Genomic DNA, 144,179 nt, shown 5'->3' on the forward strand with positions numbered 1-144,179 from the left:
TTTTAGCAACTCGCCGCAACTGGGAACATCAGAAGTGCATTATGCTGTGAATATACTTTGTCCTATTAGATGTGCAGGCTCCCAGAAGACAAGGAGAAATTAGTGAAGTGATGTAACTCCTTATTCTCCATGTCTGTAAGTACTTCATAAAATGAATATGCTGTGATACTGTAAGCCAGAATATGTAAGAGCACTTTGAGAAAACAGAACAAAGGCACACCAAGCGAAATTTTCAGTAGCTTCACTTTGTCTGCTAATGGAAATACAGCATCCTTACCTGGGGTAGCTTTGTTGCTGAGAGGAGGTGTTCTCACTGATTCATGGTCAGAACCTCATTTCTCTTCAGTAAGAGTTACTGCTAGCTGATCAAATTGTGTGGGTCTTTGTGGCCAGAACAACAAAAAGATTAAAAATACATCTGCCACTTTGTGTTTGTAGGGAGATGCTGTTTGCTTTTGGATGTGGGTTGTTTTAGTGGTGTTGGGGGTTTTTTTGGTCTTTTTTCTTTTTAATTGTGGGAGAGGTTTTTTCTTTTGAGTTTGGAGGTTTTTCGGTGGGTTTTTGCACTTTGGTTTGATTTTAAGCATGCTGTCTCTAGGTAGTGAAAAAGGAAAGCCTAAAACTGATTTCTGACGTGTTGAACAAAGCAGGTAAGTTTCTGTGGCAGAAAAAGGAAAGGTAGAAAATCACATGTGGGTTTTTTTCTGGATATTACTCTAATAATTTATCCTTTTTCATACTCAGCAATTTAGAGACTGTGATAGTTCAGTACTTCCTTTTCATCTTGTTAACCAGCTTGTCTTTGAGAAACTGAGTCATAACCACTCTTTTAACTGTGAGACATTTCCAGTGATGAAAGAGACAAGTCGTATTTCCTTCCTGGTCTACTTAGGCTATTTTTTCCACAGGGAACTTTTCAAAATATTAACCAAACTCGAAGGCACTGAGGAAGGAAATGTGGTAATATGTTACCTGCATGATGATTATATGAAATATTTTGGTCTGTGGCTCCTGTACTTTTTTGGCACCTGTTTTTGATAGTGAGGAACTCAAGGCTTAAAGATGATAAGAGAGGGAAGGACTTTTGAGAAAAAAAAATCTGTTTAAATATTTTTAGAGCATCTGTTGTGTTTACCTGGAATTTTTAGTATCTGACTACCTGTTTTCTGGTTCTTTTTTTTTTCCTCCTCACTCATGTGTTACATTTTGGATGGAATTCATTGGATTTGTGCACAGAAACATCTGTGTTTGTTGCCGCTGGCAGAATTTTGTGTGCCCAGCATCCTCAGAGAAACAGCTTCAAGATAAAAAAAGGATTATCCATTTCTTTGTGGTTTGATTTTTTTGCAAGCTGCATTCTTACGAAAGATGTTTAGTATTTTAACATCTTTTGCTGGCTGGTGTATTTTTAATTTTTTTTTAGCTAGGTCTTCTGACCTTTTGCTGTTATTTGCTCTCCCAGTTTTAGGAGAAAAGAGGAACTGGAGAAACTCTGAAAAAGGTAGAGGAAAGGGTATTTGGAAGGTGTACTGTCTAGGTATCTAACAAAATGAGGATTCTCACTGTGGAGATTTGACACTGCTTTTGAACTGCCCTTTTGAGTAATCTCAAAGAACCTGTTTGGTGGACTCCTTCCAAGTAGACAAAGACCTGAAAGATTCTGCTCTTGGACTGCTGAGGTCAGGAGGCACAAGCACTGGTGAGAAGGGCTAACCTCGTAGTTGGGAGAGACAAAGCTGCCAGCTTTGGTCCCAGCAGCGATGTCTGCTTGCCTTGCTTACTGGGCTCTTTGGTAACTGCTCCAATGGTGGACTCTTTTTGTAACCCTGGTTGGGAGAGGATTGTGGGAAGAAGACTTCTTGCATACATTTAGCTACCTACCAATGTGCAAAGGTAGAAGCTCATGGAAGATCTGCTTTTTATAGCAGCTTTTTAAAACATCAGTCACAGAGGACTGTCTAGCTGCAGGGAAGTATAATGGAGGGGGCAGAGACTGGGCAGAGAAAAACTAGAGCGAAGACATGAAGAAGGGAGAGGCAGAAGACTTAAACTGGAGATGAAACAGCAAGGGATTGCAAAGACCTCCTTTGTACCAGGGATTTGTGGGGTTTCTTTGAATCATAAAATGGTTAGGGTTGGATGGAACTTTAAAGATCATCTGGTTCCAACAGCCCTGTCATGGGCAGGGACACCTTCCACTAGACCAGGTTGTTTGAAATCCCATCCAACCTGCCTTGAACACTTCAACCTTTTCCCCATATTTGCTTTATGCCACATCTCACATTTGGTTGTAAAAAGGGAATGAAACTTGGCAAGATCCGATTAATATAGGTTCAAAGGGGCTCTATTCCAAAGATAACTCCTGGTAATTCTGATGTACCATTTTTATCTATCTCATTTCTGATGTGGTTGTTGGCATCTACTGAATCACAGAATGGGTCAGGTTAGAAGGGACCACAGTGGGTCATCTGATCCAACCTCCCTGCTCAAGCAGGTTCATTGCAGAACACATTGCACAGGGTTGTGTCCAGGCATTTCTTGAATATCTCCTGTGAGGGAGACTCCACAGCCTCTCTGGGCAATCTGTTCTAGTGCATGGTCACCTGCACTCAACCCTAATACTAGTGGCAGCTTGGGGTTGAGGCTGAGGATTGCAGCAACATGGGTGGCCCAGATTATAAATGTGTGGAAGGAGCAATGCTTGTGCTGTGCCATGCTCTCCTGGTCATGCCTTTTGCAGCCCTGGTATCCCTGGTGCTGTAGGCTCTGTTTCTCTGCACCTCAACCCTAATGGCAGCTTAAGGCTGTGTCTGAGGTCCCCAGCACCATGGGTGGCCCAGATTAGAAAGGTGTGCAGTTCCATGCTCTCCTTGACATGTCTTTTGAAGCCTTAGTGTCCTTGGAGCTGTAGGCTTTGTGACTGAACCCTAACTGTAATGGTTGCTTGGGGCTGAGGCTGAGGTCCTCAGCACCCTGGGTTGCCCAGATCAGCGGTCACAAAATTTGCCTTGGGAGGAAAATGCCATAGATGTTAACCTGCTTTACACTGCTTTATAGTTCACATGGGGAAACCCCATTCTGCTATAGGAAAGCACAGTTAAATGGTGGTGGAAACTAAGCAGTAGCTTCAGGGATGTATCTTAAAGCAATATTTCTTTTTCTTACAACCTGTGTTGAGTAAGTGAACATTTAATGACTCCTATGTCTTATTATGGGATCCTATGATTTGTCTTGGCATGAATTAAATTCTGCACTCACACTGGTAAAATTATTCCCCAGAAATAATTTCTTTTGACAATAGCATTTGCCTTGCAGATGCTAGTGATTAACTGCAAGTGTCAGTTGTGAATACTGCAGTTGTTTTGATCCACTAGACGTTCTTGGCTTCTTCTTTCTCAAGTGTTTCATGACCAAAGGGAGCAGCAACAGAAGTCAAACTAATGTTTTTATTTTTCCTTTAGAACCATCATTTTGGAAGTGCCTGATACAGCAAAACAGTTTAGACCAAGTTATACTCTGTGTTTTATGGGTTTAATATGCTTTTGAGAAATATCTGTTCTAGATACTGTTGTTGCATAGATCCAAGAAACCATAGGGAAATAAGCATTCCAAAAAGCTAGTTTATTTATTTATTAAAACCAGCACAGTGAGAAGGGAATCACTTGTCAGTGCCAGATAATTAATTTTCCATATTCCTTGTGTTCTTTTCTGATACTTTGTCCCTTTTTGAGACTATGTGATTTCTACATTCTCTTTCCAATTTTATCTTGGTATGCCTCCCAAGTCTTGTCTTTTGGGAGCATCCTTCTTGGAAATGAACTTCTTCAGTAGCAGCCATAGTGCTAAAAATGTTCTGAAGTAAATTGAAATATGACGTAACCTCCAGCAAAGAAAAATCTCTAGGGGAAAGGATAGGAGACAGGGCAGATAAAAGTGGGATGACATTCCTAGTAATTAATATTTGGTGTTCATTCATATCTCTTGGCTCTTCCCTCTTCCTTCAGGAATCCCAGCCAAGAAACAAAGCCTACGCTGTATTGGGTAGGTATATTGGTCAGTGTAAATACTCCTCCTTCACATAAAGTCAGAGGAAACCTGTCTGGAATTTTACAAGGTTGTCTACTCCATTATCCTATATTATCTGAAAAGAACCTACCAAAATCTCATCTGTGATAGAAACTTCACCATGTTCCCAGATGATCTGTTCTATTGCTTCACTGTACTTCATGTTAGAAGAAGTTGCCTAATAATTGACCTGAATATCTCTTGCTATGGTTTAAGCTGATTACTGTTTCTGCTATCCCATCCTTTCCTTATGTAACAGCTTTGAAAACTGTTACTACATCCCCTTTGATCTGCAGCTTGCTAAGTATGGCTGTTAGGAAAATTGCATTAATTGAACAAATTGAAAATCATTCTCATGTTTCTCTCCTCAGTGCCAGTTGGTGCCTTTCTTGTGTTGATTGCAATGCCCCACACTAGGCACAATGCTCTGGTTAAGGTTTTGCCAGTGAGGTACTTACATTACAGATCTTATTTTTATATCAGTATGTCTTTCCCCCTCCCTCCCTCCCTCCCTCCCTCCCTCCCTCTCTCCCTCCCTCCCTCCCTCCCTCCCTCCCTCCCTCCCTCCCTCCCTCCCCCCCTCCCTCCCCCTCCCTCCCCCTCCTTTCACAACAACCTGATTTTATTAAATATTGCTGATGTTGTGATGAATTTTAACCCACAAGTTTTCTTTTCAAGAACTGATTTTTCTTGCATATTTCACTTGAAGTGAAACGATGAAGTTCTGCCATGCTTTGAAGTATGGGGAGGTGTTTCTTCTGGAAAATCTGGCCTCAGGTGTCTCAGTTGTGTGGAAGCCTTGTGCTTATGCTTCTCCTTGGATTGCTGACAGGCTCACATCAGTCTTACCTGAGACTAGAAGTATTATTTCTCCTTTCTAGTTTTGCTTCATAGGATATATATCAGTGAAATTCACAGCATCAACATGGAATCTTTTAATGGAAAATAAAGAAGAACCAAACAATTACTGTTTTTTAAATTTTTTTTTAATAGCAGGCCTGAGGGTAAAGGGAATCTGAACCCAAATGTAAGGTGTTTAACAGCAGCTTTTTCAGACACTGTTTGTAAATGGTCTCTTATGCAATTAACAAGCATAACGAATAATTATATATGAAAGTATTTATTAGAATAGGTTTTAGCACTGCTTATTTTTGGTATCATAGGGAAAATCTTTTGTCTAAACTGAAATTTCTTTCTTAGACTTCGAGTTTTGTAGTAATCCCTTTTGCTGTCTGATGTGCAGAAATGCAAGTAAACCACCTTCAGTCTACAGTTAAAACTTTGCTTCTCTTCATCATTGTTCAAGATGTAGGGTGTCTATTATTTCCTGCTCCTCTGTTTTTAATTCTTTTGCTGCCTTTAGCCTAGTGAACTGAAAGGTTTTGTTCAGTCAACATGGTGAGAGTGCTGTTACCAGGTGAGATTTTTCTTCAGCCTTGTTGTCAACTTACTACTGTATTAATGTCTGAAATGCCTTCCTTCTCCTCCCCAGTGAATTAACTACCATAAATAATACATAAAACTATGAACTGCCTTTCACCCTGAACAAACAGCCCAAAAGGTTGCTTTAAACAGGATTATGTCAAGATTACTAACTTGTGAGTATTCCTTTGGCTTAATTGCCTTTTTCTCTCACTAAAATGAAAGAAATAGTAAAAACCATAGCTGTATGAGCTTCAAATAATCATGGACTTCAAACTGTTCCTTTGCACTTTGACTTCAAAGATAGTATTTTTGATAGCTTGTTAGATTGACTTGTGCTTTTGGGCTGTAGAGACTATTTGATAGCAACAGTGAATGTAGGCTGTGAATTCATAACTCATATCTACGAGCAGTTTAAAGGTGGGAAAAGGTGGTTCTGACACTTAAATAAACAATGCAGAATGATGACAACATACTCAGTTTAGACAGAGTTTTGATTGCTGGTTTCCAATATCTGTCCTGGTAAAAAGTGTTCAGAAGCATCAAACAAAAATTGGCATGGTAAGTGTGAGTTTAGTGATCTAATAAAATGTTAGTGGAGTCTGGTGTCATATCTTTGTGCTGCTGGAAATGCCCTGTGTCAGCTCTGTACCATGAAGCTGATTGTCCTGTTGCCAAAACAGGACATGGTGATGCTTTTCCTGTAGGAGAAATGGTTGACCATTGGTCTTCTTGCCCATCTATATTTTTGAATGTGTTTTGCCTAAGGGAAGGGCTGGTTGGCTGTAGGATGGAAGCTGACATGTGAAACCTCCTGAGCAATTTTCAAAATTAATATTAAAAGCCTAAGTCAAGGAGTTATTAAAAAATGTAAATGAACCTGATAAGCAGTGTTGGGTTTTTTTCCCAAGATCAGCATAATATTCACATTAATTGTGATACTGCTAGATTTTAAATTAGTGCTTCCTTTTCTGGGGGAGGAGTAACAATCTTTCAGTCACAGTAGTGGGAGAAGCCTAAGTGTACACTTAAGATGGCAGTTCTGCATTCACAGCATCTCTTTTAGCATTTTGTCTCCCACTGTGCCTCTCTTTTTGAAAGGTTTTGAGCTGGGACATGTCAGCTATTGCTTCATTAATGTGCTTTCCAGCTTTGAAGAGCATAAAAGATATGTGATGGGCTCAGTTGGGCACAATGCAACCTATTATATTGGGATACAATCCTTGCCTCAGATAGTGTCAAATATGAGTTGAAAAAGGTATGAGAGAGAGAGAGGAGATGAAGATGGGAGACGGGGAATATTAATCATATGAACTGCTAACATTTAATAGGAAACAGCTCAGATTGCATCTTGCTTAACAAATATCTATGATTACAATGTGTAGAATAGGAAGATTATTGACAAGTCAGAGCAAATCTTTATCTCTGCATAGGTTAGCTGCTATGCTAAGGTAGGTCCCCAGATAGTTAGGATGTTAAAATTTTATGAGAATGTCCTTCTTTAGGTAATTTTCAAGCAGATCTTTAGAATCCCTCCTATTTTAGAAAGCTTCTTTGAATCTCCCATGTGATACTTCTTAGGTGCCTACAGTTTTATAAAAAATGGTTGTTACATGATATGGGAATGCTTCTTTTTTTTTTTTTGTGTGTATGGTGTCTACTTCAATCTTTTGAAAAAGCAGACGAGAACTTGAGCGGAACATAAAGACACTAAGGGACTTCCCTGTGCATGCCTGGCCAGCAGCTGTCTTGCCAACTTAAATGATGTTCCTCACTGCAGCGGTGGCAAATTGACTTCTTTTTGCCCAGTCATGTTAACTGCCAAATTGCAAGCTATGTAGAAGAGTAAAGGTTACAAAACAGACACCCTGAAATCCCACTGAAAGTTGATAGGAAGCTTGTACCCATGCTGTGGCATATGTGGTCCGATTTTGAAGTGAAAAGATCTTAAAAGGGATATTAAACTCTCAGGTCGTTTTAGCCTGCATGCTTTCAAGTTGTAGGGGGGTAAAGGTGTTAGAGCAACCCATTCTCAAGAACTATGTCATAAGTGGTTGTGGCAGTGTCTGGGTTAGTCCCTGGCAGGAGTGTGCTGCTTAACTTTAGGCAGCTGCTTTAGGTACCTCTGTTGCCACACTCTTTAGGCTACCTGCTTATTCTGCAGAAGTAGAGCATTCCAGACCTGTAAGAGGTGTCATTCTCTTTGTGGGTATGTAAAAGCTTAGGGAAATCACCATAGCCAAAGTGACTAACAAAAGTGAGGAGGGTATTCACTCTTCCTATAGGACACAGAGATTGTTCCCAGTGCACTTTCTATTGTTGGGCAGATCAGATCAGTTCAGGACCTAAAACCTGTCCCTGTTCCGAGTTCCTTCTACAAGAGGTATGAAGGCCTCATAGAAGACTGCTGCTGCCCCGATGGCCCCCTTCCTCCAGTCGAAAGACATCTCTTTACATCTCTATTTGCACTCACATGCACAAGACAGCTGGGTGGCTGGGGCTAGTGTTTTGTTGGCTGTGTTGTATGTACCTCCTGCCTCTGACCTAAGTGGTGTGTTCAACAGCATCTGCTGCAACAGCAGTCCCAGAGCCTGCACCTTCCCCCTTGCTGCAAACCAGTCGGGTTTTTTTCCCTTAAGGAAGGCTTAGAGCTATTAGAGCACTGCAGTCCAAAACAAACTGAGATAAGATCTCAAGAATATCAAATGTTGCTGAGGTGTTTGCGCAATCAGCGTGGACACGGCATGTTCTTTGACATCTAAGTGTAACAGTCAACATGACTAATGTGTTTTTACTCTGTGACTAAGTATATAAGCTGACTTATTCAAAGACGTGGAAAAGCTGCAGTTTTACAACCTTGTCATATTTTCCTTAATACTGAGAAGGGCTAGTAACTGACAGGCTGTTTCTGCAGACTTCTTTACCTCAGCATGACCTTGCACAGCTCTTTAGGGCTTGCTGGCACCTTGTACCCTGAAGAGGAAATGCTGATGATGCTACCTGTGATGGATCTGATATTTCCTGTTTGGCTCTCCCCTGCCAGGTATGGTAATGGCCCAGTTTACAGGTCGTAGCAGAAATCTGTGCCAGCACCTGAAACTTTGGTAAGTAAGACTGAAGCACAAGCAGAGGAGATGCAGTGTTTATCTCTTGAGAATACTGTTCTGTTTCCATAGCAGTAGACAGCTCAGTCCAGATTTGGGCAATCTTGTCTGTAAAGTAGCATGAAAAAGATTTGGAGAGGAAAAATTTGACTGCAGCTGAATGGAGGCAGTCAAAATTAATCAAGCTTGCATACACTGAGATCTGGTCTGCTATATGAGACCGCAGATGCTATGAAGAAACTTCTTTGCTTCCTGTATAGCTCAGGCATCTGATTTCAAATCTGCCTGCCTCAGACAGTGAGGCTCTGTGGGAAATTCCTGCACCTTGAAAGCTAGCAGTTGCCCTTCTGACAGGTAAAGTATAGCTACTCACAGTAGGATGACAAAACTATTGCAAAAAATAATTATTGAACTTTGAATAAATAGTAGAAAACTATTGTTACAAAGTCTATTCTGTGCCCTGATAATTAAATTGCTATTGCTTCAAGGGATGCCTCCAAGATCATGAGTGCAAACATCTTCAGAAGATAATCTCTTAGAGCATGTCCCTGCCTTCTTGAGGTATGTGTATTATGGTTTCTTCTTAAAAAAATTATTGAAATAATGGAGTTTACTAGTCATGGAAAGGAGGAAAGTGATAAATGGGATAGGTTTCCAGTTAAACTTTGGTGAAACACAGAAACTAGGTGTAACAATGCCAGTGATCTCAAAACCCCTCTAGTCCTTTTAGTGTGTTTCCATTGATTTTGATGGCGTGTGAAGGAGAGTTTGCTGACTTCCTCAAATAAATCACTGTCATATGTGGATTAGGAGAAGATTAGTAAAAGCTAGCATTAACTGAAACATCAAACTACTTCCAGAATATTGTACTGAATGGACCTAATCTTATAAAACACAGACTAGCTACTCAAGAACAGTTTGAATAACAGTTGAGGTAGTAGATAAGTGTGTGCTGGATGATAGATAATATGGTCTCTTTAATTTTTTTCCCTAGCAGTCAAATTATGCCCAAATCAGATTGATCACTTCAAAGACTTAGAAACGAAATAATGCTTTAAATTTCTTTGCAAGGTTGTTTAGTGGCACATGTACCATCCCCTTGTAAATTGGGTGTTTCTTAATAGAGTCTTTGCCAATTAAATGAAAATGGCAGACGTTTCAGAGGAAACTGTTACAGATGTTTTTGTTTTGTTTAGGTTTTTTTGTTGTTGATTTGTTTGTGGGGGGGGTTGTTTCTTTTCTGAAGAGATTGCTAAATTAAATAATAAGGCCCTTCTTTTTGGACAGGCTTAGTTCTTTCAGGGCATGCTCTTCTGTAGCTGAAGAAAACTAATCATCCTGCATCTTCTTGGTGATTGTTGATTATTTACATTAAGGGAGTGCTTAAGACTTGCAACCAGATGAGGCCCTCATTATACTGACACAAAGTTTCATTGATGTGTTGTGCAAAAACTTCAGTCAAATGAGTGAGATGGATAAAAAACAGAAAATCACAGAAATTTTAGGAAGAGCATTTCCCAAAGTTTTCATGAGACTGCCAAGAAGGCGAAGCCAAAGCAGTGGAGGCTAGCTCAGTTCTGCTGGCCATGCTGTAGGACAAGATACGTGGCTTTGGCATTTCCCCATTTTCCATGTCTCTGTGCTTTCTGCTTACAAATGGAAAGTTTTCTCCTTTTGAATAAGGGAAGCTTGGACTCAAGAGCTGTTTGGAGGTACTGCATTAATTTCCCTGTCTCTTGGGACTCTGTATGCTTGACTAGAACATTCCAAGACCTTTTTTTTTCCTCCAGTCTCTGTAAGTACAAAGAGCACCTGAAAGAAGCTCAGTCCATGTATTTACATTCTACTTAAACTAAAGAGTAAATGCCTGTTGATTGAGCTCAGTACTGTTCTCATGGTTTACTAAGTCATCTTTACAGACACTGTCTTGCTGGGAGGTGACAAACCCTCAGAAGTGGCATCATGTGCTTGCAAGTTGGGAATGAGAAAAACACATCACTGACCTTTAACTTAAATTGAAGCAAATTTTTAGGATAGATGAAAAATTCACTTAAACTATTTCAGCATTAGGCACTAAAAAAATGTAACTGTAGACACAGCCTGAGGCAATACCTCCTTTTATAAGCAGTATGTAATACCCTAAAGCTCTTGAGAAAATCTGCATCCCACAAACCATGAATCAGCTCTGACAAAGCTACTTGAATTACTGCAGAAACAGGTGAGTAATCCTTCTTTCCACCATCTTGCATTGCTAATACCTTTGGCATTAGTAATTGGTGGGAGCCAACAGGCATCCCAGGGTCACAAAGGCAGTGCCTAGAAGATTCTGGTGTGGTTGACCTCTGGGCAAAGGCCATGTATGGTCTACTCCTGATTTAGAGGAACAGTGGAATCAAATGTGAAGACTGACAGGTTCTAAGAAAGAAGCAGGTCAGAGCATGTACTTTGGAGAGCAGGTACTTGTGAGAGCAGGTGCTTTGGATCTGGAAGTTATGAGGCTGGTTGGAGGAGATGATCCACTGGAAGGGCTCCACTAGCAGTATGTGTTCTTGTAGCATCACAGGCAAAACAGTCCTGAGTTTGGGGATTTCCACCCTGAAGCACAGCAGCTTTCCCCTTCTTTCGAAGAGAGAAACACAATGCCTATTTTAATGTATGTACACTTTACAATTCCATCCCCACCACCAGGAAAGGCAAAGACCTAACCATGTTGCATGGATTGTCCTGGGGATTACTAAATAGGCAATGCAATTAGTGCTCACCTGTTTTTTTTCTGTTGTGTCTTTTCAGGAGGCCCCAATCTTGGGTTCCCTATTCTTAATTGCCTTGATAAATGAAATATGAAGACCTTTTCCAGTTTTTCATTTTTTAGTGAGAGATACTCTATTCCCCAGAATTTCACAATGACCTCAGATCTGGGGTGGGGGAAAGCAGAAGAAACACATCTGTCTCTCTGCAGCCTCTCATTTGGTGACTCCTGCTTGCTATGGTGGGACTAAGAGTAGGCCGATTTCATGACAGCATTCACGTTTGGTACATGTCTGGTCCAATCTCCGTTTTATTTATATTTCTCTACAATGAGACCTTTTTTTGAACAGTGCTGTTACTGATCAAACCAAGCTTCTATTTTGAGTGCATTAATTAAAAATGCAATTGTGCACTGGAATTTAAAAATAATGACAACTTTCTGCTGGCTTTGTTTTGAGCCTCATACAATTTAACTATACCATGGCTCCTTACAGTTGTATTTCAGAGACCTTTACTTAATCTATTAATTCGGGGTTTTTTTGTGGTTCAGATTAGGGTTCTAGTTTACCAGCAGTGTACTTCAGTATAACGTGGCTGTCATGTTCTGCAAGATCTGTAATGAATTAGTATATATAACTGTAAATAGTAGAGATGATTATAAATAAAAGAAAAAGTACATGAAAGAAATAAGTAGAAGCCTAAAATATGGTAATGACAGTGGGTATAAAAAATAATTAGTTAATTTACTTAATAATCACCTACATTGATATAAATAACATTTTGTCTGTGTTGCACTATCCTGAATTATAGTTTTCCATTATAAAATTATTTGTTGTTTCCCAGTTACAGCATCATATGAAAAATATGAAACGATGATCTGCACTAGAAAAACTTGGTGGCTTCAGCCTCTCATGTCGTCCTCAGGAAGGCAGATGTTATCTGGCCGGGTTAATGTACCCAGGGATTCATTAGTTAAGAGGGGGCAGAGCTCCTTCAGAAGGTGATTCAGAGCATGATTTTAACTGGAGTGTACTGCATTTGTCCTTAAATTTGCTTTTCTTTTGCACAAGTCCTTTCTTCCATTTACTCCTATTGTTAGACAGCTAGTAACCCAATGACTTTGCATTGCAATACTCAAGCTTACAAGAATGATTGCTGCTAGTAAGTAAAATGCTCATTTGGCTTGGGTTTCTCACAGCAATCTTCATATTTAATTTTACTGCTCTATTGGTTAAAACAATGACATAGGACCTTTTCCTTTGTAAAGAATTTCTTATCCAGCAGGGAAAATTGGTTGTGCATCGTTCAGTGTCACTCAGTTCCTGAAAGAAAGTGACAGATCCTGAGCTACAGATATGTTTCCACTTCCCTTTTAAATGTATATATTTGAGAGTATGTGTAAATAGTTTTCTGTTTTATTGTTTGGGTTTTTTGTTTGTTTCTTTTTGGTTTGGGTCAGTTTGGTTTAGGTTTTTTTTCCCCATTTGCAGATATATTTCATGGTAAGCCTCACTCAGTATGACAGTAATGATTTTGTTTATAAGATGACATCCTTGTTAGGTTTCACAGGATGTTGGGTGGGTTGTGTTTTGTGGTTGATTTTTTTGTTTTGTTTGTTGTTTTTTTTTTTGAGGGGGTCTGTGTTGTTGATTTTGTTATTGTTGGTTTGGATTTTTGTTTTGTCCTCATTTGTGTGGGCCTTTTCTGGAGGGCAGTGCTTGTCTTGTAACTTGAGCACAGATGTGGTACTTGAGCAGACAGGGACAGTTCTGAAGAAAGTCCTGGTATTCTACGATGATTCAGTCTGTGTAGTGTTTTGGCAGCTACTGCCACCCCATGGTTTGCCATACTGGATGAATGCTGCAGAGTTTTACTACATTGAATTTCTCCAGAAACCTCTTTCAGGTCAGAGAGAAGACAATGAATATTGATTTTGTCTTACTCCCTCCTTTATGTTCCCTTTCTCGAAAAATCCTGTCTGCAAATGAAAATCAAGTATGGCATGAGTGGCCAAAGGTGGTATTAGGGTGGAAGAGTTCTTTCCACTGTATTTACAGCTATGTAATTGAATATTAACTTTGGTTCCCAGGATTTTAACTATTTGATTATATCTGTTTTGGCAGGGTATATTTTGCCCTTTTGGGGGGAACTTCATACATCTGTAGAAAGCCTCTGAAACCCATTTCTTAAAGTTGCTGCTGCTTTGGGAGTCTGTGTTTACATCATGGATGCCACATATAGACAGATCTGGGTTAAAGCAATCTGGTCTAAACAGTGTCCTCTGAGCATCACTTCCAGCAGAGCTTTGCCCTCCAGACGCCAGCAAGTGCCCAGCCGAAGGCTCTGATGCGGAAAGTTTCAGATACCATTATTCCACTCATTTCCCTCCATCAAACCAGGGAATACCCGTGGAGGAAGATTTTTTTTTCTTGTGAGCAAGTAGCAAGAGGGATCACCTTTCATGTTCTATATCTTCTCTTTGGGGCTGGAAGCTTCTTTCCCTTTGGCCAACCCAGCTGAAACCAGGCATCAATGTAGGCTGTAGAAATAAATTCAGCTCACTTGTAGGCAGAGACATTGGACTTTCAAGTATTATAGTCCAGAGGCTTTAGTATGTCTCATATATTATTGGTAACTCTCAACTTCTATCCACTAACCCCCATCCTTAAACCTATGCAGTGTACGAAGTGGGAAGTGCACCCACTGCTCTTTATGTGTTTTTCTGAGCTGCTAGGAAAGTTGGATCCCCGCTCCTTCAGCTGCACCCCCACCCCCTGCTGCCGAGCTGCACTGGAACTGGCTCTGGGGGCTCCCGCAAGCCGGGACGTTCCCCGCCGCCGCGGTCAGCCGGCGCCCTGCGCATCCCCTGCCCCGCATGCCGGTGTTATGCGGGCGCTGTGTTACCGTCGCCTGGGGGCTGATCAGCTCCTCTCCGCAGTCACCTGTAGCTAGCGCTGCTTTTTCCTCATTGCTCCGAAAAACAGCTATTCTCAGACCCGGTCCGATTCTGCATGTTTTACTTAAGCGAACCAAATGACCATGTGACGAGAGCGGAGGTGGCGTTGCCTCTTTCGGAAACATGCGATGTTCGCTTTCGCTGTCCCCTCCCTGTGCCCCCCGGGGCTAGGAGCAGGGGGCTGGTGAGTGCTGAGGGCTGGCTGCGCTGCCCCTGCCCCCGCCCCGGGGAGGAGCTTCGGCCCCGAATGAGGGACGATTTCACCTTTGGGTTTGTGTTCCTGAAGCGGTGTTGGGGCTACGGCCGTCCGGGTCCCCGAGGTGGTCCGGTTCGCTCCTCATGGGTCTGTGCTCAGCCAGCGATCCCCGCTTCCAGCCCCGACGTGGAACGGCCGCATCCCCCCTGTAAAATGAGGGGAGCGGGATCTCCTCGCGGGCGGCGGGAGCTGCTGTTACGCCTGTCGGAGTTGAGCATGGAGGGAGGTAAAACAGCCACCTGAACGCGGAGAAACACCCGAACCGACAACAAGTAGTCTCGCCTGGCAAGGCGGCACAGACAGCGGCTAGGGCCGGAGCGCGCCCGGGAAGAGAAGCCGCCGTCGTTCCCCTGGCCAAGGTAGCGGCGGGGCGGCGGGAGGGACCGGCGGGGGAGTGGGGGGGACCCGCGGCGGCGCTGAGCCCACCTGCCCTTCGAGATGCGCGCTCGCCTTCGCGATTTGTCTGAAAAAGTGGCAAGCCAAGCTCCGCACAGGCAGCTTTTCCCGGGGTGTGCCTGCTGCCTGTGTTTATGGGGTTCTTGGTATTTCTTCTCCAGAAGCAGCCCCTTTCTCCCTCACCCATTGGAGGGGGAGAAGGGAAATAGCTAAGACGCCTTTTTTCCCCCCTCGTTAAGCTGTTAGGATAATAAAAGATAGATGCCCATTAAATAATTAACAACGCACTTTCTGTTCCATCAGCTCGGTTCACGCAGCCCCGCGAGGGAGAAGGGGGTGGTGGCGGATCCGTACGCGGGAGAAGCAGCAGCAGTGCCATGTCGGTAGCCTGCTTCCAGGGAAAACGGGAGGCAGCCCGCAGCAGTGCCCAGGGCGGGCAGGCGCCAGAGCCCTCCGTGGAGGAGCGTGCGGAGGTGCCCGGCGGTGGGTGGCGGGGCCGGCCGGGAGGACTCTCCCGGGTGCGAGTCGGCGGGAGATTTTGGGGATGGAGGGGGGTAGGACAGGCAGTGAAGGCAGGGAAAGCCCCCGTGCGTGGTGCCCCGGGGACTTCTACTCGATTTCTTCTCTTTGCGTTTAAGGTAGAAGCTCGTTCCCCGCGGACCTGCCGGCGACCGGCTGCCCCCCGCCCAGCGACCAGCGCTCCCACCTAATCCCCGCCGCCGCCTCCCGCGCTCTCCCTAGTCATGTCCCACCCGGAGCGATGGGGAAGCTCGAGGACAACGAGAGGGTGATCCTCAACGTGGGGGGCACGCGGCACGAGACCTACCGCAGCACCCTGAAGACCCTGCCGGGGACTCGCCTGGCTCTGCTGGCCTGCGAGTCCCAGAGCGAGTCCCCGGGCGGCGAGGAGCCGCCGTCGCCCCCCAACCCAGCGCCGCCGCCGGCCGGCGGCTGCCCGGAGCCCGGCAGCGGCTGCAGCCCCCGGGGTAGCGGCGGCGCCAGCGAGTTTTTCTTCGACCGGCACCCAGGGGTCTTCGCCTATGTGCTCAACTACTACCGCACCGGCAAGCTGCACTGCCCCGCCGACGTCTGCGGGCCCCTCTTCGAGGAGGAGCTGGCCTTTTGGGGCATCGACGAGACCGACGTGGAGCCGTGCTGCTGGATGACTTACCGCCAGCACCGTGACGCCGAGGAGGCCCTCGACATCTTCGAGGCACCCGACCTGCTGACGGGCGAGCCGCCCCCCGACGGCGACGACGATGACCTAGCCGCCAAAAGGCTGGGCATCGAGGACGTTGGGGCGGCCGCCGACGGCAAGGGCGGGCGCTGGCGGCGGCTGCAGCCCCGGGTCTGGGCTCTCTTCGAAGACCCCTACTCCTCGCGGGCCGCCAGGGTAAGCGCCGCCGGCCGGCGCTCCTGCCCGCGGGGCTGTGGAGGGCGAGGGTCTTCAGGGCCCCCTGGAGCGGGAGGCAGACATTGGGGCATCAGGGGAAGCGTGCCTTGCTTGGGGTGTGCCTGCAAAGTGATGCTTTGGTGGGCCACTGCATGGGGGGACATGGGTCCCTGTGGGTTGGTGGTGCTTTCCTCTCTGCATCTGCAGTCAGTGTCAGGCAGGATGAGGGCCCGTCTGTGCCAGCATTCTCCACGTAGGAGTGTGCATGGGGTGAGGTGGGAGCTGTGTCCCGAGAAGCCTGTGAGTGAACCAGGATCACCCCACCTGGCCTGGGTGGGGGTGTGGAATTGCACTCCCTCGGAGACCTGTTTGTGTGTGGATGTGAACAGGAACAGCCCAAAGGTGCCATCATCCTCCCTGAGCACTGGCATGAAGGTGTCTTTGGGTCCAGGGCAGCTGGCCTGAGGTCTTGGGTTTGTGATCAGATGGTGACAGCGACAGGGGAGAGTGACCTCAACCCTTTCCAAGCTTTGCTTTGTCTGCACTGGTAGGTGACCCTGGTTCAACAAAGTAAGTGTGACAGAGGGTGCACTGACTCTTCCTCCATTGATTTCTCAGGGTGACCCTCACTGGCTCTGTGACTGACGGTATGGGGATGAGACAATAAGTGATCATACTGACTTTATGTTATTTAGATAGTGATTTTAGATTCTGATGTGGACCACTTTGTTGATTTGGATTCTAGTTCTATCTTTTAGGAGCTGTTGTCAGCTGTAATGTGGGTTAGCTTTCTAACTCAGGCCTTTGGAGGAAACGAATGGTTGTAATTACTTTGAGAGAAATATGCAGTGGTGCCTCAAATTTAACAATAAAAGCAACCACCAGTAAATTCTTCCTGCAACACAAGACGAAGAACTTGTAATTAGAAATGTGTGATTATAACATGATAATAAGTGTTTTTCAGCATATTTACCAAGATTCCTACGAAGTAGAGCTAAGCCTCATCCTGCAGAAAGTGCAGTTATGGTGGGTGTCATCTCCTAATCAGTTCCACTGATTTCACTGGCAGTCTCATATATGTGTGCATAAGTGTGTGGTTTAGTGACTTATGGCGCGATGCAGTTTCTGTCAGCTCATCCTATGATCTTAGTGAGGTAAGTTGAACTGAAAGTCCTTGTAGCTATTACTGTCACTTGCTAAGTTCCCATGTTGTGTTTTTGAAGGTTGTCCACCAATATATTTTCCCTTGACAGTTGGCTCCAGCTGATTCTTAAACTGGCTTGGGTGAAGATACTTCAAGTTTGCAAAATGAATACTGTAATTAATACTGTAATAGAAAATTGCAATGTGAAAGTGTTAATCTCTTAGAAGATATTTACCTTTCTATAACTTAAAAACTGGTTTTAAATGTTTTCTTATTTTCACTGTAGGCAGCCAGACTAAGGCAGTGTTAGTACTGTAACAACAGTGTCTAAATCAGTGTTTTCCTTTTCTCAAGGCTGTTACTCTGTGCTTGGTCTTTCAGGTAGGGAGAAAACTTTGAGAATTTCTGGCAATTTTTAAAGCATTAAAGTGAATTTGTATTTAGGGATTTGCATGCAGTTAGTAAGCACTCTTGAACATGGTAATTTAAGGTGATGGTAGCCTTAGTTTGAAACTGAGACATTGCTGTCAGTTCAATGTTTTTCCACACCTGAAAAGAAAAGCCATTATTTTCTGAGTATTCTGGCAAATACCCTCTTGTTTTATGTCAGCTAAGATGATGACTAACTCTAAAAACATTCAAGTGAAATCCTGGCCTCACCGAAATCAAGACAAAACTCTGAACATCAATCTTTGCTTCATAGTGGTAGCTACTGACTCATACACCACTTAGATTATGGTGAGGCTGCTTAGTGGTAAACTTTACTAAGAACTGTGATAATTACTGTGTTTTTTTAGCTTTACTGTCTGATTTAAGTTCAGCACTGTTTTTCAGGAGGCATGATGATAAAAATGGGATATTTCTATTAATGAAATCGTACTTAATATTTGTGATTTTCTTTATCTTAAACTGTGATCTCTAAAAATAGAAATTTATAGAAATTCAAATATAAGTTGCCATGGTAACCTCTTCAGGGATAGTGCACACACAAGATTATTCTAGCAAGTCCATCCAGTGATGTTATATAAATAGTGGAACTAGTTTGTTGACAAGAAGGTTTACTTTATTTGTGATTCTAAAAAATTATTCAACTTTTAGTGCATGCATTTTGATGTGCAGAGAGTGACATATACTAAACATGGGGTTTGTAGATATAAAATGTGATCCATGTACATATGATTGCTTTGAAACCTCCAACACTTTTCTTTGTTTCACAAGTTCAGGAGTTAGGACTGAATGTTATTTCTGGTTTTGTGTTACTGTTTTGGATTTCACAGACTGTGAAATGAATTTAAAGAGTACAGTGGTACTCCGTTCACTCCAGGCTTAATAGACCAATCATTCATGAAAGGCTATTTGACAGAATGCTGTTATTGGAGATGTGGAAAGCTACTGGCATAGATACTGTCATAGGAGGACAGGTGCTGGGCAACTAAATCTTTCTGTGCCTTGGCTTAAACATTTCTGAAACAGACACCTAATTCTTACTGACTCAAATACACACTGTTAGTTTTGCTAGTTAATATGATTTTGGTGTCCTTTGTTGGCTCAGAAGTACCAGCTTTAGAGAATGTGCAAAGATACATCTAAATAGTTTGTACGAAAGTACAAGAGGCAGTATTAATCATTGACTTTAAAAGAGTGTCTGCAGATGTCCAGCAGGAACTAGAAAGTCAGTGCTTATCTCAGATACCATATTTCAAAGTAACTAAGCCTTTAAGGCCTTTTTACTTTTGCATAATAGTTGAAACATGATGCTGTTTAAAGAAGTAATTAGTATTTGTCATTAATTTTTTCTAAGGTTTATGTGCTATTCCTATACTTAGTGTGGGAATGCAAAAACGATCTGAGATTCACCAAGCTCTTAAGTATATATCCTTAACTTTTTGTGAAGACTGTAAATCTATTCCTGGAAAAGGGTGCAGCACCTGCAAAGCTGGGTAGTTCAGCAGTGCAGGAGTCAGTATGGCTCAGGGTACTCGAGCAGGCACTGCCATTTGCAGCAGCACATTACACAACCCCTTTGCTGTATGGTCTTTATCTCTGGGAAAGGTCATAATTACTTGATTTACAAGGGTAATATGAAATCTATTTCTCAAGTTTCCTCCAAGTAAGTATTCACTGCAATGCAAATGAAACTACAAAAGCCTAGCAGTCTAGGCATCAAGATACACACTGTTTAAGTGTTCTTAAAAATACTGATGCTGCTTCATTGTAATATGAGGAGCTGGATTTGAGCAGTGGGTTGTAGTGTTGGAGGGAAATACAAAGTTCACATCTGCTGCTTTATGTGACTTTAAATTGTCAAAGATCCCTTTCAGTGTCCTGTAGCAGATACACCAGCTTTGAACATTCAGTGAGGTGAAGAATCATCTGGAATGATTGAGGTGGGAGAGGGGAAAATATGATTTTATGGACCCCTTGAAAAGCTAAAGGTGCAGAAATTATATTGGAGAACTTTCTTATCAAAGGCCACTTATGTCTTTATTTGTGGCTTGCTTGCATTTATGTTTTCTCCAGGTACCTAAATACCTGTTTTGATACCCGTCAAGAAAGTCTTGATTTAGAAAGCCTGTCGTGTATTATGGTGAATGACTAAAGTGAGTTGTATTTTTAGGGCTTTGCCTGTTCTGATGCAAGATAGGTTTTATTTTTGGTGGAAACAACACTGCTGCGATAGTCTGAAATACTGCGCATGGAGTGGTGAAGATACATTGATCTCAGAACACATATTTGTAGATGTATAGTGAATAGCAAAGGTTGTTTGCTTTCTTAAGTAAATAAAAAGCCTTCTAATGTGTATGTGGAGATCTTTGTCTTTTATTCAACAAGGAAAGGAGGTATACTTCGTATTTTACTATTTAATCATTAGTTAGTCAGACATGTGCTGTCTGAAACTGATAGAAAATAGTAAAGGTTGATACAGCAACTGCAAGGAGGGTGTTGCTTTTGCCATGTTGGTAATCAAAACAATGAATTTATTTGTAAGTGGGAAAATAGTCTATTAGATTAAATTGGTAAACACCAGTCATTCTGCTTGAAGCATTTAGACTATAGGAGCTTTAATTTTTGAAGACACATGAAGATGTGTTCCTAATGACAAAAATCATAATGCATCACTATTACAAATATTCAGACACTCTGTAGCTTCATGTATGCATGGGCTGACTAAATTGCATCATAATTAATTTTTATTAATTTGCCTCTGGCATACTGGCTTTTAAAAGTCTTAATTGGATATTCTAGCTTAATACATGATGTATACAGTGTAAACTACCATGATCTACATTAAGTGTAGATGGTCTCTAATGGTTCTGACATATCAGTGAGGTAAAATCAGCAAGGTTTCTGCCTTCCGAACTTATGCCTCTTCCTCTACAGCTGTTCTGCCTGATGCTGCTAGTGTTTCCATGGAAACAAGCCAGCTCTTGGCTTCCTCTTCCCATTGAAAACAGCCTTCTCACTGTCACTTATTCATCTGGGAAAATGATTTTGTCATGGTTCTGACATAAATGCCACAGGGATGATCTGTCCTATCATTTCAGAAATAGATGCTGTTAGGCATGTGCACGTGCATGCAGCCAGATTTGTCTTTCAGTGACTCTAAAATAATTTGGTTAATGGACTTAGGCTGAATTTGCTTTGGTATATCTGGAAGTGGAAATTAGCTTACTATACACAGCCCAAGATGATAATGATGTGAGAAGTATTTTTGATTGAGAAACCTGGCAGACTAAGTTCTCTTCCTTTATGTACTTAATGTAGAATGTAGTATCTGTCATGTTTGTTTACAGTGAGGGTGAGAATTTACCGTCAAACTTCTTAAGATAGTGGTAGCTCACAACTTCACATGAATATTGTGTAAGTTTCAGTGCTGCCGTCAGATAAAGTATCATGTTGCTATGCATGTCATGTGACGCAGTCAGGATATGAAAAAAGTGATGCAAGAAAACTGGTATTTTCAAGGTCCTTTTAATCTTCAAGTGTCTGGTACTTAGTCCAAAGCAAATGTAAAAATCAATACCCTGTGAAGAAATTTACGTTTTTGTTTAATGTGGTTTGTGTTGAGTCATAATCAGAGAAGTTCAGAACTCAGACAAATTCCAAATCCTTAATTTGCATCCTTTACTGTAGGAACTTCTGAGATATTTTAAGAGAAGGTTGTGTAAAACTTGGCTGTCTTTTTTCCCCTCAGTGGTCAGTGGCTGAAAGTGGCTGTTCTCTTCCCATGACGTTGCCTTGCAATTGGGGTAGAAAGATGAGAGAAGAGAAAAGGCATACCTCTCTAAATTTTTGATGTTTAAATAATCTCTTATAAAGTGCTGTCCAGTAGTTTTAAGATGGTAGAAACAAGTTCTTCTCATTATCAAGTGCTGTTTTCAGCACTGTTCATTTCTCCAGAGACAACTCTTGCTTGTTCTGTGCTTTAGACACTTGGCTCATCTTGGTTTTCTTCAGCCACTTCTGGGGAGAAAGGATTTATCTGTATTTAGCACCCAATGGGGATAGTATGTTCCCTTTTAATTCTCCTTACTAAAGCTTCTTAAGACCTCACTTCTGGCAGCAGGGTTTACATAAACTTACTGATTCAGTGTAGAAACTTGTGGGGATTCTGAAACAAGGTGGGTTTTGTTTATTTTGTTTGGGTTTTGTGTTTATTGTGAGTAAAATAGGCAAATAAAATACACCTGTGGTAATAGTTGGAATATCAAACTATCCATTATTGTTCTATGTAGTATATTTCTTACAGTTAATACAGCTCCTTTACACACACTCATTCTTTTACACCTTTCCAGTATAAATTAGTAATTACATAGGAGTAAAATTTTTTTTGAAGAAACACTAAGCAAGACTACTCAAGAATTTTACATGGAGAGGAAATTGAGGAACTACGTGCACTCTTACTTAATGTGTGTTCTTATTTCCAAAGAGCCTTTATACTGGTGCAGGAGTTGAAATATGAGAATATTTCACAAAACTGAAATAATTTAAAATGGTAAACAAAATATTTGATTGGGATAATATGCAAGGACATAGTAATACAAATTTAGCTTGGCAATATTTATCAAGGGATTCAAGTTGTAGTGATGACCTGGTACATTTTTTCCTTATATTGACATATACATATATATGTCGATATAACTAATTGGTAATTTTGTCAGAGTGCTATAGAAATAGCTGCAGAGAATGAACACAAAATCCCATGGTTTGGGGTTTTTTTTTAGTTATACTAGTGTGTTTAATTAACATCTTTGTTGGTACTTTATGATGACTAAAGCACTTTTGAAGGGAAAACTCCACTTCCATCTGTTAATCAGTAGTGATAAAAATAGAATGCCATCTAATCACGTGAAATACAATTTCCTGTGATTTGCTTTACAGATTTCTTGCTGAAGTGGTGGTGCGAAGCTTAAAAAGCACATTATCCAATTATGTATTACAACGTTTTGTTACTACCACTGCTGCTCTTAAGTTGAAAATTCTGAGATGTTGCTGTGGTTTGGTCTTTTTACCAGTATGTTAATTATTACAGTGGTGTTATAATTTAGTCCTTTCTTGTTACAGATAGCCTTTTGTAGTTTTCTTAAAGTTTCTAAGTGAACCTTAGATACCATGTCTTTGGTATGTTCCTGCAAAATGCTGTAAATGGAGATCAGTCTTTTAGCCTAGTGCAGAATAATGTGGTAAAGTTCATTAATATGCATTAAATACACAGAAAATCATATAGGCATATTTGTGAAACAAATATAGTTTCTTAAGTGTTTACATTTTCATTAATGTATAGCATACAAAAATATTTATTTTTTTACTGTGCCTAGTCTTTGGAAAAGGGGAAGTATCCCTTGAAGTTTGTGTGTTTGGTTTGGATAATTTGTAGAGTGCTAGATATATAGCAATAAACTTCTTTTTAATTTTTAAATACGTATCTTAAGATATATAATTCTTGTTGAGGAATGGCTTCCACCACGCTAATATGCTTGCTTTGATAAAAGCACAAGGCTACTCAAATACTATGAATCTGATAGTATGTGGGATTTTAGAGCAACAGAAATTGAATGCTGAAACTCAATGGCTGAGAAAATTGCATTGGAGAAGATGAAATTAGTAGATGAGGGCTGCAGAACAGTGGTGTGATGTGCTGGGTACATGGTTTTGCAATAATGAGGAGCAAGGGGACTGCACTGGTGCCACAGCACTGGGTGGGAGAGCTTAACCATCCCCAATGACATCCTGCTGGTGTGTGCTGTTTAGTAGGGGAAGAATATCTTCTACTTGTATTTTTGTTGCGCTGTGTAGTTTCTCAGATCATAAACATTCACAAAATATATTGGGCTTTTACATGTTGTGCACTACACTGTAAGATTGAGGGTGATCAAGTGTGTAGTAATTAATATTTTATATAAAGCCTGTGCAATAACAATCATGATCTTTTTAATGTAGAGATAAAAAAGTATGCTAATGCCTTTATGTAAACTTTCTTTAGTTCTTAAACAATATCAAAGGAAATGTCCTCATTTGTCCTTATTTTTACATAGGTATTAAAAAAATTCTCTGTACTTTTCATGCAAGCAATAGTCTTCATTGGCAGTTGGTAATCTTCTACTAATATGAATGACAATTTTAATAATTGGTTTCAGGAGTATCTTCATTTTCACAGGATAATTATTAGGACCTGAAAGAGTTAACTTTGGTATTTTTTATGTAATCCCAAGTCTTACACAGGTCTTTTTTTTCTGACAGGAATTTTTCAGTATTTTAAGTTTCATCCAGATTGTTCAGAGGGGAACCTTCTTGGTTTCTGATCACATTTGTGAAAGGAGTTTTCTTGCATTTGCAATTCTAGGTCTGATACCTACTGTCAGGTTCTCATTTGAATTTTAGGATATAATTGATGTACAAGCACATCTGAAATTCCCCTTGAATATCCTTCCCTTCACCTTAGTCTGCAAAATTATTTAAAAAAAACTATAAAAGCTTAGAGTTGTTGGAGTTTTGTCTCTCCGCAACTTCCTGAGGAGGGAAAGTAGAGAAGGAGGTGCTGTATCGAGTAGCAGGATGTGTGAGAATGATTCAAAGCTGCATCAAGAGAGGTTTAGACAGGATGTTAGGAATCGTCTCTTTGCTGAGAGTCTGGTCACACACTGGAACAGCTTCTTAGGGAAGTGGTCAGTGTCCCAAGCCTATCAGTGTTGAAGAGGAATTTGGACAATGCCCTTAATACCATACTTTACCTATTGGTTCAGCCCTGAAGTGGTCAAGCGGTTGGACTAAATGATTGCTGTAGGTCTCTTCCAAATGAAGGAATCTGTTCTAAAGGACTAAGTTCTGGTCCTCCAACCTTCTTCTCTCTTACAATGGAAAATTAAGTCCATTTACTTAATAATGATGGTGTTTCATATTTTCATGGTTTAAAACAAAAAAAAGCGCATATAGTAAATGGCATACAATAAATGACAACATTTTTTAGGGTAGAAATCAAGCAGGTTAGGATTTCAATGTAGATATTGAACATCAGCTCTGCTGTGTAACTTGCGCTGTTCATTATCTGGTAATACTTTATATAAATTTAAACACCTTAGGCATCTTAATACTTACCCTTCCTCCAGTAAATTTTATTACTGGCTATATTTGAGACTATTTGAATATAGTTTCAAATTTGAGAATTGAAGACAGAGTTATTTTCCTGAATGCCTAGGTGATACACCAGTGCAACTTGGAAAAGAAATGGCCATGTTTGTGGTTTGTCTCCATAACAGGCATGTGAAACTGATATTGCAGTGACCCGTGAATGGTCAACAAAATTGGTTTGATGCATTGCAGCTACAGGGTCTCCTTGGTTAGTCATTGCATTTTAAAGTTGATGCCTTGATAGCAAAAAAAATGAGCTGGGGGAATTAAAAAGGAAAAAAATAGTAAAATGAAAATTAATCTTGGGGGGAAATGAGTTATTAGGGACCGAAGCGAAGAGTATATTTTCATTATTTTGGTTTATCATGATATAGCCAGCCAAACCTTGAAAGTTGCAAAGACATTTTGTGTTGTGTGTGTCATTCTTTTGAGTGATGCTTGTTGCTTTAAGGATGGAAGATGCTGGAGTTTTGTAAACTGCAGATTTATCTACTTAGACATTTTTCTGCAGTTGCCACTTCCTTAATCTTAGAGTGAGAAGAGAACTTTAATCTTTTGGTATTTTTGAAATTACTTCCCTAATGACTAGGTTTATGACATTTTTGAAAGAACTACTGTAAGGTAGTCTCCACCCTCCATCCAGAAGCTGTGACAGTTCTAAATGTCTCTTCAAACTACCTCTGAAGGCTCTCAGAATTGGCTCTTAGCTGTTTCTTCACTCTTCAGTTGCACTACGTTGCATTCAGTGTCTTGCACTGTCACTGAGCCAGTGACAGCTATTCTAGTACTTCTGAGTCAATGCCCTTTCCAATTCTTTTGCAGTAAAATTAACCATTCTGCTACTGCTTGAAGTACAATGATAGTTACAGGTATCTCTCTACTGTTAATACTACCTTTAGTAGCTGTATTAGCAGCTTTTCTTTGAAATTGTGATGGTATGCATCACTTACTGCAGTGAAAACCCTGCAAAATTTCAATGATTTTGTATTCTCAACAATTTAAAGACACTTAAATGTAGTGTTCAGTAGCAGAAATGACCCATTAGTGTCTAGAGAAGGGTAGATGTAGTTTACATTTGGTTTATATTTCACTAGAGCAGCCTCTCTTGCACTGCTGTCCTGACAGATTCATGAGATGAAGACAATCCTCTTTGAAATCATACCTGCTTTTATTCAAATATCAATAGCTAATTTTCTAAAATAATGTGAAGAAATACTAAACTCCTGACTTTTGCTGCTGCTGTTTGGGGTACTCCTTGCAAATACAGATCAGGAGGTGTGTGTTAGTAATTACAATGAACAAGCTTTTCAAGTCTTACTATGTTTGTTTACTGGCATTGCAAATTTTAAAAAAAAAGGTAATTTTTATAGTTTCCTAATCACACTATGAGTAATATGCTGCCTCCAGAAACTTAAGCCTTGTCTCTGGGTGAGAAAGTCCTGGCCAGAGAAGATGCTAAAGGAAAATGTGTGACCTAAATTTTTCATTGCAATTGTACTGTTCAGACAAGTACAATGCGACACCTATGCACTGCAGAGACAGGGTGAAATGTGAGGAGAGGAGATTGTGGTCCTAGTGCTGTCTTGATATTCCTGTCTGTATGTATAAATGTGGATGCAAATATTTTTATGTGTGTATAAATGCACAAACACATGCACTTCTAAAAAAATTAAAATACTGATGTTCCTCATCTGTAATTATGATGGTCAAGAAGGTTTTGTTTTCTTTTTATTCGCATTTGTCCTTGAAGATTTCAATGAAGAAGTCTGCACCCTAGATTTCCTGACTTAATTCAGTGTTCTTGCTTTTACTTGTTTAATTCAGCTTCTAGCTGTAAGTTTGAATAGAGTTTCGTAGACTGTATGAATATCTTGCTTTTTAGGCTATGACAGCTTTTTAGGCTATCTTTCTGGATATGCATTTATATTACTGTGTTGACTTACAGTATTTTGTTAATCATGTTTGATAACGGAAATAATGTTCCATTCTTTTTAAATTTTATCTCACTAAAAATGGAAGAAACCTGAAGAAGTTATGTAACTTAAGATATCCAATTGCCTCTGAATTGTTATCAGTGACTCTCAGGGCCAATTAAAGTTTTTCCTGCACTTGTCATATTATTAAGTCTCCTATGGGTGCAGATCTGTTGCTGTCAGATGCTTGTGAATTCACAGCTTTTGCCCACTGAAGGTTTTGGATTTCTCTGTCTAAGTGGGACCCTTATTTTCAAAGTCCTGTAGAGATTTATGGTTTTCAAAATCTTTATCCTTTGGTCTAATGTTATTATAAATGGCCTTCTTGTTCAGAGTTCTTAGGTGAAGGATCGGTTCACTTTTTAGCTTTGAGGAAAACAACAAACCAAAGTGAAACAATGTAAAGTTGCTTTTCACTTGGAAATTCTTGTAACTTAGAACATCTTGTCTCAAGAAAGCACTTACATTTATGGTTATTCGTGTTGTCTCAGGAAGTGCAACTCTGCTAAGGTGTTTTCAGCTCAAGAACAGTTTAGATAAACAAGCAGAGCTGAATGGCTGTTGTGACCTGGTGGGGGTTTGGCTCATGTAAGGAAATCCTTCCATACCTAAGAGCTCTGCCTTTTGTGCAACAAATACTGCATCAGGATGGAAATTGTTTTACAGTGTTTTGTGCAGGCATGACTGCATTATGTTGTGCATTGTGTCATTTAAAAAAAAATATTCTAAAGCAAACCAACATTTTATAGTGTCCATTTTATGGAAAGCCTGTAAAACTTAAGCAAGAAGATTGTTCTTTCTATGACTTTATTTCAGACATCTTATATAAGTAATTATATTGCTTATATAGTTGTTTGTTTTTTTAAATACAAGTAATTATATAAATATATTGCTTTTATAGAGAGTTACACAGAATGGCTCAAAAACTTACAAACACGTCAAGTTCTGGTAAGTTGCTTAGAATAGCAACAGAACCCTAGTGATTTTTTTTTTCATTTTCAAAAGATATACTTTATTTAGAATATTAAATAAGACATTTTAAGAAAATCGTGTCTCCCAGTGATGCAGTTTTCTCTTCTTCAGCTTTAGTGAGGGAATATGTTAAATACAATCAGATTTGGCAATCTCATCAGATTGTGTTGGTAACACACAGTGATGTTTCATCTTTGAAGTATTGCAGCATGTTTTATTATTCATTTGTCTTTTTTTCATTTAGTTCTTTTTTTAGAAGGAATAGAGGATCGGTTCAAGTTAAGTTCATGTGTCTCTGTGTGTTGTGAGAAATACCAACTAAAGAGAAGCATAAAACCATTAAACTAACATTTAAGCAGAACATGTGAAAAGTCATAGAACATTGAAACCTGGCAATGGTGTAGGGATGGTGTAGGTGTCATGATGTACTCATTTGGTCAGGCTAGGAGGGACAGAGAGAGTGAAGAGGGATTAGGGACTGAAGTGCTAGCAGGGAGTCTTAGAGATCCAGTTTTATGTCTTCTGTGGTTCACTCTGGTCTGCAAACTGGGAAGATAAAAATGTTCCCTTACCTTAGAAAATAAAAAGAAAAAAAATATGCATTGCTCAAATAATTCAGTTAAAAAAAAAAGAAATTGTATTTTAGGTTGTCGCTGTCAAATATAGTGCCAAGGAGAGCTTAGGTGGTACTTTTTAAAGGAGATTAGGGATGGTTCGTTTCTGTGCCTGGAAATTTAAGCATACATAATCATCTCCTGGCCCTTTTTTCTTTTTCCCCACATTCAGTGGATCTGTGGTGGAAGTAAAGTGGGACTGTGTCATAATTTGGATATATGCAGTCATGAATATGAGATGAAATCCTCAATATATTGATAATAGTGTTTTCAGAGTGGAGTTGGAAGAGAGTATTCAGAGAAAGCATATATCCCACATCTGAAGAATATGGAAAGAATAAACTTGGAATTCAGTCAGCAAACAGTGACCATTTTGTGAACTGAGGCAGGGACTACATGGAAGATACTCTTCTGTCACATTAGTAAGAGTTGCTTTGTTGGATGTAAACACAAGGAAAATGAGTTAGAATCTCAGAATAGTAGGAAAGGCCTCTAAGATCACAGATTAAGGTGGAGTTTGGCACATACTGGTTTGACAAAGTTTTTCCTCCAAAACTCGCTGTTATCTTTATTAAGTAAAAGGTTTCCAGAAGGTAATATGGATTGCTGAATACCTGCAAAGACCTTTGGTATTCTCCGTCTGCAGTTAAATCCTGGCACAAGAGAATGGAAAGTCTTAAAGTGAGAAACATTGGTCAGTCTTTACAGTTGTCTCTGCTGTCAATTTGATCTGCAGTATATTAGAATGATAAATACGCTGAATGATCTCATGTTGATTCTTGGTTGTGTTCTGTAACAGCTTTCTAGAGTATACATTTTATCAGACTTAAAAAAAAAGAAAAAGAGGGCAAGATCCCAAATGAATGGCCAGTGTCATCAGTACTTAACGGTGGCACTTAATTTAGTATTTCAGGAATAGTTGCATTAGTTAGTGAAAGCTAGTTGCTATTCTTTGCTGCTTTATAATATGTTTAGTAGTTGTGCTTAACTATGCAGATCAGTATTGTCTAAGCACAGGGCAGGGCTGTAATTGGGTTTTTGTTAATTTTGGTATGAAATTGTTTCAAATGAAATTAACCCTTTACTCTGAAGTAGCACCCATCTTTATGACCTGCTTCTTACTTAAAAGAACTCTTGCTGTCACTTCTCCCTATTGAGTCATACATAGGGGAATGCATTTTCATGAATAAGATATGTAATATGTTTAACAGTTTATTGTGAAATGAAATGAAACTTCTTGCTTATTGATCAGAAACATGAATTGTTCTAGCAGGTGGAAGTCATGAAGAGCAAGAGCAGTGCTTTCATAATTATTGAAATGTTTTGAAGATTCCTGAGGCATTACTGATGTTACTTTGAGGTTTTTTTTTACTCTTCTCTTACAAGGTGAAGCTGTACTGAATTATTATATCAGGGAAGCTATATTGAATTCGTACAGGAGATTGATTAATAGTTTAACTGCTGTGTTTCTCTGTTGGGGAATTAAAATACAAAACTAACAAACCCAACATTTAGTTATATATGGCCAAGATTTGAGGATGTGCTTAAAGTGTGTGATGATATTGGCTGAATGAATTCCAGAAGATGGCAATTGCCAGGTGTTAAGTCTGCTGTGATCGTGGAAAGGCAAGCAATTTCTGCATTCAGTTAATTGCTTTGGAACAAACAAGATGCAGGATAAACAAGTGTGCTGAGTTTCTTTTTCCGCCTGAAGTGATCACTGCCTGTTGCCTTGATAGAGAAAGGCTATGTTTTGGAGATTTCTTGTGAGGTTTTTGGGGTTTGAAAAATTCTTCTCTGGTTTGTTGTTAATAGTTGCATAATGCAGGTGTGAATTCAGCATTGACTGTTAATAAAAAGTAATGTCAAAACTTAAAACAATATACAAAATTTTACTTACACTTGAATGCACATTTCCAAGCAGTAAACTAGCCATGAAGTATTTGGCAAGAGAATTTTTAGAACTATAGCTTTTTAAGTGTGTTGCATATACTTTCTCATATGTACCTGTGCTGATGATATGCCGGTTCTGAACCCGGAGTGTTGGTCAGATCTTGCTTCATGTTCACCATGTAACTTAAAAAATCCAAACCTTCTATTACAGGAGTTTAACATGAAAAAGTAGTTCTGTGTATTCCTGGTGGTCTTTGCAAATTGCTGGCACGGATGACTAGTTCGGCCCTGAAAAAGCTATGAGCTGTTAGCTGTGACAATGATCTCCAGTGCTTCTTAAAGTGAGTTTGACACTAGATGGTCCTCCTTCACTCCTGTGATATTTATTAGAGTGAAAACCCTAATAAATGGAAGTATTTTCAAGACTTATCAAGCTAAATACCTTGCTTTTCGTAAAGATTGGAGTTCGTAGTGCTGTTCTGTTGAATCAAGGGTATTTGTGCTGCAAAGGATACTCTGCTTCCTGCTTTAGTCTGGCTATCTCTACATCAGGAAAGGATTTCCTAGACCATGCAGGGAATACTGGACAAAATGAGCATTGTCAAACTGGTAAGGTAAATGTGCTGGAGGATTGGAGTGCACCTATAAGTAGGAAACCAATCTGAAAAAAAATACATCAAGATCTTGAGGAAAGAGGATCTTAGACCAAAAATCTGAGCAATTCTGTAGAAAAATGACACATTTGAAATAGCAATTAAATAAAAAGAAAGGTCAGGAATGCAAAAAGAAGATGTCTGTTGGAGAGGTGTATTTTGTTTGAAGGCTACAGATTAAGTAAGGCTTTGGAAAACAGGAACTGGTGATGCCCTGAAATGTAGGTTGTGTTGGTTAAAGTTACTTCTGGATTTGTTTTACTCTGCTGCCTAGGGAAGAAACAGTACATGTTAATGGTTTTAAAGGGTGAAATATTTGCATTTATCACAGTCCCTGGGAATTCTTCAGCTGATGAACATGAAGTATTGGAATGGGGAAGGGAAAGGAGAAGGGCAGGAATAAACCTCAATGCCCATTTCTACAGAGCTACAGTCTTTACAGGTGTAGTTATACACTTGGCTCTTTAATTTTGAAAACCAAGATATAAAATCTTCCAGTTTATCATGAATCTCTCTGAAGCTTTATCTGAATGACAAAAATTCGGTGTACCTCTGTAAGCTTCAAAATGGGATCCTGTATGTGCATTTGCTTTTTATTTATCTGGAGCATCTGTAGCTCACAATCCTGACCCTGGTGCTTGTTCTGCAGTAGTTGTAGCTTTTTAGATAGCTGATTTTGGAGTTAAATGCATGGAAATATGTAACATACGTGGCATTGAGGTGTGACTGTGTTAGGCAAGAAAAATTGAATTGTGTGTAGCTGTATCCACCAATATTAATATTAAGAAAAATAAAACTGAAAACTGAGTAGTTTTTAAATTCACATTTATAGGAAATTGAAAAATAGGTCATGTAAAAAGAAAAGAGGCTATTAAGATAAATGTTTAATATTTGAAGTTCAGGGAAACCCCTAAGTAGCATAGAGGTGGTTTTTTTATTTCAAACTCTTTTTTTTTTTTACAAAATAGCCTTGAATAAAATTATCCTAAGGAGAGTATCTTATGCATTCTGACCTGGTCTACTCAAATTAGGCCTTTTTGTCCATCTCAAAACCTGTATTAGGGTGGTTGTAGGAAGAACACTGATAGTAAGGATAGTGATTCTGCTTTTTGTGTGGTACTTATCCATAGCAGAAACAGTTCACTCTGAAATTCCCCTTGAAAATAGTGTAACACTACAGCTAAGCAAAGGATTTCCAGTTCTAGATTGCTTACAGGCATGACTTCTTTAAGCAGTAGCAAAATTAGAGAGGCACATCCAGTGAATGATACACCACAAACCAGCTCTTTGCTGCTGTGAGCACAAAAATACATTATAAATCATGAACACTACATATTACAAAAACACTTCCTATTGCCATATTGCAAATTTACCACAAAAAACCAAAAACCAGTAATAAACCCCACCCCTTGACTCCACAAAGCTTTAAATAGCCTTTTAAACACTGAAAGGAATTTGTTTTAGCTCAAGTCTGTGGCTCTAGAGGCCCTCACTTTCCTGTATTCCAAATAACAGCTGAAGAAGAAATGTAGTGTTTTTCACTCTATAGAGAAGATTTTTAAAAAAGGACAGAGGGAAGGGTGTCTGGAACAGTTTCTTCTTGTTATTACCTTTGACCAAGGTAAAGTGTGGCATGAGATGAATGGAGGAATATGATCTTAGGAAGCATGTTTTAAAGTTTTTAATTATTAATATTTTTCTTCACTAAAAGAATGTGAGTCTCTGCACCAGGAAATGTAGAAAAATTTACTTTGTTTTTTAGCTATCTTCACCTTTTCTCTGCAGAGCAAGACATTAGCCATTCTTAGCACTATTTTCTGTGATTCTCTCCCTGGAAATGAAAGTAACTGCTATCTGACATCAGGTAAATGCAACTTCTGCAGAAGTGTGTCCTTGAGTGGACTACAGATCTCCTGTTTTTCTTAGCCTCTTATGACTTCAAAATGTTCTCTTCATTCAATAATGTCAAGGAATCACCTAGTTAGTATGTGAGGTGCCTCAAAGCCTAATTGGGATACTTTCTTACTATTAACTGTCATCAGTTTTCTGTCTTTAAAGATGACACTGTTAATCCTGTTAGTGGATGTCAATGTGGTAAGAGGAATGACAAAAAAAGAGCAAAGAAACAAATGGCTTAATATAAAATGCCATGTTGCTTGACCTCTAGGATACGTTTTTATTACTGAGTTTAGGAGATTTGTTATGTATCCATTCAATTAAGATGAAGACTCACAGAGAAGAACAGTAAAAACTGAAAATGAACCTTGGAGATTTGTGATACTCCTTTCCTGAATTGTAAGTGATGACAGTGTGTCAGACAGCCTTGATAAACTGCTTTGTCTGTGTTTATAATCAGGCTACCTTATGAAAATTTGAATTATTTTGGAACAAACAGGAAGAAATGGAACAACCAAACATGAAAACTGATATGTGTGAATGATGATTTTATGACCTGTTTTATCACAGGTTCATTTTAGAATGCCTTATTGATAATTGTCTAGAAAAGAAAACTCTGCCTAGATATGCACAGCCAGAGGCATTTCTACTTATACACTAAATTTAGATTTTTCTTACCTATTTCTTTTTAATTCAAATATATGAATCATCATCCTTATTTCATGAACTTGTTAATTTTTGGAACAAACATTTTCTTTAGGCTATTTCATATTTTTTCTGATTCACTTGTTTTTCTGCTTAATTTTTTCATCTTTTTTTTCTTATCACTTGAAGACTTCTTAAGTAACCCATTGCTCCTCTGTAGAAGATTCATCAGCAAGGCTGCATTCTGTAAGTGTGGGTCTTTACACCTGTAGAGCTAGTGGTGCATTTCATGATATTTGATCCTGTAATACAGAATAGGTGAACAGAGTTCATACACTCTTTTTTCCATTTCAGTGAGTAATATTAAGAAACCCCTTAAATCTCTATGGACTCATAATTCGGAACTGTTAAATATGATGAACAACAGTCTTTTCTTTTTGAACACGGTTAGACTTACAATCTTAAGACTGCAGGGAGAACTGCTTCTACTTTTTAACCCTAACTGCAAAGGTATTATAACCCTATTACAGAATTCTCTATGCAGTTTCTGCTTGAAAAGTTCTCAGATGTTGTGGTATATGATTTTTCAGCTGCCTGGCCTGAAGTTGCAATTCAGTGTACCTAAAATGAGGAATCTAGGTTCCTCATCTTTTTAATAATTGGAGATACAGGCCTGGGTGATTAAAAATAGCTGAGAGAGATGCATTTATTTGGACGCAGTAAATTCTCTTTTGAGTATTTTAAATATAATCCTGGTGTAGGTGTGACTGAAGTAGGCATTTGTGCTCTCTACTTCATGAGATGCATTTGTTTTTACATTAGCTGTGCTACTGAGAACTAAGCAATGTGCACAGTGAAAAAAGAGTTAATTGTATTTGTGACCTAAATGTAGAATTGACACCTAACTGAATTGTTTGCTAAAGCTATTTGCCTAAATCTGTGTAGCAGGCTTGTATGACCATGGTTCAATCAGTTAATGAGTGCACAATATTAATTTGCCTTAGTTAGGCTTCCAAACCAATTTTCTCACACTTAACAGAATGCACTAGAGGCCAGCTCTGATATAAGTAAGTCAATGTGCAAACCAGTTTAGTTAAATTGGTGCAATTTCTCTACGATTTCTGTAAAGGCCACTTGTGGTATTAGGGTATTCTGACTCTCATACTCTAGGAAACCACTGGTTCCTGCCTGGAGCTGTCAGTTTTGGTCCTGAATGCTTGAGATGTCTGATGTACATTTGCTTCTAGTGTGCAATACTTTTCTTGAAATAAAAGTATTTGAGTGAAATCAGATTGAACCAAAACTTAGCTACTCAGCTATTTGTTTCTGACACACTCACTGCCTATGTTTAGTACTTTTCTTTTTTCAGTCCTTGCTGTGGTCTCTTCCAGCTGTAATTTCCATACATGTGCAGACTGTTTATGCCATATGAATGCATATTTTTGGTCTGTGTAAATTTTAGATAGCATGCTGGGAGCCCTGGTATCAGTTCTGAGCTTCCTTAGTTCTTCATGCAGTAGGGAGGGTAATGAGTTCCCAATACAATTCACTGTCAAGTTTTTGACCACATCAAAGTCTAGTGTATTTTTGTAGAGCTTGAATGTTTTGGGTTTTTTCATCAAGTCAGTAAAATCATCTCAATTCCATCTAGCCTGTCTTATTAATATTAATGTGGAAGAACTGTGACAGCTGCCAGCATGCTTTATTGCAATTTATAACATCATGTAACCACCAAGTGATGTATTTTCATTCTTTGTATTTGTGCTGAATTCCCTCCTCATTTGCCGTGCTCCTCAAATGCACAGCAGAGCAATTAAATGCTCTTGGGATGTGCTCTGGTTGCAAGAACTCCGCTGAGGCAGACCTTTCAGTCTGTTACTTCAATATTAGTCATTTCCATTCCCCTCAGCACACCCCATGTTCTGTGCTTCTAAGCTGGGAAGCAGAGGCTGGGATTTACATGACACTGGGATGTGTTCAGAATCAACAGAGTTCTTGTAGTAAATAGCAGGCCTGTGTTTTTGTGGTGGATTGCACACAGGATGATCACTGTAAGATCTGTTCATCCTCTGCCATGTGAGGCAGTGAGAGCTGTACTGACAGGACTGTCATGGACAGCTGCCTGGGTAGACCTGGGGAAGTCCATGCAGATGCAGCCTTGCTTTTGTCTTTCAGGCATTTTTGGTGATAGAGTAAGAGATAGACCAGAACACCAGCATCCATAAAAGCTGTTTTTCTACATGAAAGAATAGATGACAATCACAATCAAAATGGACGACAGCATGTTTTAATTTTAAAAGGTATGTAAGTAGTCTCTGTTTGAAAGGAAAGTAAATCAGGGACCCATCAGGAAGCCTCAGAGAAGGCTGGAGTAGGCGCACCTGCTCAGCAGTGCTGAAGTGATGTTCAAGTGGAAGGCACAATGTGCCTATGCAGCATCATGGTAGCTCTGTTTAGTTTCTTTTTACTTTATGGAGCTGAACAAATTCCCTAACTGTAAATTCTAGTCTTGCTGGTTCTATTTCTGATAGAAGCCAATGTGGACTGTGAATTGCTCTAATTTGGGACTACTGTGTACTATTTTGTGCTGAAAAGGTATTCCTGTTTTTGGATTATATGCCTCTGTGGGAAGTGATAATACTGTTGTATCTTTGAAAGTCATTGAGAAGATGAACAGATTCAGTGATTAAATGAGGAATAATGTGGCGATGCTGTAAAGACCACCTTGGCTTCTTCATTATATATTAAGCTATGTTCTCATCACTACTGTGGGCACCACAGTGATTTGTAACTGTCCAAGCTGACTTTTTGTTGAGGTTGAGTAATGTATGCACTGGTCTGTATGGACAGTTTTCTGCAATGTAGTGTTCAGCAGTGTCAAAGAGGATAAAGTACAAATACAGACTTCCTGTCAAAGGCCAAGGGCTGCCTTCCAAATATTGCCAGAATAAATAAAACCCTATGGAAAAAATACTTCTGAAGGACAGCTCTCTGTTGCAGTTTTGTTTTTTTTCAGGAGCTGGAAGCCAACTCTATTCGCTTAACTGCAGTTAATGATTTTGCCACTTTCAGAAAAGGTGATCTTCTGGTTCACTGGAAAGAGATTGATTGTCTAAATGTCATTGGAAATGTCATCAATATGAAAAAACCCTAACCTGTTCGTGCAGTGTCGGACTGCTTGACATACTTTGTTTTATACTTGTATTATAGCTTCCAGCAAATGAGTAGGGTTGTGAAAACCAGAAGTTTTGCTGCCTTACTGGCTGGTGTGTGCTCATGAGGTGCATTAACCTCATACTGATGTATTTCTTTAAATAAGTTTGTACCTAAGTAAAGTTAGATTTATTAAATTTTTGAATGTTTATAAACACTCTAGGATCTGACTTAGCAGAGAAATTTATGTTTCATGATTTTGACCTCTGAGGGCATACAGGCTTCCAGGGTTTGGCTGTTGCAAAGCTTAGGTTTAATTCTGGATCCAAAGTAGTGTTTTGTTTAGTCAGAAGCAAGGCAAGGTAAAGAGTAATGTGAAGAGGCATGAACTGTCTCATTTGCCTCAGTGAATTCTGAAGCTAGTTTCTGACCACGTGGGTGCCAGCATGGTTAATTCTTTAAGTGATCAACAAGTAAAAAAAAAAATCTTTCTTTTGTGTTTATTTATGTATTTTTGTAAAAAATGTGTAATCCATTAGCTGGAAGAGATTGTAGTTTAAGGACTAACATTAAAACTAAATATTCAGTAGACTGGTATCCTAAAAGATAACATTTTCACTCATTAGCCTATGAAATTTTAGCGTTATCAAGACAACGCTATAGATGTTATGCGACTTTTGTTATGTGGTTTGTAAGGTTTTGTCATTTTTATGTAAAACATGGTTGTCTTAATAGACAAAAAAGCTGTATTTTCAGTTGCAGTTGAACAACTGAATAATTATTTCCTAGTGATTCCCTTTCTATGATAGCTGACAGGAAAAAAAAGAAGTTAAAAATACCTGTTTATATTAGTGTGGGCTCTAAACACACCACGGTATTCGTACCTTCTAAGATGACACAAATCCCTTGAGCTTTGCCAGTGCATTATTGCCCTCCTTCTCCTGGTGCACCCCTTCTGAGAGGCTCTCCAGGGCCAACAGCAAAGTTCCACCTCATGACATGTTGGTAGCTGCCATCCAAGGTACAGGAATAGTTGGTGCTGCTTTTCATCCCAAAGCATTGGTGCAAGTAAGTGGGCCAGGCTCATTGCATCATCTGCACTAATCATTTGATGCATAAATTACTTTTGAGTATCATCATCTTGCTGGTTGTCTTGGTGAAATTCTCAAGTGTCCCTAGACTGCTCTGATTTGATGACTGGTAACAACGTGTTTGGGGAAAGGTGGAATACCAGGGAAGGTAATGATTTACTGTGATGAAATCTTCTAGATACGTAAGTATACCTTTTTCTTCATAACCTCTGGTCTTCTAAGTGTGGGGTTTTTTTTATTATGGAGCAAAAATAGGAAGATGTGGACTAATGGAGACTGCCCAGATCACTGCAGTAGTGAGAAATTTAGAAATGATGGCCTGTGGGGAGGAAAACAATCTAAGGTTGTTTGTGTTAAGGAATAGGATAATGTAGAAAGATGTAGGAGACCTCAAATAGCCTGGTATAAAGAAAAGGGTAAGCTTTCCCACTGTCCATATCATGGAGACCGAAACATAACAGGATTAAATTAGAGGCAGAAGAATTTAGTATAGGTTTGGTTTAATTTTGGTTCAGTGCTTTAGTTTAGCCAGAAAAGATTCTGATGCTACTGAGCTGAAGCCATGAGCACAAAACATCAAGCCTTACTTTGTTACTGTCTTTTTATGTCTTTCCAAATTCTATGGAGTTGCCAGTAGTCTTTCATTGTACTTCTGTAGCTAGAGAGTTAGAAAATAACAAATAATTGTCTTGGACAAGATAATCCATACTTTATTCCTATCTACATTTGTTTTATGTTTTGTTCTGAATTGCAGTAATACTTTGTAAGAGTTTTTAAAAGCGGTAGATGTTATTAATATTTAGCATATTACATATTTTTGGCCCCAGAAATTTGGGAAATGTGCATTTGCCAGTGGATTGTAGAACAAAAGTGGCATCAAATTATAGGTTAGGGTTCTGTGTTGTCCTGATTAATTTTTATTTGTTTTTTTGGCATTCTTACTCCATGCTGTCTTTGTACCTGCTCAAAGCACAAAGTGACAAAAATAGTTCTCTATGGCTCCTAAGAGAAGTGTTATGAGCTAAGAGAATTATGAACTCAGGCAATGTAGGCTGAAGCTATTTAAGTTTGTATTTAAGTAACTGCAACAATAGGAAGAGAGCAGTAGTTCACCAGGAAGAGTTGGCTTAGAAGTTGGACCATTTTTGCTCTACAGTCTCTGTGTACAGCCATGAATTCCTGCTCAGAGTTTCTAGTCATGATGCAAGCTTTAGGCTTTTTTACAGGTAGAATCTGAAAGGTCACTTGGAGATGCCAGATCCTATGTTTTTTGCCACATCAAATTCAGAGTCCTCATTTATGATTTCTGTCATGCAAATCAAGGTTTACAAGCTTGTTTTACGAAAGTGAATCTGTCAACCAATTCATACCTCTGTATCTACACTCCATATGAAAGACCTATACTAGTTTATAAATAATCCTGTGAGGGATCTAAATAAGTGCGGGGAAAATACAAATATTTATAGGCTGTGCTTGTGCCAAAAATACTTCATCTTTATTGAGGACCTATCTTCTTCTCATGGAAAATGGTAGCAAGATTTTTACGTGAAATGAGATCTGAACATAGGTTTTGAAAATCTTGAAAATAATAAGAGAAACCTTCTGGAATACCATCTAAAACCTTGAACTCAACCAGACCTTATCTTCCTCTTATCTTCCATATATTTTCATTGAGCTGTTTCTTCTTCTGAATTTTTCATGCCTTCTGATGTTGTGCCTTTTCTCGTTAGTGCTTATGCAGGAAAATGATTTTTTAATGCTTTTTAGCGTGCTTATATGTTTTTCTGAGTGAGGGCTGCAATGTTTTCCTATAGTGAGTGTGTTTCATATGTGGAAGTCTATTCAAATGCTTGAAAAGCAGCTGAAATGCTGGGTAGTATTTATTACTTGGCTAGTAATAAATTTTCCAAAATGCAGCTCAGAGGAGATAGGAAGTATTCATAAATTTTCTGTTGTTGAATAATTTAGACATGAGGAAGGAGAAATAATGGGAAGGGGCAACATTTTTAAGGTGCTGGATTTTTTGTAATCAGCTGTTAATTATAAAATGTCATTCAGTAGAAATTTCACAAAAAAAAAAATAGAAAAAAAATGATAGATTTAAATCTTTTGATTTTGAGGTGAAGAAACCAAACCAGAAAAATGTCCATTGTGGACTGATCTCTGTTAACATTTAGCACTTCAGCATGTTCCTCAAAGTGAAAAGTCCCTTATTTTTATTACTCAGACATTTAAGGCTTTCTGGGGAAACAAGAAGAAAACAGACAGAATTTAGAGCTCTCTGGAAGAGTTTTATGGTGACAACATTAAAGGGCAAAACCCACTGTGGATGTCAAACACCCAAAGCAAAACTGACAGACTGCTCAGGTCAGGGAAGATGTTGTGCTCAGGCTGCCTGACACGTGTGTGAGCCACGTGCACTTCAGATAAGTTCTGCATGGTTGTCAGGAGAACGTTCAATAACTTCAGAATAACAGTTGTCCTGTGAAAGCAAAAGTGGAAGCTATGGCTAAGTGTTTCAGCAAAAGTAAGAGATGTGCAAGCTATTCTTTTCTGAACCCTGTATGGTTGGTGGTCTTGATGAGTTCATTGAATCTCAGGCTCAAGTAGAGGCAAATTTTAGAAAAATACAGTAGATGAAATTTCTTATCTAAACATGAGTATCTTTTATTAAATGCCTGTGTAGTAGAGATAGTGAGTCTTTATGAACATCTGTTGGCTTTGTATCAGAGTTCATTATGCAGAAGGATGTCTCTTCTGCTCATTTTAAAGTTTGGACATTAATTGATTCGTAAGAAGGGAACATGGGTAGTAGATGGTTATTAATGTGCATAACTTAGTACAGTGAGATTTGTTCTGCTGAATTAATAAGTGAATTTAAAAAAAAATGTCCCAATTACCAGCAGAAAAGGAACAGAATTTCTTTGTAGACTAGGTATAGATAAATATTATTAATTTCGATTACTCTTGAATTTTATTGATACCAAAAAAAAGTGAACGAAGAAGAGTTTCAGAAATTTCAATGTGAGAAATCACAACAATTAATGTCTTTGTGGGATATGACTGCATGCAGGCAAAGGAAGGACTTTTCTCTTAAAGAAGGAAGTATCATACTTTGAAGGTACCACTGGAAAAAAACCAACACAGCAAATCCAATAAACACTCAAGAAGGTATCTCTGCAAGAAAATCTCCTATTTGGAATGCCTTCTCCAAACTTACGTGCTCCTATAATTTATGTCATGATGTATCTTCTTTACATTGTAAGGTGTTTTTGTTAGTGTTGTTGTCCAGATGTCACTGAGCTGTTGTACGAGTCTGTAGGCTTGTCCCTGCGCTGTGAATGTCAGCCACCCTGCAGGGGCCACGTTATGTAGTGTCAGTGGTGTGCGATTCTGCTGTTAAGTCTCACCTGGCTGGTGTGTTGTCAACCTGCAGACCTGTATGAGTCTTCTCTTCTAGAGAACATTGTAGACCTATAATGAGGGACTTTCCCATGTGTGGGGTAATTTGGAACTTGGTCCTATGTGCTCTCTCCATGCCTGTGATATGAAGTCTTTTACACAGCACTCAGTTTTGACTTGGCTACGTGGATGAAGAAGCTCATCAGTCCAAATCCCACTTCCAAAGTCTGATTGACTTCACTTTGAAAACCCCAAACAGTGGAAATACTATTTCAAACAAATCCTAATTGCTCACCACAAAAAAAAAAAAAAAGTTCTGAACTAGACAGAAATGGAGACCAGAACTGTTCTTTGCAAGAGTAGTTACTGGTTGCAGGTAAATAAGCTTTTGAGGTGAAAGAGTTTGTACAACTTGCTGGGAGCCTCATAGAACAGGAAGGTACTGCTGTTATGCATGTTCCCTGTACAAGGAACCCTTTTGCAAAATTATGACATAAAGTGTGTGTTGTGCGAAGGAGTAGCTATTAAAAATCCTAATCCTTAATTATTTTGAAATTGTGTTTTAGTTTTAATATAATTTTTTGCAGTCCTTATGCAGACTATACTCTGTCTATCCCAGTCACTGTAGGATGAGTTAACTCAGTTCAATGACCTGTTTGACGTGGTAATGAAGATGGATGGAGTCTGAGGTGAAGGCCTTTTGTACAAGAATATCAGCAGACACATACGCCCACAGCACAGGCTCATTTAGTTATTAATATTTTGGTCACAGGACTGTCAAGGTTAACTATTTCCAGCAGATGTTTTACCAGGAGTGCCACATTCCTGATGTTGCTGGGAGGTTTTCATCTGAGAGTTAGAAAGCATGTTTCCCCAGCACTTGCAATGTCATAGAAAAATTCCTTTCAGAGCAATTCTGCTAAAGGGAGAACAAAACTCTAAACTAGTGAACGCATGTGTCTTGGATACTTGAGGTTGACAAGGTCTTTGAATGGTCAAAGCTACAAATAATTAAATCAAAAGGGAAGCAGAGAAACCCTGAAAATACCAAACACACCCTGATAACTATGTGACTGGATATGCTGATTTCTCAAACGAGCCTAGAATTTGAGCTGTGATGAGGTTATTTTGGCAGCTATGTAGAAATGGACAGCATGATCATTTTGCTTGTGATATTCTGCAGGGGGTTGAAACATGATCTTTTTGCCCAGTTTTCTTCACTGATTTGTCTGCTTTAAAAATTAATATTTGGCCAGGTAAATCTGGATGAATCCATTTGAACGTACAGTAGTGAGAGAGGTGAGCAATGACCCACATAAGAACCTTTTGAACTGACTCTCCAGAATATGCATTATGGTGGGGGACCTTTTAGATCAAAATGAACCTCGTGGTTGTGTTATATGTTGAGAGGACTGACTACTTCTTCAGAGGAGCTATAGTAGTTGTAGTGAGGAAATAACATCAAGGGTAGTTGGAAAATATGTGTGGTTGAAAGGGCAGAATCGGGCCACTCTGCTCTTCCTCTTTCCATCCAAGGAGTAACAAGCAGTTCCAGACAGATTTGTTAGTAGTGATAGACAGAATGTCCTTCATAGTATTTCTAGTATGTTGATAAACTAGCACTCGTTTTGGAAGAATCTGATCTTGTATCAGTGAATGTAAAATTGCATTGAGTGCAATCAGTACATTTTTTTGTATTTTTAAACAATAGATTTGTATTCATTTTCTTAGTAGAAATGGTGTTTTGCTCTCTATATAGGTCCAACATACATCTAAGGCTTCTTTTGCTCATGATCTACTGGCATCTCACCTACTTAAAGAGTACCAAACACTCTGATGGGCAAGTGGAAGAATCGCTAGAGAGATCGTTCAGTCCCAGGGAAGTCAGAGTATTAATCATGGGAAATGATTATTTGAAGAAGTCTGCCAAGGTAAAGGCAATTATAGCTTATTAATTACTGATAGTAAACAGAACTTGAAACAGCTTTTTTTATGTCCATCTCTTCTATGTAGAGGCTCTACTTGTCATAAAAAATGGAAACTAGAATGAACTTCTAATTTTTCTTAAAAAATATCTATGATATTTGGAACACATTATAAGGTGAGGAAAACAAAAAGAGAGGCAAAAATGAATTTCTTTTTAATTCTCTTTGTTTATATCCATTTGGCTCTCTGTCAAAAAATATGTTTGTATGAATAACAGTTTTCTTAGCCAGATTTTAAGTGATTTCAAGGCAAGGTGGCTACTAGTAATGGGAATAGAATTTGGCAGATGACTACCCTAGCCCCACAATAACATTTGTTAAATCTCTCTCTTTTTGCCATGTTATAATAGAGCTAGTAATCTGAATAAATTTTCTCCTCAATGAAGAGTGATAACTACTATAATTATTAATGCAATGCCAGTCACTTAAACATGTGGTATTCAGTATGAGTAATAGTCTTTCTTCTAAAACAATTTTCACTCCTACGGTCATAATTTTGTTACTTACTTCATGTCATGTTATTATTAAATGGGGTATACCTAAATGCTCTTCAGAAAAGATATTGCTGACACTTTCAGATTAGTTTTAGGTCTAATTAAACTCCTGACATAACAGATCAGGCATTTGGGGATTTCCAATTTTTTTTTCTTTTTTCTTAGTAGCAAATGAAGTGCCAATGGAACACAGAGAGATAGAGAAGCAAGTTGGTGTGACATGATATATTGGATCAATCACACTGGAGTCTTTTTTCCTTGTGGAAATGTTAATTGCAAGGTGCCAAGTGTCTCAGGACACAACTGAAAATTGAAACGGTGACATTTGAGTGTGTTGCTGGTCAGGTGGGATGCCACAGAAGTTGATGAGGCAAAGTAAGAACATCTGATTTCTTAAAGCTGATGGGAGTATTGGAATGGGTAAAAGTCTACAAGAAGCCCTTTTGGTAAATTTGTGTTATTAATCACTGTTTACAAGCCCAGAGCTCATTAAGTTCTCATTAGTAAAGAAGTAGTACAGTTAGGTCCAAACACAGGAGTACAGAATGCCTCTTGTTGATTTAGAGACAAATGGTCTGGTCTTCGCAAAATCACAGAATCATAGAATGGTTTGTGTTGGAAGGGACCTTAAAGATCATGCCCCTGCCATGGACAGGGATACTTTTCACTAGACCAGGTTGCTCAGAGCTGCATCCAGCCTGGCCTTAAACACTTTGAGGAATGGGAGATCCACAACTTCTCTTGGCAAATGGTTCTGGTGCCTCACCACCCTCACAGTAAAGAATTTTTTCCTAATATCTAATTTAAACCTACTGTCTTTCAATTTGAGGCCACTCTCCCTTATCTTGTCACTACATGCTCGTGTAATGTCTCTGTCTTTTTTGTAGGCTCCCTTCAGGTTTTGGCAGGATGCTCTTAGCTTGGCGTAATAGGAGAGGTGTTCTGTCCCAAGTGCACTCTCTTGCACTGGGTCTTGTTGAACTGCATGGGATTCCCATGCATCTATTTAAAAAATTAGTTTTAAGGCTGTGAAACATGCAAAAGAATACTGCCCCCAGTGAAATTGCAGGAGGGGCCACATTATAATTCACATGTTTTATTTGCTTGTGTTCTGTATGCAGCATGACTTTCTGATGTGTAGTAGTTGTTTTTTGTCGATCTGGATTACATGTCTATATTGGGAACAGATTTGATTTTTTTCAACACTGAAATGTTCAAGAAGGAAACATTTGAGAAGAGAAATTGTGGATCTAGCTGCATTCACAGCTCTGTGGTTAAGAGAAGTATCAACTGATTGTCTTTATCCTACATGCAATGAATAAAACTGCTGTCACATGAGACTTCTTTTATTCCAAAAGAAGAACTAAATGTTATTCTGGCTTCTTGTTGCTGAAGTTCTCCATGGCTCAGAGCTGTGGTTTTCAGTGGAGAAAAACTGTGTGCCAAATTGTACTGCATGCCAATAATGTTTCAACTTATTAAACTGCTTTGTGATTTCTGGTCAATAGTCATCATCCATCTTGTAATTTGTTGTGGAGTGGGATTAATGAATAGTGGTGTAGTTCAGTGGAGCAACTCTCTGTTTATACCACAATAGAAGTTCACTTTTTTCCTTATTGAATACATCAGAATGCTATTATTACTATTTCTTGATTTATTTCAGGATATTTTTTCCCCCTCAGTTTCCACTATCTTTTATAAAATAGCAAAAAAGCCTCATTTTGTATGTAACAATACCATGGCTTTACTTTCAATTAACATTAATATTGCTAGGTTTTTGCTTGTGAATCAGACATTGGCAAGTATTTATGCTTTTGACTATTCAGTAGAAAATTGGCTTAGGAGAATATTTTAGTTTTTTGAGGAGACATGAAATTATTATTTTATATTGTTCCAAAATAAAGTGCATCATAGGCAGTTGCTTAAGAGGTTGGCATGGGGTTCTGCTGGGCATATCTTCAAGGCTTTAGAAATTAATATAATGTGGGATGGAAGCCAAAATGTAGTGCTGTTTATGGGACTCTGAACAATTCTAGGTTTAGTATGAACTTCCTGTTAAATGACACCGTCACAGCTCTTGAAAGTATTTCCTAGACTGGATAAAGATTTTGATTTTGTGCTCTTTCATCTTACCTGGGTAGTTATTTGTATAATTTGATGATACAATAAGTCTTTTCCCATACTGATTACATATTTATTTTCTTCTAACAGGTGGAAGTTTAAGTGACATTTCATTTCCATCATGTAGCACAACCCTATTTGCACTTCTGGCCCCGTCAAGAGTATGAAGGTGCTTCTAAGTCAAGCCAGAAGCCTGTTTATTGGCTTCCTTGTTTAGGTTAGAAGAGGGGTGAGGTCATGACATACATGCAAAAGGTAATAAATAGTAGGTAATCAGTGATCCAAGTAAATTCCAGTTAAATCACACAATGGTTGAGGTAGGAAGGGGCTTCTGCAGATTGTCTAGTCCTAGACCAAGCTTAAGCAGGGCAACCTAGATGTGGTTGCTCAGTACTGTATCCAGTTTGAGTATATCAAAGGATGGAGACTCCACAACCTTTCTGGGCAGCCTGTGCCTGTGTTTAACCATCCTTACAGTAAAAGGAATTTTTCTTGCATTTAAATATAATTTCCTGTATTCTGATTTATGCCAGTTCTTTTTTTTTCCTATCTCTGGACACATCTGAGAAGAGTCTGGCTTCTGTCATCTTTCATTTTAACAGATGCATGGCTGAGCTGGGTCAGCCCTATACTTGGCTTGAACCATTGTGATGTACTTCTGTCAATTTTTTTCTATGGAGAGGCTTTAAGTATGAAGATACAGAACTTCTAGATTTTTCTAAGACTGTATGGGAAAACATTATTCTTAATATTCCATTTGATGTTTAGTAGTGTTACATTTTGATGTTTTTTCAGTGTTTAAAAGAAATTAGCACTCATTTGATTAGAAAAGTAAACAAATGCTATATTGGAAGAAAGGTAAATTTCTGTTTCAGAGGAAGCAGCACCTTCTCATTTTGCATAATCTCTTCTGTCTGTTAGAAGAAGTCTTTAACTCAGTGAATAAAATTAATATGCATTTATAAATCAACATACTTTTACAGTGTCACTTGTGTTGGCAGAAAAACTATATAGCAGAGAATGGGCCCTCATGTTAAAAAAGTACAAGACAAGCAGGTGTTTTAATTATCAGCAAGTGGGATAGAGGAGTATTTTACTTTGAGCAAGGAAGAACTACGGCACAGAAAAGAAACAGTCCAGATGTTATCTCAGAGCATGGGGAAGAATCTTATTAATCTTGCCTGCCATACCAAAGGGTGAGAGCATTTTTCTCTGTTAAAACTTTTGTAGCCTTCGTGGGCTACTCTGAGCAATGCATGTAAAATCTCCTGTTTCACAGTGGCAAATATTTCAATAAATCTCTGTGAACTAGGAGCACAGCACACTAGCAATAGAAACCTATCTTGGATTAATAAAAAGTGGTTTTGTTTATAGTTACTTTCATGCTAAGCCATTTCCCCTTTATGTAGAAAATTGTAACAATTTGAAGCAGACAGGACCCACAGAATGTGTCTTTCTAAAGCTCAGGTGTCTTGGTGTCTTGTGTTTGGTGTCCTCTGTGACCTTCAAGAAGATAATATTTTCAGGACAACTTTTTTTGTGTGTTGCATTATTAACTCTACAACTGCTCTCTACCCTTGTTCCTGAAGTACTAAAATAGTATTTCAAAGCTTATTTAGGTATCATAGTGCTACTTGTGTCTTCAAACAATTTAGAAGATGTCACTGCTTCTAAGTCGCTGTTTTCAGGATGTAACTACATTCTGCTCAGAAATATCAGATTCAAGGTATATTAGTAACAAGATTTGGGTTTAATTATTTTGTTCTAATGGAAAGCCATTGATGACTTTGACTTGGATTCAGAGCTTGTGTGCACCCCCCAGGTTGCCGTGTTGCCTCACCTGACCCAGCAGCCCCAGCCTTCCCAGCATTGTCTTTCCTCTGGAAAGGCTTTGTGTTACAGTGAAAGGATGAAAAACTGCTATGAGGACTTTTCTCAGTGCTTAGCTAAAGAGAAACAGTCTTAGTTTCATCCCAACTAAATATCAAATTTGAGGCTGGTTTTGTGGAAAATAAACAGTTCTGTTATTAAGATATTTAAAGACATGCTTTGCTGTTTTAACCAGTTCATGTTTTCTGCTAAAAGAAAAATATTTATTTGTAAAATGACTCTTCTGTATCTCCAACATCATTATGAATAAAATTTATGTACTTCCTTTTTAGATAAGTAGAAATCATGGCTTGATAATTATTTAAAGAGAAAAAAGGAGGATTAGGTGAAAGTATCATGGTCTGCTTGTTTTAAGTCTGCAGATTTGTGTAGGGGCTAAGCCTTTATGTAAATAATTTTTTGATGCCCTAAGGGGACATATATGTCTTGACGTCATTCCTTCTTGAGAAGAATATGTGCACTCAGACTGTCCAAGAATTAAGGCAACAGGATGTTAGCTTCTGCACCTGTTGTACTGTAAGAAGTCTGCAGGCTTTGTCTGTGAAGGATGATTACAGTTCCTTTGGGAAGTAAAAATCCCCTCTCTTCAGCAGAATATATGATTAGGATATCATGAAACATTGCCTTGGATTGTAACCAGTCTGATTACTGAGCCTGAAAATCTGGTCCTTTAAACTGTCTGTTTTTTAAATATACCTCTCTTTCAGGATTTGGGATTACAGCAAATGACTTCTAAGAGCAGAGGTACAAGAACCAGATTGAAAGCAGTCCTTACACTTCAAGATACTCCCTTGTGGCTGGCCAGGATGGCATATGCTTGTGTGGAAGTGCTGAGGGCAGAATGAAAAGTTTCTGCTTATAAGAAAGTAAAAAAACCTGGGCATTCCTTGAGTATCTGCTCAGTTGGGCGTCTTTCATGAAGAGGACAGCCATGAGTGGGAGTGCTTAAAAGGGAGTAATGCTCAGGAAAGATACTCAGTTGCGCAGAGAAACTGTGTATCCTTGTTTTCCTTTGTTTGACCACTTTTTGTGCATTTCAGCTTTTTAGTGAACTCTAGTGACAAAATCAATGTTGATTTAGGATAGCTTAGGCTTTGCTGAACCTAGGAGGACTCATTCTACCCAACAACAAAGATAAAAAAATTACTTAAGGTAGAGCTTGGTAAATTTATGAATGGAATTGGGTGATGAGGTTGCTAGAAATGGAACCAACTAGTTTGAGTCCTTAGATGTCCAGCTAAAAATACCCAACTTTCACATGTAGGAAATATGTACAAAGATATGCAAAAGATACTTTTTGTATCAATGTGAAATATTGGTATTTTTCCTGTTGTATCTTCACTTTTTAGATCAATATATTTATCTGGCAGTAATAGCTTTGAAAGAGGAAGCATTTTTCTTGGGTTTTACACTTAAAAGTACAAAAAAACTCAGGTATATGCATCAACTCTTCTTCCTGTAGCTACATTCCAGTCACTCATGAAATATATCCTTAAAAATGGGATTTTAGTCCTGAGAGAGATCTCTCTTCAAAAAAGATAAATCTCTATAAACTAAAATGATTTAATAGTCACTTCTTTTTAAACATTTGCCAGTTTACTTTATTTTGAGGTAGTGCACAAATACTGCACCTTTTCATTCAACAGGTCTTATAGTCAAACATGCTAACAGATTTCTGTGTTTAATGAGAATTTTTGAACTTTTCTTGCCATTAGGTAGCCTGCAGCTGTTAACGTTTTCTTCTCAGCTTAATATATCCTCACATGGTTTTTATTTTTTACTTTACAATATTTATTCTCTTTGAAATAAATGTATTCTTTAGTTGCATTTTAGTCTGCTGTCTGACATGAATTATGTTGTTTTCAGTAATGTGAATTTCAGCCTGAATTGGAAAGAGCAAATTCACCATCTTTTTTGTATGTTTTCCCTGTGATATAATACCTTTTGTGAGAGGTATTGGTAAGAAGCTGAGATGCAGAAAACTGTGAAATACATGAAAATCCTAAAACCATGATATAAAAAATTGAATATCTAAGTGTATAAAGCTCACACAGCATATCATCCTACTACATATTTAGCAGTTCTTCCTGAGCAGTAGGCAGCTAGTGTTGTAAAGTTCATGAAAATTTAATTCTATGAGATGAAAAGTAACCATGTAGCAAACATCTAAGACTTAGGTTTTTTATTTTGTTTATTGCCTTTATTTGTGTGTGTTTTGTATTCTTACGGCTAAATCAGCATTTCATGTCCTCAAAACCTTCTAAAAATATTCCCATCAACTTCATAATACTCATTGCTGAGGGCAGACCTCATCAGTTGGAGGTTCCCTTTGTGAAGATGCGAGCTAAGCAGCAGAGCATGACTATTTCTTTAGTCTCAGTGAAGTTCATGAAGAATTAGAAAAAGGTAGTTCTGAAATTATGATGCTGAATTTCAAGAAGAAAATATAGTTTGAATGCTTTTTTTATGCTGAGAACTGTAATGTTCTGTAGCCTTCTGAACAGAGAAACTTGGGATGTTGTCAAATGGGCTTTTTGAGAGCAACTAGCTGAAGAGAAGTGAGCCATCCTGTATGAGATGTTTGTCCTAGTTCTAGTAGTCAGACTGTTGTAGTTCTGCTAGAGTAAAGATAGAAGAGAAACATGATTTACAGGTAGAGGTTACATATTTTCTTAGATCAGAAGGCATAGAGAGAAGAAACAGGAAAGGCTTTGGCTGTGTAAGCCCCTGTTCGGAGGAGAAATAGTAAAACCAGAGAGTGTAGGCTGATAACAATTGCTGTGAATTAAATGATACAGATCATCTAGACAACTTGGAGAAAAGAAGTCTTTTGACCTGTGGAGCAGAGCATGCTGTTGTGATGGATCATGTTGTTTGTTCTGAAGGAGGCAAGCCTTAGGCTGGTATAAACTGCTGACATACAGATTTTCATTCAAGTCTAAAGGTGTGTTAGGTGGAATGCCTGATCATTTTGGCTGGGAAATTACTTTGTCACTATGCTAGAATTACTTTTACTACTTGTTGACAGGCATATGTTCAAATTATTGTAATGCAGTTTTAAAATACTGGTTTGTCTTTTTTTTTTTCTCCTCACCAAGGACTCTTGATTCTGTTGCACTCTGGCCTCACTTTTTAAAAAAAGTTTTTCTTTCCTCCCTTTGTCCCTCCCTCTCTCCCTTTCATCAATCTGCTTAGCTTGCATCTCATTCTCATTTTTCGTTGTTAATTGGAGTTCTCTTTTCTGTGGCAAGATATCAGGAAAGTTAACTGAATGTGCCAGTACAAGTTCCCCAGGTGTCATATCACATGCATGGTATCTAGGACAGAAATAAAGAAGTGATCTGTATACATTGTAGTTGGAGACAGAGAAAAGGAAAGCCTTCAGCAGCTGCCAACATTTATTTAGTACAGATGCTGATACCAGGCAATTATTCTGCAGCTGTAGTTCTGAGATGGCAAGGAGATCTTGTGTAAGGGGCCAGCAACTAAATAACTGTCTTTAAAAAAAAATGGAAATGTTAACAGCTGATAAGCAAGTTCTATAATGGTCCCTTGGAGCAGAACACATGCAGTAGACAGCCAAGAGCATCTGAGAAAGTCATGGCTGTGGAAAGGGGCAGAAATCAATGGAAGAGGCTATTTATACCAGCTGAAGATTTGTCATCAGTTGGTGTTTTATTTCTATAAATCCTAAAATGTACAATAGGATTCTAAGTGTGTTATCCCTGTAAATCATAAGAAAGAGGTAAGCCAAAACACATATAAAATACATACTAGATCCATAGCTCCTCATTTGGAATTGTAGATTTGAAACTATTTACTACATGCTTAAGAAAAGCTCAGGATAGGTTGAGACTTTTGTGTAATAAAATGTGTATGTTTACACATACAGCAGTTGGATAAGAGAAGGTTTTGTGACAGCCTGTTAAAGAGATGACATATTATTGAACTGTATTTGGATCAGGGACCTCAATGAGCCTGAATTTCTTAAAATTCACCGTCTAAAAAGAGGGCTTTACAAATGGGCGTGGGCTTGCCTTGGATGAAGGCAGATCTATCAAGAGAGGTGAGCATTGCAATTAGAAATGTAGGAAGTTACTGCGTACTTCCATTTGAACTCTTCCTTTTTTTTTCTTCCCTCTCCTGTCCTGTGTGTATGCCCACCTTTCATACACAGGTGGTTGTGAGGAGTAAATGCTGTGCCATAGCATTGCAAGATAAGCTGGAGGTCCTTGAGTCCTTCTGTTTTTCAAGTCCTGATTGCTTTTCTATTTGCACATAAGCTTGAAACTATTGCAAATCTTCAACGCTTTGAGGCCTTTTCCTTGGCATATGTTTATACCAGTAGACTACCACTGAGTATTACTTCATTACATTCATGCCCCCTAATCAACACTGACTCTAAAGGTAAAACAGATGGAATTTGTTTGCTTATGAATTATTCAAAATTATAGTTTATTAAGTTCCTGTATTGTAATGGACAAATGAGCTAATGGCTGTGTGGGTGGGCTGGGTACTACACAATGTGTAGCTGTGTAGATGGACTACAATTGCTTCAATTCGCTAACTATGCTTTCAAGTACACCTGTTCTTCATTGTGGTTTTCAGCTGGAAAATCTACCATCTGGAATCAGACCAGGTTTTGAACAAAAAAAAAATTAATGGCTATAAATGTAGGTCAAAACACTTTTTTCTCTGATGAAAGAAAGTTCTTTTTTATGGAACTTGATAACAGGAACAACTGTTTGTTTAGAAATATAAGGATAATTAGAAAGTAGAGTTTCATATTGCATGCTAATGGATGATGAAAGAAAATGAGAGAAATACATGAAGTATATTGGCACCACTTTAAATTTTGCAGATTGCAGTTAGTCAGAACCCATTTTGGCTTTAAATGGCAGTTTGTTGAAATTCCATTTTTTATGTTCTGAGAGACAAAATATGAAGCTCCAGTGACTTTTTTGATTTAAAGGGAATGAACTGGAAAAGATAGGAGGCAGCAGATGACAGGTGTGTTATTGGCTGTTGCCTAACTTTATTTACTTTACATAGAGACAGGAGCTGTATTTCTTTTTTATAGCTGGACAAAGTTTGATGCAAGATTGTTTTAAAAATCAACTTCCATTTTGGTTTTGAAAGATGCTGCACCAACTCAGTTTCATAGTATTAACCCAAAAGTACAAGAAACTTTATTACAGGGCATATGGTAGAGTAGAAATAGGTAATAATTAAGTTGGGAGAATTAATCTGTTAAATGACTTTGATTTATGTGAAGACTTTGCAGCCATGTAGATGACTTATTGAAAAGAACCAATATGTAAAGAGAGACAGGAATAGAAAGTACTAGCAAATGTTTAGTGGCTAGTTTTATAGCTCCTCTTCTTCTTGGTGTAGGCGAGTCAAAAACTAAAAAAACGAGCCAAAGTATGCTTTTACAGACACTAGTGCCAGTGCATTGACCTCAGTGTAATTGCAGAGCTGTAGCAAATACTGAAATGTGTCTGCTAGGAGGGAGCCTGAATGATAAAGTGTTTCTTTCACTGCTAAGGACAAGGGCAGATCCTCTTTCCTGCAGACATCAAAGATGATGTTAACAGTTACCTGTGTGTTACCACTAGGATGGAGGTTATATGACCTAAGGATACTAGTTGCAAGGAAGAATTATTTCTCTGTTTAGCATTCAGGTCTTAAAAAATGCTTTAGGAAGTATGGAGAGGTAAGATGAAAAGCTTTGCTTTGAAATGAAATGAGAATGCTTGCAGGTTTTTTTTCCTTATGGGACTGATAAGTTATAAGAGAGGAAAAGTAAGAAGTAGCTTGTAGAAGACTGGTAAAACTGAGCCAGTCTGGTAGCTTCCAAAAGAGGAAAGAAATATCCTTCACCAACTCTCCAGTCACTGCTTCATGGTGATTATTATTTTCTATTGCTATTTTTATGCCAGGGAGAATGATACTAGGTGTTGATTTTGGTGATTTGAAAATATCCCCCCTCCCCCACACCCCCCCCCCCCCGCCCCTTCAAAAGGGGAGAGTTTGACTGCTGATACTGCATGATGCATAAATGATGAGCACTGATGACAGCTGCTCAGTCACATTTGTCATCATTATGTAAACTGCCAGCTGTCAGAAATGGGCACTGTCCGAATAAAAAGCAGAAGAGCTCAGCTGAATATCAACCAGTAGGCTGGACTGAGCTTCAGCAGGGCAGGAAAGATTGTCTGCTGATAGACTCAGCTTCTTCCTTTTGTGTTTGTTGTAGCAATTGGCTTTCAGACAAAATTGATGCACCTTGGCTGGGCCATTTGCATACCTTGCTTCTGGTGCTGTGCTCCCAAATAAACATTCAGCAGTGAAGAACTAAGCTGATGATGTAAATTGTTTCAAACATTGCCACTGACCATGGTGGCCTTTATAACATGTTCACTGTGAATGTCAGTGCTATATTTGGGAGAAAAGTTGAACGACTTGGTTATTGCTTTTCCAGCAATACAGATCTAAAATTCTGCAATGGACAGGCATGGAAATAAGTAATGAAAGCATTTTGTGGCCAGAATAGAAGGAAAAGAGTAATGACTAATCTGAAACAGGATGACAGAGCTGTTTTCTGTTTTGCAATATAGCATAGTTTGGAAACAAAATAGAATATTTTGGTCCAGTTATTAAGAGAGTATGTATGAGAAAATTCTAACTAAATATATTTAAAAAATCCTAATGATAGTTACAAATTGTAGTACAGTCAAAATGAGTTAGCAGCAGTGGTGCCCATATACTAGAAGAGCTGGAAGGATGATCTGAGGAATGACACGTTTGTCAGCCTGACCTTAGTGCCAGGGGAAGGTCATGGAGCAGATCATCTTGAATGGTATTGTGCAGCTTGTGCAGGACAACCAGGGGATCAAGCCCAGCCAGCCTGCATATATGAAAGGCAGATCCTGCTTGACCAATCTGATTTCCTTCTATGACAAAGCGAACCACTGAATGCATGAGGGAAATGTGAATGTGGCCTGCCTGGACTTTAGTATAAACCCTTTGACAACATTTCCACACAGCATTCTCCTGGAGAAAGCTGCTGCTCATGGCTTGGGTGGGTGCACTGTTCTCTGAGTGAAAAACTGGCTGGATGGCTGGGCCCAGAGACTGATGGTGGCTGGAGTTACATCCAGCTGGTGGCTGGTCACAAGTGGTGTTCCCCACAGCTCAGTACTCAGTCCTGTTTAATATCTGTATTGATGATCTGGGTGAAGGGATCAAGTGCACACTCTGAAAGTTCTCACATGACACTAAATTGTGTGGGAGTGTTGATCTGCAGAGGGGTCTGGGCAGGCTGAATCAATGGGCTGAGACAATTGCATGAGGCTTGAGCAGAAGTGCTGGGTTTGGCACTTGAGTCACAGTAGCCCCAGGCAGCATCACAACAGGCCTCGGGCAGAGTGGCTGGAAACCAGCCCAGTGGAAAAGGACCTGGGAATGCTGGTTGACAGCACTGAATATGAGCCAGCAGTGTGCCCAGGTGGCCAAGAAGACTTGTAATCAGGAACAGTGTGGCCATTAGGACTAGGGAAATAATTGTCCCCCTGTACTCTGCACTGGCGAGGCTGCACTTTGAATCCTGTGTCCAGTTTTGGGGCCCTCACTACAAGGAAGACGTTAAGGTGCTGGAGTATGTCCAGAGAAGGGCAGCAAAGCTGATGTAGGATCTGGAGCAGGAGTCTGATGAGAAGTGGCTCCAAGAGCAGGGATTGTTTAGCCTGGAGAAAAGGAGGCTTGCAGGAAATCTTATTTCTCTCTACAACTACCTGAAAAGAGATTGTAGCCTGGTGGGGGTCAGCCTGTGCTCCCAAGTAGCAATTGATAGGACAAGAGAAAAGACCTCAAAGTTGTTCCAGGAGAGTTATAGAACGAATATTGGGAAAAATTTCTTCACCAGAGGGTTGTCATGCCTTGGAAGCAGGTGCCCAAGGAAGTGGCTGAATCAGCATCCCTGGAGGTATTTAAAAGACATGTACATGTGGCACTTGGAAACTTGGTTTAGTGGTGAACTCAGCACTGTTGGGGTAATGGTTGAGCTTGATGACCTTAGAGGTCTTTTCCAACCTAAATGGTTCCATGATTCTCTGCTCTTTGCTGTTCAGGTGCTTTTGTGCATGTTTATCTCCTTATTTTTATGTTACAGCTAAGTTAGCAGTAGTCTAAAACTAGCAGGGTTTCATATTGACCAGTGTACAGTAATACTGTAAATGCTGGCTGAGACAGCTCCTACAGTGAAAGGATTATTTTCTTTCACAGGCATTAGGTTGCTGCAGTGTTCAGAATTTTCAGTCAAAACTATTTATTCACTGTGAGTCTTAAAAAGAATGATACCTGCCTCAGTAGTGCTGCAGCACAGTGCTTAAATAGAGCAGGAGAAAAGCAAAGGCTAAATTTTACGTACTTGGAAGATTTACCTGTCCATGTTGACAGTGATGCAATATGATACATCATGCTCTTTATCATAGGCCATTTAAACTGTGATTAATGCATTTAATAAAAATCTAAATATTAATCTAAAATAACTATGCATATAAAAAAGTTTATTGTGTGTAGATTTTCCCTAGGAGCAATAAATTAGCCAGTAAGAGGTTTTGTGCCATTTTGTGATGTTTATTAACTACTGTGCCACATGGTACTTTAGGAAGAAAACTCCTCTTTTTAATTTTATGAAGCAGTAGGAGAACCTTTATTTGAAGTTTGTGGCTACATGTCCTAGATGATGGGTGCAGGGAACAATAATTCTAATTTTTAATGTGTTTTTAGGCTTACTTCATCAACTACACAATGCATTGGAATTAAAAAATGTTTTTCCTTCCAGTTTACTCACTTTCATTTCATCTTGATCTCACTTACTCAAGATAACAGGTTCTATATTAAGGAGTTTGGAACTACAGTGACACCAGTGTAGGGTCTGTGGACTTGGGCCTCTGAAGCAGAACTCGGTGAATGATTTTGTTACGGAGCACACAATCAGGTAGGACCTGGTATCAACAGAGAGCACTTTCAGTCTGCACACTGTAGACAGTTCTGTACCACACATCAGCAAACAGATACAGATTTTTCCCCAAGCATTGGTTATGTTTTGTTGCTAGGCCTTTCTCCTGGTTCTTCTTGATCTACCTTGAAAAATCTGCTTTTTTTCCCATTTTTGCTTTTGCTAGGAGGCAAAAGACTACAAGTCAGCTATGTTTGCTTTTGCTGTATTTTTTGCAAACCTTTTTTACTGCTTTCCAAACTCAAGGAGTCAGCTTCAGGGATCAAGACTACCTCTATTCTTCTATTAGTGACTCAACTTCGACACTGAACGATCCACACAATCTTATTGGGTGTGATACATTTTTAAGTAGTCTGTGACTATTGTGTTTGTACTGTAATGCCTATGCTTTGAAGTCTCGTTAGTCATGCTAGCTTGGGGCTTAAGTTCATGCTCAGCCTCAAATTCCGTATTTTCTTTACTTATTCAGTTTGTTTAAAGGGACATGACCCTTTAATCTTGTCATGAGAAAAGAGCCAAACTCCTAGTGATTTTCTCTGGATGGTGCTGGATTAATGGAGAACCTTCAGGCTTTGTTTGCTGCTCCTTCAGCTATCAGCAGGTGACTCAGAGGGGAGTTGGAGGCATGGCTTGCTCGTTAGCAGGAGAGTGAGAGGCTTCAAAGGGAGGGAAGGGAGCTGCTTGGCTCATTCCCTGGCAGGCTTTGTTTGCTGCTCCTTCGGCTATCAGCAGGTGACTCAGAGGTGAGTTGGAGGCGTGGATTGCTCGTTAGCAGGAGAGTGAGAAGGCTTTAAAAACATCTCTAGGGAGCGCAAGTGACCTGGAGTGGGGCGAACAGGAGCGGGCAAACAGGGGCGTGGCACGGCAGTTTGCACGGCAGTTTGCACGGCAGTTCGCACAGGCAGGGCGAGCAGGCAGGGCATAAGCCTAGGTATTTCTGCGACCTTTTTTTTTTTTACTGTGTTTTTGTTTCTCTTTTCTACCTTTCCCACAGCTCAAGGCAGTCATGCCTCCCAAAAAAATGAAAGCTGTTGCTCCTGTTAGCAGTAGAGGGGTGTCAATACAGACAGTTCTGGGCCCCTCAGTTCAGAAAGGATATTGAGGTGCTGGAGCGAGTCCAAAGAAGAGCAACAAGGCTGGTGAAGGGACTGGAGCACAAGCCCTATGGGGAGAGGCTGAGGGAGCTGGGGTTGTTTAGCCTGGAGAAGAGGAGGCTCAGAGGTGACCTCATCACTGTCTATAACTACCTGAAGGGAAGTTATAGCCAGGTGGGGATTGGTCTCTTCTCCCAGGCACTCAGCAATAGGACAAGGGGGCATGGGCTTAAGCTCTGCCAGGGGAAATTTAAGTTGGATATCAGAAAAAAATTCTTTCCAGAGAGAGTGCTCAGGCATTGGAATAGGCTGCCCAGAGAGGTGGTGGATTCACCATCCCTAGAGATTTTTAAACGCAGATTGGACGTGGCACTGAGTACCATGATCTAGTAAATGGACTAGCGTTGGACCAAGGGTTGGACTCGATGATCTCGGAGGTCTTTTCCAACCCAATCGATTCTATGATTCTATGAAAATGTGCACAATGATTCTTGTCAATCATAATTTTTAAGATTTCTATAAAGTGTCTGGAGTATTTCTAGCCTGTTCAAAGTCTTTTTCACTTGCTCTTTGCAAGGGATTTAGGATAAAAAGGTGGAAGAAACATCTGAAATAGGTGTGTGAGCATTCTAATGTAGTTAGCTGTCCTTGTGTGCCAGATATGGAAGTACCTTCCTTCCAATTGATTTTGCCACATCTATAGTTAGGAAAAATTGATATTTCCAGTACTTTTGAAGTACATAAAACAAAATGTAGTGTTCTGTTTCAGCTGTTACAGTGGAGTAGCTGCTTCTTTTGTGTTGGGTTTGTTTTGTTGTTACTCTTTTCCCTCTTAATTTTCACCTGGGAAATGATTGATAGGACTTGTTATGTCTTTCTCTAACATGACATATTTGGTCTGATTTTAAGAAATTTTTTAGTCATGCATAAGCAGAGGGAAAAATGGAAAAGTGTTTTGCGTAAATGAACACACTGTAATTACAGCTGTGACAGACATTTTATCCTTTCAGCTATGCATACCATGTTGAAAATAATGTTGTGATAATTTATCATATTTATACTCTTTAATGCACGGTTTGTGGAGAGAATTTCTACTTCTGAGAGTAAAAATAGAGTATTTCTCTGTATGTTCAAACTTGTGTGAACTTTTACAGAAAGTATCTTGGAAACGGACTTTAAATTTCTATTTTGTTTCAAACTCCACATATACCGTTTCTATTGATGCCGTGAATGACTCCTCCCCCCAAAAACAGGACTTCGAGCCACGTTAGTGTAGGGTAAGATAAAAAGTAAAGGTCTTTTAATATCACAGGCCTACAGCCCACAGGAGTACATGATGACATGCATGCACACCAGTTTTTGTTTCCATGGCTTTTATAATAAGATCTTTTCAATCATTGCTTTACACATTTCTCAGTCCAGCCTTGGTTCCACTTTTAGTCCAACTCCTGGAATTGGGTCTGGGGTCGTCAAGACCCTCTGTCTTCATCAGCTCCTCTTCTTCAAGCACACAAAGGTCTTTTGGAGTTCATTCAGTTCTGACTTCTGGGTCACTCTGACCTGTGTTTATGTTTTGTTCTGTAGGCTTTCTGATATCCTTCAGCTCTTTACCTTGGAAAGGAGTCTAAACAAGATTAATTAACTAAAGGAATTTGAGCTCCCTCTTCTGGGACAGGGGTAATGATAGAAAGGCATTAAACTTAAACTGTTAGAAATATTAACTTTTTAAAAATTTACAATTACTGTGTTTCTAAAATGTACAAAATGTGAAAATCAGAACAAAACTTTTTTGGCTACACTATGGATGTTCCTATATGGTGGAATTCTGTCTTCTCTCAAAAGACAGAAAATTTAAGTTTGGGTTTCAACATCAATGCATATAATATTCTCTAATGATTAGTGATTTATTTCTGCCTGAGTAGATGTGGAAAGGGAACAAACAAATTAAAAAAACCCAAATGAATACAATTTACTAGTTCTTGCATTGCACCTGTCGAGACCTTCCAGATTTGGGAATTTGCAGAGGTAATGAAAAAAAATGTAAGTACTAGCATACATGCTCTCATTTACTTTATCTCAGCCATGATATGTACTATCAAGCTGGAAAAGTAATGAGATCAGACTTTTTTGACTTGGAAAGAAGGGTTGCTGTCTTCTGTCTTTCCTGTGCAATTCAGTTCCAGTAAGTCAATAAGATTTCAATTCTCATTCTCACAGCTTCTCCATCCCTCTCTTAAAAGTAGCAGTATGTATTTTTTTCAATTCGGAAAAAACACAGAGCAGACACAGTGTAGAAGAACTGAAGATTGACTCAGTCGTGTTCCATAATTAGCTCTTCCCCTTGTTCTGGTCAACAGTACCTTACTTTTTTTTCAGTGTTTTCTTATTGCAACCTTTGTGAATGCCTTCATTTCACTTACCAGCAAAGACTATAGTTTTCCTGAGCACAGAGAATAATTTCAGCTTCTCTGAACACAGTTAGAACCAAAGAAACACATAACTGTAACCTGCAGTTAGTCTCTTATTTTTTCATTGCAAATCCATTTTTTTCAGTTGCTTATATTTTGGTCACAATCACTCCCTACCAGTACGTACTAAACTAATTTTTCCCTTCACAGAAGGGGAATTTTATCAAGCAGATTAATTTCTGTAGCAGAGAGGAACTGTATTTTAAAAGGTCTGTGCTTGCATGAGGGGCAAATTATATTCATGAAATATGAGAAATTTCTTGTATATGTACAAAAATTCACAGTTTTAAAGATGCAAATATAAATACCTGAGGAATCTAGATTTTTAAAAAGAAGTGTGAATTTTGTGATAGTATGTAAGATGTTGCTATTTTTAGACAGGAAGAGTTACGAATACTATTTTCAGTTTCCTTTGTTGGTGTAGGATCAGGGTTTCCAGCTATGGGAAGCATATAAATGTGATACGAAACCTTCTTCAAAGTGGCTTGTAAAAGCTGCCTAAGCAGATAAGTGATATCTCATATTAAGTTTGAAAACCTTTGATACAAGCTGCATGGGCTAAACTCAAATCCTTTCAGGTGAGGGGAAGGGTGACTTTCTGCTGTCTCCTGAATCCATACAGAGTTTAACTATGAGTTTGGACTGTGAAAATTCATGGTATATTGTCAGATAGTAGAGGTAAAGTAGGGAAACAACCTTTTCTCACTTAAAGCAAGCTTATCTTGTTTTAAATACATTTTTGTTAGTAGCAGAAAAAATGACAAAAAACTACCACAAAATACTACACAGCTTAAGATATCAACTGTGAGGGACACTTTCCTAAATAAAAATCTGCTCTGCTTCAGCTTTAATCCTCTCTTGTGAGAATATTTTTACAATGATTTTTAAGAAGAGCCTCCCTCGTACAGGTGCTGAGCTGAAGAGGAAGACTTAGCACATAACCTGACTAGCAACTCTTAACATGCCCAGATTAGTGAAAGGGTACACTCTTGTCGTCATCTTCATCTGTAAGATGAAATTTGTTGGACCTTCTCAAGTTGTTCTATAAAGCCCCATGCATAGCAGCAGATAACTTATTTTCAGTTTTTGGTTCTGGGGATGCACTGAGATCTGTAAGATCGTTCAGAGATAACTATTAATAGTGCCCTCCACAAAAAAGGTCTGTGATGCTTCAAAGGGATGCACAAAGCCTAGAGGGATGCTCAGAGTTACTTCCGTGTGTGATTGCAGAAGCAAGTCATGAGGCTTGTGCACTTCAAAAGTCAGGGCATGCAAAAGTTCAAGCAGCCCATGCAGATTCTCCTCCCCACTTCTGCTTGCTCATTACCGTGCATATAATTGCTCAATCAGTTTCATTTCTTTCAAGCGTCTCCTTTAGCAGTTAAGAGATTTGATGATCTAAGTATGAGTGTAGTTTTAAATAATGTTTCTTGGTATTGAGTTTTTTCGTCAAGTAAAAATGCAGGCTTTTTGATTCATTATTGCTGCTTTGCTTTTATAATCCCTGTCTTCCTTGACAATGACCTGGTCTCTGCTGTTTACCCCAGAAAGCTTCTGTTCTCAGATGCCTCTATAGTACATCATATACTGGTGTTTTGTTCTATGAGTAGCATTTATGTGTTGCGGTACCTGAAAGAAAAATTACACATGAACAGCACCCTGTCTACCAATATGTAAATCTAATCTATGAAAAATATTTTATTTCCATACAGAAGAGAAACATATTTCTTTAAAAAACATAAGAATAATTTGTAGGGGTGGAGTCTTAACTCCACGTGTCACGATCCTCCAGCCTAACAAAATTACTCTAGAATGATACAGGGACATATGGATGTAAACTTGGCATAGTTTAAACACTCTCTGGACCATATAAAGTGAGGTGAAAATGTACTAATCAGCACTGTTACAGATTTAATGAAAAAACCAGCAAACACAACAGTAGTCGTGATGATAGCTACTACTAGTAGTAGTAATATTGCTTCTGTGTTTTCAGTGAGAACACCCAAACTCATTTAATACACAGACCAACCTTTGCCTTTGTTTTTAGTGCTGCCAGGCCAAATGTGGAAGTGTTTTGGATTTGAAGACTGAAGTCTCATCTCTAGCAAAATAAAATTAAGCCATTCTTAAATGTGACCTCTAAAAACAAAAAGACTGTACTCCACTGTCTTTATACATATAGAGTCAGGTAGTTCAATGTAATGGCTTTAAATAAGTGCTTTTGGACATTTACATTTCTTGCAGACTACTTTACATAAAGTTGAAGGCAATAAACTGGTTACCAATATTACCGTAAAGGCTTTTTATGATAAAATAGTCTAAATAAATGTATATTGATTGGTTAAACTTTAGATGTAATTGGTAGGTGAAATTTGATAGATTTGACATGTAGTGATTACCTCCAGATCTAGCTATTGCTGATTAACTAGTCAATAAAAACATACATTTATGTCAAATCTGCGAAGACAAGCTGTGTACCTTAATTTATGTTCATAAACTCTTCCTTTCCCATGCACACTGAACCAATTTACTTCCAGTGCCCCTATCACTGAATTGTCAGGTTTTGATGAGGCTACTGCACTTCACGCTCATTTCTTTTCATTACATAGTTATATTGGTTTTTACTCCTGTCTCCCACAACTGAGAAATGCTAAAGCTAGTGGTGAACTGGTATAATAATGGTGAAGAAGAGATAAGGCAGAACTCCTTGAAAATGGTGATATTTATATTTATGAAAAATTATTTTGGAAAAAAAAAGGAAATGGCTCATAAGTAAGAGAAAGAAATGAGAGTCAGACATGGTTTCTATTTGCATGTCTTTGTTTCCATGTCAGTAAAATGGCATGATAGAGGTGTGCAGGAAAACTCATTTGATTCAAGGCTGCAGAATTTTTATAGACCTGTGGATGTGTCAGATGGAAACAACTGCATTTCAATATGAGAACTTACCTTCCTTAAATTAACTTGATTGCCATGCTACTTAATTTTTTTTTCAGCATAAAACATACTATTAAGTAGATAATTTTTTACAAGTTATAACTTCTACAAAACTTGAAATCAGTCTCATTTTTGTATCATACAATAGGGAGCACTTTGAAAGTCTCCATTTAGTTTATTCCAACTCAGATTTTTGATTTTCTACTAGCAATGTGCAACAGCAGTAATATCAGGAATTATCTAAAAAAAGGACATTATTACAGATTTTCAAATAATGCAGAATTTGGAAATCCTGATTACTTGAACTCAAAAATCTCATTTAGAAACCACTGAGTTAACTAACTTTCACTGGTTTTTGAGGGATAGTCTGTCCTTCCTGTCCATCAATTCTGTTTGATTTTGGAAATTCTTTTGGAGTTCTCTAGAGATCCTGTTGTTTGGGGAAATAGACAACTGAAGTTCTTTGGAAGTACTTTCGTTTAGATGATTGAAAGAAGGTGTTTGGCCTTGAAATTTGAATCCGGTTTAGTTTCACATTAGAGTGGAAGAGGAAAAGTAAATATTCTTCAACACAACTGTCTTCAATTCATCATTTTTTGTACTGAAAAGCAATTTCATGTTTTATAATATCTATCTCATTAACACTGAGCATACCATTGGTTTTCATTTACTCTGGATTATAACATTTCTTATCCCACAGTGAAATATTTAAGAGCCAGTCTGTGCAAATGTAACAAACAGCTAAAAATAAGTGAATAATGAATTAATGAGATGCATGTTACTAACTAAAGTGTCTCTAAGGATTTATTGCCTTAGTGAAAAGAAAATTAAATATTATGTGTATGTTTGTGGTGGAAAATCAGCCATCAGGAAGATACTGGTCTGCCATGAGTAACCTCTCTGGGAACAAATACACAGCATAAAAATCTGAAACCAAATTAGATCTTCATCTTGGAAAAAATACTGATGATATTAGAATTAACCTTTTTCTAATTAAACGATAAGCTTTTACTGAGTTAGATAAACACTGTATCTTTGAAATTTTTATCCCTAACATAGTATTGTAGTTACTAATTTTGCTGTGCTAAGAAATTTGGGTATGTAAAGCAGGTGAAAGGAGGAAGTTATATGAGATGCAGAATGCAAACTCTTGTAACATTTCCAGTTTGCAAGAACTCAGACCTGATTGCAAAGTATTATGTAAGAGACAGAGATGAGCAGTCTTTCAAAGTGCAGGCATTCTGAATTCAATATCCCTGAGCAGATTTCAAAAACAAGTACTAGCCAAGTTTCTTCCACCTTTTGTCCACTGGTGAGATTCGGTTTTAGGCCCCCCACTACAAGAAAGACATGAAGGTACTGGAACATGTCCAGAGAAAGGAAACAGATCTGGTGAGGAGTGGCTGGGGTTGTTTAGTCTGGAGAAAAGGACGTTCAGGTAAGATCTTGCTGCTTTCTACAACTACCTGAAGGGAAGTTGAAGGCAGGATAGAGTCAGTCTCCTCTCAGGCAACAAGTGATAGAACTAGAGGAAATAGCCTCGAGTTATACCAGGGGAGGTTTAGTTATGCTTACAAGATGTGTAGAAGTGGCACTTGGGGACGTGGTAGAATTGGTAGTACTGGGTTAATGGTAGGTCTTGATGATCTTAAAAGTCTTTTCCAACCTAAATCATAGAATCATAGAATTGATTGGGTTGGAAAAGACCTCTGAGATCAAGTCCAACCCTTGGTCAAACTTCAGTCAGTTTACTAGATCATGGCACTCAATGCCATGTCCAATCTCAGTTTAAAAATCTCCATGGATGGTGAATCCACCATCTCTCTGGGCAGGCCATTCCAATGCCTGATTATTCTCTCTGTAATGAATTTTTTTCTGATATCCAGCTTAAATTTCCCCTGGCAGAGCTTGAGTCCGTGCCCCCTTGTCCTATTGCTGACTGCCTGGGAAATGATTCTATGATTCTGTATTCTACCTTTATATGGAAAATTATGCCTCCCTCATGCTTGGCTGTAACTTTGAATGAGCTTTAGGTTATATGGTTCACATCCCTTACAATGTGTAGAATAGGATTGGTTATACAGGCCATACCCCTTACAATGTATAGAATAGAAGTGAATCAGTACAGTTAATTGTCACAACTTCATGGTGATAATCAAGGTGTGCGCCAGTATTAATTTTTTTCATTCGAGAAAAGAAACTGTGATTTTGAGTATTAGATCCCTATTGAGCCACGAATCTCAGTCCTTCAGACATCTGTAGTTTACTATGTCTCCACGTTGTCAGTGCTTAAAGGAAGAATTGATCAAGTGTATCTGATGCTTTTCCCTAGCTATTTGTTTTATTAACATCTTACATGCTTTGCTTGTTGGATCTTAACAGTTTTAGCCTTGCAATTTCAAAAGCTTTATCAGTGTCCTGGCCAAATAAGAGTAATTGCTTCACAGAGGCAAAAAGCTGTCATATGAGAGCTAAGTTGCTCACTCCAGTGAAGTCAGAATTGAGTAAAGAGTCACAGTAAGATTGTAGTTTATGCAGCTTGCAATGAAATATTGTGTATTTATTACCCATTCCTTTAGCTCTTAGAACTGTGGACATTTGTTTCATTTGTGTAAAAATTAGTTGAAATAAATTATTTCTTTTCTTACATTTTTAAAGCTAAGTGCACAAAAGAGGGAAATGTCTTAAATAAAATTTAGATGTGAAAAAAATCAATTCTCAGACTCTAGCTTTAAAAATGTTTATTTGTGTCCTGTTTAGTAGAGACTTGAAACTCATGGATATTTTGAAAGAGACTCACAACAAGCAAACTTCAAGTGGCTTTTCAAAATGGGAATTTGAAAAGCTGTATTCCTGGGAAAAAAATAAGTATTATTTGCATGTAGTTTCTGTCTTCACATAAAGGTCTTTTTCTGACTAGAACAATTTTGATTGTTTAGTAATATGTGGTCTCTTACACCAATTTTCTTTTGAAAGCAATGACTTAAGTGGAAAATCATGCAAGTTAAAATGCTTTGTAGGGACCTTGTCCTTAAAAATGGTAGTGTTGAAGTGTAGGTGAAACCACAATGATTTTATGTTGTGCTATGTAAAACTTTGAAAGACTATTCAGGCAGAAAGATTTGAAACTCCATATATACCATCTAGTATGAATATGTATGGAAAAAAGATAATCTAAACTCATAGGCAGTTGCCTGTAGTCACATTTTTTGATGTATCTCTAGAGAAATACAAAAAAATCTATCAGGGGAAGATTTTCAGCTTTCTCCTAAAGTTTTCCTCCCCTATTATTTAAACAAAAAAAAATTAAGAGAAGCTATGGGAAACAGAATGAAAGAATTTTTTCATGAATGGGAGTTGGGATTATTCTTGGCTGTTTATGTCAGGCTTGTAAAACATCGTTTTCCTACTCATCCAGAACTATAGTAGCAAGTTCACACTGAGCTTGAAAGACAGCTGGACTTCAATTATTTTTCTTTCTTTTTGTTTCCATTGGATTGAACAACACATGATGCTATGTTATTACCTGTGCAGTAAGATCCAGTGATTTCACCAAGTTTCTCTAGCTTCATGGGGAAATGAGATTTGTCTAGATTTTTAAGTTCCAACAACTTGGTTTCTAAGGGGAGTTCCCCACTTTTCTGGGTACTCCAGGGTGAAGATTGATCTTTGGAAACAAACTGAATGGTTTATGGTACCTCTGAAACCCATGAAACCTTTCAGAACTTCCCTGAGAAAATTCTCTCTCTCATACTGAATAGAGTTCCAGTGTAGTCCCAGACAGGATGTGATTTAGTTGTACTTCACTGCTAGGATAAGCATGAAAAGGCTTAGTTATTAGAGACTGTACTTGATTTGAAAGCAATGCTAAATCAGGTAGATGAAAGTCTGAATAACTTACTGATTTTAGTTGTGCTTCCCAGAAACCAAAATTTACTGGCTTTTGTCCTTTAGACCTTCTGATATTTCATGTTCTACCCTCATTGCAACTTCCAGGAGCTGTCCCTGAAGCTGAACACTTGTTTATTTGTCAGAGGCAGGTATAGCAGTTCATAGAAGTGTCACATGAATAAATATCTTGTAAATCTCTTTGTGATAGTTGGTAATGTGATGATGATGTTGCACATACACACAGGTCAGAAACATAATTAAGAAAAGAGGAAATTTCTCCTGTACATTTTTAACTCCTATTTTCTCATTTTACATGGCTCATGGTTGGGGACCATGCACGATTTGTTCCTGCAATTTTGTAAATTGTCCAGTGTTGTGCGTGCAGGTCACTGATAGATGTTATTCTTCATACTGTTGAAATATTGATCCTAGCCAGCAATATGTAACTGACAGGGTAGTACAGATTTAGAATAACTCAAGATGGAAACAGTCAATGACTAAACTATTTTCTTTGCTTGGCCTAATCCATCTAAACATTATTTGTCTGTATTTAGCTAGTGTCTATACTCTCAACACATTCTGAAAAGAATTTCCATTGGATAAGACAGATCTGTCTCCTGAGATACCGAAATCTCTCCATAGGTTTTAGAAGAGTAATTTTACTCTTGGTTCCTCATCTAGCATTACTCATCTAGCACATTGCTTTCCTGAAGGCATCCCTAGTTAAGGATTATGTTTGGTGAAAGTATTTGGGTTTCTCCTAAAGTACTGATTTTTCCCCCCTGTATTAAGTGCAACAGATATATACTCAAACAACCAAGGGTATATATTAGCCTTACTAGGCTTTATACTGTGAAAAGTACAGCCTTTAAAATCTGCTTTCCTACTTTTGTTCTGATTTGAGCTCAGCTGTTGTACTTTAGGCTCTTTGACTCAAATCCTTTCTGTCCCCCTGTGCACCCCTAACTGCAGAGCTATTCAGGCTAGAAGGTCAGTCACTCAGGTGAGTGCATGACTCCTTAGCTGAAGGAACTTGACTTGTTTTCCATCTGAGGTGCAGACCTTGTTCATTCAAAGTGAAGGCTATCTGTAGCAATTAGGCTGTTCTCTATTGCTGCTCAGCTGCCTGTTCTCTGCAGTGGTTGCCTGCTAGATCCTTAGCTACCTGCTAGTTATTCCAGCTTCTGCTAAAGGTCTTTTCAGGCATTTCCCTTCATCTTTGTTTTAACACTATTTATTTTCTGTCTCTTCTCTTGTAACCGCATTGTTTATGTGAAGTACAGCATTACAAACTTTTTACAGTTCATGACTGCTCCTAAGATGGTAGCACTGCTGCACTTCTGGGTGCTGGAAAAAAGCTACCAAAATCCTTGATTTGCTTTTTTGTTTTGTTGATTAGTTTTTGTTTTGTTTGTTTGTTTTGTTTTTAGTAACTTTTCTTGTAGTGGGAGCCTTTCAGCAGGTTTACTTTTTTATTTTCTTGATGGGAACGCAAAACCCTTTTAAAATATAAGTACATTAGTATTCTACAGAGCTGAAGTTGCTACTGCAAAGGAAAAAAAGGTGGAGCTGCATGATGGAAATACAATAATTAAAACTGTGGGCATTCTTTTGATAGTATGTAAATCATTTTACCTGGGTATGTGCCTTGGGCTACATTGGCTGCCTCGGGCTATGCTAAGGCTGAAGAATTTCTGCCTGAAGAGATCCTGGATCTACAAGATCTTCCTAGGACTTCAAGCTTTGCATGCCTTGCTTTCCTTCTTGGGGAAACCTTCTGGAGGAGGAAAGAGGGAGAACTGTTTTGTATCTGGGTCTTGACCACAGTATGGTTTTAGGACAAGCTGAAAAAAATCCTGGACCCATGAGCTCAGAATAATTACCAGCTCCAAGTTCAGCCACATGATGTGAAGGAGCCTTTTATGCAGATGGGAAAGAGTTCTTTAAAACACTATTAGGCCTATAAACTGAACTAGATTATTTTTTTCTTTGGAAAAAACTTTTAATTAGGTTTTACTTTTATGAAACTTTTCTGATATTTAGCTGAACTTCAGTCTACTGTGACAGGGGACAATTGAGTGCTCTCTTGAAGTCCCCTAAGCAAATGTTAATTGTCTTCCCTGTGTAAGGACAGTAAGTGCTGGAGGAGAGATGCTGTCTGCAGCCGTTGTGGTAAATAACCAAAGATTGACTAGCAGTCAGGGAAGGTAACCCTTGGCTAAAGTTAGACTCAAAGTGAGATGTTGCTTGAAAATTTGAGCTTAAAGCAAAGGCACACAATGATTGGGGATTTCTTCTAGCTAGAAAATCTTTCTGATAAGAAAACAAGGACTGGCAGGGTAGTGCTACTTTTAGCAGGAATTCTGCTCCAAGGCTCAGTCTTGGGCTATACACGGAAGCTGTGGCTTTCACTCTCTTCTGTAGATTTTATTTAATGAGCTGTAAAAGTTACGTGTGAATGACCATTTTAATGTTTCTGCAGCTGTCTGCTGTGCTAAATATTTTGTTCACCTTCAGATAAGCCTATAGACTATGTAAATTCCACAACAGCTTTCACATCTAAGTATTTAAACATTGACAGTGAATTGAAAAGACTTGTTAAAATGTATGAATGCAGGATTTATAATTTGCATGTCAGCTGCTTTTGTTCCTAAGAAAACGCTTTAAAGATGAATTTCTAGGAATTATTTCATTGAAGATTTATTAACATATGTGTCTGTCTCTTTGCAGGCTCTTCCAGTCTCAGGCCTTTTAAAAAATCATTGTTGTTTTGGAGTGAAGTGTTAGTGCAAAACCAAGTATTAGTCAGCCTGAAAAGATACAGGAATTGATGCAGCAGAAATATATACAATCAATTTGGAAAAATTGTTCAATGATAGTTCTACAACTCTTGAAAATGTCTGTTCTGACTCTGATCTTCCTGGTAGTAGTCCTTAGGAACATGTGGTTTCCATGGGCCCAACTATTCCTTGGTTAGGGAGACAAATGACCAACAAAGTACACATAGTGTGAGTCATTTTAGGTGAGTTTAGTGACAGTGTTTTTACTCTCTAGGCAAAATACTGCAGCAATTAGCAAATATTTTCCTCCCCTGCCCCACTATAAAATATACTGTGAAAAAAAAAAAGGGACTATGAGCACTTTGATGTGTTAACAAGAAGTCTTTTCTGTTTCTTTTTGAAATAGCCATGAGGCATATCCCAGTAGAAACTAAGTTGGGTCTATGAGCTCCTTTGTGTACTTTCCCTCTTCATGATGGCATAAAAAAAGTATAACTGACCTTCGGTTCTTTATTTGCAGACTAATAAATCAGTGCAGAAACCATTCCATGCTTACCTATTGATTTTCAGTATTTTACCCTGAATTGTATTTCATGATGTCTGCCTGTGTTCCTGCCTGCATTGGTCATGCTAAATGAATAAAATTAAAAGTTTCAGTATATTAATTCTTAAAACTAGTGCTTTATTAAAATGTCTTATTGATTTTTTTATTCCTTTAAATTCACATCAAGCAGAGAGGCTTCGAAATGAAAGCTGTTTAGCTCATTGGCTTGGAAGAAGTTCAAGGTCAGCATTGAGCTTCCTGGCATGGGTCCAATGGCAAAATGAGAACTCACAGAATTAAAAAAAGTGAAAGAACAAAAGTTGTAAACTTAGCATAAAAATTGCACAAGAACGTCTCTTAGCAACACAGTTCATGAAAATAAGAAAGCTAATGTTAATATCAGCACCCAAAGTGCCTATCATTGAGATGTGGCTGTATAGAGTAGTCCCGAGGGAGGATGAAAAGGCAAAATAGTTCCTGTCTTTATTACTTTGTGGGAGAATATTTGTGGAATTATCCTTCTTCTTGTACTCGTCTGATTCTGTCTGGAGCACAGTAAGCCCCAGAAGGTCCATCTAATAAAAAATGAAAGGAAACTCTAGTGTGTCCAAATTCTTTATAATCCATATAATGTTTAGTTCCTTCTAGAAGGTATGTTGCTTGGTGGTTCCTGGTATTGCATTTTCCTTTGAGGATACAGAGAAGAACCTCTGCAGCTGCTGACGTTATACCACCCTGGACCTAGATGGTGCTTTGCCCTTTTCAGTATTTCTGCAGGTGTGAGATTATCTGTGAGTTTTTTCGTGGAACTGATTTTGTTTGTTTTTTTCATGTGTGCTTCTCTTGCACTTGTCTTTGTGAACCTTTCACAGTAGGCAAAAATTCCCACTTCTCCCAGCTTTTCTCTGCAGAACTGAGGATGTCAAAGTTTACATGTTCCAGGTCCATTCTGCAATGGCAGAAGAAAATCTTCAGTGTGGGCCGAGATGCTGTGCCTTTTAAGAATGCTTATTTCTCTCCACTAAAGGGAACCTAGATTTAGATACTTACAGTACAGACATCTACATTTAATCATTAATGCCTGCCTAATGCTGCATATGCTAGTTGTTCTTTTTGGAAGCTCTAAGAATGAAGGAGAGAGTAATTCTTCCACATTTACACTTGTCATATCATTTGATTGGTGAGGTCTAAGATTGAAAAGGAGGAAACTTGTTAGCAGGACCTGTTGGTTAAGTGCTGTGTTAGAGCACTATGCAAAGCCTTGCTTTCTACCTGGCTGCAGGCAAAGCTGACTAAAGTAGCTGGGAGGATGATGAGTTTCTGCAGTGCTCAACTTCATGTAAACAAGTTCTAGAAATATTTTTTCATAATGATCATGGAGAACCCACATTCTTGGTTTTGAATGGGTTAGCTCATTGAAACTGAAAGGAATGTTGCCTTAATGAGTGAGTGATTGTGTGTGTATAAATTCTATGTAATGCATATATTTATTTATAACACATAAGTTACTATGTTTATATACTTACATATGTAATTTTAATGTATTTTACAGAGAGGGAAGGAAGCAACTACTGTGCAACTGTTTTATTTTCAAATAATCTACATAATCTATTTCCATTCTATGTGAATAGTAGATAGCATGTACCTTTTAAGCACAAAGCTATAGGGGTTCACAGATTAATTGCTGTAATATAAAATGATTCAATTGTCCCTGCAAATCACACTCTGTGAAAATTACAACTAATTAAGGCTTGTTGGGTATCCAGGTTGATGCAGGTAGAAATAACTCTATGCACAGCTATATTCTTATAATGAATTAACTAAATAGCATTTTCCCTAAGCTTTTTCAGAAATTTTTTCCATGCTTTCATCAAATAGATATATTCATCTAAAATTTTGAAGCAATTAAGCTGTTACTGATTTTGTGGATTCAAATTATGCTAGAAACTTTCTGGGACAGGGACTTTTCACTTCATTGTTTGTGAAATTATGCTCTCATTGCAATTGAAGGCTCAGTACTACTACCATTGAGTTAATAGCAGAAGATAGGAATCTTTTAATTTCATGTATTTAAGATGTGCATTAAGTAATTTATGGAAGGTTTTTCTTTGCTTTTTCTGGATAAGAAAAATGTTCAAGCACTTTCTTAAATATTGACCATTTACTCTTTTTGCTTGCACATGTCCTTTACTAATATGACATGTTAATGTCCATCTCTCTGTGTAATAGAAGGAGCTGTAAAATTATTAAGATTTGTACATTTGCTTGTGTCTGAAGAAATGTCAGTTTTATACAGGCTTATTTTTTTCCTTATGTGAAATATTTCATATTTATCAAGGAAATTAAAAGCCCTTTTAAATGCAAGGACTGTATACGTTAAAAACAAAGAGAATGAATTTAAAGCCTAGAGATGATTTAGGTAGTGATTGGAGTTTACACATCTTTGTATTTGAATGAGACCTGGTAGTTATAGAGAGAAAGAACATAGTAGTTGTTGAATTGTAGATTTTGAAGCCTTCTGTACTGAATTGATGATAGTTCCTAAATGTATTTAGAGGAACAGATAACTGCAATATTTCTGAGTATTTACATGTCCTTAAAGTGTGCTTAGCAGCAGTCAAATAACAAGATGAACAGATGTCTCTCCCAAGCTTCTTAAAAAGCGCTCAAGAAGAGGGGAAAATGACTTATTAAGCATAATGAATGCTGTTCAAACTCTCTCTCTCTTCATCATAGATTCACATTTGCATGGTGTGGTGACATTCTCGTTATGAATAAAGCAAACCTGTGCCTGATTGCATCCTGACTGTGGTACATTTATAGTCCTAGCCCTTGGCATAATCTCTGTGACGTACACATGTTTAGGAGAGCTGCATGCATCTATGTTATTTTCAGGCTTTCAGGTAACCTTTTCAGGTTATTTAGGGATATGGAGGGGAGGCAAAGCATACCCCAGACTGATTGTTGTGGGGCTGCAGAGCATCAGGAACCTATCAGAAATTAGTTGCTGCTGGCCTCAGCATCTCACATTTTTAAGGGGCTCAGAGAGGGTTTTCTCACTGTTTTCAGCTCAGCTTCTGCAGTCCAGGAAGCAAGGTGACTTTTGGGGACTGTCTTGTGACAAATACCCCAGTCATTATCTCCAGCTGGGTGACTTTTCTTGTTGCTGATGCAGGCCTGTGATTAAAAGGCATTAGCTCAGAACATATAGTTCATTCTAGAGGTTTGTCTAATGCAATTTGTATAATCATGTCTGTCTTGTTTATCTAATATGGGTGAAAAATAACTCAGGTTATGAAATTTGCAAGAGAGACTTGTGGCTACAACATTTTGAAAATATAATGCATGATTACTTTTTATGCTTTTGTTGTTCTTTATGCAAATCGGCTGATGAAAAATGAATGCAGTATTTTTTCTGTAGGCAAACTGAAAATACAAGACATGAAATCCTCTACCCTGCACAGCTCTAGCTCATCAGTAAACCTGAATGAATGTTTATATCTTGTTTCTTTTTGGTGGTTTAGCATGGAAAATGGAAGTACTTGTTACTGCTTAAATAAATCTATCACTACCTAATCACAGTTCATTGTATATACTGTTAAAGTACTGTTAGAAGTATTTTAGATGTGGGTGCTTATGTAGAAATTATCACTTCTACCTTTCAATATGTTGCAAATCCAAGGAGCAATGTCTCCGAATAAGGCCATGGTTGTGTCTTCCTCTGTTTGCTGTGCTTCTTCTGCCTTTAGATTTTCGGCTACACAACACATCCTCCCTTGCTGAACAGGCCTTTAAATTCTGTTCTGGGAATCACAAAACTCTCCAGCTGCCACATGGATAAGCTATAATCTATTCAATGGCACACAGCTTGTGCACTCACTGTGTGGCACTTGGACTGTAACTTCTCACGTGTTTACCTGTCTCCCTTCATAAAACTCCTTCCCTTTGACTTGGACACATGCTTAACATGTGCATCTTGTCTCATCAGATTATCTGTTGTCTGTTGACCAAAAACTCCTTTGACAATTTTGATGCTGTCAAGGGAACAATAGCAATGGTTTGCTTGTATCTCTGGTGCAATGTAGGCAGATCTTCAACAAGAATACAAAATTTATCCTGTTTAAAAATGCTGTGTGGTGTTAAGAGTTGAGCATTTCTATTAATCTATATTAAGTCAAAATATGATCAATGTTACATCTTTTTATGAGTCTGTGTGTAATTTCTGTACTCATTTCCTCTGACACTAAGAGGGAAGTTGGTGAAAACAAAGCTGTTTAATACGTTTTTCATCTGTGCCATTCAGTGCTACCAGTAGATGTATTTCATGCAGACCCACTTTATGTGTGTTAAGATTGACTTTTCTTGCATACTGTTCTGTTTCACCATAATGATATGCCATCTCATCATTGTAATGTAATGGTAGTCTTGCTTCATCTTTTTTTGTTCATTTTTCCCAAACCTTGCTAAGCCAAAGTTAAAGCTCACTGATCTTCAAAAGTTACCTGGAAATTTGGTAAGAACTTATATTTTTTCCTAAATTTCAGTAAATCTACAAGTAACAAGCAGGATTGTGTCAGTAAGGGCTTTGGTGGCTTACAGAACACAGGAAGATATAATGGCAACAGTTAAGACCCTTCTCAGGAACATTGCCTTTGCCTTTGGAGGAATTCTGATAATTCTTAGGTGTTACTACTACTGCACATTTGGAAATACATTATCCAGTCATCTATCAGAAAACTGAACAAGGCCGCATTGTTTCATATGCAGCTTGCTCCTGTCCATTGGATAAAGTTCATATTGCAGATAGTGTTGCTAAATCTTTGTCAAAGTTCTGACTACCTACTTCCTTCCAGAAGCAATTCTTAAAGGGAAAGCCAAATGATACCACTAATCATGTTATCTGTTTTTCTATTCCTTAACCAGTGTATACTGATTTCTTTAACCTTTCCAGGGTAGTTGCAGTGGAGGATGTGGGAAACGAAGTAAAAGAAAATAGTAAGCAGAGAGTAGTCTTGTGAGAAGATACTAACCTTGTGTATCTATGGATACATTGTCTGTATATCTGACTGGTTTGAAGTAGCATAATGGATATACAGAAGCAAAACAAACACATTGCAAAAGGTGGAAAATATCAAGACAGAAAGTTAGATGAGCTGGCATCTACAGGAAAAGACAAGAAAAGCCATCAATCAGTTTCTGAATTAGCAATGTGTTTTTCAAATAAAAATATTGGTATTTTCAGTAGAATCTAAACATTTTGTCTGCTTAAGTGTGTGAATATATTAGAAACAAAGTATTTTTAAAACACCTTCCTCCAATTTTTTTACTTCTGAGGAAGATCCTGTATTTCTTTTAAAAGACCATTTAGTTATTTTCAAATTATAAAAGAAAAGGTAAGGGAAAGAAACTACAGCTATTTTTACACCAAGGGTTTGGGGATTCCATTGAAGAAATCAGGCAGTGACACATGGAAAAAGAGCCCTGTATACAATAAATCATTCTTGACATATCCCTTGGGCAGTTGGCTTTCTTATGCTATGCAGTGCACTGGGACGTACTATTATTATTTCCCATTTGATTATATGTGGGCATATGCTGTCACTTTCCATTGCTGGAATAAGCTGTTTGAGCTTGATTTTTTAAATATTCTCTCTTTATTCATCAATGAAAAGTCAGTTTGAGGCCTTACTGAATTTGATTAGCAAGGAAAATATAATCTTCCTCTCCTTTGTCCCATCTCCCGTTGTACAGCTAAGGGGTGTTAACAGCCTCTAAGTTGTTACCTTAGATGCTGGAAGTGGTGTGAAGTAGAATGAAAAAGGTGCGGCCTTAGCTGTTCATTTCCCATTTGAACGCCTCCAATTTGAGTGTGCTGAGTGTTGACAGCTAGGACTGAAACCCCAAATAGCTGTGTATTATCTCCCCACATCTAGACCTAAGGAAAGATACCAAAGGAAAGATGCATGAGGCAGTGGGACAGATAATTGCTTTTGTAAATTGTCATATGATGCCCTGTGTCATTTTCAGGGTGATTTTTTTGTGACTTTGTCCTTCCATCTCTTCAGCTTAGAACCTGTCAAGATAATTATGCTTTTTCTGTATTATATCAGGACTAAGACCTCTGTGACACATGATCACAACTGTATCTGGTTTAACCTGATGGAAAGAAGAGTCTGGTTAAGTTTGTTTGTCATGAACCCTGTTCTGTTGCATTCCTTTTGACAATTACTATTTCTCACTGACTGTAGGTGCCTTTTGTAAGGGCAAATGTATGTATGGCCAAATTTCGCGAACGAAGATTTGGGAAGGGCTCTCCCCATGTGGGTGTACCTTTCCAGACTGTGCAGTGGATTTTTTAGGTGGGGCACAGCGTGCGCAGATCTTGTGCCACCGTTTAACTCCTAAGGTCCATTTGCCACGGCCGAGCGAGCTTGGACAGTGACAGTGAAGTCCTCAGGACTGTCTACAGCGCCCAGTACTAATGGGGCTGATCCTGCTGAGCATCCAAGATCCGACAGGATCGGATGGCAGGGAGGCAATGAACTGCCAGGGGATGGTCCACACTGAGACTCAAACTCAGGACCTTGGGATTCGGAGTCTGGAGTGCTATCCATTACACCATGGAACCGAGGGGCAAATACATCTGCATCAAATTTACATACAGGGAGTGTATCACAATATTTTGCACATGGGGTACTAATCATTCTGTGGCAGATTTATTATTCTAATAAATATTACTGAAATATGACTGATCAGTTTTTTTGTTGATATCTGGGTATTTCAGGATATCTGTTGCTGTGAAAAGCCATAGAGATTATATATGTTGGATGCAGTGAGAGGCAGGTCCCTAATGCAGCAACTTCTGTTTGCCCTGAGGTTGCTGTTACTTACCACCTTTAGCCACAAAGGCATGGGTAGGAAAAGAGAGAAAATTTCATCATCCGAATTCAGGCCTTTCATTAACCAGCCACAGCTAAGGTTTTATCAGACAAAGCTGTATGTGTGGTACTGGTCTGTGGCAGCCCTGCTTTGTCATGGACCCATCATTTTCCCTCCTGCTTTGCTCTCTTTGCAGTTTTGCCAAAAAGCTTTGTGCAGTTATGCTGTGAATTTGGTTTGGAAATGAATTACTTAAAAAGTATGTGAGCTTGGAAAATTCAAGTCAGAAAAACAGTGCATCTCAGGAAAACACAGGCAAATTCAGATGATAATCTTTGAAGAACCATATGTAGTATGTGGAGAGAAAGTGATTGATTCCTTGATAATGCTATTTTCTCTTCAGGGGGAGCTAGCTGTAAGTTGACTGGTGTGAAAGTGCTTTGTAGGACAACAGAGGAGCCCTAAGTCTGAACTGCCCTTTGTGGTTTTAAATATGGATTTTGTTTTAGCTCACAGAATATGTAGAATTGTGTATCTTGTGCAAACCAAATTATTATCAATGATATGAGCACAAACTGGGCTTTTTTCTTGCAGTTTTTAATTTTGCTGTCAGTGGTACCTTTCTCTTTGTGCTTTATGAGAGGAAATAATGTAACTCAAAGTTTCTCCTTTAGCATCCCCCCATGCCTGAGACTTCTGAGATTTTCCTCTTTCCCTGATACTTCTAATGGCTTTTTTTTTCTGCAATTATAGTCACCATGCTTTGACTGCAGCTACTTCAGAGTCCACTCACTGAGCTGGTGCTTTGGGCAGAGGAGAAGTGAGAAGCTGCAGCCTGAGGGGTTGCCTTCAAAACCCACCTAGCACTTGGCTGGTTACTTCAATCGAGTTCATTTCAAAGGATCTCTGACTGTGACTAGTGGTGCGGGCAGTGTGAGTTATCATTCTGTCAGATGTGAATGCCGGATCTGACCCACTGAGACCTCAGAAGGTTATTTCAGGCTTCTATTATTAAAGTGTTTAAAAATAAACCATGGCTTTGAGCCAATGTCCAAGGTGAGGGGATGGTGAATGCGCCCTTCCCTGCTGGAAGCACAGATGAGACCCAGCAGATTCAATTCTTTCCACATTATCAGAAGGTGAAGGAAATGTTGTGGTTTCCTGTCGCTTTTCTTTCCCATAATCAGTTATCAGACTTTTTTCCCATGTTACAGTATCAGTTGCTAGGAAGGAAGACTAGGTTTGACTTTATGCATTGCAAAAGGTAGATAGGAATTCCCCAATAGGTGAAATTAAGGGTCCATCCTAGTCAGTGTTCTTTGATAACTTCAGATCAGCCATCAGCATTTCTTTTTTCTTTGCTTTCTCTTATTTTAACCATGAGATCTCTCCTAATCCAGTAGAAGCAGAGAGAAATATTTTTTCGTATAGAAAAGAATACTGTTCTAGGATTACAAATATTATACCAAACATAATATAACAGTTTACTTGGAAGTGGGAAATATGCCTGTATGCATGTCTATATAGATGGTAATTTGACGGTACACATATTGGCAATTCAAATACATGTTACGGATTTTTCCATAGAGAGGGTATGGGGAAAGAATGGAGACAACTTTTTAATCTCTGTGGTTGTGTATATATTGATGATTAACAAACACACTAGAAGAAAGTATTCAACTTTAAGTATAATTCTGCCAAAGCCTTCTAAACAGAGAGGTGATTTTATAGCCAGCCACAAGCATGTGTCTTAAGCAACCATTGCAGAAATGTATGTTTTGTGTAACTCATTATTTCATAGTTCTATTATTTCATACTGAATAGTGAGCATATAATTATGTATATAATTGTGTAAAATTATGAAAATTGTATAAAATTATGAAAAGCAACCATTTCAATACCAAAAAGAAAATGCAATCAAATCAAGTATTTAAATTTCTTCCTTTGTTCTTTGTTTATATGGCAAATGGAGCAATAGATAAATGATATATCCACCAAAGATACAAATAGGATTGAAATTGTGCAATCACCATCTGTTGTCATTTGAAACTCTTGTCTAAATTGTATCTGGTATGTAACTTTCATAGTCAATGGTAAAAATGTTTTCCTGTCTCCTTTTAATTTTTTATTTCATTTATGTTGTCCATCTAACATCTAGAGTTTCAGCCCCTCAGTGAAGTGTATGTTCCCAGAGTGGTGACTTCTCTATTTCCATGGCATCTTGTATAAGGGACTCCAGTTGGTGTCATGGTATCATGCCCATGTTGTGCCTATTTTGTGAAGCACCTACTCCAAAGTAAATCTTACTGCTAAATTATCTTGCTCAACCACAGTAATGTACTCAGGGCCAGATGCTGACACATCACAGCCATTCATGTAGGCGTTCTATGGGCTGAAGTGTGCCTTGCCTCCTGCATACTTGTCTCATGGGATGTGCTTTTCACTACCCACGTTGCTGACTGCTCATGCATGAATTTTCAAAATTGTAGTCATATACATTACTTGTACTGTTAGTTAGAGACCCTCCTGCTCTGTGACAGTGCCTTGCTGCAGTTTTCCTTGTTACTGGCTTCTCTGACCTTTTAACTCTTCACAACTTGATCTATCAACTGTCCCTGTTTTGTTGAGAAGACTTGCAAGGACAATACAATTCTGAACTGTGTAAAAAACAGGGAGTTATTGGGATTTGTTGAATGTTAGGAAAATAGTTGCTGTTTCTCTCTTCCCCCCGCCCTCCTCCACTGTCCTGCCGTATTTTAAGAAGGAGGTGCTTGAAGGTGAGGAGAAATAGCCTGTCTGGCAACAAATAAAATTGCCCTTTTGACTTGCAGAGGTGGAAAACACTGAGAAGGTTTAGGGAGTGCTTTGTTTTGATCATCCTCTGAGCTTTGAACAGTGAAGTGTAGAGACTTCTCAGCCTTCTTACTGAGTGGGGGGCAGATGAAACAAGGGAAGGAAAGCCATTTTACCATTATATAATAAGAGGTTTGATGGATTCCTTCCTTTACATTGGCCCCTGCTGGTTTTGGTGGTCAGTCAGAAATGCCACCTTCAACCCCACAAACCCTGAGAAGGGTAATAATAAATAGGATAATGAAGCATGCTGCAAATATCATGGCTCTTCATGTGAAATTTGAGCTGAGTATTCCTGATCTTAGTTCATTTAGTATGCTCAGAAAGACTTTTTGGCATATAGTGTCTCAAAGGACAAGCACATTTTGCTTTTTTTTTTGATCTGCAGAGAGAAAAGCACCGGGTCTTCTTCTGTCTGTTAATTACTGTTAAATATTTGTGGGGTGGGGACACTATTCAGGGGAGGTAAAGATAAGACTTCCTGGAGAGGAAAAAATCTATTGGAATTATAAATGTATGGGAATTTAACTTTGCAATTAAAATAAAAATTAATGCCACTGAACTTAAGAACTTTTCAATATCTTAAAGCAAATTTAAAAGTAAAACCAAACAACATTGTACCACTGCACTAAAAATATTTCCCTAGATTGAGGTTTCTCCTAGGTCTCTATGGCAAGCATTTTTACACTGCAAAAAATAAAAAACACTGAACAGAACCATCCATACTGTTATTTTCTGCCTGATAATTGCAGATATTATTTCTAAACACATTTTAGCACCATTAAGGATTTTGATAATTAATCTGCATTTGGTGTGTGAAAAGCAAGAAATGAAAGCCATAGCAGTTTAACTCACATGTAAACCTGCCTGTCAAGGCTCAGGCAATTTTTTATTATTATTATTATATGATGTTCAGGGATGAAGGACTAGGAGAGTAAAGCAACCAAATACTTTTAAGAATTCTGAGAACTCCTGAGGCATTAGTTCGTAAGTCAGGCATCCTTTCCCCTTAGGAGGCTTACTGATAGAACTGCATGAGAAAACAGAGCACTTGTATTTTGTGCTCTTATTTTTGAAGCAATAGGGAAAGGTGCTAATCAGGTACTCAATTTTGCTTTGATTTTCCTCTTTCAAAGCAAGCAGTATTTATTAGATTTTTGTTTTGCCTTGCTTTGTCCTGCACTGATAATTCCATACGAAAACGCAGTCTTTGTATGTGTAGGCTGAGCATGTAAAAATAAAAGGGAAAGTATCAGATACTTTTTAATAATATGTAAACCATATTTAAATGTTAGAGAATGAGGTTAACTAATACCTTCAAGGGTAAAAATGTATTTTTTACTTGAATTTCATTATTTAAATGCTTCTAATTCCTAAGTACAAATAATTTCTTAGGTTAAAGAATTATCTCCAGTGCAATGCTTGTTGCTTTTGAATTTTGATTATTATTATTTTCTTTGTTCAGAACAAAAAAGAAAACATAGAGTCTAAAGGTGCATCTGCCAGGCAACAAGTCAGTTTTCTCTTTATATGCTGGAAACCTACAGGTATAAATAGATGTAGTTATTAGCAATTCTAAAGGTCAGCAATTTGAAAAATTAATTTTTCACTCCATAGGGCCTTTATTTCAGCTAATGCCTACACTCAGTGGTTATAAATCTGCTCATGTTAGTTTATACCTGTCTGCTGGTTTTTACATAGGAAGAGTTTACCAAGCAAGAAAATAATCATCAGTCTACTGTGGGTATATTAAGAAAGTGACCCTTTTCTATTCATCGGTTTATTTTTGCCATTGTTACAAATATGTAGAGTCCTAGTAAACTGAAACAAGAAATGTGAAATATGTCACAGTAAAATATATCTAGCTTATGAAAATGTAGCAATGATAGCACATCTAGGAAATAGGAGATTTGTTGTGAATAGTATGATTGACGCATCAGATATTTTGAAGGGGAATATTAACTACTGATTTTGTTGGTCTCTGTGTATCATGGTTATGTGTATGTATTTTATGAAACAAGTTCGTGAAAGCATTTCAGAGAGTGCTTTTTATAGATCTAGAGTATTGTGATTTTTTTTTCTAAATGAGTTTTTCTATGATACCTGCATAGCTTACTTTTAGATACAGTGATTGTAGTAGCAGCTGTAGTAGCCCTGTGTATTTTCAAAGCATTGTTATGAGGAGAAAACATGAAAAATCTCTCTGGAAAAGAAAGTGATTTTAGCTTTTTTTTTTTCTCATAAAAGAAATTGTGTGGTCTCTAATTTCTTTTCAAATTGAGTGGCATTTTACCTGGGGAACATGAGGGAGGATTAGGTTTTTATTAGTAATTCAGTAGTCAGAGTGGGAAGTAGGCAGATTAGACTGGGTTTGGGTAAACTAGAAAATGTAATGGCAGCTTTAGTAAGATAAAGACATTCCTCTGAAAGGTAATAGAAGTGACTAAGGAGGTAACTTCTCCTAGCCGTGGAGCCACAGCATGGCACAGGAAGGAAACTTACCACTCTGAGCTCCTGTGAGTAAACTCATTTGACCTCATTAAGTGTCAGGTTCTTCATTTTCAAAACAAAGATGAAGAAGAGATGTGTGCTATGATGGTTTGCTAATGTTTATTTAAAAAGTTTATGTTGCAGTCACTCTTGCTCTCAGCAGCATATTGTCCCTCTGAAGATCCCAGTCTCTGCACTGAAGTCTTCTGAAAGGCTTTATGTGAGTGTGTGCATTCAGACACCTTCAAGTTTCTGATGCCATGATCCCTGAAAATCCAGTCTTGTTGGTATGTCTCTGGGGAGATTCAAAACTCATGTTCTCTCAATCATCATGTCTAGCTTGAAAAATAGCAAGCTAATTCAGGTTTGCCCCTGTGAAATAGAATTCTGCTAGTGTAGCGGGAAATGTCACTGGTCCCTGGGGTTATAAACACTCTTTAAATCACACTGTATCAAAGATGTTTTTCCCTTAAATGTTTCTTTGCTCTGTTTCTGTAGAGAAAACCATTTCTTCATTGGTACTTAAGAAGTTTTGTTCATCAGAGTGCTTTGTCACTCTAGTATAGAGCTTCATTTGTTGACCTACTATTAAATGATTGTTTTTCAACCCTAGATTGTATACCTGCTTTTTAAACAGAAATAGCCGGCCAGTCAACCAAATAGAGTGTATCTCAAGGTCCAATTAAGATAGCAAACTTTGTTTCCTGATAAAATTGTGATGTTATTCTCTTCCTAAAAATTTCTTCTAATCTGGCTTTAACAATACATTGGAAAAAGTATTTTAAAACCTGCCCATATCTTACAGTTCCCTTTAATGCCTAACTGAGCAGAAATTTCTTTGCACATAATTTTATAGCTACTAATGGTCTGAGATGCACCAATCAGAAATTATTCTGTTATGTTTCAAGCTTTGAGACAAATATTTTGATTTGAAAATACAAAAATTTAATGGACTTTCAAGGGTGTCTGAAGAATGTGATGCAATCTAGTCATAATGAAATGATTTCAGAGGGGAAGTAATCTCACTTGGATTTTGTTTTTGAGTGAAATTTTACAAGTCTGTAAACATTTTTCTCTCCAATATAAACCTTTTATTCAATATTTCAGCCGTTTCTCATGTTATATGAATTTTACATGTGTACTTCCCCTCTTCCTCTCCTCAAAACTCAGGTAACTGAAGCATAACTTCTCTAAGGAGAATTGCTGTCATTTTCAAATCTGCTGTCTTAAGAAATCTGCTCTCTGTGTATGAAGTGTCTGCAATTTGTTTCAATGTTATTAGTATCCTAAGTGCATTAGATAAGATGGGAAGCATCTGCTCAAATATTGGTGTGCACAGAGTTGCTCAGTCACACTGGTCTCCTTTCATTATCCTCAGAGTCAAATGCCCACTTCCATGTTGTGTGGTTCAGTTCTAAAAGAGACGTCTTCATGAGCCAGATGAGTGGTAGCTTAAAATTGCCTCACTCTCTCTGTTGATCATAAAAAGAGGCTATAAGGTAGAAATTCTATGCAGACTCATTGTAAATGTGACCAAACATATATTTTCTGGATCCCTAGTCAGCTTAAAAGAAGAGAGACCTTAATTCCCCAAGTGGAGTGGCTGTGAGAAGAACGTATATATTTCCCAATGCCCTGAAAATTATGTAGATGCTATAAGGAGTCAGCTGGTAATTTTGGATACATTCAAGCTCTGAGGACAGATGAGGAGGCTCTTTTAGATCATAGTTTTGATGGGTTTGGGGACTGTAAATCACATGTGGTGTCTAATGCCTCTGAATTTGGCCTCATTAACCCAGGAACTTGCCCCACACCAAGAAAAATGGAGGTTATTAGCTAGGAAGAAACTGGCACATTAGGTGACAATTTAGAAAAATAGGCAAGTGCTACATTTTCAACACAAGCTTATTTTCCACAAACTTTGATGAGATTTATTACTCCTACAATAACAGGAACTTACAAGATGTAAGAAAAGCTCCTTTAAAAACACTTCTTTGAGATAACTTCCAGGCTGGTCGAGGATTTCATAACACTCCCCATTCAAAGATGATGTGTGCATGCACATTTTAGATATAGTAATTGCAATAGCAGCTATGTAGCACTGAATATTTTCAATGCATTTCAAAGCACATTTTCATAGTATTATATGTGGTTTCAAGTGCCCTAAGTCAACACTTAAGAAACGTACATCAAAGCGTTTTAAATCCTTCCAATCCTACCAGCTCTGTTTTCCCCTTTCTACATAATTTAGTTAATCTTTCATGGCAAGTTGACACATGTAGTCAATTGGTTACAGGGATTTTTAAGATCATATTTCATATTCTTCTGTAAGGCTAGTAACTATGGTAAATCTAACTTGGGAGATTTTTCGCCTGCACTGACAGTTCCTCATTATTAAATTCAAAGGGCATATATGCTGATTGATATCTGATTAAATCCTTGTCTTATGGAATGCTCTGTATAGTTTATGTAGACAGTTTATTTTGCAGGCACATATTGAGGGAATAATTTACTGTGTTTTGGGCAATTATTTGATATAGTAGTGTTTTGTTTAGTAATATTTCCAGAATCCTAGTCACTGGCAATATAAACTGCAATAAAAAGTTCATTACAGTTCATATGGTTATAATTTTCTTCATATTTAGCTGCTTTCTTGCATTATTAGTTGCTGTGAAATTTATAGGCAGCTAGAGAAACAAACAGATACTTAATGTGAAGCATGAAAACTGCATTTAGTGACCGCTGGCCTCTTGACTGATACGCTATTATGCTGAAAAAGTGGTATATAAACAGTTTACTGATGAAGAAAGAATCTTTAATTGGGATTTTGACCAAGACCAACTAGATATTAAGGAGAAGGTCATGGGCAGAAAATTGGTTCACCAGTAAATGGCCTGATTATCTGCAGAATGAAATCAGGGCCTTTGCCTGACTGGTGGCCAAAAGGTAGAATTCAGTGGGGGCTACAAGTTAAAAGATTTGCTATCATCACAGTGAGCTGATGGTGGGTCTGATGCCACTCCTGTCACACCACTTTGAATCTGGACTTCTGAAATTGCTGAACTGACGTAGGTTTCTGTTGCCCCTGTTTTTCACTGTCACAGAATTTTTCCTGCTCAGTGGTTTCTGGAGTATGTGTAGCTATCTGTGTTTTTTCTCTGCTTGTCCCCACATCCCTGTAGGAGAGGCATCCAATGGAGGTGAGCCAGGGACTAAGACCTCCCACTAGGGACAAGTTTGCTGAACCACGATGAGCAAGCCTTCCAAGCTGGCACCACAGGAATAGCTATGATGGACAGATGTTGAGCTGTTGCATTCAGTGGAATTAGTCCAGGCTTGCAGTTATTTAAGTGGCCTGTTGTTGACAATAGCATAGCTGTTGTTGCTATGAGAAACCAACCACATATTGGCAAGAGGAAAAGATTGCAGATTAAATATTTATGGTATGCTTATTTACCTTTTCATTAGGAGAGAAAAAAAATTAATTGCCTATCCCATGGTCAGGTTAAAGATAAGATGATTTTTTAATTGTTCCTAGGGAAAATATGGTCTCTCTTCAGATGTACTCTTAAAGCATCCTAAATAGAGGAACAAGCATGCTGTGGAAGTTGCAGAGCAGCCAGTAGCAATGGCATATTTTCAGTTAGTGTATTTTTGCCAGCGAGAAATCCTGTCTTCTAAACAGCAGCTCTTCCTCTGTCCTTTGTTACCAAGTGTACAAGAGCAATTCCCAAAGCTGTTACACCAACAGAAGGAAAGCTTGTTTTATCTAATATTTTCCAGTTATGGTGATTTTGTTTAGCTCCTTCCTCACAGATTTTCAGTATCAACTCATCACCCGTAGACTTGTCTGTGCAATGCTACAAGTGTCTGATTTCATCTACGCACAGTTAGTGGCCTGAGTCTAAACTACATGTCCCATCCTAGTCTTTCTGTGGGAGGTGGTAGATGTTTATGGAGAACTTGGTTTTGATTGTGGCACAAGTGACTATCAAAACATGTTTGATTGACTAATTATGATTAGAGCATATGTGCTATCCATGCCCCATTTTTCCGCAACTGAGCTGTCTGCTTGAGGAATTGGGATGCTTCTCTCAGGGGAAACACTGTAAATAACGATCTGACTGAAGGTCAGCTCTAAGAAAATAAATTACAGTTATTTGTGGTGCGTCTCTACACTGCTGTGCTAAGAACAGGTCATTTAAAGGTACCTTGTAGCTCCAACTTGGAGACATGTTGCCACAGGTAGACTGGATCCTATTTTTCTGTTTCATTCCAATAGCTAGGGTTGCTTTTGGAGATCCTGATGGGTTCTTCCTTCTTTACTTCTTTCTCAGCCTACCAAGTTGAGAAAATAAATAAATTTTTGAAGCCTGGGATTTACTTTCTTTTCCAGTGATTGTAAGTAAATCTCTGTTAAAGTAGTCAAAACATGGAATGCGTTATTATATTTTCTTGGGAGTTTTCTGTTTAGTCACAGTGTGGGCTGAAAATTTAATATATGTTAGAACTGCACAGACTATTCAAACACACACAAGAATACTTACACATGAAGAACTTAAGCAAATTTAAACCTTTGCCTTGTTGTGTTTTTTATCTGTGATTTAGACCAACTGTCCAAATTACATGTATGGAGAAACAGAAAATTCTGAACAAGTTCTCATACTGTGTGGTGGTAGCAAGCCTTGGAAATAAATCAAAAGGCCCTATTTTCGGGTAACTTATTAAAAAAACAATAGGACACTGAATTGAAAAAATGTTCTATTTTTCTGTATCAAGTATGGGAGCCTTCCTTTCACTCCTAACCTGCGAATTTCTCCTGTCATCTTCGTGAGATAGTTAGCCCACATATGATAAGCAGCTCTCAGATCTAGCCTGAGGTTTACAGTAAATTCGTGCCAAAGATCAGAATGAAGTTTCTAATCAGATAATGCCTTTAATTCAAAACATTTCTGCTGGCATTTCATTGACTTATGTTGCATCTAAGATAAGAATACTGCCAGAGGTTGAATAAGGCCATGTTAATTTTTTTATTTGTACTGAGTAATCTTAAAAAACCCAGTGTCATAGTCTTAAAAGTGCCTTGGGGATAGCTGGGTAAGTTTTATTTAACTAGCCTTCTCTGTTATACCAACCTATACAGACATGCCTGGTTGACAGTGAGTACTGAGTACTTTAAATTTGGCTGGTTTGATATATGAAGAGTTTCCAATGGCTTGACGCATATGTATCATCCAGATTTAGTTCAATAAACACCTTTATCATGTCATTTGCTAAGTGGAGATATTTAGCAGGAACCTGTGAGGATTGGAGCTTTCTTACAGATCCTGTCACTATTTTGAACTTCAAGCTTATTTCTGAGGAAAATGTGTACAGGAATACTAATTAATGAATCATAGACCAGCATTTTGCTGCATGTCTGCATATCTTACAAGCCTGGACTAAATATATTTGTTGGGCACTTTCAAATCACATGAGCCATTCCAGATTTAGTTTGAGTCCCTGTTCTGAGCAGTGGATTTCAGATTTTGTTTTATTCCTTCTCTATAAATTTATTATACCTAGTAGCTGCAGAAGAATGCAGCAGCAGTCTGTGCACATTGCATGAGCTTATGCATACACAGGCACATAGAGTCAGCGTCACATTACCAAAATCAACATGCCTATTCCTGTGTTAGAAAGAATCTTAAGCACATCCTCCATTGAAAACCCTGTGTTGTCACATTGGCTTGGAAAGAATTGCACAGTCACTGTCTCAGATGGTGTGACATTGCCGCACTAAGTTACTTTTTTTGGCTTACTCTCTCTTTTCTCCTGTTCTATGAAATTTGGTTGGTTTCTGTGCTCACTTCTAACTGTGTGAAGCTCCATTGTGTCATACAAAGTTATTTTGTTATTAGACCAGTGTAGCTGCATTTATAATCAGGTCTTGTAGAGTGATGGTCAGTCAATAAGGGAGTACAAGCCTGATTCAGCTAATATTTTTAGAAGAGTGTCATTGATACCGGGAACATTGCAGGCAGCCTGGATTCAAATGAAATCAGGGAAGGATGTCTTTGCTGGTGCAGGCTGTTGCTTCTCTATCACATAGATGGGTGCATGTGTACCACATGAAGTCTTAACCTAATGGTCTACTGCCTGCCTGGTGCACCTTGTAAATGTACATTCAGCTGGTAAAGGTTCTTTTGCTTTTGCATATGACTTGCCTTATTGTCTTCTGTGATCTTTCATGAGCTCAGATTTTCAAATGGACTGCTTCTGATGTCAGTGTGCATCTGTTCATAAATGTAGATCAACCGTATATTGCATGAGCCAGTTTTATGCACTGCCTTTACTGCAGCCAAAACCCCACCAAAATGTTTTAGTGTCTAGCTCTATTTACACAGAAATTTTGGTTCATTTTGCTTGCATAAGGGAAGCTCTTCACCTACCCTGCATTGTTCCCATGGAAAGTGCAAGACCCTCCTGCGTCAGATCAGTTATGGTAATGTCACATTGTGGCCTCTTTAGCCTTTTACAGTGTGCAAATTTCAATCCACGTAGTACTATTATCAGATAAATAAAGTAAAATAAAAATACTTTAACTCAACCACTACAGGTAGTGACTTCCTGCTTTCCTGTTTTGGTTATTCAATGTGGCCATGGATTTGTGAAAATGACTAAGGTAATATACCAGCAGTTGGTTCTTCTAGAGTAGGCACAGGTCTATCTACAAGTGCATGAAAACCTTCCCAGGTTTCTTCATCCTGAATTTCCAGCATCTGAGTATTTGCACTGTTAGCCAGCGGTAGACAGAAAGGGACTTAATAATAAACATTTGAATGTTTTTCTGGTCATATCTTATGTAATTTTTCATGCATTTGAAATAAACTGTTAATGAATATGAAGCTGTGAAACTTAGATTTTCACGCTGTTGCTCTTCACTTTGTATCTGAAGCATTGTATCACTTGATATCATGCTAGTAGTCAAAATATTTAGTGAAATCCCTGTAAGTGACATAGGAAATAAAACTTCCTTTATCTTTTAGCTGTAGACCTATACTCTGTGAGCAAAACTTCATCTTACTTGTCCTGACACATATTTCAGTGGGGAACATAACCCTGTTTTTTTAGAAAAGTACTCTCAAAACTGGATTCATATTGATAGTCTTTTAAGAGAAGCAATATTTCTTACTTCCCAAGTTCTTGCTATCCATAATTTTAGAACCTAGGTTTTAGAATTTGTTCCCAGGCTATAATGTGTATCCATTCCCTAGGATGCTTATTGAGATTCAGCTGAAATTTTATGGCTGAATTTAAAAAAAAAAAAAAAAAAAAAAAAAAAAGGCAACATAATACATGAATAACTGTTTGCTATTTCAGAGACCCTCCACCCTGGCACTGCAATTATCTGTACCTGAAGGATTGTCTGTTTCCTACTTATTTACCCTATGAAAAAACTACAGTGAACTTATGAACAAGTAAGGTCCCAGTATAAGGAGACTTGTGTAATGGTAAACATTACACAAGTAATATAACCCCATGTAACACACAGAATTTTCTGAATCCCAGAAAATATATACAGGTTGGGCCAAAAAAAAAAGCTGTAGCTGGCAGTGTGGGTAACAGTGTGATCTGCACTAGGACATTATATAATCAAAGAAATGAAATGTTGATCAAGTGAAAAAAGTTTACAGAAAGCTAAGACAGCAAGGCAGAGTAACATAAATTTTGCTTTAAATCCCATACAGGAATGAAGATGAAAGCCCAAGAGGGTGAAAACTGGTATTTTTGTTGGTTTTATTTTCCATAAAGCTAAAGAACTTTGTCAGATTCCCACATTCATATGTTTCCTACAGGCAGCCTGGGCATACAGTCCTCACTAGGCTAGTCCTGTGTTGTTCTGCTTATCTCTCTGTCCAGGGAGTATCCTCAGTTTTCACTGCAGGAGGTTCTCAGTATTTCATTGGATTGAGCATGAAAAGCTCCATATATTTGGCTCCAGTTGAGCTACTCTTTTTTTTTTGGTTGTTGTTTGGGATTTTTTGGTGGTTTGTTTTGTTTTTTAATAGAAATAATATTGGTGCAGGCTGTGCAAAATGGAAGAAAAACCGAGAAAACCCCAAAACCAAACGCACACAAAAAGCTTACCCCGGTTTTGTCTGATTTCTTCTGGAGTGAACCACTTGCATTCAGTGAGTGCCTGGCCAGACCATTTGTCTGAAGGCCAGTTTTTGTTCTAGGTTGGCAGTATAGTATTTTTGTGAGCTCTCTCCTGCTATCACTGCAGCTGCACCTGGCAAGAGAAAGCAACTCGCAATCTAAAAAAACTCATCAGAACAATAATGTCTGCTTCTCTCTTGACAGGTTAATTAATTGTGTGCCGTTATATTTTGTGTGTGGTTTTTGATGGTTTTGATACTTTTCTTTCAAATGTGTTTCCCAGTAGGATTTGAAAACACTTCTGCATTGTCTGCCTGTCTGTCACTTCAGATAGGACTTAATGCAGAAGAAGTAGATGGAGAGGAAAAGAATGAGCTAGTACGTTGGGGTGTCACAGTTAGAAAGTCTTACTCACTAGGAACTGGGATAATTGTTATGGTTGACTGGAAAGCAAAAATTTTGTCTCATGAAATTTTGGGGGCTTGAAGTCTGTTAGCCCTTTGGAAGGCACAGAAAGGTAGGTTTCCACATCAGTCCAAGGCTGTAGTCTGGTACGCTTTGACTCCCTGGAGACTTTCACCTCCCCTGTGAGCATCTAGACCCCCAGCTACTGTTTTGGTGGGAAACCTCTTTTGTGGGGGTAAGATGGGAAAGCAGAAATTAAATTCTCTCTCAAAGAGACTGGAATCCCCAGTGAAAATTTGACAAAGTTTTCATCTGAATAACAGCTTTTCACCTCTCGGACTGCATTATTCTAGTAATTAAAGTAGCAACATGCAAATGATATGCTAGAACGAAAGGAGTTGACCAGACATGATTTTTCAAACTGGAAGATTTCCAGAGGTTGTATAACACCTCTTTATGTCCTCCCACCCAGAAATATATTGAGACTTAGGGGAGGAAGAAGTTTGACAGTTTTCAGTGTTTTTGGAAGATCCACTGCCACAGAAAGTTTTAGAAGATATAAGTGCCTTAGTCATGCATTAGGACTACCATGGATAAATGGAGTAACATATAAATGTCCACATTCAGCATAAAGGAAGTGTGTTATTCATGTCTGCAAGTTTGGAGGCATCTGTTTTGTGACCCAAGACACAAGCTTTGTCTCACAGAAGAACGTGGCAGTGAAAGACCCTGCATGCCGTGCAGTATGCTGTCCTTCCAAACATTCACAGTCATGTGCAAATGCACTAGAATTGCTAATGTCTCTTACCAGACACTGCTATTGTATCCACTGTGTGTGGCACTGATGCAGAAAGTGTGCTCTGGCATTGAGAGTTCAACTTCACAACAATGAAGCTGAAGGACTGAGACAAAAAAAAAAATCAAAACACTTATCCAAATAGCTTAACTGACATCTGGATGTAATTAGGGGTTTAGAATTTTTCATTTCTAGATGAAGTCAATGCAATGGCAGAGAAAAGAGAAGTCTGAAGGTCTGAGAAGCAACCAGACTGCTTAAGAGATGTGGGAGACAGGTTATTTTTATCTGAACTTTTATGATTTTCATCTCTGTTATATAGAAATCATCCTTTCTTTGCAATGGGACAGTTGTAGCAGTGTTGTGGCCTGGGAGCTGCTTGCTCTTGCTATGGTGAGATGGAATTGAGTTCAGGATCAGGACACACTAAAAGCACCTGGGATCCAAAATACAAGCCCTCACAGTACAGATGGTATCACAGATCTTTTGGGAGTACTTGAGCTGGGTGGATGAAAAAATATTCTCTACAGGTCAAACTCTTTATTAATGACTTTAGTTGAGCAAGTAACTTCTCTTTTCATTGTTTTCCCCTAGAGCAAAGAAAGACTGGGTTTGCAGGTGGGAATCACTACTGCTGTTGTGAAATCAGATGAATTTAGTTTATTGCAATGCTAAACATGCCCTTTGTTGCAATGTTCTTCTATTTGTTGGGGGGAGATGCTGCTCTGAACCTTGGTACCCCATGTGAGTCCTGCATCCTGCTCAGCTGACATCCTGTCTCTCCCCAGGGGCCAAATTCATAATTGCAGAGTGACATGCATGAGAGGAGCCTGATGGAAAAACTGCAGGTCAAACACGATGATGTATAAGCAACTTGTATTTGAACTGGAAATAGCACATATTGCAAACATAATTATACATATAGCATACATGGTAAATCTTGCACATAAATTATTTTGTTCTGAGCTGTTCATGTGTTGAGGGCAGGGGAAATACCTGACTGGCTGGGATAACATTTATATTATAGCATCTCCTTTACTAAAGAAAGAAGCAGCCTTTTATTCCTAAGATGGAGCAGGAAGAAAACCTCTCTCTGCTATGTGCAGCAAACTAGAAAGAACCCTTTGATGCCCTTAAGTATGCTCCTGTTTTCCGCAGTCTTCTTGGTTTGTCACATACAGTCTATTAATGTGTCTCTACTCTTGCTTGGCAAAGCAATCCTGAACACTGCAAGTGATAAGTTTATATTAGACTATTTTAGTGAACACCTTTTTTAATCTGTCACTCTCCAAAAAACCCCTACAGCTGATGTTTTAATGCCATTGTTATAGTTCTGAACATCTTAGGGGACAGAGTCTTAATGACCAAGAAGTTTTTGTATGTAACTTTTTTCTTAGGATTTAGAAGGCTGTTAAGAACACTGTCATCCTGCTAATTTTTTTCGTGTGCCTTCTAAGCACCATCAGTGACTAACTACTTGTTGGTATGTCCCATGCATATTTCAGCAGCGACAACACTTATTATTCCATGTACAAGTAACCTGCTCCTTATTTAAGAGAAATATGCAGCCAGATGTAACCAGTCTTGAAAAGAATGTGCCAACAGTAAATATCTCATGGAGACCTTAAACAGGAAATGGAAACTGCAAAATGTGCCTCAGTGCAGCATTGCGTGCCGCTCCTTTTGCAGATTACGTTTGCAAATGGTCTCTAGTGAGCACAGTCTGCCTGGTAGTGGCAGCAGTGGCAGTTCATTCCCCACTCTGTGCATAAACTTTAGCAGGATCTCATGTCAAAGATCCCCTTTATTGTGTGATTTCCTGACTCTGGTTTCACCACAACATGCTTTCTAGAGAATTGTGTTCCCTTAATGCAGAATTTTCAGTCTATGCTGCAAATGCTGCCTTTCATTGCTGTGAGAATGATTGTAAAGATACCGGCCCAGACTATAACCTGTGCAGAGTTATTTTCCTTCAGATGGCCCAAACCCCTGGCTCCACAGAAAAACAACTAAGCCAACTCAGTGGCATGTTCACTCTGATGCAAATAATAGTAAGTATTATTTATGGCTGGCTGCTTTACTGTAGGTGAATTTTAGACATCCCGAACATCCTATACGAAGTTTGTATTTCTTCCTACACCACTTTATGCGGAGAATGGAATTAAAAAGATCCTAGAATGGATCCACTGCATATATTCTAGTATTGATTTTTCATAAGTAAGCTGACAATGCAAGTTAAAAAATAAATGGAGTTTAGAATCACAAGGAAAAGGATAACACTATTTATTTCCTTTATAACTGTTATATCTCTGAAAGAGACAAGAATTGTCATAAAAATCAAAAATGAAGTAGACAGACAGTAGCTTTCCACAGCTTGGCAGGGAGACTTCTTCTGGAGCCTGCTGGATTGGGATGAATGCTCTTGTCCGTATCAGCACCTGGTTCTGAAGAAATATATGCTATGATGGATTGACAAATCTGACAGAGGAATTAATTCCTTGGTTTTCTTGAGGTCACAAAGCAAGTCCTGTATGGTTCCCGTCTGCTGCTAGCAACCTCCTGCTCATCAATAACAAGCTCTTGAATAAACAAATTTTCAGCTGGATGATGCACAACATTGCTGGTATTTGTCCTTTCACTGATTAGTCCAGCCCTGAGTATAACTACTAGTCTCAGTCCCTAGGGCAAATTGATGATAAAGCTCAAAGGGAATGCTTAAGCTAAATAATAGGAAATGGTGCTATATGCAGCTTCAGTGCTAATGCTTACAATGGCAGTAGCTTAGAACATAACCTATGTATTAAATAAATGTGTAAATTGGATTTGGAAATATTCATGGGGGCTGGGAGAGCCTTTTTGGTCTTTGACTGCAGTCCTCTCTTATCACAGGCCCAGTGTCATATAATCCCTCTCAAAAACTTGTGTAATCTTTTTCATATGCTTAAACATGCTTCCTCTCATGATGTAGAGGAGAAACTTAAACTATCTTTCATCTCAGTTCAAGCGTCTGCTTTGAAAAGGGAATGAAATCTGAATGTCACTGTTGTGTGAGTATCCTAATAATTGTTGTACTGATGGCTTTTCTCTTTTTTACATTTGCTTTCTCAGTTCAATTGAACTGTCATTTCTGCATCCCTGGAGACAGGTAAATGGAATTTTCATGTATTAAAAACTGGAAGTAAGGAACATACAGTTTTTTGCCGGTCTTTACAAAAACCTTCAACAAGATTCTGGGCAACTGGTTGACCAATGCAGTTTTTTTTTTGCACCATGGAGCCAAAAGGTAGCTCTGAAAAAATGTGCATGTACGAACTAGTGTTGTCTGAGGTGATATGCTTGGTTCCTTAGAGTCCAGATAAGCCTATCTGACTACTGTTGCAATGAATAATTCACTATCTCTAAATTTAGCTTTGATCTATGTGATTGTGTTGTGAACTTGAAACATACTCACGTGTATTAAGCACAGGAGTTTCAGCAGCCTTACCCTTCCCTCTCTCATAAAAACACCCTTCTGACCTGAAATTCTTCTTGGAAGTACATCACTCTTTCAGCTGTACCAGAGTGTTAAGGTGCATAGTTCATTCATTTAGGTATCTAAAGTTTGTGGGGGTTTTAACATTAAAAGACTTTTCAGAGGGTCATATGAGATCATGGAGGAATTGCAAGGACACTGCCCTATCTGGCCCAGGAAAAGGTTTAAGCTGAGATACTGTTTTTATTTTATAGATTATCCAGTGATTTTACTATAGAAAGGCATAAATATTTCTCTGAAGAGGAACTGTTTTAATTTTATTAGATAATAGATTTCTTTAATTAGGGTCAGCATTTATCCTATGCTCCCTTCCATTTCCATGGTATCTACTTCAGGCAGCGGGAGGAAACCTTCAGTCTCAAAATAAGGCCAGGTTTGGAAGAAGAAATAGTATCTTTCATCAGACCAGTAATTTGGTTTCAAGAAGCAGATGAGTTTGCAGGGACATGTGCTCTTTTGATCAAATATAAAAGTCACAGAAACTGCACAGGCAGTGCACACTGGCAAAATTCTGATGAGATTATGAGAGGAGCTGAAAAGATACTTGAGTGCCTGAATCAGAAGACCATGGAGTGGTATCAACGCTGGAGTAGGAGAAAGATGAAGTTGCTTTTGGAGATGGAAAACAGGAAGGTGGTTCTGATTTATGTCAAAGGAGAAGGGTTTGAAGGTCCAAAGATGTGGAGGGAGGTAGAAATATACACATATGGGACTAGGAGATAAACAGGTTTGCTGAGCAAACAGCCTGGGACAAATAGCCAGGATAGCATGTGAAGTGAGGGCTGAAGCAGGAGGAGGACCCTGGAAGCATGGGGGCATATCAGCTCTGGAAAGAGAGCTGCAAATGAAAATAAGGGATGGTTAGAGATACAGGACATGGATATACAAGTAAGGTAAGAACAGGTTGCTCAGAAGAAGAAAAGAAGAAAGTCTGGGATCCAACAGTAAACCTGAGGAGCAGAGCTGAGGCTGAGAAAAGGAGTGAAGAACAGGGAAGAGACAGTACAAGGACAGGGGCACACTGAAGTTGCAAATGCAGAAAGAAGCAAATTATGGACATCTGGGGGAAAAAATATGTGATCCCTAGAAGATTTTCAAATCAGAACCAGGGAGTTTGGGACTGCCAGGTCTCAGCACTCTGTGCTCTGCCATGAGTAAGTTAAACTACGCCTGCTGTTGGGTACCCTGCTAGCACGAATGGCAGAGGAGTTTTGTCTATGGGACTGCAACTGTGACAGTTCCTCTAAGAAGCCATAGGATGAAGTTTCTGTGTTGATCACTTGTTTTTATTAAACCTAGATTAGTCCACAAAACCTGTTCCCATTTGAAGCTCATCATTAAGACTACTATACCAAGCAACTAGGAGTTAGGCAATGCCACAGTCTAGGTATCCTGTTCTTTATGTTTCTGCTTTCCCATAACTAATATGCAATCATGAAACAAAGGTGCCAGTTAATACCACTTCCATTTTATTACTGTGGTGTAGATACAAAAAATTAAACCAATGCTACTTAAATAGTGTAGGGAAGAAAGAGCTTCCTCAAAAGAGACCTGGTAATCAGCCATTTGAAGGCTATAATACACTTGTCGGTATCTTGGAAATGGCTCCGTCCCTTCAGTTTTCAAGAAGTAGTTTGGTAATTTTCATTTCAGCACTTGCAGTAAAGTCCTGTTATGTTGTACAGGAAAGACACAGGCCTGAAAACATTGTAAATAATTCCAGTATGTTTTGATTAGCTTTGGGGTGGCAAAAAAGAAGTTACATGGATTGGTTATAAGGCTTCTCTGGTGAAAGCTAAGATGGGCTCTATGACAAATCTTAATGCACATCAAGCCTCAAAATCTCTTCTAAATTCACCCAAGTGTAATTTTAAATTAGGCCATCGGACTTGTTTTCAGTGAGAGAAAAAGTAGACATAAATGAGCCTGAGTGCTTAAGTGAGATGGAGATGACAGGAATGAAAATGTTTTTGTAATTTTAATGGATGTGAGATTTATGTACTAGGCAAACTGCATTATAATAGAATTTTCATTAATTTGTCTTAAGGATGTCTCTCTTTTCTCCATTTGTCTGCATGGCTGTGAAAGTCTATTAATAATAAATAGTATTATACTGAAGGTTTTTTTCCAGTTTTGACCCATTGAGCCAAATGAAACCTTCTCATGATAAATCAAGTGCAGAAAGAAAGATACTGCCTGTGTAGTATTTCAGCTTGTCAGGTCCCAGAGCCTAATCTCTGCTGTCATGATGTGAACAGCAGGTAGACTAGAGAAGGGCAACAAACCAAACAGAGAGGCTAATTCAACTCAGTATGTGGATTTGGGATTGGTTGAAATGGGTCCTTCAAAATCTGTTGCCTTCTTCAGAGAATTTTAGCTTCATTTTGGAATATGCTCTTTTAGAAAGATAAAACCTCTGAATGTCTTATACCAAACCTATAATGCAGACTGCAAATTTTTTTTCACACCTTTGCTTTGACTCCAGGAAGAACATCCATTCCATTTTTGCAGCTGCTAGAAATATTTTGCCTGTTTGATTTAAAGCAGTGTTTAAGGAATGAGTGGCAGTGGTTTGCTTATCAAGCCACATATCCATCCAGACCTTTTCAATAAGGCAAGGGAGAAGTGAGCCTTGCTGATGCCTTTTTAAAAAATGATTGCTAGAATATAAATGCCAAATCGAGTTACAAAAATGTGCACAGCTGGCTGTTAAACAAAAAGCATTGCTGCAATAGTCACAGCTCAGAAAAATCACAAGTGAAACAAGCGTCATAAGTTCAAGCAGATAGAAAAGGAGGCTTCTGGAGGCAGCATAATTGCTCTTTAGACAGTTCTACTGAGTCTTCAAGAGGCAAAAGCATGCAGTGCGATGTATGTTGGGAGTTGGTATGACATGTTCTACTTAGCTGCTGCATGGGACAACAGTGTCAGATGATATGTCTAGTGGGAATCAACACTGATCATTTAGGAAAGTAGTAATTTTGGATGGGAGGCAATCAGGGATGGAGTACAAGGGGATGTCCTAGGCAGCAGATCAGTCCTGTGCCTGGGACTCCCACTGCGTGAGGTGTGGTCCCACCACTAAAATGCATTGTCAAGTCTTTCCAGTTGCTTGGCAGAGTTTACCATGCTGAGCAGGAGAACAAGTGTCTAAATCAGGGTAGCTTTGTACATCAGTTTTGAATTCTTTGGAAAGATATTTATCAATTAAATGCAATTAAATTGCAGCATGATTTGTAACTGGTTTTCTTTATGATCTACTTTAAAATGTAGATGTGACTAAGATTTGTTGAGTCAGATTTGTATTTGGGTCAAACTGGTATTAGACTGCTGATTTACCTAACAGCTTAATTAGTGTGACTTAATTTGGACCTGGATTTCTGAATATAAAAAGTAGAATTAATAACCTTTTTATTTGTGTCTAGCTGAAAGTGAAAGATGACTGTTTTGTAAAACTATAACAAATAGGAAAAGAATGAGCAAGCAAGAGAACATTTGTGTTCTTACTACTACATACAGATGGTAGCCGCTCTCAGCTGTGAATACTGCTGTACTATAAATCTACACATAGGATATTAGCTATAGGCAGTTCCTAAACAATATATCAATAAAAGTATATTGACATACAGATTTTTTTCATTCAGTTATGATTGTGCATAGAATTGTAACAGCAGCATGCTAACCACTAAATTGAATGACAAATATTGTTAGCAGGGAGAGTACAAATGAGGAAGAACTGTACTCAGTTTTGTAACTCAGCAGTTAAGGTGGAAGAGAATGGGGACACAGGCTTTTCTCAGACAAGACTGTATGTTACTTGGTCTCAGAGTTTTTGAAACTTCCTGGGTGTTCCTGAACTGGTGGGCTTCTAGTCAAGACTTCCGTTTCTGGATGACAAGATTTGGGAAAATTTCCAAATCTGGGGATTTGGAAAGAGTTGGCTTACCTTTTTGATAGGATGAAAACAAAAACTGGGGGGTGTGGAACTGTACCCTGGCTTGATGTTGGTTGAGCAATTATAATGGCCAGAGTTTCCTGATTAGGGTGCTAAGGTTAGACTATTGAATCTGTATGTAGACATTAAAAACATAAAAACAAACACTTAAATGCTGACTATTCCACCTTATTCCCCAGAAGGAGGATGAGTTACAGATTTTTAGAGACATTAAATTGTCTTAGTGCGTCATACTTCATTTATCATGATTTCGCTTGTTCCTTGAAGATTTATTTAAAATGTTGTGTCTGTATCCATAGAGATAATATGAGATTATGATTTATGAGTGATGAAGTAAACTGCTAGTATATTTGCCTTGAAATTATATTTTAAATGCTAGGAGTTTATTTAGTAGCTACTGATGATATTTGTTTTCTTACTAAGTATATCCAGATACAATGCACTGAAAATGCATCCCACCATAAAAACATGTGTGAGATTTCCTTTTTTTTTTTTTTTCCATGAAATGATAATTTTCCAATGGGGAGCTTATAGCTAAGGAAGAATATAAAATTTGAGAACTAGAGCAATGAAGAGACTGATGGTATGTTTGATGAGATATTTGGCTTTAGGTAAAATTCCACGACACAGAACATTGAACTATACAGAGAGTTAAGTTCATCACAACAGCTCATTCTGAAACCACATTATGATTTTTGCAGTCTCCTGATAGCCAGATTGAATTTAACAGAGGGAAAAAAATCTATCATGTTAAAATCAGAAACAAGGACAATCTGCCATATGTAAATGCAGAGACAATTCTCTTTAAAACTGGAAGTGGTATTTAATTCTGTGATTTCATTACAATGTTAGTTGCTACTTTGAGTGAAGCATGCCATGTACTTTACAAGTGCAGTTTCTTTTTATGCTTGAAAACATTCATAGTCAAGTCATATTTTCATTTAATGCCCAAATTCCTCAAATTTATTGGAATTTTTATGGGGTTTTTTAAGACTTTGGTTTTATATGATTAAGCAGCTATCAAACTAGGTTAAAAAATCAGCATTGCAAGTTAGTTGAAACAGTACATTATTTTGGCTTTGTTCCCTGTTGGCCTGGGTCTCACTCAATCCCCCTACAGAACTCGGGGGATTTCATAAAGCAACTGCCAGTCTGAATTCCTGGAGTAATAAAAAAAAGCCTCTGGAGACTATTATGGGACAAATATATGGAATATTTACAGGAACAAAAACTTTTCTTTCCTTAAGAGAGAGAAAAAAAATATCAATTTATAATGTTATGATGAAAATATATAATTTTGGTATAACCAGTTTTAGCTGGTTAATTCTAATAGTGTTGATCAATGAGTCTTAAAGTACATTTGTAAAATACAGTTTTGTAATGAATATATATGACCAAATTATTGCTGTCAATGAGACTGTATGTGTTTAATGTGTAGATCAGCTTACTTTTTGTGGTTGGAGGGTTAGAAACAGGAATAAACTGAATCAGTTATTTTTTCAAATAATTTATATCATATTCTGAAATATGAAAAGATACTAAAAAATGTGAACAGACATCACTGGATATAATTTTTAAATCTCTAAAGTATGGGATTTTTTTTTCTTTTCAAAGTGAGTGTGGTATTTAAAAAAAAAACAGACCCACTTTCCTTTTAAGTATTCTGTTATTCTACAGAAAAGTTAACCTGTTTTGAGGGTTCTGCTTAACATGAATGATCTGGTAGGAAAGCAAGGAACTCATGACTGGAATTGCCTCCACTCTTATTTTGGTCAGGAAACGCTAAGTTGTTCAGAAAAATATTATCTTTTGTAATGAAAGCATGATTTTGTTTATAATAGTTAGCAAGTTGTCTAAGCTAGTTTCTTTAAGAAACACCCCACCATGGTCTCTTTTCCGTGATACTCTGTAGTTGTATTTTTAGTCTACAAGTGTGGTAGGGAGGAGTGTTTATTGATTTCTAAAAGTTGTTTTAAATTCTAGCAGCATGCATATATCAAATCTCATATTGTGAAGATATTTATTTAAAGCAACATTTTAATCTTTTTTCTTTAAAGGCAATTATGTACCTGCTTTAAAGAATATTAAACATTGTATTTCCAAGGGCTTATTAAATATTCAGTTGTTTTCTGTTGTCAGGTGTGTCAAGGGCAAGCCTTCTTTGTCCTGAAATGAAACTCAAAGAAACTAAGTGAACCTTAAAACCTGCTATTGAATGTTCATATTAGAAAATACACATTACACTGTTGGGTAAGGGGAGTTGAAGGAGGAGGTACTGAGATTCAGCCCCAGAATGAGTTGTATACATACACACAGACAGAGTTCTTCTGGGAAAACACCGAAATATTGTGAGAGATTTTATTCGAAACTTAAATGCGAAGCAATAAGTAAGGGTCACTGTGACTATTAGCACTTTGCTATGCATTAACCTCTTCACTGACTATGACCTTTCCATCTTGGAATACTAAATAATGTGTGGAAATAGCCCGTTTTAATGGTGTAGACTGGACAGATGAAGCATATTTTAAATATGGAGTAGTATGAGTCTGATTTTATGAATACCTATAATACACCTGAGTGTGAGGATCAATTTCTAGCTCTGCTGTTGTGTTGTTGGGGCTGTATCTAAAGCTTTTAAGCCTTAAAATGGCTGCATTAAGGCCCTGGCTGCATCACAGGAGAATGGCAAGTTGTGCAACTAGACCCATGTCTAAGTTTGCTTGGAAAGGGAACTCGGGCATGTGAGTTAGATGTGAGCCACAGCATCCACTGACCAGGTGCCTTTTCCTACTGTAAAGTCCTGACATGGCCCATGGAGACTGTTGTCGGGTCATTGGGAGCTGCAATTTTTAGTGACCTTAGTTTTTCAAAGAATCTTAAGGAGCTATGTGCAAGGTAAAATATGACTTTGAACTCATAGAAGTTCTGATAACCCACAGATTGCTCAATTTACTGTTCTAGAATTGGTTGCCAATTTTGCAATTGCTTTAAACTCTGAGCTGCTTTGTTCCCCATGAGACAATGAATTCAAAGTAGGAATCATAAAGTTTTCTACTTCCAACAAATTATCTGCAGACATCTCACGCTAACTTTAGATTTATGTACTTCATTAAAAATCAAGTTGTAGATGATTAATCCTCTTACCATGAACATTAGTATAACTTAGCAACAGAACTTGACTGGTGATCCCATCAACTATGCAAGCTGAGAGATGGAATCTCTGCCAATGTCTGAAATGTGATGCTGACACACAAGAACAAAATCGGGTGCACACTGCCTTCAAACTGTGAGCACAGGGAATCAGCAGCCTACTGAGAGCTTTAACTGCTTAATGAGAAATGTTCTGCATGCTGTGTATTATGTACTGAGCATTTTTGTAAATTTTAACTTTTCTGGCAAATTGCACTGATTTTTTTTAGTTCAATTTGTATTAATTTCAGTTTTGAAAACAGTGGCCCTGGAGTGTGTCTACAACCATTCTGTCACTTTGAAAACTGTGATCCCTCAGGACATAGAAAGGAAAACCTAAATGAAGGAAGATAATTTTATTTCATCCCCTGAAACAAACCAGAAACAACTACTAAAAAAAACCCCAAACCTTCTAAAAAATGAGAAAAGGATCATGATTATTTTGATCTTATTTGAAAATTTTTCTTCAGCTTTTTTTCCAAAGAGTTTCAGACCATGTGCTTGGGCTGCAGTCTTTGGTTTAAAAAAGACGGTGAACAAGCTGTTCTGCTGTACAGCAAGGCTGACCTTGTGTTGCAACTAGTCAAAACTTAAGTTTTCAGAACTTCTCACAGTGAAAGGTTGCTAATGATTCAAACAGAAAATTGTCTCCTGCTGTAACCATTCTGAAATAATGATCGGGCTAACTCCTTTTAGATTTTTTGCTTCATAAAAGAAGCAAAGCAAACAAACAAAAAGTTGTGTGTGGTACACCAAGTATTGTGTACTGAGGAACTGTTGCAGAACTGAGGAACAGAACTTTTTTGGTTACATCCACCAGAGAATCTAGGAGTTCAGATCTGTACTGACTTTTTCTGAAGATGGTACTTGCCCACATGAGCAAAAATATATGAATTTTTAGAGGCTCATTACCTCAGAGAAGCTGGAATTAGGATGAAGGAGAAGGAGAACATAAAGTGAGGATAGCACATGACTTAATTTCCTTTCTGTCATTACAGATGTCTGTGAAAAACATCCTAAAGTCTTTTCAACACATTGTCTGGTACTACATAATGTAATTGTTAATTTATAATAAATCCCTTAGCATTTTTCATTTGACTGATAAAATATTCCTTCTTGCATTGATCGTTGTATTTTCTTCTTGCACGTTCTCTGAACCCTCTGGGTCTCTTGTGTCTGAGGTTTCACTATGCTAGGTACTGTGCAAGTTCTGTCCTAATCCAAGGAGTTGACAGTTTAAAACCAAATGTAACAAGAGATAAAAGGAATGGATGTCCTTGATCAAAATCAGTGTTGCTGTGCATATATGTGGCAAAATGTGCACATCTCTTTGTTTTACATTTCTATGAATGGTTATTGTAGGATTATCAAGAAATCTGCCACTAGATTGATAGTTTTTTCTTGTCTTTGTTCTAATCTCTGAAAGATTACTGTCTTTAGGATAATGGTGTAAGATTACTCAGTGGATTTTGAACATGACTGAATTGTGGTTTTCCTCTAAGAATCATAAAACACTGAATGTAGGTGCACAGCTAAACATTTCAGTCTACTTTGCCAAGTGCAAAGGGCCTTTCACAGTGTCAGTCATAAGCAGAACAGTAATAAATAGCTTGTCAGGCAGTTCTACCTGTAGTTAATCCCTTGATATTTGGTATTTTTTTAGAAAGGTTCTGAACCAGAATGGACTCTTTCTGAAATACAGATAAGAAATGAGTGCTAATTATTTATATACTGTTAGATTCACTGCACTGTAGAATGCACAGTTAATCCTTAAAATATCTGTGTTGTTGGCAAATTAGATAGTTGCTGATAAATTTTACTTTGGCTAGGCTGAATGTAGTTTTCTTTTATTTTCAGGCAAAAAAATGTTCATGGTTGTCTGAAATTACCGAAGTGTTGTTGTTGAAGAGTTTGCCCAATATTTTATCTGTCAAAAGTTCCCTCCCAAACTGCAAACTACAGTGCTGACTTAGCTTCAGTGATTTGTAGCCTCCACAGATTTGTTTGCTTTTGCCATCCTTGACTGTGTAGAAGGATTCTGGAGGATGCTCTAGAGGCTACCCAAGGGTCATTCTTAGCCCACCAGTGGCTTAGAGTGATAAATTCTCTATGCATTTTATGGAGAGGTTTTGCAAAGACCTGCTGAGATTAATTCACTTAGATTATGTAAATCTCATTCTACTTGCTGACTCTAGTTGTCTCACACATGATTGAGGCTTTTTGTGTGTATTGTTGTCAGGGGCTGTGAGCTATGAACATGCAGCAATTTTGTAGTTAAGGCAAAGGTAGAAAAGCCTGTTCAGTAAAAATCGGACAGTGTAAGATTGTTTGCTTAGCTTGTGACTAGGAGTTCAGACTGGATGATAAGTGTTCAGTTCAGTCCCTGAGTCAGTCCTTTTTGAAAGGTGGCAGATTTAGAGTGTTTGTAATGGTAGGGCATGGTGTAATAACCTTTGTTCATTGATTGAGGGGAGGAAGCCATAAATAAGCTCCAAATCTCTGATAAAGGTAGGTATATGGGATTTTTCATGGATGTATTTTGTGAGTCTGAACGTAATAAATTTTTCAGGTCTGCATTGCAAATTTAAGCTTGTTTCTCAGAATAAAAGTAATTCTCTCTACCAGGTGTAGACAAACAAAATGTTGTCTAACAAATGTTCTGTGTTAGAAAAGTGCAATCATTCAATATTGTACCAGCCCAAATGAGCTATTGTGGCATATAACACTAAATATGAGTGCTAATACTAAATTCGGTGACTGATACCCAAAGTACACAAAATGCCACCAAATGTTGTATCCTGGACTAAAGTGACAGAACAGAGACATTCCCACTTATGACTGTTGTTCTGTCTGCCTTGCAACCAGATTTTTTTCTGACGAGATCAAGATTTTGGTGTGGTAACATATAGGCACTAGATATTTTTGAAAACCTATTAGGCATCTTTTTGTCTCTTTGGGTCCCTAGCACCTTTGAAAATCTTCAGGTCTTTCGAAGGCTTTTTTCCAGGATAATGTTGGCTATAAAATGTCTATAAGCTGAAAATTCAAAGTAACAAACATATTGTTAACATAAGCCCTGGCTCAGGGAGGGATTTAAATACATCATCTATTCAGGTACCACACTATTGCTGTTGGAGTGCCAGCTAATATGGTGGTAATGTGACATCACTGAAAAGACATTGTAGCAAAGGAACAACTGATCTCAAACCACCTTTTCTTACTAAGTGTAAGAAAATACATCCCCCCCCTGCTGCTTCTAGGTCCCTCTGAGGTGCTCTTCAGGACAGGTGTGAATTGTGAGCCATAATCTCAAGACCAGGAGGGTTGGCCCCATTTTCCACTGTGTGAGAGGTGGATATCCTTAAATATTGCTGTGGTTGGTGTGTATGGGGGCTGTTTATAAGGTAACGTGACAACTGAATGGAATTCAGACAATTTAGCACAGATTAAAGAATTTCTTGCCACTTTCTTAATGAGTTGCATCTTGTCATGGTGTCCATCACCAAGACTTTTACCACTCCTGAACTCTTGGCCTGTATGTGAGACCTGTCTGTTGCTCTTTTCTGGCCTAGATGTAAATTTTTAGGCATACGAATTTTTTCAGTCATTTGCGGATGAATAAGTAAAAGTTTTATAGTATACAGTGATATTTTTATTAGTATTAATGTGAAGAGCTGTGTGGTTCTCATGTCTGTTTTCTCTCTTTTTGTTTCAGTTCATTGCTTTTGCCTCTTTATTCTTCATCCTAGTTTCAATCACAACCTTCTGCCTGGAAACACATGAGGCTTTCAATACTATTATAAACAAAACTGAGCAGGTCATCAACGGGACAGAAACTGTGCTACAGTATGAGATTGAGACAGATCCTGCCCTGACGTATGTGGAAGGAGTCTGCGTGGTATGGTTCACATTTGAATTTTTAGTACGTGTTGTTTTTTCCCCCAATAAACTTGAATTCATCAAAAACCTCTTGAATATAATTGACTTCGTGGCCATCCTGCCCTTTTACCTAGAAGTGGGTCTGAGTGGGCTCTCCTCCAAAGCTGCTAAGGACGTACTTGGTTTCCTCAGGGTGGTAAGGTTCGTCAGGATCTTGCGGATCTTCAAGCTCACCCGGCACTTCGTGGGCCTCAGGGTGCTGGGCCACACTCTGAGAGCCAGCACCAATGAATTTCTGCTGCTGATAATATTCCTGGCACTTGGTGTTTTGATATTTGCCACTATGATCTACTACGCGGAGCGGGTGGGAGCCCAGCCCAATGACCCATCAGCAAGTGAACACACACAGTTCAAAAATATCCCTATTGGCTTCTGGTGGGCTGTTGTCACCATGACCACCCTGGGATATGGGGACATGTATCCGCGGACTTGGTCAGGCATGCTAGTGGGAGCCCTGTGTGCGTTGGCTGGGGTGCTCACCATAGCCATGCCTGTGCCTGTCATAGTTAACAATTTTGGGATGTACTACTCCCTGGCCATGGCAAAGCAAAAACTGCCGAGGAAGCGGAAGAAGCACATCCCTCCTGCTCCTCAAGCCAGCTCACCCACCTTCTGCAAGACAGACTTGAATATGGCCTGCAATAGCACACAGGGGGACATCTGCCTGGGCAAGGACAACCAGCTGATGGAGCACAACAGATCATCAGGTAGGACCCCACTGGAAATGCATGTCCTCGAAAACACTTTATAGACCAGTATGTTTGGTAGGAGTCAGAAAGCAGCCAGCCTTTCTGCCAGGAGAAGACATAGCTCCCACCCTTCTCCCCTCCAACGTTTGCGTGTGTCAGTCTCATAGAGGGCAACATAGGTATAGTGATGTTCCCAAGCCTCTATGTAGCTGGTCTATACAGTTTTGCTTGCTCTGTTGAGAATGCTTTCCTGCTGATGATATCAACCTTTTCTTTTGCCTGTTGTTTGTTGCGTCGTATGGATGTTTCTTGTTTTTCTGCATGACTGTGACTATTTGAGCAGCCACCGTGTCCCACCCTGTTGGACTCCATGGTGTTTTGCCTCAGTGTCTGTCTCTTGTGTCAGCTTTGCCTGTGCCACATCGTGGCCTGTTAAGCAAGATCCTACAAAGAAGCAGTCATTTAAAAGGAGCAGGTGCTTTACATCCAAAGCCCAGCACTCAAAGGAAATAGGAAGAAATTCTCTTTCTAGTTTTCTTTTCATTTGGCATTCTGCTTCCCTGGCTAAAAGAACCTCCTTCATCTGTTAACATTGCATGATATTTACTACTAATCAAATGATAATAGTATAGCTGATGTAAAGTTTGTCAAGAAAAGAGAAAATGACAGCCCTTAGCAACATCATCACCATTACTGTTGATTTTTGTGATTTCTATTACCTTATTTGTTAGAGTTCCAAATGATGAATAAAGAGTATTTTGCTTATCTCAGTGAAAATACATATCAAATGACAGCGTCAGCCCCTCCAAGCCACTGCTTCATATTCCATATCTGTTGCAATTAAAGGGTAAACTTTACTTCTCAGTATAATTAAAACAAAAATCTTTAGCAGCAAGAATATTTTTGTTTGTTTCTTAAGCATATTTATTCTTAAATCAAGCACAGTCTGTTTATGAAGCTCACATACCAGTCATTGGACTCCTGTTGGAAAACTGCTAAAGAATAATAAGAGCAAAACCACCCATGACTGGTGTAATTCAGTAATTGAAATTTAGTTTTTAAAAAGAAATATTCTTCTTTGGTCTGTTGCTCTGTTACTGAATAGCCTTGATGTTCAAAGAAGCTTGGTTTCACTCTCCGACTTAACTGTTTACAAAGTTAACAAAGCCTTTTGAACATCCTAAGTATATGTAAGAGGACAGAAACCCTTGAAAGGAGAGACACTCAGAGTAAAATACAGTTTTACAGTGCTTTGACTGATACCCACTTTGAGATATCTTTAAAGTATTAGTGATAACAGCATTTTCATGCCATCAGGTCCTACTGCAGGTGTTCTGAATGGAGAAGTCTCAGTGTGATCAGAAAAAAAGAGACACTTTTTTTGTGTCTGCACGTTTATTTACAAGGGTTTATAGTCACTGAAGTTAGAGAGAAAGCAGATATGCAAAAAGGAGCCATTTTAAAGTATTAACTTTCTCTTCAGTAGTGCCACCACTCACATGATGCACTGTATTTTTATTTCTGTTAAAGAATGCTATTAGAGTCACTAGGAATTCTGTGCAAAACTTCAAGGCTGAATTTTGCCCTTTGCATATCCAGTTCAGAAAAAACCAAACGTGCTCATGTTTAAATGCAAAGATAAAGCTGAAGTTATGTTTTCAGTGAATTTGAAATAGTAGTTAGTTTTGAAAGAGATTCCTTTGGGAGTGACAAATGAGGAGAGGTGCAAGGTTCGCTGCTTGACAAAGTAGAGACCAAAGACATCATTTAATGTTGGGTGCTTTTGATGACAAGCAGTGCAAGTGTTACAAATAAAGAAATGAATGCTAAGTGTATTATTAAACAGCCTATAGTGCCAAAAGTTGAAAATTTAGCCCTCCTGGTGAGGGATTATGTTTAAAACATGCTAAATAACATTTCCGAGCAAATATTACTAACTTGACATCTTTTTGAGAAAAAGTATAGCCAAAATAGTAAATAAGTGTTTGAAATATCCAAGGCTGACTGTACTGTGAAAAGTTACAGGCAACTAAATGAGCCTTGATTTGACTATTTCTTATTTCATGTGAGTTGAATATAATTTTATATGAATTTTAGAAGAACAGGAAATTCTAAAGATCATTTGCTCTTGAATAAAACATAAACCTTTTGCCATTTGGTACTGATTAATGATGAATTGCAATCTTGTTTTCTTCTAATGATTTACTTTTTAACTTTTTTGAGTGATGGGAATATCTGGCATTCAGCATAAGCTCTTTGTGATGTCTCATTTCCTCATTCATTATTGTCTGTAAATGGGCATGGTGCTTTAACCAGTGTTATCAGGTGAAGACAGTGCAGGAAGTGAGCAGCCACTCTCACCTGGTGAAAGGCTCCCTCCCATCAGACGTTCTAGTACAAGAGACAAAAACAGAAGAGGGGGAACATGTTTCCTACTGACAACAGGTGATTACACGTGTGCTACAGATGGAGGGATCAGGAAAGGTATGGACTTCTTTCATTAGATCATAAAAGGTTACTCAGCCATGTGCTTGCGTAAAACAATCTTAGAGTAAAATGATGTGCACAATGCTTTTAGAGGAAAGACTGTACTCATGATGTATCTTTTTTTCGTTACTCCTAGTCATTCTTTTCCTGCTTTCGTTTTAGAAACACTCATCTTTAGTCTTCAAGAGTGTGCTTAATGTTGTACCCTCACTTCACTTGTGTCTTCATTTGTCTGTTACTTCTAAAGGAAAAGCCTGCAATTAAGACCTTGCTCATTCAACCACTCATCACTCAATATCATTTGTCATTCTAAAAGACAAATTAATCATGTGCTTACTTTGGTCTGCTCTTAAGAACTTAGTAAAATTTGCATCTAAATACACTTTAAAATGTCAGAAGCAAGCAACATTTTTGTTCTGAACAGAAAAAAGCACATTATAAGGTGCTATTTAGATTTCTTTCAAGTAAAAGTTTGAGCTTACAATGCCGAAATACATTTCTTCTTTGCAATACAACACTGATACTAAAAGGTGACTTCCTACCCCAATGAGAATTAAGCTACAGTAAACAATGTTTGACCTTGCAAGGTGCTAAAAACACCTCGGTAGTTATTTGGCCTCTTTAAGTCTGATTCTGTGGGCAGTCCTGTGGTGTAAAGGAGAGCACTCTGGACTCTGAATCCCAAGGTCCTGAGTTCGAATCTCAGTGGGGACTGTCCCCTGGCAGTTAAATGCCTCCCTGCCATCTGATCCCATCAGATCTCGGATACTCAGCAGGGTCACCCTCGGTTAGTACCGAGTGCTGTGACAGTCCCGAGGACTTCACTGTCACTGTCCAAGCTCGCTCGGCCGTGGCCGATGGACCCTTAGGACGTAAATAGTGGGCCAGGTCTGCACATGCTGTGCCTCACCTAAAAAATCCACTGTGCAGGCTGGAAGGGCACACCCACGTGGGGAGAGCCCTTCCCAAATCTTCCTTCACGAAGTTTGGCCATACAATACAATAAGTCCAATTGCTCACTGGTCAGTAGGATGGGTCCCAGGCAGAGTTTGCAAAACTCCTGTTTCTTATTTGTATCTTGCATGTGACTGATTGTGTTGCTAGGCCTCAGGCCACAGCTGGCTGCAAACCTAACATCAGGACATAGCCCTAAAATCAGCAATGGCAGTGGTAGTCTTGCCATTTCCTTAGCTAAGAATTACTTTTGTTCTTGACAGATTATGTTCTTCTGAAATTGTATCATTCTAATGGATTTCATGTTCCCAAGTGCTGATGTGTAGTTGTTCACCTCAGAGGTCACCTGAAGTAGCCATGTGGCACTGGACAAACATTTTTTGCTGAGATTTTTTTAGCTTTTTTTTTTTTAACTTTCTTGGTGTATAGCAAAACATAGGTGTCCCAGCCAGCCATATCCCCTAAAGGAATTCTCTTGGGTTGTGCTGCAAATGCTCTTTTTATGCTTAAAAGCACGAGCTCAGTGGTTAAACCCGTGAAGGCAGATACGCAGAGTTCCACGCGTATGGTATTTGTAAAGAATATGACTGTCTCTATGCTCCTGCATTTTACATATATATAACATTTAGATTAAATGTTTTTGTACAGATTTACTATACATCCCACTGAGCATATATTTCACACTGTCTTCTCAACAGCTAAGATTATTTAAAATATCTCTAATACTAAGGGTCCAGTCTTTGAAGAAGTCAAGAACACCTGGAAGATTGCCATGACATCTTGCCAGATCAGGTTCTTGACTTCACTCGGCAAGTTATGGTGGTAACCATACCTAGAACAAATCAGAAATAATATTAAAAGTTATGCCTCAGCTCTTAGATACATAACAATGAAACATATTTTATACTGGGACATTTAATTTGTAAATCTAGATTTAAAAGAAAATGGTGTCATAGTTTTTACTACAAAAATGGGGCTTGAGTTCAGAATGGACAGTTTTTTGATAAGAAAAGTGGTCTTTGTCTGGCTCAGATGATAATTTTAGTTGAGGCTGAAATGTTTTAGCTACTGGCTTTTTTGATACAGAGTATAGCCACTTGTTTTCTACAGAGTAGGGAAGTTAAATTTAAGCAGAAAACATCTTCAAATAATATCCACATGGGTTTGAATACTTGAATTTAATTCACCCATCAAGTCTACTACTTTTTCTTTTTTTCCTCTTTCTTTTTTCTCTCTATCCTTCATTCTTTTTTTTTTTCTTTCTGTACATCCTTGAAGTGTGGTTTTGTTCCTTGGTTGATTCTTGATTGTGTTCAATGATAATTTATTCTGAGCTTTTTTTCATTAATGCCTTATCTTCCTCTCTAAGACGATGCTGATTCAAACCTGATGGACTGAAACACCCAAAAAGCACTGATTTTGGATCATGCATCTCTCTCTCTATTCATCTTGTGTATCTGGTTTTCCTTTTTAGGAGTACCCATTTTCCTTATAATCTTTACCATTTTCCTCTATCAGCTCTTTCCTTTTATTGATAGAAAACTAGCAGGAAAATAAGCTTAAAAATTACTTTCCTAAGTTTCTATGTTAAAAAGCTACCTGATTGCTTTGGGTTTTTTAATAATCTTTATTTTTACAGGGGGGTTAAATATATACACTAGCATTGTGCTTGCCCTCATTTCCCCTTTCAAATGTGATACTTTCTAGTTTGTGTAAGTACTGACAGAAACTCAGAAACTGAAGGCTGTTTCTGAAATATATCAGAGGTCTGTAGCATCAGAGTCTACTCTGCCCTTGCAATCTGGAGAGAACATTGCACAGTGTTTAGTAGACATGAGGTTATACATTTCCTTTAAGTATAGTTCTACAGCATGCAGTTCTCAATAGGTAAGAAATATGTTAATCATTGTTAGGGGAGAACCCAAGATACGATTTTTCTGGAAGATGCAGTCTGTTAACTCTGTTATCTAGTAGTCTGGAATTTGAGCTGGTAACCATTTCGATCAGGGAAAAAAGTCTAGTGACGTATTGTCATTTGCATTTTATAGTTTCTGCAGGAAAGTCTCAGTATTTGACTAAGCAACTTTTACCTGAACATCTTAACCTGACAAATGCTTAGATGCATACTTGTCTTCAGGGAAATAAGTAGTGCCACTGAAATCAGTGAGACTTCTCATGCTTGCAGGGAAATGTGTATCCATGTACTTGAGGAGCAAGGTCCTGTCCAGCTTAATCTTTGTTGTATTTCCTTGCTGGTATCACTCTTCAGACTGATGAGCAGATTGTTTTCTGTATAAGTGGGGTTATTCAGGTGGTATGGGAACTAGTTGAGTATGAAGATAGTGATGCAGTGAATAGCAATGTTTTTTCACTGGTTTACAGCATAACCTTTACAAGGTGAAAAGAGTAAGTAGCAAAAAGTGAGTAGCTAGAGCTCACACTGTATGTGAAACTGAAATGTCTTCAAGTGCAATGTTCCCTTCAAATTGTGAAGCATTATGCGGTTGCCTCATTTAATGTTTAATTATTTACTACTTTCTTATGTGGATTAATACCAGTTATTTAATTCTGGAACAGAAACATTCATGAGACATTTGCAAATATGTCAAACTCTGCTATCTTACTGGACTTTAAAATTAGACACAAAGTCTGAGTTAATATTTCAAAAGACGGAGTTTCTTTCTCAATTATCAATCAGTTCTCTGCAAAAGTGATTTACACATACTGTATACAATTTATCTGGTTTCTGGTTTATTTATTTTAAAGAAAAAAATGTCCTTTATTAGGAATTGAGTTTAGCAGAGATTATGTAATTCCAACAGTTTCTATAGTCTCTCTTAATGGGTTTTTGATTATGCTTAGCCAGGTAGCTCACCGGTAACTCTGTTTGGATACTTTAACTTGCACTCTGTGCAAGCCTGCTCAAGCCCACAGAGCGATACTGAGTGCAAGATGGGATGTGGAAAAGCAGGTCAGACCTTTTTTGTGGTGGTCTGTTTAATTTTTGGGCGAAAAATAGCTGCTTTAATTTGTAAATAATTTTGTTTATTGGTATCTCTTGGTAGTAATGTGTGTCAGCATTGAGTTCTTTTGCAGGCATATTTCCTCCGAGGCCCTGATAGCTCCTTGGATTACATTACATTGTATTGTTTGTCTTTGTCTATTTTTTGGCTGAATTCAACTGATGTCTCTGCATTTTCTCATACAAGGCTATGAAAAATCTCGAAGCTTAAACAACATAGCTGGCTTGACAGGCAATGCTCTGCGACTGTCTCCAGTAACATCACCCTACAGCTCACCTTGTCCTCTAAGGCGCTCGCGGTCTCCCATCCCTTCCATCTTGTAAACCAGATGACATCAATCGGCTATATAGCATTAAATCAAATATTGTTTACCACATATTGGAAATAAATGTAGCATTAACCATAGGCTCCACAAATACTGTCTAACTCGTGCATGATAAAACTGTCAGTAGTAAGAAAAGCCACTTAGGTAGCTGAAGATTTTTGTCTTGGCTTTTAAAGATTACTTAAGGTAGCGCTTCTCCTTTTATCTACTACGTTGTCCTACTTTCCTGTGGCAATAAAAAGACAGTTAGTGGATGCTGTTGTCCAGTATATTCAATAAATAAGCATATTTTCAGGGAGATTTACTTAAAATAATGTGCTTCCAACTAATTATCAGTCACTCCATTGAACCTCCATTTCTTGTGACTCTAATCCATTCTGAAGATGTCTGCTCTGAAGGATCTGCTCATTTGCATGGACCATCCTGTCTCCATCACCTGACAAGCAGTGTTGTTGATTGTGGAGGCCACAGAGGGCTCTGGATGTGTGTTCGCACATTGTTACCATCCTGCTGAAATGAAAGCACTGATAAACTGGTCTGCATGTGGGATTGTTTTTCTTTGTTTAACCTTTTCCTTTATTTTTAAACTATCTACTTGTTTATAAATGGCTTTATTTTGTGATTAACTTATTTTGGTAATGGATTGCTGTATCAGAGTTCTGAATGTCTCCGGTTGTTTGCACACAGATAACTGCAAAGAGGTTGTCATTACTGGTTACACGCAAGCAGAAGCCAGATCTCTTTCTTAATGGCTTGGGGAAGGCACAAAACATGCAAGAAAGGTAAATGCCATCCAGACTTGCAATGTTAAGCTAGCAAGTGCTGCTTGGTACTGTAGTAATTTCTCTACTCCAGGGTTCTTCAACATTTTCAGAGGCTGAATACCAAGTAAAATTGAAATGGTTGTTGGGGGCTTTTTTTTTACCACTGTAAGAGGGTAGTAGTTCTCAAGTCAGGTTTTTGACCAGCCTTACACCTCTGGCTCACGAGCTTCAAAAATTTCTTCAGTCAATATTTTTAGGTGCTTTGTCCTATATGTCGTTTGTCTGTCTGTTTTGCAGCCTGTCTCCTGTATTCTCCATCTGTCTCCATAAAGCATAGAGATACTGTTAAAATGCCCCACTCTTAACTAAGAGCACTTTTTCTCCTTTTCTCTTTTTTTTTTTTCATATGGACTATACATATGTGTATAGATAGAAATGTATCTATTTTTGAAGTGCAAGTTAGTATCATCTAGACTAACTCATGTATGCACTCTGAAGATTTTTCTAGTGGGATTTAGTAGGAGTTTTACAGCACTGACCAGTTGCCTATTGCATCAATCTTCCCGCTAGCAACCAGCATTCATTACAATTTTGAAACTGTATCTCCTCTAGTGTCTTTTTCATTTAATATTAACCTCTGTTTATGCAACAGGACAAATGCAATGGCAAATTTGAGGTTCTGGGCTGGTGAGGAAAAATTACCATAGAGTTTTAGAACTACATAGGGAGGACCATAATCACTGAAATCTTTAGAAATCATTGAAATTGTTGAATAATACCTTATTGTCATGTTTTATTTTTGGTTAGGAAAAAAAATACAAGTTACTGTTGACCATGTAACATGTTCTTCTGTATATAGCCTAGCCCAATAGCATGACCTGCATGTCAGAATTCTTGTACAATAATGTATTTATCAAAGTATACATTTCTGACATTTAGAGATGTACATTGATTTAGTTTTGGTAAAATATTGTCAATAGAGAGATAATTGCAAACAGCTTTTAGCAAACTAATTAATATAATATCTGGTGCTGCTGTTATATTAACTACAGTGTTGTACAGAATTTATCATGGATTTTTGACTGCTGAAAAAGGGACAATGGAATTTAGCCATACCAAGGACTGTACTGGAAAGAGACTGCTGCTGCTGAATGGGCCCTGATAAACAACTCACACCTTGAGGAGGTCACTGAGACTTAACGTGCGAAGTAGAGCTTATTAAAGAAGATTAAGGATCGCTCATAATTACTGCTGCCAGAGGAAGGGGTGACTAGTCACTGTTGATGAGTCAGCTGTAAATAAAACACATGTGCATGGAATATCAGTTTTTATCTATATCAAGGAAAGCTGAATCATGTCATCACTGCTAAGGCTCCATGCAAAGACCCACACCCCTGTGTTTATTCTTCCTGGTTCCTGCAGTAAGTTGTGCTGTGGATCATACAAAGACATACACTTAATAATGATAGTGATGTTGTAGTCTACATCTGTCTTGACTTCTGTCATACTAATGGCATATTTTGCAAAGGTCACAAATTTGAGCAGAGTAGGTTTGCTTAAGTCCTTGCATTCTCTGTTTGCCATGACCTAAATTATTATGAATTCTAGTGTACATGCCAAGTCTTAAGTCTACTTTTCACTTTGATAACAAAAATGTGACTGCAGACAAACATCACTGACTTTGTTCACAGCACACAATCTTCTTTCATTGTTACCTCAAACTATAAATATTATCAGAAATAAAATCTGGCAGCAAGACTATTTTGTTTTTTTTTTAATTCAAAGTGTTGCAAATCCAACATCAATAAGTATAAAAGTTGTATTAAAATTATATCTGACAAATGTATATTTTGCATAAAATATATATTCTTTGATAAGTTACTTTCTGTGACTTTTGTGGCAAATGAATCTAGTATATTCTATGTTTATGAGACATTGTAGTGCTACGATGTGGTAATTATGTTCTCTCCATCCTATTCAGTGGGAAATTCTCCAGAATCTGTTTTGTCACCCTGGTGTCCCGATTGTAGGGACCGGTCCCAGTTGTGAAACTCTGTATCGTGGAACTTCTGTGAACATGTCAAGGTGCATGCACAATCCTGGTGGAAACCAGTGGAAATGTAATACCTGAATTGGAGAATAAAAGGCAAAAGACCTGGGGAGGAACTTGGAACATATCTTCTGAAGTGGCTCATGAGCTTTCTTTAGCTGTATTGGTCCCCTGCCTGCTACTGGCCATGCCAGTTCTCAAACCAGCTTCCTGGGGTGCATGAGGAACTAATGCAAAAAATAGCATGAGCTGGCTTCTGAAACAATTTAAAATCTATCTTCTTGTTAATGACCCTATGCCTCATGTGGAAGTTGCAATTGGGTGAGAAGTTTTCAGTCTAATGGGAGTTTTATTTCATCCTGGTGTGAAGTCAACTTAAAAAAGAGGTGATAAATGGTTACCTAAAATTACTAATTTAATACTGTATTTGGGGCAACCAGTGAAATCCCCAAATACATGAGCAGAGTGTCTGAGATGGGTGATGTAGCTAGTACAACTGTACACATGATCAGAGAGGCTGTAATGCAGTATTTTGGCAAATGTACTGAGATGTAAGAAAGATTCCAGAAAATGGGATCAAGAAGTGTTCAAGTTTTGAAAAATGTGTTATAGTGGTATATCGGGAAAACTCACTGTGCTGAGTTTGCCCAAAGGTTAAAAGTTGTCTGTACTGTGACCTGTGAGCAGTACTCAAGTGAAGAAGACGTGTAGTGGTTAGCCAGGACAAGGCTGACAGCCAGCATACAGGTGTGATGTCTCCTCCAAGCACCCAGAGAGAGGTGTCTGGTTTTCCTCACTGCTACACAGGGATGGTGATGAGCCCCAGATGGGATGCATACAAGGTGGTGCATTGTGTTGGTCAGGACTGTAGAAAACACTGATGGCCAGGTGGTTTCTGACATTTTCTACTGTCTCTGGATGATAAGGAGCCTGGATGGACCTACACCAACACAGGACTTTGAGTTCAGAGTATCCTGGTTGCAGCTATTTATTTTACCCAGTGAACCAAGCCCATGTTTAAATGCATGTTTTTAAAACACACTTGGAGGACAAGCTGATGGTGAGTGTGGTAACTATTCATGTCTTGAGACTACAACCCAACTCTGACTGTTCTAAGAGGAAGGGCTGACTTCACTACCAATCCTCAAAGACTAGCCCCCTCCTGTTCTTTCTCTGCTTCTGGGCCCAGGAAGGGCTGAAAAGTGCATTTTTATGAGATTTACTCCACCAATGTTTTCAGTTTTTCAGGCTGAGGAAGGCTTTGAACCCAAACCTCACTCTTGAAGGATAATGCAGTTCATATGTCTCAGATACAATATAACGGATGTGCTGGACATTCTCATTCACTTTTGGTCACCCTTTAAAGAAAACTAGATGAAATGATCTTTTGTAAAGGGGGCACTTACGTGAGATGTGCATACACAGAACAGCTCTATCCAAACTCCCAGAAGCCTTTGGCTCTGCAGAAGCAAAATTGCACCTGGAAAAAGGAGTTTTGTTCAATCAGGAAGATGCTGTGTAGGTATTCCAAGGATCAAATATCTACTAAGGTATAGTTGTGGGCATTTCTGGGCTTGATTTAGGAGTCCAAAAACTTACTTATTCCTTGTATAAATAAGACCTAAGGTTAGAAGTCAAAACTAGAAAATAAGCAGTGAATTTACAAGCAATGCATCCAGTAAGACCATTTGCCAAAGGATTGTTGCTCACTTGCCTTTGTGAAATCAAGAGGTCAAAAATGAGCATACTTTTGAAAGATAAACTAGTGCAACAACAGGGTTTTTGTAGAGATTGAATCTGTGACAGGATGTGGAGATAAGCAGATTATAGGACCTTTTGACTTTGAATGCAGTTGGGGTTCTTATGAGGCCTCATTCAGCACTGAGAAAACATTGCTGTTCCAGTGAATTTTGACACACTGCATTATGAGTGTTACAGGTGTGTTACATGAACTGGTTCCAGAATTGCTAAGAAGCATGCAGCTAATGATAATTAATATAATCCTGTGTATCAGGGGGCTTTTTCATGCATGAAACAATTGCTGTTACTAAAAGTTCTCTTACTAAAGATCTGAATTAAATTAAAGCTGCTAAGAGAGAAGGAAACTTATGGAAACCTCATTCAGATGGGCTACTGAAAACTATAGGAAGGGGTCAATCTGACATCAGCAAACTTGCCAGCATATTTAAAATGAAACATGAATTTGAAAAGTCATGAATGAATTAACTAATTGGAGGGCATTTTATCATCAGAAAAAATCATAAGTCAGATAAAGCAAATTGGAATGGAAAATTGCTACTAGAAAAGAAAATTAATATATTAATATGCTGTATTACAAGCAGTGGCTTGAACGATTCCATAATAGAGCCTTTGAATACTAACTGATAAGAAATTAAAAAAAAAAGTTCCATCAGGTTAAAGTTATCAGAAATACTAATGTTTTTATAATACATTATTTTCTCCTTGGAAGTAGTTGTTATTTGTTTAATTTCCAAGGAGATGAGTTATTTTAAAAATTGTGGGTTTTGAAGTCAAATGTTGGCTCAGGAGCAAATACTGAGCTGTTAGTGTTGGGTGCTGGGCACATAGCTGGTGTGCCATTGGAAGCATTTCCCTCCTACTTCACTGAATATCCGTGGGACATGTTGAAATTGCAGAGGTGTCTGATTTCTGGCCCCAGAGATGAGGATCTGTCACACGCTGTCTCAATTGGAGGGCTGGGGTTCTCTCCAGCCAGGCATGAGTAGTGCAAAGCTCTTGGCTCCATGGCACAACATGCAGAAGCATTCCGAGTTTGGTCTAGGTGTGGCTTCTCATTGCCTTCTGGCACAATATGTATGCTCCCTCCACTCTCTGCAACCCCCTCTCTCAAACCCAGCCTTCTGTCACTTGCATTTTTTTATTACGAACATGTTGATGAACAGCTGACAGATTTCAGATTCCTACTTTCACAGCTTCACATTCACAGATGGCAATATTCTAGCATGTTTAAAAAAAAAAAGAAGTTGGAGGTGGACATTTCTTGAAAATTTGGCACCAAAATGTTTTGCATTTCATTTAACATCTCCCGTATTATTTGCAGGTGGAGGACTGGAGATCCATTTAAACCAGGGCCACAGCTAGGCTATTTTGAAACTTTTAGGATGTGTTCCTTTTATATGCTGCATCTGGTTAGAGCATCACTGCATTTTGCTATCACATGAAGCCTCAGTTTTCTCCTCAAATGGGATTTGGAGATAAGATACTAGGACAAATCAGAGGGTACTATTTTTAGTTGGAATTGGAACAGGCTGCCCAGGGAAGTGGTGTAATCACCATCCCTGGAGGTATTTAAAAGACATAGAGATGTGGCACTTGGGGATATGGTGTATATGTGAATATGGCAGTGCTGGGTATAATGATCGAACTCCATGGTCTTAGAGGTCTTTTCCAACCTTAAAGATTTACTGAATCCAAGACTCCTATAGGACTGTAAACAGGAATTGTACTATGAATAAAAAGACACTCCCTGGGAAATAACGAGGCTGTAATAGATGACTGTAACCTATCTTTGTTTTGCAGAATGGTGTGGGCATCTTTTCTTTAAAACACAGAAAGCAGATGATTTTGTATCACCCTCCTCTGAGCAGCACCATACTTGCATAAAGAACTACCAAAAGAAGAAAGTAGTTGTTCCCCTTGACCTTAAGAAAGCTTATTTGCAAGAGTGGCAAGCTCAAACTTGTTAAAGAAGCTTGGCCTTTGCAGTGAAACAATGCAAAACTCCATCAGTCTGAAGAATAGTTAACCATAGCAACATTATCCTATTAGGCTGATGCTAAATATAGAATGGATTTTCTGCTCCTTACAGGGATTTCCTTGCTTTGTGACTAAATGCAGCACCAAGGTTTTGTGAAAATCTTATTTTCTTCATGCCTATGAATGTTGTTGGGACAATGAAGTTTGACACTCTGAAAGTCTTAAAATGATGCCATTGTTTAAAAAGGCACTTTTTGCATTCTGCTAGCATGAAAAATCAGGTGTCTTCTGACTGGAACACTGGAAAGAGGAGTAGAGAGAGCACTGAAAGACATGGTTTTCTTGAACTCTTACGAAATCTGACACATGAAACTGTGACCTGACAGAAATAAAAACTTGGTGTCCTGACACTGGCTGTAACTCTTCCAATTCTCAAACTCTTCTTCATAGTTTTCTTTGGAAATCACAACAACAAAATAATTTTGTTGTTCAGTTACTGCTGTTTATAACTTGTACTTAACCCTTGATAATTATCCTTTAAATCTGTGAATAATGGAGCAGGTATAGAGCTAGGGGGCATGAGGACTGCGCTCAGAGAAGAACTTACGAACAAACGTGATAGTTGCACCTGTAATTAGTTAAGAGTTTCCTCAGTACAGGACATTATCTGAACAAGTTTCGAGTGTCAAATGACGTCACTGACATCAGTTGCAAAATTGACCTTGACTTACTTAAGCAAGACTAGGTCTTGGGAAGCAACTGGCTTATGTCACTGGCATTTCCAGGACATTCATCACCTACATCATAGAATCATAGAATTGTTTATGTTGGAAGAGAGCCTTAAGTCTTGAGTCAAACTGTTAATGCAGCAAGTTCAAATCCAGCACTAGATCATGGCCTTAAGAGCCACATCTACACAACTTTTAAAACTGCAGGGTGTTTTGCAGCATGTCTGCTGTGTGCGTGCCTGGTGCATAGTCTGAGGAAGCTGCTTGGGTTTCTCCAGAGCTAAAGAAGATGGATTGTTTATGTCTAGAAATTGATGTTTCCCATATCTTAGATACTTCTTTCAGTATGGGTCCATTTGATCTCTGTGAGTACCTGGCAGGGGGGCAGGGGCTCAGTGCAGAAGCAACAAGGCTTTACTCCAGTGCCCTTCCAGTGTTTTGCTTGGTCTTGCAGACGTACAGTGCCAAGGCTATTTCATGGATATTTCCCATCCACTGCCTCAAAAATAGCTTTTTTTTTTTTTTTTTTTACTTTCCTGCAAGTGCAAGAAGCACTTGCATTCAGCTCAGAAGAGGAAGGAACTGTGCAACTGGAGCGTGCCTGGGAGGCAGCTCATGCTCAGTTGTGTGTGGGATGGACATGTCTCCACGCTGACTCCTGAGCTGCTTTTCGGTTTTTGCAAGAGATACATCTCTGGCTGAAACAATCATATGAGCTCCAGGCATACTTCAGAAACACTTCTTGCGAGAGCATTTGGCTATCTGAGTTGCTTTAAGCAGAGCTCATGTTACATGCTTGCTTTTTTTTTCCCCTTCTGCAGTCTACTGAACCCACTGGGTGGTAGATTATTCCCTTGTTTTCTTTGCATGTGCCTTCACTGCTCTCTGTCTTCTGCAGCTTTCCTAACTTCCACTCTAACCATCCTGTATGCAGGACTTGCCCACATGCCTCCTTTACCTGTCTCCTCGTTACAGTGCAGCATGAGAGGTCCTGGGAAATGAAAAGGTAAGTGAATTTGGGCCTTAATCACAGGGTAGAGAAGTACAGAAACGAGTCTTCTTTTGAAGCCAACAAAAACTTTCGGGAGATACCACCTTTTGTAGTTGCGTCCAGCCCAGCTTGGAATGAACTTGCAGTTCTCTACAACAACTTTTGTATAGCCACCACAGTTTGGAACATTAAATTTTGGAACAACAAAATGCTCTCTAAAAAGCAGCACAGCTGTCAATGATGAGCAGTTTAGAACTGGAATATGGCCAGTGCTTGGGCCGCTTCAGAGGGACATGCCAAAAAACCAGATAGAGTTGATTGCTTAGAAACCAAATTCAGAAATTAAATTTTCCAGCCATATAGTTACTGAACTATTCATTTCCCAATCAATATAATAGTACTGAGCAGACTTATTGGAGTGCTGAATATATAATAATCTGTCAAAAATAATGACAAACACTGACATGATTCTTTCTGCCCCTTTTTAAGACTTACTGTAATACTGAATTTCCTTCAGATCCAAAGATAAATATAATGAAAATAGGTGCATTAGCTAAATTAATGTCATGAATTAAACATCCCTTAAAGGTAACTATAAGAATTTACTTTAAGAAAAACTTTTATATTCTAGTCCTAGAAAAAAGCTCTGCATTAAGTTTTATTCGTAGTCCTCAGTACCCTTCAAATAGGGCATAATTTCTAGACTTCTGTTGTCCTTATTACTGGGAAGCCTGTTTCACTTATCTGTATTTGAATCTTTAGGTGGTGACAGGTAATTCTTCTATTCAGTCAATCCTACATTGGCTGTGTCTAAGAACACTAGGCAAACTGTTACATGCTTACACAAGTTTTCAGGTGAGGTTTTGTACCAACTGGCAAGGCAGGCAAGCATATGTTTAGCAATTGAGGTGCTCCAGGTTAATATAGATCAGTACTTCCCAAGAGGTCCTTGGGGAGATTTGTGGCCCTGGCTTTGCCTCAGCAGAGCTGTTGCTACTGTGTCTAAGCTAAAGGAAGGGGCTGGAACTGCAGCTGTCTGGTTCCCCATAGAAGTTTCAACACACAATGCTGAAAGGTGCAAGCATCTGTTTATGGCCAGCACTAATTCCCTACTTACCAAAAAAGCCCAGTCCAGCCCAGCCCAGCCCACTGAGCAGTGTGGTTGTCCTCTGCAGGGCACAGCCAACAGCCTTCCAGATTCTGGTTTAATCCCTGCAGTCAGCCACTTTGGTTGGGACCCAGAGGCAGTGGGTGCCGTAACAGTATCTAAACCTTGACACTAAACAATTCCTGATGGAAGTTTTACAGAGTCTTGCGCTGCCTGCCCAAGAAGCAGTGTTGTGTGACATCATCATGCTGCTGCAGCATACATCTGTGTCCCTTTCTCATGAGGATTTCACAAGGCTGTTTTCTCATGTGTCATGGGCTTTGCTCACTGACATGCTGGTGGGGAAGTGGAGCTGTGCAGCCTGTGCTGAATATGTCGCAGCCCCTCTCCCTGTTCCCCTTTGCCCCCATGGCTTCACAAAGTAATTGCATCATCACAGAAATGTTTGAATAATGCCACATCTTGGTGTGTAACAGTATCATGTGCTTGGTATAAAGCAAGGTAGTGGGAGGCAAGGGAATCTCCAAATCTCTCTGCAGGAGCATGCCTTTGGGACTTCAGCTGTAAGTGATTTGATTTTCAGAGATACAGGCATTCTGGGTTTGCCTATTGAGTAGGCAGATGGATTTGGAATATCACGCAGGTTCAAGTGTGTCTGAGAGGAAGACAGATATGCACCAGGTGGTCCCTGTGTCCAGGCACTGGCCTGCCTGCATCATGATCCATGAGATCTGTTGGATATGGACCATGCTGTGACGGCTTGAGGCAGTATATCCCAAGTCAGTCTCAGTGGCCGGATCCTGCTGGTCCTCATTTTCTGGGATTCAGGGTGTGGACTGGAGTGAGGCACAGGGAGGCAGGTCAGTGGAGAGAGCTGTGCCAGGGCCTAGGCACAAGTATGGGGCAGCCCAGTGGGGTGCAGAATCACCACCCACTGCATGGCTTCTCCTGGTGACAGCCAGAGACATTGGCCAATTTGCCACAAAGCTCTACCTCACTTGTATTTTTGCGAAAGTCCCCTTATTTTCTCTTTTAGGGCTTGACTGGCCTCCTACACATTAAGGGAAAGCACAGAGCATCCTCTAGGATGGATGCACAGAGAAACATTTGTTCCTTGGGTGCCCTAGTTAATGGGGAGATCCCCCTTTCCTGGGTATCACTTCAGCCACCAGCTTCTCTCCTTACTGCTCCGTCTTGTACTCCATGCATCCTCAGCAGCTGGAAAATGAGAAACCACTCTATTTCTGGTCCTAATGAGGTTTTATTCCTTCCCTGAGGCTTTGTGTACTGCATTGTCACCGTGAAGGCAATGCCAAGTATGTTTGTCAGCCCAACCAGTCCAAAACAGTGTGATCAAGGTTTGCTAGATGGCTCATGGGCTTGGTATGGACTCTAGACCTCTAGAGATGCAGCCATTATTATGCATTGTGCATACGCTATTATACTGGTTTTGCCTGGAGTTGTTTTAGTTTTCTTCATACCAGCTCATGTGGGATATTTTTTTGAATTTGCAAACAAAACAGTGTTGATAACACACCCATGTATTAGCTATTATTGAACAGTGCTTACACAGGGTCAAGGCCATTTCTGCTTCTCAGACTATGCCACCAGTGAGCAGGCTGAGTGTGAACAAGAAGCTGGGAGAAGCCACAGCTGGGACAGCTGATCCCAACCGACGAAAGGAATGTCCAGTACCACCACATGACATTATACTCAGCAGCAAAAGCCTATGAAGGAGGGAGCTTCCAGGGCTGCTGTTGTGTGGAATCTGGTCATCAGACAGCTAGTGGTGAACTATATTTTGGGGTTTTTTTTCACTACTTTCTCTTGGGTTTGTTTTTCTATTTTGTTGGGTTTTATTTTACTTACTAAACTGTCTTTCAAACCATGAGTTTTTCCAATTTCCATATGCTGCCACAACCTGCTTATGTTTAAGGTGATAACAGGGCTTGTTTGTTTTACTTGGATGTTTTTACTTCCAATTAGGCTTAATTATTGAACTTAGCTTCTACATAGGAAATTAATTTTTTTCCTTTTCTTACAACACTATTTTCTCTTTCAAGACCAACTCAAGGCAGTTTCAAGGAGTCATCAAAAGCTGACATTGAAATGCAAGTACTGGCTCACAGTTTCACAGCTGCATGTAGTCTTTATCCTCATCAGGATTACAAGGCCACCAGTGTTTCTGAATTAATTTTACATAACTTCAGATAGGTTACAATACTAAAATAATACAAGTGGACCATCTTTCCCCTTCAAAGGATTCAAACCAAAAATGGAGAAATTCTGTCCTTTCATTGGCACTATGGATCTCAGCAATGGGTTTCATGGACAACAGACTTATTGTCAAACATTCAACGAAGGACCCTAGGAGTTTTTCAAAGGTGCTTTGTGTATGAGATATTCTGCATGGAGAAGCTGGGACTTGGGTAAATGGCACTTTCAGCCTTGGAAAACTCCAAAATTCCTTTCCTTGTTCCCATGTCAAACACACCTGCTGTGAAGAAGTTTGGTTACAAGTCAAACTTGTGGGGTGGGCGGCTGATAACCTCTCTGATAGTGTCACACACTGAGCTACAGGTGAGAAGGCTGCAGAGGGGCTGTGAGCACTGAGGCCCTGCCAGGTCTCACCAGCTTCAAAGACCACTAATTCCTCAGTTATAATGCAATAGCATGCAAAGACCCCCCAAAACCCTCTGTGTCATCACTGCCCCAGAGATAAAAAGGGAATTTTATCTTTCTTATCAGATAATGCTGCAAGTAGTACTTGTTGAGTCTGATTGCAGTGAGCAACACATGCAGGTGGACTGCATGTTTCAGAGCTTAGCACTGAATTTTCAGAACTACCTCTGTTATCAGCTAGCATGTTGTGCCAAGGGTTTTCATCCCATCATACACAGATGCCTGGAAACACAGGGAAGTCACAACTCTGCCTGGCAGCTGAAATTAGTGCTTAGTGCCCCAAGCCAGCGGAGCTGTGGCAGGAGACACCTCTCTCTCCAGGGAAAGGCTACTAGTGGTCAGGACACGCTCTCAGCATAGTGGCACTTGGACAGGATCACCACAGACTCCTTTCCCTCAGTGTATGGGCACTTTACAACCTGCCACCAGCTTTAATTCAGTCAAACTCATTCTACGTTTGGAAGCCCTTCTCTGTGGACCTGAATTACAAATTTATTTACCAGCACTCTCTCTCTCTCTCTCTTTTTTTTTTTTTTTTTTTTTAACCTGGAGAAAAAGGAACAAGGATGAAGATAAGTTATACTTGCAATGTAGTAGTGTGTAGCTTTGGAACACTGTTTAATATAATGGTTGTCCAAAAATTATATTGACAAGGAAATTCCAGAAAATAATAAGAACAATTAATGTAGTTTAATGGATGTTCATAAGCATACTTCCTTAATTTCAGTTTTCTCAGTCTTTCATTAGAAAGACTCCTATTTATGAATAACCAAACTACAGTAATAACAAAATAATCATCCCACATGACTGATACTGTTTTTGTCATCTTATTTGCACTGAGTTAGTTTTTTTCCCATCTTAAAACTAGAAAAATAATTCTGTTTTAGTTTCTTTTAACATTTAACACCATGAAAATAGGACTTTGTCTGGTGAAGTACAGAGACTGCTGTACACTGGAGAGATACAGATTTCCCCAGAACTAAGTTTTAACTTCTAGCATGTGGTTAAGTGACAACATAATGCATTACTGGGCAGTAATAAAGACATTATGGCAAGATCTGTGTTGTGTTCTTCCTATTCATACTTAAGTGTTCTTAACCTTTTGGCTTTTCCCCCTTGTGTATCAAACACTTAGTGAAAGCCATTGTAAGGTGTTATTAAAATGAACTAATTTTAACATGGTATGATGGCAAGCCGAAAGTAGTATGTTACCTAAAAAGTCTTTGTCAAACTTCCATTTCAACAAAGTTATGTTCCAATTCCATGTGTATTAGTGCTTTCCATTGAGATCATGTTCAGCTGTGCTTAACACATTTGCTTCATCTGTTTAACTTCTGGGTAAGGTGTGTTTGACATGGTAGCCTTGACTCCATGGTTGGAACATATCCACCATTCTGAAGAGGAACAGCACAGTGCCCATACTCAGTCCTACTTAACTGTGCACAAGGTGAATCTGAGCAGACAAGGAGTGCTGCAGAGACGTGAGCTTTTCTGCTGCAAATGTGTGACACACACAAACATGTTAAAAAAAAACCCAGCAAACAAGTAGTCATTAAAATATTCAACCAACCCCAACTGGTATAAAGACGTTTCAAACTCTTCAAATTGCCATGAATACAGAATGTCTCATATCTTCTCCTATTCACATCATAGCCTATCCTTTTTGTTTAGGGAAGATATTTCTTCCTATCATGTAAGATTGGAAGCACAGTTTCAAACTCAGGAATTGAAATTGGCTGATGAAAGTGGTATGAGAACCATGAGAGCATACAGTGTTTGCCCACTGCATGGTGACAGGAGAAATTTAAGATGAGAGGACACTTGAGAGGGCAGAACAAAAAGCCAAATCAGCCATATGGGTATTTTCCTGTGGAACAATGTCAGCAAACCTGCCTATATATTCTGGAGTCAAAAGAGAAAAAGGTAAACCCCACCACTCCACCTATGAAAAAGATGAGAAAGATTTTCTTTTCTGCTGACCTTGCCCAAATCTCAGTGCAGCTTGTCTTAGAATTTTATAAACATTATGTCATGCAAATTGGCTACATCAGAAGTTCATTTACAGGTTGATGAGTGGATATCCTGGTGATTCATGGTAAAAGTAGAGAGTTGGCACTGGCCCTTTGACTACAAAACTTGGAGAGCAGTTACAACATACATCAAATTAAGGTCCACCAAGACAACATCCCTGCCTTTGATGTGGGATGCCCCTGGTTCCCTTCCTTCTTTGGCCTCTAATTGCAAATGTAAGAGATCCAGATTGGTGCAACATATTCATTGTCAGAGCAAAGTTGAATTGCAGGAAAAACAGCAAATAAAAGAGGGGAAGTACAAGGAAAATACCCTTCTTCTGTTTAGTTGGATTTCTGTCTCACTCTGCCTCTTAGCATGGAAAACTTACACAAATGTAATTCTTGGCCATCAGAAGAGGGGTATAAATGGCTTTGATACAATCGGTCAGGGCTGCAAACTCTACATATTGCTTTATAAGCAGCTTTGGAACTTCTGCCCGCATTTCATGCATTCCTCACCAGCAGCAAGATAAGTTTAGAAATACGACTTTTCCAGAAAACACACATGAAAGTGCACACTGCCTTGCAGGTTGGCCTTAAGCACAGTTTTGTTCTTTTTCTCAAAAGAGCATCAAAATGGCATTTGCCTTCACATTTTCAAACCAGACTAACCCAGTGAAATTGTCTTTGAAAACTGTATATGTATGAGGAGTACTAATGCAAGATGAAGTAAATATCTATTACTTATAATAGAAGATTGAACCTGAAGATTAAAAAAAATAGAATTGATGGTAAAAACATTAGTGCGTGCTGTCATACGCAGACATCAGAAACCACTGGTTAATATTTAGCATGCCAAGTGCAGGCATCTTTGAAGTGTGAATCACTGTGCAGAGCAGGAAAAACAGCAAAGATGCAAGAGAAAAATAACATGCTGAGTCTTAAAATTTTACTTCAATTCACTCATCCAAAGTATGCCCCTGAAAAGATTAATGTCCTAGAAATGTAACTGTGAAAGGAAGTCTAGATTATCTGTCCAAATCTGAAAGTTGAAAACGGTACAGGAGTAAATGACAAACTAATAATTCAGGACTAAAAATTCATCTTGAAAGTTTAACCTTTCTTAGTGCTTTTGAGTATATTAAGAGATACTGAAAATGATCTGGAATGGATCTGGGGATTTTTTTTAATGTATTTAAAGTCTATGAATGAAAACTTGGGCATACATTCTGGACTTATTTTTCTTCTCTTCTCATAAGGTTGTTCCTGCTCCAAAAATGTTTGTATTGATATCACTTGGGAATGGGATCTAATATATGGAAACAGATCTGAATGTGTCTTATTGTGAATGTGAAGTCCATGGACTCTGCAAGTGATCCATGTTTCATTGTGTGAGGTCATTGTTACAATGATGCTGAGAAATCTGGCCAATAATAACTACTCAGAGACTTTGCATCTTTGAGCAGCAGGTATTGTTTTTTGGTGCTGGGAGGGAGTGAGATCATTCCACCCAACTCACTTCCCCTTCGAGTGAAACATAAGCATTTATACATTTCAGAATACAGGAAACGTCGAAGGGACAGTCCCTTTTTGCTCGGTCATTTTACATCTCTCGGTCACATAAATCTCCCTGCTGGAGCATGCACAGTTCTTCACTATGGTAGCCGTTTTCTTCATCCTCTTGGTCACTCTGATGGTCATCCTTGAAGCTTAAACTTTTCACCTTGTGTCTCGGTGTATGCTCTGTTTACTTGTTTTTCTGCTGCTTCACTGCCCAACCAGTTTGTTCTGATCAGACTTTAGGGTTTTCCCTTTCTGCTATGATCTGATTGGCTACAAAACTTCTGTAGTTAATAGGGTTAATGCTTCACACATCCTTTTGGCAAGTTAAGCAATATTCACATCTCTGGCAAGTTAAGCAATTTCAGCTATATATTTTAATGCTAAGAATAATTTTCTTATATCAATGACCCACCCTACCAGTCAGGAGCAATTTTTTGTTTTAGTTATAAGTCCCTTGGTACGCATTAAAGTAATACTAGATGATCAGTGTTTAAAGATGTAGCTATATATATACATGGTTTATTTTAGAACAATTTGGTTGCAAAGGAAATCAGGTGTGTTGCCATTTTGGTTGTTATTATCTATAGTAACAATGGCAATATAAAAGCATAAAGGTATTGCACAGGAAAACAGATATATAGCCATTTTGGTTGTAAAATAGCAATGTAAAACCATAAAGATATCACCCAAGAAAACATGTAAGGGAAGGGAGAGAGAAGGGGAAAAAGTGCACCCCAGGAAATGGGTAAGAGAAAAGAGGGAAACAAAGAGAGAAAAGAATAAATATTTTATAGTCACCACTCAGAGTTCTCCAGCAAACTTGGTTGTTGTTGTCATTGGTCTGTCATGGAGTGGTGGAGGAGAGAAACCCATGAAACATAAAGTTCTAGGTGTTTATATACCCTGAGAAACCTTCCTGGTGCCTCCCCATGTGTGAGTGAGCTGTTTTTACAGATGCTGGAGTCGCCTGGTTTTTGCAGTTATTTAGGCTTGGAGGGACCTGGAGATGGGCCACTTTGAAGGGCCCCTGTTCAAAGTGAGGCTTTAGTGATGGGTGTCTGCATAAAGGCCCCCTTTTGACACAGCCTGGCTCATAGGAGATAAGCATCACACACCCAAAGAGTTTGCCCCTGGACCTACGAAGGTAACAGTTTGTGGGCTATGGCCTTCTTTCCTAAGCCTTTATCTTCACTCTCCTGTCAGCAGGGTTACACAGGTCTCTACAGCAGCAATGTTTTAAGGCAAAAAGTCTAGTTCCTCACAGTCATCTGTGATTGATTCTTTAACAAGCATTTCTGTGATAAAAATTACTATATGGGAATTCAAAGTTTGTTTTTCTACAGTCACATGCATCCAGAATGCAAGTGCAGTAAATATTCACTATCCTAAACCTTGCTTGTTCTTATTGTGATGATTGGAATAATGCATTGAATTCGTATCATAGTCTGCAAAAACTTGGCTTCACTCAGTTAGACAGAGGTGCCAGTAAGATTCAATAACAAAAGTGTTTGTTTAAAACCAGTTCAAGAAATGGTTATGGCTAGGACTCTAATAAATGCATTAGAAAATAAGTGATAACTCCTGTAAAATATTTGAAAGCATGAGTTCAGATCTAGAAAGGAGTTTCTGCTAGTTAAAAGAAATATATCTAAACAAGAAGTACTTTTCCCCACCAGATTAAAAAAATCAAGGATTACTTTGCTCCAGGCAGCAAGTTTTTGCCTTTTCTGTACCATCAACATGGGCTACTTCACTTGTTTTATACTTTGTCATATATGACAAACCTTTAGACATTCCATAATGGCACAGTTCATCTGAGATCAATCTAAAATATCTCTGATTCCCCTCTGAAATTTTTTGATCCTGAATGACCCTCGCACAGCCTTTTAAATGCATTTTTTCTGTCAGCATTTAGGAGTATTGCACCATTCCCTTCCCAGAAAAGAATGAAGGAAATTTCACTACAGAGGGATCTGCCTCTCGCTGATGCAAGGGGCAGAGAACATGCCCAAGGTAGTATTTAATAGGTGTGCTAATTGCTTCAATTTCCTTCTGCCATGCCTCCTCCTTAGCTGTACTCACTTTTTGTCTGAGCTATGGCAGTTTTCATCAGACAGTACAGAGTCTTCTGCTGGTCCTTGTTTGCTGCCCCTGAAGTACAGGAGTCTGTGATCACTGAGACCCTCTTGGACTTCCCACTGAGACCTGTATGAAAGTGGAGGAGTCAGTCCTACCTTTTGGAAATGACAGTGCTTTGGTAATTTTTTGGTAATACTGCTCTTCTAGGAAGTGCCTCATATTTTTAATATGATCAGCTGTGCTGGTTTAAAGATAAACTGGCAGGAGAAATGAACCCAGCACAAAAGAGATTGTAAGTCAGAGTTACAATTTAATAACAATATTACAATAAATGCAGTGGCACAAAGAGAAATTTGTTTTAACCCACAAAACCCAGAAGTATAACCCAGAACCCTGGGGCACAAACACAATGGTGTTTGTTAGCCTCTGTGCTCAGACCCACATGGTTCCCCAGAGTCCAAAGTAAAAGGAAGTGAAAAACCTGGTTGTGCAGATGACGGTCACAGTCGGGTTGAGAGAGTTGGTCTCTTCCTGTCGATGTTCTGGTGCTCCTCTGAATCCGACGAGTGGTACCAGAAGTCCCAAAACCCCAAGTTTATATATGCTCAGGTTCAGGAGGGAGCAACCAGTACCTCCCTCAGGGCAGGGAGTTCCACAATGGGTGATCTAACTCTGTGAGTCATGGAGTATTTCTAGAATTGTTGCCGGCCCATTAGCAAACACGGCCCCTCAGGCTGGGTGTGAAGGTGCTAACGACTTCCTGGAGGGGTGTTATCATCACAGCTCTTATCTCACAGACTTCTTTAACACCCAGTCTTACACCCTGAGGGGTCAGGTGTGCCCTGGACAGCTGCTGCAAATGGTCCATTGTTAACAGCTCGTGAGAGATTACATAGAGAGTGGAGAATACACACAGTTTTGGTCACACCCACACAGTAGTTTTGGTTGCTGAACCAAGACATCAGCAAAGGCTGCCACCATCTGTATGTCCAAGTACCTGGGAGGTACTCAGAGTGTTGTAAAAGTTGTCCAGTTCTTCATGGAGAGCTTAAGAGTTCATCTACAGAGTACATATTGTTGTTAAACGGCCTATCTGGCACTCACAAGATCTAATAAAATCAGTCAACATGGGTTGATTAGCCTGTTCAGGGGACAGGCATAATGCAAGCACATTTTCTCCAGCACCTGGTTGAATTTTTACATCCTCCCACTTCTTATGTCATCCTCATTCTCTTTGGCTGTCATAAAACTTCGGGACTCCTTCAGTTGCTTACATTTTCATCCCAAGTCTGCTGAAAGCCTCTACCTAGTAATTGCTCCTAATGCTGGCAATCTGTATGGGAAGATCAGCCCCAAAACATTCAGTTCTCTATTTAGAGTCTTCGGGATCCTTCCTCACCTGAGCAACACTCACTCTAGTGAAGGCAGGAGCAATTTTAATCTTTTCACCTCTACATATTTCCACTATGGATTTTATTTTGGTTCAGTTTTTCACAGCCAATTTTGAAGTTGTCTGCTTCATCTTTGTTCTTAAAGTTTTGGCTAGTCCATCATTTAACTCTCTCTGACTTGAGGCAAACTGTTTCTGGGATTGAACGTGTAAGTGCTTTTTACCATGCATGTTACTACCAGAAATGCTTAGCAATGATTGCAGACCACCAAGATGAATGTCAGGGCTAATATCTAAAATGTTCATTCTGAGAAATAATCTCTTCCCAGTGGAGTAGTTAGGTACATGCACTTATGGAAGATCCATTGACTTCAGGTGTGCTTAAAGCATGTCTTTAAGTATCTTAGTAAGACATATTTTTAAACAAAATCCAGACCTCAAAATAGTGCCCTTTGAGCTGATTAAGATATCTTGAGATACTTCTGCAAGATACTGCTTAAAGATTGTTTCCTTTTCTGATTCTTTGATAAGGTGACTCAGCTCCTTCTGATCATTCACAAAAATCTGCTGATAATATTTAATCAGTTCAGGAAAATTCTGGCACCTTCAGACTGAATCTCCCTTTCAAGGGCAAGTGTCGCTTCTGCTTACTAATAATCAGAGAGCAGGAAAAAAACTCCAAACAACCAAGCATAAATTAACCTGAAAATAGCAGCATTAAATGTTTAATGAGTCTGGAGACTGCACATCTTTGGGTTATTCATTGACATAATTATATGTGTGGTTTTGTCCAACAAGATTTTTTCATTGGGAAATCTCATACCTTTATCCACAGTTTATGAAACCCACTGCCCCGGGCTGTTGTTTCATACCTCTTTCTGGTCTCTCCTTTAGCTCAATGTATGAAAGAACTCACGTACTCACCTGATTTGCCCCTCCACCATCAGCACTTAGATCCAACACTCAGAGCCTTCAAAACAGGGCTCAGTTGTGCCTCATCCCAAAGGGGTCTAATATTCCAGCACCACCAGCAGTAAATCCACAGTTTCTTGCACAGCTGCCTTAGGCATGACAGCTGCTTTCCTTGTCTAGGGTAGCCAGGAGGTTACAGTCCTCCCCCAGTTTTGCAATGATGGTTTCATGTTCTCAGATTTGGAGATGGAAATATAGTTGTCAAATCTTGAGGACAGTAAGATGTCTCTGTGCACATGGAAGTGGGTCACCCATGTCCTTGAGCCCCAACCCCCTCAGCCTTTCCTTAACTTCCTTGCCCCTAGATTATGCTCTCTAAAGAAGGACCTTACAACCTCTCTATGTTTTGATCTTAAACTCTTGATATGGATGTATCATAGACAAAAGCTGGTAAGGTAATATTTCAGCAACCACATTAATCAAATATTTATAAAGTAAATTATCATTCCTTAGAATATCATAGAGCTATTTCACACAAATGGAACATTGGTAAATTTTTAAAACACATTGCTCTGAACTACAAATTTAATAGGAACACCTGAGTGACAGCTGGCTTTCATGAACAGAAATTTAGCTCAGAGAAAAGAAATGATCACCAGCCTGGCCTATTTTGGAGAATGGCTGGCTGGCCTGAGGGATTCACAGTCATGGAAAGCATGTAACTTGCAGAAGTCATAAGGGAAACTCTCAGGGTGTCAGGCCTACTGCTGTGATCACTGATCCATCTCTTTCCTTATAAACATTTTTACTGCAGCTAAAAGCTGCTGCTGTGCTTTCTTCACCTTGTTCAGAGTGCGCTTCTGAATTAAACCCTGTTAGTGAAATACAGCCTCTTAAAATTTACTCTTTATCCAATATTTATCCAGTAGCTGTTGCCCAAGATCTGCTTTTCTCTATGCCCCTTCACAGTCCTTTGTCATAAATGTATTATTATCTTACTGATGGTGTTTTTCCCTTATTTATTGCTTTCTTAGTCTGATTTCCTATCTGTTCACAATGCCTTGCCCCATGCGAGATTTTTGTTCAGGTTATGGAGACCTGAGGAGCACTTGGTTATGGGAGGTGTCTGTCCTGCAGGCAGATACAACCTGGCTATCCTTGGTGGGCTTCCCTTCAAAGAAAGCAGTCAGAATCTTAGGTTTCAAGCTGCTTTTCTCTCCTCTGGATTTCCGGGGCTTGCAGCACACTTTGCAACACTCGGGGATATTCTGCAGAGATGGCAACACAGCTCTTTAAAAAGAGAGATGTGGCTTGATACACAGGAAACCTGCAAGTCAGAATGCTTGAGTTGTCTTCTCAGATTTGCCTCTGACTTGCTGGGAGATGTCAGGCTCTCAGCCTGCTCCCAACTTCTTACAGCTTCATTAGTATTGTAATACACACTGATGTCTTTAATAAAGTGAGTTTTATGAATGTCAGAATGATGATTATTGGCTCAGACCTATTCTTCTGAAATACTTACTCACATGAAAGATTTTTTTTCCTTTTCAGAGGTTTGAAAGATATTTTGACTAAATTGTTCCTTTCAAGTAAAGCATCTCACATTTGCCATGGTTGGATGCAAAATTGTTCACCAGTATCATCACATTACTAGCTTGCCATTCATGTTCTCAAAGAACTTCAAAAAGGATGCTTTGATGTACTTCATGGACTTCTTCCAGCTGGTGTATAGATCATAGTGTCTGCGCTTCTGTAGCAAATTGTAACTTGACTTGTGGGATTTTTAGTATTTTACTGACTGCCTGAGAAAATATACTGAGGGGTGCCTTTTGAACAACATACAGGAGCTGGATATCAAGATGACAGACAGAATATTTACATTGGCAGCAAAATACTCTGTGCTCCTGAAAAGAACTAACCATTTCTAAAATAGACCCTTCCCTATAGCTCCTTAGATTTCTGCAAAGGAAAATGAAAGTGTGTGGCATCTGACTTGCTTCTGGCTTCAATTTCCCATTTCTCAGCTTCCCAAAGAGGCTTGTTGAAACCCCAGTGATCAGCATGTGCTTCTGCATGCCCCGTGGCACAGTTGTTTTCCTCACCAGGTGGCAACCAGGTTATTAAAACTCCTCTCCATGGGAGCAAATGGGTAATGCTGGGAAGGGACATAAGGAGCTTTTTACATGGCAGTTGCTGTGTCCCCATGACATGGTGCACTGCTGTCTGAAAGAGGGCTGTAGGCAACAAAGCCCCGCATCTCTCCTAGGGTAATGTATGGAGTGATCAGTTTTGAGTCATTACTGCAAAATCCCTTACCTGGGGATTTGCTTCAGTAACTCATGGTGTTGGTTAACCTAAGGCTAAATTCTTAACATGTGATCTGCACACAGCTGACTCATTGCCCTACCAGTCCTGCACTGCAGTCAGGCACAGGGTACCACTGCCACAGCTCAGCATGCAGGTGAGGTTAGGTCTTAATTGCTAGACTGCGCTGGTTTAAAGTGAAACCAGCAGGAGAAATTAACCTGACTCAAGAGAGATTACAAGTCAGAGTTACAATTTACTAAAAAGATTACAATAAATACAGTGATATAGAGAAAAAATTGGTTTTAACTCACAAAAACTAGATGTATAACCCAGCACCCTGGGGCACAAGCAGAATGGTGTTTGTTAGCCCCTGTTCTGAGTGCCACATGGTCCCCCTGAGTCCAAAGTAAAAGGAAAGGAAAACCTATTGGTGAGGATGATGATCACAGTCTGGTCAAGAGTGGCAGTCGCAGTCCTGTTGAGGTTCTGGTCCTCCTCTGGATCTGATGAGCGGTACCAGAAGTCACAAACTCCCAGGATTATATATATGCTTATATTCAGGTGGGAATGCCCAGTACCTCTCCCAGGGCAGGGAGTTTCACAATGGGTGATTTAACCCTGTGAGTCATGGGATACTTTTGGAATCTTTGATGGTCTAGATCATTGCAACTTCCTATTGTGCCAGTGCCTAATGGCCCATTAGCAGACATGACCCTCAGGCTGGGTGTGAAAGTGCTGATACCTCCCTGGAGGGGAGTTATCGAAGCTGAGTCACTGGTGTGAAGACAGAAACATTCCCATGCCTCACTGGATTCTCTAGCACCCAGCTTGTAACCTGAGGTGTCAGGTGAGCCTTGCCCAGCTGCTGGAAATGATCCATTATTAGTTCATCAGAAATGACACAGGGGTGTAAAATACAGTTTTGGTTACACCCACACGGTGGGTAACTAGTTTTTTGCCACCATAACTAGGACATAGACTTAAATCTTTATTTTGAATCTGTGTCCAGAATATCTACAAAATGTACTTACATGCTGAGATCAAGATCAAATCTGGCAAATGCCAACTGGTGCTTTCTCTGTCACAAAGGTGAGGCTTGTCTGTCCTAGGCATGGGCCTTTCTTCATGGCTGAGCCAAAACCATGAAGCTAATTGTGCAGGACCATCACTAAGATGACCATCATATCCGCTGCTGGTAAAAGCCTTTGTTTTGACTGACTCAAGTACAACTATTTCAAAAGAAAACTTGCATCAGACCAAACTAAATAAAAATCTCATCAAAACAGAATGTTCCACGTGGCCCAGCCTTCTATCTCTAGGGCAAAGCTGAGAAGCTAAACAGTCTGTGACTGATTTTTAAGTCCACAGCTTAATGCACTGTGGGTCTGCTACTCAGATGCTATGGTGATGAACATGTTATAAGAGCTGGCTCAGAACAGAATGAGTATGAAAAAAGTCAGACATCATGTTGAATTTGGGATTCAGATTGAAGTGCATTAATAATAAATTGAAAACATGTATTATATATGCAGGTTTCTATTGAAACATTTCTTGAGGGCAGATGAATTTTAGTGCCATAGCCGAATGATAATAGTTTTAGAAGAAATGTAGATTACTGTCATTTCTCTTGCAAATCATTTTGAGAAAAAATTATGAACAATGACAGGGATTATATACAGGGTATATCACAGGAAACTCAATCTACTGCTAAACTCTGCATTCTCATCTCCAGTCACAGGGTCAGCTCTTACCAATCTCTTTGGTGAAGGAAGAATACAAAATATGCTGTGGGCTGTAGATCCAAAAACCACAAGGAGTATGTCCAATGATTTTAAAGGAAAAAATGCTGATGCTGGAATTAAAGACTTCCAGAAGAAGTCACATTGCTCCCAGAAATACAACCCACTCATCTTATAAAAATTACATGAAACAGTGGAAACTTCCTGAATACTCATTTTTGAGTTTAAACTTAAGGATGATGGGTTGCAAGTTGTATCCAGAGGGATTTCTCCGAAATCCTTCCTCCACCATTAGAAGGCAAGGAGACGTAGACCAGTGGTGTAGTCATAACATTATGTGCCCTGCTTCCCTCAGAACCTTCAGATCTTGCTCTGTCCCAAACCTTCCATACAACCCTTTCCCTGTTATACTGGGATTGCATGGCAAGGTTCTGGTAGTGGAGGGGCAACAGGATTAGCTTCTGTGAGAAGCTGCTAGAACCTTACCCCAAGTCCAACACAGCCAATGCCAGCTGACTCCAAGATGGACCCACCACCGGCCAAGTCCAAGCCAATACGAGATGGTAGTAATGCCTCTGTGATACCATATTTAAGGTAAAAAAAGGACGGAAAAAATATTATTGCACAGAAGAAATTGCAGCCAGAGAAGAGTGTGAATATCTGAGAGAAACAACTGTGCAGACACCAAGGTCAGTGAAGAACTCCTCTCCCTGAGGAGGAAGCAGTGGTAGAAACAGCATGTGATAAACTGACTGTAACCCCCATTCCCCATCTCCCTGTGCCACTGTGAGGGAGGAGGTAGAGAAGCAGAAATAAATTTAAGCCCAGGAAGGAGGGGAGGGCTGGGATGAAAGGTATTTCTGGGATTTGTTTTACTTCTCTCCCCTGGCCAGTTGAGGAGGGTAGTGATAGAGCAGCTTTGGTGCACACCTGGCTTTTAGCCCAGGTCAACCCACCAGACCTGTATATATTACAGAGGCAAATTTAATGTGGTCTGTCTGTCCCCTGAAAGTAGGAAATTTGGTAGAAGGGAACATCTGGTACTCAAGAGGGGAAAGCAGATTTGCTTATGCTGGAAGGCAAGCACTGCTAAATTCTTAGTTAACTTTAAAATCTTTGGAGTAAATATCTCTTTCGTTCCCCCCAGACCTCGTAATTCAGCTCAGAAATATGCCAAGTGGCTGTAGGTTCTCTGAGCAGCAGAGTGGCCTCTTAGAGAGATAAAGGTGCCAGTTCCATCCATGAGAGGTGTAGTAGAGATGCTCTCTCCCTACAGAGAGACAAGAGCAATTTTGCACTGCCTTTAAGTTCTGAACCCAAACTCTGGTCCTTTTCTTTCCACAGACCTTTCTGTTGCAAGAGTGCCTGTGTACCCTCAAGGATTGTGTTTGGCCTTGTAACATCCCTTCTGCCAAGTGTGAATACTTCATGCTGGCAGGACATGCCTTTTGTGCTTCCTGCATGAGCCATGTTGATGGATTTGGGCCCTTAGAGATGACTGGAATGCCTGCCCCACATTTCAGTGACTTTCTGCTTCCCTGAGTTCAGGTCAGAGAGTTGCAAAAGCCAAAGGAATGGCAGCTTCCCCATCACTCAGAGAGTCCCATGAGCATGGGGAGCATCGCCAACCTCAAGCAAGGCACATTCATTCACCTAAGGGTTTTCCATCCTCAGCTGCTGCTGTTGCTATGGTAAGAATTTTGCCCACTTTTTGGGACACTTTATCCCTGCCTTAGTGTTTCTGTCTATGTCCACTCTGGGGCTTTCACTTTGGAACTGGAAAGGTTGGGTTGGGAGGATGCTTTCCCAGTTATAAGAGTCCATTGCTTGTTTGTTTGTTTATTTTTCCAGAAATACTAGCCATATGCAGGAGCTGGATGCAGAAGGAGAGGCAGAAGGAGAGGATGGTGTTTCCTCTCATTTTGGTGCTCTCGCTAGCTGGAAGTTAGACCTGACTTAGCTCTCACTTTGATTAATTACATGGGGATTATGTGTCAGAATTCTTTTCCTTGAACCTAACCAAATCACTTTTTGTGCATTTGCTCTTTTTTATTTTTTGGGGTTTTGGGGTTTTTTCCCTCCCTAAATGAAAGCTGTGATCCTGATGTAATCTCACAATTCAGAATCAAAGAATGGGGGCAGAGCATAAGTCCTCAATTCTCAGATGTGCTTAGGTGTATAAATTTGTAAGGGGCCAGGGAAATAGCACCTATGCCAACAACACACCGCTTTCATGGTCATCTATTTCCTCGTCTTCTACTGCTAACAGAACATAAGGGCAATCAGAGCAGAAAACATTTGTCATGGTTTAACCACAGCCAATGGCCAAGCAGCACACAGCTGCTCACTTACTCCCCCACCGGTGGGATTGGGTAGAGAAGCAGAAGGGCGAAAGCTGGAAAATTCATGGATTTAGTCAAAGACAGTTCTCCTAGTTCAGCAGGTGGGGCCAGTTTATCACTGTGTGTGGGTGACCAAAGCTATGTATTCTACACCCTCTATTCATTTAACAAGAACTGTTAACAATGGACCATTTGCAGCAGCTGCCCAGGGCACACCTGACTCCTTAGGGTGTGAACTGGGTGTGAAAGACACCTGTGAGATAACAGCTGTGATAACTCCCCTCCAGGGAGTTGTTAGGACCTTAACACCCAGCCTGAGGGGACATGTCTGCTAATGGGCTATCAACGATTCCAGAAGACCCCATGAGTCACAGAGTGAGATCACCCATTGTGTAACTCCCCACCCTGGGGGAAGGGACTGGGTGCTCTCACCTGGACCTGAGGGTACATAATCTTGGGGTTTGAAGACCTCAGAGAATCACTCGTCAGATTCAGAGGAAGACCAGAACCTTGACAGGAGACCACCACTTTCAACCAGACTGTGACCAGCACTCTTCATCAGACTGCAACCATCAGCTGCACCAACAGGTTCTTCACTTCCTTTTGGTTTGGACTTGGGGGAACCAGGTGAGGTTAAGCTCAGGGGCTAACAAACCCCTTTGTGTTTGTGCCCCCGGGTGCTGGGTCATACTTGTGGGTTTTTGTGGGTTCAAACCCCATGTGAAGAAAATTAACTCTACCCTAGCTGAAACTGGCATACATTGCTTTCAAATTAAGGAGCGTAAACTACTTATAAGCTGAAAACAAACCCAAAAAACTTGCTAACCTTTGTAGAATTTGTCAAGAAAAGAATACTCAACCTAGAGGTGGGAGAGACTGCCAACTTCAACAGCTCAGAAGCTCTGTCCCAGCCCTGGTTGTTCAACTGCAGTGAAACAGTCCCAGTTCCTCTGTTCAGTACTCTGCAACCTTTGTATCAGGATAGGCAGAAATGGTGATATGGGGCCCATGCTACATTTCCTCCAGTGTTTCAAACAAAGACTTGGGCACTGGTGTAGGTAGTAGCATTCTGAGCCAGGAATCAGGGGATGGAAAGGAACCACACAGACTTACTGAGTGTGAAACAAAAAAAACTCCAGCCTCCTGCAGACGCTATCAAGATTTTAATCTCTAGATTTGAAAAGGAAAAGGTGGGAGTTAAAAGCATTAGGATTGAAAAGCAGACTTTTATAGCTCAGCAGAACATGTAGACCTTTTGAACTAAGAGACCAGGAGAGAGAGTCTTTATCTGAGAAGAAAACATGTAGACTTTGTAAATAAAGCCCTAGTAAGCTATTGGGACAGCTTCTAATGGCTGCTAACAGGTCCTATTAACTTTTGGAAGAAATATTTGCAAGGAGCTTGATATTTTTTTTCAAAATAAAGAAGCCATATTTGACTGTTAACTGGCAGAACAGTAGAATAAATTAAGCAAAGTTCAAGTATGCAGTTAGTAAAGATAATAGAGCAGTGAGAGTTAGACAAGGCAGCAGACAAGGCAGCTGGGTTTCATGTGACATTTGCATATGAGTGAGGTGCTGGAATTCCCATGCTGATTGATTTGGAGCTAGTCAGCAGTTAGTGGACCCTAATGATTCACTTATCTCCAAAGGAAACCCAAGGCATGATTCAGATGTCATTTGCAATACCTTTGAGAAAGCTAGACATCTCAATGGACCTGTCATATATGTCACAGGATCTACATGGGCCTTCAGGTAACCTGTAGTGGCTGCTGGAGGCAACACAGATATCCAAGGGTTTCTCAGATGGCACCAGAGGGCTAAATTGAAACAGATAAATCTATCTGAAAAGGTGGTCTGCAGCCTAGACTTCCCTGTTGGTCTTTTCTTCATTGGCTGTATTGGGAAGTAAAAGAAGACAAAGTGGCACCCAGCTTACCTTTATTTTTATGTCCAGGGCTGAATCTTGCCAGAAAAGCCTGGTTAGGAAAGACAGGATGTTTTTCCTTACCCAAGAGACTGACAACAACCTAAAATATGCATGAGAACTAGCAGGGTTAATAAAGAAAAATGCCAGGACGCTAGAGGTGCGCTGTGCTATCCAGCCATCCTTAGTGCCAACATAGCAATGGGCTGTGTGCAGACTATGGACATATGCAGTGACCTACGTGAGAGGTCTGTATTTCCAGCCAAGGAGTCATAATTTGTAACATTGCTAATTCTGTTTTTCAGGTTTGGCTAACCACATCTCAAATGCTCAGGAAGCTTGGATCAGCCTTGAGCTGCTCAGTTACGCAGCCCAGGTAACTTATGTCTTAACTTTCTATAGCTGGTAAAACAGAGGTAGCGATTCTGGTCTCCTTTGTAAATTGCTGTAAGGTGTCATGAGCAAAGCTTTTATGTAAACTTTAGAGGGAAAAGAAAGATCTAATACCAGTTAATGCTTGATCAAATGCAAACTTTGAGAAAATGGACAAAATCTTGGTCAGCTACTCTCTTGTGAAACCACTCACAGGAGTCCTCACCTTCACTATCTTCCAGATGTCAGCATGGGAACACCTTAGATAACAGTTTCTGTAGCCAGTTGATTTAGGAAACCATGAACTGAGGTTATTTGAATTTCTATACAAGTGGAAAAAGTTGGACTTAAAATTGAGCTTTTTACTCGATCTACAGTTTCTGATTTTTACAGCAAGACTATTGGGACTACTTAAAGAAGCAAAGCCACAGAAAAGCCTCATTTTTTCATGTCTAGATGGGGAACTCTCTGCTGATCTGGGTGCTATTAGGCAGAAGACAGACTGTAATGATAAACAGTCCATTAAAAATTTTTGTTATGAAGGAGTACTACACATTATTTTGTTGATAATTCAGAGCAAGCCAGTGTGTTTCATAAGAAAATTTATGGTATCTGGTCGAAAACAAATTAGCTGAACTTTTCAAAGCTTATACCTTTCAAGAAGGTATAACTACCAAACAAAATAGGCAAAACTAGATTTTGTATAATGAATAGCTTTTAACTTCTGAAAAATTCAACAAGTTTTATTTTATAGCTGACAGCAACTATTGGTTTACAAGAACACATCATAGAGAGTGCTGTTGGAGAGATCACAAATGATATTTCAAGAGATTTCAGGAAGTTATTTTTCTATCAAGTTTATCTGTCCACTGAAATTCCAATTGGATGAATTTTTTCTTTTGCACCAAACTCCAATTGTGTGCTCCGTTTTCAACTAGGTACCACTATCCACAACTGCAAGCCATTTCAGCATGAAGAGGACTCAAGCCACAGCCTGTCTGGGCTCAGGTCAGTAGGATGGAGCACCCATGAGATGGGGGCAAGCAGAGCTGTAGTCGCTGTGGTGGTCACTGCACAGGCCAACTGCACTGGCCAGAGTGACTGTTTTTCACTTGGGGTCTGCAGGCTCCTCACAACCTTCTTCATATTGTAGAGAGGGCATAGACAAAGATCTTCACTTTTAC

The 144,179-nt window shown here is 39.0% G+C and overlaps 1 protein-coding gene across 10 annotated transcripts; it reads left to right on the forward strand.

The window, feature by feature from the left end:
• The first annotated feature begins 14,418 nt into the window (after window positions 1-14,418).
• On the forward strand, window positions 14,419-117,233 carry KCNC2 (potassium voltage-gated channel subfamily C member 2). 10 transcript variants are annotated; one of them, XM_071552203.1, is made up of 6 exons: window positions 14,419-14,910; window positions 15,586-16,340; window positions 106,591-107,521; window positions 109,820-109,987; window positions 114,980-115,074; window positions 116,109-116,197. In XM_071552203.1, exons 2-5 carry the CDS (start codon window positions 15,708-15,710, stop codon window positions 115,039-115,041), a joined length of 1,794 nt encoding a protein of 597 aa, XP_071408304.1. In that variant the 5' UTR covers window positions 14,419-14,910; window positions 15,586-15,707; the 3' UTR covers window positions 115,042-115,074; window positions 116,109-116,197. The 10 variants fall into 10 exon arrangements, with proteins under 10 accessions (XP_071408304.1, XP_071408303.1, XP_071408308.1 ...); XM_071552206.1 differs by lacking the exons at window positions 114,980-115,074; window positions 116,109-116,197 and adding exons at window positions 15,251-15,430; window positions 113,811-114,115 and having other exon boundaries at window positions 14,843-14,910; window positions 15,590-16,340; XM_071552202.1 differs by lacking the exon at window positions 114,980-115,074 and having other exon boundaries at window positions 116,109-117,233.
• Window positions 117,234-144,179: the final 26,946 nt, after the last annotated feature.

This window comes from Pithys albifrons, chromosome 3 (genome assembly GCF_047495875.1).
Source record: "Pithys albifrons albifrons isolate INPA30051 chromosome 3, PitAlb_v1, whole genome shotgun sequence".
Lineage (NCBI taxonomy): Eukaryota > Metazoa > Chordata > Aves > Passeriformes > Thamnophilidae > Pithys > Pithys albifrons.

What these genes read in the sequence shown, in the direction of transcription:
- KCNC2 (XM_071552198.1), top strand. Translation starts at nt 15,708, where the DNA reads ATGGGGAAGCTCGAGGACAACGAGAGGGTGATCCTCAACGTGGGGGGC. An exon ending in ACTCCTCGCGGGCCGCCAGG is followed by an intron (nt 16,341 to 106,590) that starts GTAAGCGCCGCC and finishes TTTTTGTTTCAG; the next exon opens with TTCATTGCTTTTGCCTCTTT. An exon ending in GGAGCACAACAGATCATCAG is followed by an intron (nt 107,522 to 109,819) that starts GTAGGACCCCAC and finishes TGCTTTAACCAG; the next exon opens with TGTTATCAGGTGAAGACAGT.